The 144,179-nt window shown below is 40.5% G+C and overlaps 2 protein-coding genes across 14 annotated transcripts in view; both read right to left on the bottom strand.

Moving 5' to 3' along the window:
* Ctdspl2 (CTD small phosphatase like 2) overlaps nucleotides 1-42,012 on the bottom strand; it is a 48,688-nt gene extending 6,676 nt beyond the window's left edge. For 2 of the 9 annotated variants that reach the window (XM_076570490.1, XM_042276099.2), the window contains exons 1-10: nucleotides 41,256-41,397; nucleotides 28,055-28,264; nucleotides 23,948-24,086; nucleotides 22,815-22,964; nucleotides 20,662-20,874; nucleotides 18,051-18,129; nucleotides 15,373-15,484; nucleotides 10,904-10,990; nucleotides 219-281; nucleotides 37-116 (exon numbers count right to left, since the gene is read on the bottom strand). In XM_076570490.1, coding sequence (XP_076426605.1) covers nucleotides 37-116; nucleotides 219-281; nucleotides 10,904-10,990; nucleotides 15,373-15,484; nucleotides 18,051-18,129; nucleotides 20,662-20,874; nucleotides 22,815-22,964; nucleotides 23,948-24,086; nucleotides 28,055-28,240 — 1,109 coding nt within the window. In that variant the 5' untranslated portion in view covers nucleotides 28,241-28,264; nucleotides 41,256-41,397. Of the gene's footprint in view, nucleotides 1-36; nucleotides 117-218; nucleotides 282-10,903; nucleotides 10,991-15,372; nucleotides 15,485-18,050; nucleotides 18,130-20,661; nucleotides 20,875-22,814; nucleotides 22,965-23,947; nucleotides 24,087-28,054; nucleotides 28,265-41,255 lie in introns of all 9 variants that reach the window. The other 7 variants (XM_006997370.4, XM_015990488.3, XM_076570489.1 and 4 more) reach the window with 7 other exon arrangements.
* A 20,442-nt stretch (nucleotides 42,013-62,454) lies between these two features.
* Golm2 (golgi membrane protein 2) lies at nucleotides 62,455-143,873 on the bottom strand. Of its 5 annotated transcripts, XM_076570474.1 has the most exons (11): nucleotides 143,557-143,873; nucleotides 142,724-142,921; nucleotides 112,584-112,638; nucleotides 110,111-110,213; nucleotides 107,862-107,952; nucleotides 104,911-105,052; nucleotides 104,204-104,284; nucleotides 88,144-88,242; nucleotides 84,733-84,903; nucleotides 72,548-72,715; nucleotides 62,455-64,759 (listed from the first exon to the last, which is right to left on the bottom strand). In XM_076570474.1, exons 3-11 carry the CDS (start codon nucleotides 112,606-112,608, stop codon nucleotides 64,689-64,691), a joined length of 951 nt encoding a protein of 316 aa, XP_076426589.1. In that variant the 5' UTR covers nucleotides 112,609-112,638; nucleotides 142,724-142,921; nucleotides 143,557-143,873; the 3' UTR covers nucleotides 62,455-64,688. The 5 variants fall into 5 exon arrangements, with proteins under 5 accessions (XP_076426589.1, XP_042132029.1, XP_042132030.1 ...); XM_042276095.2 differs by lacking the exon at nucleotides 143,557-143,873 and having other exon boundaries at nucleotides 104,911-105,055; nucleotides 142,724-143,286; XM_042276096.2 differs by lacking the exon at nucleotides 143,557-143,873 and having other exon boundaries at nucleotides 142,724-143,164.
* Between the last annotated feature and the right edge of the window lie 306 nt (nucleotides 143,874-144,179).

The following is a 144,179-nucleotide window of genomic DNA, read 5'->3' as shown; positions in this document are numbered from 1 at the left end:
TGACAGACATTTCTACAATTTCTTAATTAAATTTACCTGACCAGTTGCTTTTTAGGGTCTAGTATGTTCAGTAACTTGTCTGCATACACCTTCTTAGAAGCAGTAAAAAGAATGATCTACAAATTCAGGGAAAAGAAGTAATCATTATACATGGTCTAATATGGGTACTATATTGAATAAAATAAAAATACATAGGTAATTAGTTTAAACACATTTACCTCATACATCTGAGACATTCGTTCAAGGAATTCCCTGAAGAATGGTCTTAATCTCACATAAACCTGAAGAAAGGCAAAGATAGTTTTCAGCAAATAAACATAATGTAAAAGTTCCTATTTTGAAGTAACAGAAATATTTACTAAATACCAAACCAAAAATATTCCATGTACCAGAAGCACTTAAGATGGTCTTTTAGAGATAGTAATCACTGATGGTTTCATTTTTAAAGCAAATACATAGTAGTTCATTGAAACGTAATTTCAAAATCACTCCAACTAAAAACAAATTTCTCTCATTACAGATTTTGATCCACCAATCAGCTCCATCTTCCAAACAGGTAGCATCCATCCAATTATGCTGCAGGCTGTGAGTCCAGCTTTAAGCTGACCTGTCTCAATGACCTTCCTCAATAATTACTTAGAACTTCTTCTAAACAAATACCTGTTAAAAATACCTCTATTTAATTTTTATATTAATACAAGCAATAGTCAAGAAGGTGGTATCTGAATTGGTGAGTTTAAATACCTCCTCCTCCCTTTTTAAAAGAAACCAAACTTACCCTTCACATTTAATGATTCAGATATAACTGAGTTTGTAAGTGTACAAAGACAATAGTTCTCAAAGCTTACTGTTCAAGGTTTTTATATATATATATATATATATACATACATACATACAGATATATATATATATATACACATACAGAGAGAGAGAGAGAGAGAGAGGAAGAGAGAGAGAAAGAGAGAGTTGGGTTGAGACAGGGTTTCTGTGTAGTCTTGGCTGTCCCAGGAACTCACTTGTAGACCAGGCTGGCCTTGAACTCAGAGAGCCACCTGTCTTTGCCTCTGCAGTGCTAGATTTAAAGGCATGCACCACCCAGGTATATATTCTTATCTCTATGTCCAGCTTCTTTCCTAACATTATTGCTCTTATAATATGTTGCATTATTCAGAAAAAGCACACAAATATAAGCTATAAGCAATCATTGAAATTACTTACACAAGACTGTCCACTCCTCTTCTTATGTTCACTTGGTGACTAAATTTTATAAAAGTTTTTGTTTCCCCCACCTCTCGAGACAGGGTTTCTCTGTGAAACAGTCCTGCCTGTCCTGGAACTCACTCTGTAGCCCAGGCTGGCCTCAAACTCACAGAGATTCCCCTGCCTCTGCCGGGATTAAAGGCGTATGCCAACACTGCCCGGCTTTATAAAAGTTTTATACTCCTCTGAAAGGTGACTACTGATTTCATATATTGTAAATATTTTTTATTAAGCTGAATTAAATAGATTGTGACTTTGTAACAAACCTGTGGTGACTACACACCTAATGCAGGCTTAGTGTTCAATTCTGCCATCTACATAAAAATGTTTCTGTGACAAAAATACCAGTTCTGGGAATGTTTTATGGTAAAACAGTGAAAGTATGTAACAAAAGAAAACAAAGAAAAGGACATTTTCCAATCACTTCCAGATTAGACTGAGACTATAGCTGCATTATGTACCCTACTGCTATTTCTATGTTTAAATACAACACACAACTTGTAGTTTGATATGCTTTCATGATGAAAGGTAGCACTAAGAACAGAAGAGTACATTGCTAGTGTTTTCTTAACCTGAGAATACAAAGGTTAAGAAGAATTGCCTGTCAAAGTTCCTATTTGCAGAACACACAGATACACTATTTTATCAGAAAGGTGTCACAGAAAGATTCGACGACAGATAACATAGTAATTAATGGTGGGAAAAAAAATAGTAGTCAGGTCTGTAATAAGGCTACATAGAGCTGTACCATGTGATACAAAGGCATACAACCATAAATACAAACAGTCGAGATGAGGTACAAGCTCAACAGGGTCTATGTCACTGCGATCTATTAGACATCAACAGACATATATATGAATCTGCAAGCCATAAGTTTTGTTCTAAAAGAAATAATAAAAGTTATGTATAATATAGTCTCTTTTTTGTTCATCTATTCACTGGGGCATGGTATGTTTGCGGTGTGTATATATGGCATCAGTTAGAGGACAACTTTTGAAAATCCATTTTCTTCTCATCATGCGGGACCCAGGGAGCAAACTCAGGTTGTCAGGCTTCGTGGCAAGTCTTTACCTGTGGAGCCATTTCATTGGTTCCAAAATTTTAATTCTTGACATTAACATTATTTAACTATATTAGGTCACAAAGACAGACACAGGCATGCCCCTAATCCTTCAAAAACTATTCCACAAGTAACAATTAGCTCCATTTTCCTTCTCCAAACTTCAGTCTTATACAGGATTCTATTCTAAAGTACCCATCCCTAATTTTCTACCAACTATTCTTCAAACTCACAACTTTTTGCTCTGTTGAGACAGGGTCTTACTCTGCAGTCCAGAGTACTCTGGAACTTACTATGTAGCCAGGATGACTTAGGTACTAAGGTGATCCTTCCTGCCCCAGCCTTCCCAATACTGACATTACAGGTGTGTGCAACCATGCCCAACCAAATTTAACTCTTAACTGTGTAAACTCTCAAAGACCAAAAGACTGATTTCACTCTAGTTTTAACATATGTTCTTCCAAACTTATAGCAATGCCATTTAGGTTAAATTTGTTTTAAATAAACCAAATATATTTTGAAAACTATGTAAGTTTAAAAATAATGCCTAATTATAGCAATAAATGATTATTATCTGCAAGACTAACAATCACTCAAAAGTGGAGATATGTGAATAAGTACATTTTGCCAAATTTTTAAAAATTAAAAATATTATAATCTGTTGGACGGCAGTGGTATATACCTTTAATCCCAGCACTAGGGAGGCAGAGGCAGGCAGATCTCTCTGAGTTCAAGGCTAGCCTGGTCTACAGAGCTAGTTCCAGAAGGACACCCAGGGTACATGAAGAAACCCTGTCTCAGGGGGAGGAGACAACAAACAAAAAGACACCAAGAAACAAAGCAGGCAGAGTGGCACTCCTTTAATCCCAGGGGTCCCTGTGAGCCTAGCCTGGTCTACTTAGTGAGCTCCAAGAGCTACATAGTGATACCCTGTTTCAGAAAAACAAAAAGAAAAAAACAAGAACAAGAACAACAACAACAACAAAATAGATTCTTAGAATCTATTAAGAACTGGTTTTACTAAAATTTAAATTTATATAGAAAAATATATAGTAAGAAACCAGTACACTACATTAACAATACAATACTACTACCTGAAAACGAATAATATCTTATTTTCTGCATCCTCTTTGGTAGCATGTCAATGAAAACTCTTAACTGTATGTTTATGGTACTAACAAAACATAATAGACCACACTTACTAAAAGTCAATTACATAGAAAACTACTTATAAATTGATTATAAACACTGAACAGTTAAGTCTGGTTAAATTCAAATTTAACTTATTTCTATTAGTTTATCAAAACTTCACCTGTTATTTTAATAATCAAACCAAGAAACAAGCAAAATCCTACCTACAGCAATTTCAACTTGTCAGAGAGTAAGAGAAAATTACTAGTCAACATTTTTAGGAGAAATATTTTGCATGATTTACAAGCCCAGATTAACATTAAAAACTTTTTTTCTTTTTTTTCCTTTTTTTTTTTGCTGGACGATGGTGGCACACACCATTAATCCCAGCACTTGGAAGGCAGAAATAGGCGGATCTCTCTGAGTTTGAGGCCAGCCTGGTCTACAGAGTGAGTTTCAGGACAGTCAGGTTTACTCAGAAAAATTCTGTCTTTAAAAAAAAAAAAAAAAAAAAAAAAAACTTCAGCCGGGCGGTGGTGGCTCACGCCTTGAATCCCAGCACTTGGGAGGCAGAGGCAAGTGGATCTCTGTGAGTTCGAGGCCAGCCTGGGTTATAGAGTGAGTTCCAGGACAGGCTCCAAAGCTACACAGAGAAACCCTGTCTCAAAAAACAAAACAAAACAAAACAAAACAAACAAACAAAAAAAAAAATCACTACTTTTTTTTAAAGACATCCTTTGAACTTATTGATATACTATGACTATAATTTTTTTTAAAAAAGTAAGTTTTGGGGTAGAAGTATAGTTCAAGGGCTTAGACAGGGCCCTGGATTCTTTGGCTAGCACCAAAAGAAACACATAGTAGGTAGAACTCATTAGAGATAAATGCCTTTGACCCCACTACCCCAGAGGTTGAAGCAGATTTCATTGAGTTTAACACCAGTCTGAGCCACATAATGGAACTGTATTTAAAAAAAAAACAAAAACAAAAAACCACACCAACACACAAATATACATCAGAAAGAGAAAGCACACTAGGTTTTCTCTAAACAAAAAGATAATCTGTGAGTACTACTTATTTAATACATAGAGGCAAGTGCAGTGATGCACGTCATGTCAATACATGTGATCTTAGCCCTTGGGGAGTTGAAAGCAGAAAATATGATGTGGAGTTTTTGAAGAATTAAATGCTAAATTACTGCTGGGGGAGGGGGGAGTCTTCCAATTAATAGATACACTGGCATATAAAGAGGCAATTTCTAATGTTATAAAGGTTAAATAATACAGGTAAAGCATTTGGTATCATGATCACTGCATTTAATGTGACGAAAACTGTTAACTATTACCTACCTCTTTATTTAAAAGTAACCAGTCACCAGTATTATCTTACAGGGTAGAACTGAGCAACCACTATTCTAAAGAGAAAGCCTTACAGCTACCACCTAGTCTCTTAAAAGAAAAATATTACTGACTCTACTAACATCTTCTTAGCATTAGTACCAAAACACAGAACCACAGTCACATCTTCTCCAAGGATAGAAAGGCTGCTCAAGTAGGAGCCATGGAGGCCTCAACTTCATCACCTATTAGGTTATTTAATCATCATTTGTTTCACCTAGCTGCAATAAGAGGTAGAAATGGTATCTGTAGCAGAGTCAACTTGGGGATGAACAGAGAAGGACTAAAACATCAGAACCAGAATTTTCCCTATTAAAGAGAATTCAATCTGAAAAGGGGTTTAGAGTCCAAATAGGATAAACTGAAATTTAATGTATTTATGTACATTATTTTTAAGTTGTCAATGAAGCATATTTATAATGGGAAAAATGGCCATTTATTTGTACATAAATTTAGGTACATAAGTACATACATAAAACTGTTAATGACATATATTAAAAGAAACTGCAATTACTTTGAAAGCAAAAAAGAAAGTAGCCATTTAAATAACAAAATATTGCCTTTAAAAACCACTCCAGCATACTCCAGAATGGTAGCCCACGCCTTTGATCCCAGCATTCAGGAGGCAGAGGCAGGCAGACCTCTGTGCTATTAAGGCCACTTGGTCAACAGAGCGAGTTCTAGGCCAGTCAGGGCCTCATAGTGAGACTTTGTCTCCATGGTCGTAGTAGTAACAATAATAAAAACAGCAATAATAAATCATTCTAGCAAACAATCAGGAAGGTGAAGGATTGTGAGTTCTAGGCCAGCCTGGGCTACACAGTGAGACCCTATCTCAAAAATAGAGTTAAATAAAATCACTCTCAACAATCATTCTAAAGATAATGAACCCTCCAGTTTAGTGCACATTGTAATCAACTCTCATCTCTTCTATGTTTAAAATACTTTCAGGAACTTTCTGGTGTAGAGTCCATCTATTCTTCCCCAGCATTACATAGCCCAAGCAAGCCTCAAACTCACTCTCTCTCTGCTTCAGCCTTATGAGCTGTGATGACAGGCATGCATCACCTGTCGGGATGTATAATCTGCTTTTTTAAATAAATTATTCCTATTTGAGATACTTTAAGAATTCCCCATAAAATATATTTTCTAATTTTTGATAAGGAGAAAAGTATAAGTTTAACTTATATCATTTTTGAATCTAGAAAGTAATAATTACAATGAAAACATAGTGTCCATGATTACTTACTAAGAAGGATGGGAAAGTTACTTTAAAATTATTCTAAAGTGTTGTTTTTAACACTTTCTACAAGTAAGTTACTATCCAAATACTGTTCTCTCCTAGCTAAAAGTGACATCAGTACTAAATATTCATAACCCCAAATACTATATACAAGGCATAATTATGTACAAACATACATATTTATATACAACAAAAATAAGTTTATAAAACTAAGCAACAAAATGCCTCTTTAATTATAAAGTCAGAATTTGCAAAAGAGAAAACATAATCAGGTATTTTTACAATAGAATTCTTCACTTAAATATTTTTCTTCTTCATGAAGCAAAATAAAGCTGATTTTTCTAGGAAGAGCTAGAAGCCATGACACTTCTAATTCTCTTTTTGTGGTATGAAAAATACCCTGAACTATATGATTTTCAAGAAAACAAAGTAGGAAGAGGCTGAGCTTTGCTATCCAGGCTCTCTACTGGCCTCTTCCCCACAACTTTCTCCATAAAAGCAACCTCTACCAATAAAAGAAAGCATCCTTTACAAGTAGCTCCCTACAGCATCCTAGCTCCTTGAGTGCTTACCATAGTCTGATTTCTGGACAGCTGACCCAAAGTTTGTTGATTTTACTGATCCTCAGAAAGCCACTGACTGGCTAAAGTCTTAATGGTGAATACAGTCAAAAAATCAGATGCCCCTGCCTTACTGTACAGAATGAGGAGATGGACAACACAGTTGCGTTTGGTGCACTGTGGTGAGACATATGAGGTATCTTCTTTGTCTTCAATCAGCCACATTTGGGCTGAGTAGCTCTATTACATCTTCAAAAATCTGAGCTCCAGTTCTTGATGGAGACAGAGGAAGGTCATTGAGGAGGTGTTTCAGCTCAAGAGCTAAGTGAAAAATGTCTTTTGATTCAGTTCTGCTTGTGGATAGCAGTCATCTTCTGGATGGAAGAGGGAGTGAGATGACCTAGAGTCTTGAATTGGTGGATCTGCAGGAACAGAAACTAAATACAGTGGAGACCTCTTAACTGAGTAATCCATGAGATGGATTTCCTGACAATGTGTCAATATTAAACTAACTACAAGTTTAAACGTGCATTGGGAGTGATCATGCACCTCTTTTTCCAAATGAAATGCATTTGTACCATTTTATGAATAAATCCTTTTTTAATCATTATGCGACAATTTCTAGGAAAAATGTGTATTAAAAAGTGCAGCAATTCAAATACTCTGTACTCCTGTGAGTCTAATACCTCACTGTCAAGTCAGCTCTTTTCATATTTCCATATACACAACCCAGTCTGTCCACTTCATCTAGCATCAGGAGGAACATGTCAGCTTTAATTTGAGATGGAGCTTTTGTTTTTCCCTCTAAGAAATGGAATACTAAATTTAGACTTGAATGATTTATCTGCCTCAAAATTCTAAGGCTGGTATTATCTGAACTTATTCCCATTTACCAAAATAAGAAGAGTATATGTCATGAAGTATGGCAATCTAAGTATAATCATAGTTGCTACCTGAAACTTCCCTCAACCTTAAAAAAGCCTATTACCAGGTCACTATGAATCTAAATTCTCTATATAAAAGCACAAATTCTGATGAACATTTACTTACTTCTACTAGGATTTTAAGTGTATAAATTTATAGTATATCCTCCCAAAATTATTATGTTAGCAAATTAAGATCTGTTAGCTAAATACAACCTACCACTTACTTTTTAAAATAATAAGTTTTACTGCAAGACAAGCAAAATTTTTGTCTATTTTTTAAGACAGGGTCTCACATATATATATATCCCACTCTAGCCAGGAATTTGTAATATATATAGCCCAGGCTGGTCTCAAACCAATGATCTTCCTCCTTCCAGAGCCTCCCCTGTCCTGGGATTACAAAGTGCTGAATTACAGGTATATGCCACCACTTCTGCCCAACTCTTTTTCATGGATGGTTTGTTGCAGCAAGAGCTATAAAATCGAAAACTCCTGACTTAAATAATTTTTTTGTTTTTTGTTTTGTTCTTCAAGACAGGGTTTCTTTGTGTAGCCCTGGCTGTCCTGGAACTTGCTTTGTAGACCAGGCTGGCCTCGAACTCACAGAGATCCGCCTGCCTCGGCCTCCCAAGTGCTGGGATTAAAGGAGTGCGCTACCACCTCCCGGCTTTGATATTTTTAATGATATTTAACAGAATTTATACTTGAAACTGTTTTGAAATGAAAAATATAAAAAATAGAATTGAAATTAGATAAAGATGAACTAACAAACTGAACACAAACTAAAAATAAATTCAAAGGATACTTTATCTCGCCTTTATTTAGAGCAAGAAGCTGATTTTTACACACACACACACACACACACATACACACACACACACACACACACACACACACACACGAGGGGGGTGCTATGGAACAGATATATTTAAGAACATATAGGCAAGTGTCATGGATGTGCTATGTAAATTTCACCTCAATAAGTTATTTTAAAAGAGTACATATAGTATTTTATGGGTTTCCACCTTTAAGTGGGCCATGTTACATTACAGTGGTTAGATATGTAAGTTACATCTTACCTAATAATGTGGTTTCTCCAAAATCTCTTAGCTCATCCCAGACCCTTGTGTATATTCTTCTTTGCCAGTAGATGGAGACAACACCACTGAAAGTTTAAAAGACATCATTCCCTGTTTAAAGGGAGCTTGCTGGTCTGAAAAAAACTGGGGGGAGCCCTAAACCAAAGACTTCTTCATTTTTAAAAAGCTACGTTAAAACCAGAAATCCAAGGGAATGTACCCAATATTAACTACGGATATCTCAAAAAATTTAGAGGGGAATTATATATGTCCTTCATAAAGTAAATAAATCATAATACTAAAAATGCAATCATTTCTATAGCTTCTAAAACTCAAACTTCCTGTTCAATGCTATTTAGATGACTGGGTCACTTTTTATTCAGTTTCAGAAAGTGTAACTCAAAATATAGTGAAAAAAGTTTTTAGAATTCTATAAAGGTAGGTATAATATGTTGTATAGCTTTTCTAAGCATCACTTAATTTGTGCTGTTCTAAGCCTTTTATTCAAACACAGTCAATTACCCAGATCTACAGGAAATAATAACTCCTAAAAAGAAAAGCAGAAATGGTGGAAGCAATAAAAAAAATTTCAATATATACCCATACGGAAAGGAGCCAAATGAATCTACTTCCCACATTTATTTATTTCACTACTCAAAAAACAAAAACAAAAAAACTACACACACACAAAACAAACAAACAAACAAACCCAGAAGCCATTCATAACAGATAAATTTCAAATCAGGAAACTTAAGAATTCTCAAGTAAGTTTTACTTTTGAAATCCAAAGGCCTAAAACCAGTTGTCAAAGTCATTCAAAATAAGTAACTAAAAACCAAACCACAAAGAACAAACAAGGCTGCTGAACTGAAACAGCACACTAAGTATTGCCACGTTACTTATGTTGGCCTTTAAGACTCCCGTCCCTTAAGTGGACTAAACATGAGGAAAAAAACAAACAAAACAAAAAACAAAAAAAACCTTAAACCAAGTAATAATTCAAAATAGAAAAATTCTTAAATCCATTATTTTATGCATGTTTCCCTCTTCCTCTAATACTATATTAGGACTAATATCAGATCACTTTAAAAGGAGACCAATATACTATTCAGATATTAAGATACCCATCTATATTAAATAGACTGAAAATCATTAGTAAAATAAATCCTTACGACTCATGACTACATAAAAGTGTTTGGCAAAGTAGCTCAAAACTTCTACTTAACTCTGAAATCTTATGGTTCCTGCCAGACAACTGAAATCGACCAAAAGACCTTAAGCACTCTGCACCTGTCCACCAAGAGCACATACAAACCAAGGACCTGGTCATTACACACAAAGCAAATGCTACAACTTCATAAATCCCTGAGGTGGCTTGGCTTCCTCTTGACAAGAAATTTTGACCTTTTCCAATCATTCAGCAGCTGGTGTATATAAAGGTCACACTAATACAAATGGGAACACACAAAAGGGCTTTGCAGTTTTCAAAGTATATTCATTTACTAATTAAGCTAATCCTGTGATGGGAAATTTTAACAAAAACATGGCCAACAGATAATCCACAGTAAAATCTTAACAATATTTCTACTTTGCGCTGTAACCTGTCCATCAACAAAGATGAGAGAAATGCTTGTACCTAAGTTCTTTATACAAAGCAATAGCTACAGGAGTCCTTGAATTCTGTGATTAATACAAATCAGGTACACTGACCTGTAATTATATAGATAACATTACTGTAGTAAGTAAAAATGACCAACAAGGAATGAACTTTCTTTGTATTAATTAGATTTATGGGGAAAATTCTTGAATTTTGTGATTAATATAAATTAGATATATTAAACTGTAATTTTACAGATAACATTACTGTAGTAAGTAAAAACGACCAACAAGGAATGAACTTTCTTTGTATTAATTGGATTTATGGGGAAATAAAGACAAACTGCCAGGCATTAACCTGGCAAGTTCTCCTTGGAGATCTGTGTCAGTGTCCCTTGCCTCCACCTGCTGGCAAAGAGTGTGAAACTAGTAGAGATCACAAGTCAGCAAAGTTAGTATTTCTTGGTTACAAATGAATGTTGCTTGTGTGACTCTCTAACATGATGCTACTTTGTGTTAATACACCATTCAAATATTGATAAAAACTATTAATAAATCTACAAAAAGACACACTGAACATGACAATGTTTTTTCCTAGGCTCAGAATGTTACCTAATAGTTTAAAAATTAGTTTTCAAATGTCTTAATTACCTGATAAATGACATCTTGGAAAAGGACTGGAAAAGTAAGTGCTGCATCTTCCAGCTCATTCAGACTACAGTGCACTAGTGTTTCATCCTTAAAACAAACACAGAGGAAAACAGAACATTAAAAGAAATGTCAAAAGACAGTCCTATGTGGAATCTACATGTTGTATGGGACCCAGCATGTTAGGACAGGATTTTTTCTAGAGTCAGCGTTCTCAGGTGTAATTTTAGAGCATAAACAGCATCAGCATCCTAGGGAACTATAGCTCTGTTCCTGATGACTCATAAATTCAGTGGCTGTGATAAACTTCTCAGGTACCTCTGCAGCATACTAAAGTTTGAAAACTACTGCTCAGAGTTCTGCAATTCAACTTTTTGTCAAAGAACATTTGTTATTCCTTTTGTAATCTAACATCTATAAAAAATTATCATTTAGTTTTTTAAAGACAGCCTCACTATATAGTCTAGTCTATCTTCAAATTCATGATCCAGTCCTCTTGTGTCGCCTCTTGAGTGCTGACATTACAGATCCATGTGCCACCACCATCTGCTTATACTAACTACATTTCTTTGAAATTAGCTCATCCAAGTTTTGAATCTAATTATTTGTGTTTTCTCATTTAACTCATCTTCAAACTTTTCATAAAAAAAAAAAAAAGAATCTTAATTTAGGATTAGATCTTATGGTACCTAAGTATATTTCATCTACCTTGACTAAACAGCCAACAAAAACTTATCATCTTGAATATCAAATCCTGATTTCTGACTGAAAATAAGAAAAATAAGAGAGCTACAAAAAAAAAAAAAAAAGTCAATCCATTTCTCAAAACCTGAATGTTAAAAAAGACCAGAAATTGCTGGGCTGTGGTGGTGCACGCCTTTAATCCCAGCACTCAGGAGGCAGAGCTAAGCAGATCTCTGTGAGTTTGAGGCCAGCCTGGCCTACAGAGTGAGATCCAGGACAGGCACCAAAACTACACAGAGAAACCATGTCTTGAAAACAAAAACAAAAACAAAAACCAAACAAACAAACAAACAAACAAAAAAAGGACCAGGAACACAGTTGAGTTGGAAGAGTTTTCCTACCATGCACAAATCCTCTATTTGATCCCTAGCACCACATAATCAGATATGGTGACTGACAAATGCCTATTATCCTCAACACTTGGGAGATAGAAGCAGAAAATCAGAAATTCAAGGCCATCCTTGGCTATATAATGAGTCCAAGGATAGCTTAGGCTAGTCCAAGGATAGCTTAGGCTATCTCAAAACTAAAATGGACTGCCAGTAACTACTCTCAAATTTTTCAACGAGCTTAATGAAGATCAACTAAAATTGCCAGGCAGTGTTGGTGCATCTGTGAGTTCGAGCCCAGCTTGGTCTATCAAGTTCCAGGACTGTCAGGGCTACACAAAGAAACCCTGTCTCAAAAAACACACAAAATGAATCAACTAAAATTAAACATGAATATTCATATCTTATAATAGCTGCTTTTTTAAAAGTCTCTAATTAAACAAATGTGTATGTGGATATGTGTGCGATGCATATTTGGAGCACGGGGCAGGGACAGGGGTCAAATCCAGGACCTTGCACATGCTAAGCAATCTCCCTACTACCACTGGGCTATATTCCCCACCTTTTTTTTTTTTTATACTACATGGTTAGCCATAAACTCACAATCTGCTGGAATTAGCCTTCAATTGCTGGGGTAAGTGCCAAGACACTTGGCTCCCTGATAACCTATTTAAACAAAATAAGTCAGGTATGGTGACATGTACTCTCAAGCACTTGGAAGGCTGAGGTAAGAGGACTGCAATAAATTCAAGGTTTGAGACCAACCTTGTCTATAAAGCAAATGTTAGGATAACCTGTGCTACACAGCAAGCTATTGTTTCAAAATATCAAACCCCTAGAGACAGAATGAAAGTCAGGTATGGTAGCAAACTACTTTAATTTCAGTACTTGTAAGACTAAAGGAGGAATAAGGGTTCAAAGCCAGCACAAGTTACAGTTACCGTATAACAATGACAAAATGTGTATAAACATGTGTGCATGTGTATCACATCTCTCCATATATATATATGGAAATACATATGGAGCGAGGAAGGAGGGAGAGAGAGAGAGAGAGGCAAGAGTGAGAGCGCACAAACCAGCATTTCCAAAGTCTCTTGGTATCTTAAATCATTTTCTATGCTAAGTCATAATTATATTAATTCTTCACCTACTTCAATAAATTATTCATACTCAGCCACTTACCTTTCCCTCTATATTTAGCCTTCATGTTGGAATCAAAAAATATGGCCAAACTTTCATTATTACTACACTAAATCCTAAATCCCAAAAGTAGCAAATTTCTTTAATTTCTCCCTCCATCTTGCATATCAACTCCTGAACTCATCATGATCAGTTTTAATTTTTTTTCTTTTTCTTTGTAGTTAGCCTCTAAAAATACTTTAGGATCCTGATTTATTTTATCTCTCCGACTTGTAAAGGCTTATGACTATAAAGTATGAAAACATAAATATTATGTAGTAATTTAAATATGTGCTAGGTGGTGGTGGCACAGGCCTTTAATCCCAGTACTCTGGAGGCAGAGGCAGTGGATCTCTGAATTGCAGACCAGCCTAGTCTACAGAGTTTTCTGAGAATTAAATCACATTTCTAATTATGGGATACTAGTAACCTGCTAAACATAAAATGCTTTCAGCCAGGCGGCGGTGGTGCATGCCTTTAATCCCAGCACTTTGGAGGCAGAGGCAGGCGGATCTCTGTGAGTTCGAGGCCAGCCCGGGCTACCAAGTGAGCTCCAGGAAAGGCGCAAAGCTACGCAGAGAAACCCTGTCTCGAAAAACAAAAAACAAAAAACAAAATGCTTTCCAGCATAATGCATTAGATGTACCTTTTGATAAGAACATAAAACTGTAAGCAAACAGTAAATGTTTTTATATATGTATATACATACATACATACATACATACATATATACACACGCTGAAATGGGTTGGCAAAAGATGAGATATTCAATTCAAAGTTCTTCTGGTATCCAAAAGGTAATAAAAACATTCAGTTTTTTTCATAAGAAAGTGTTGCTATATTGCCCAGACTGGCCCAAACGCTCACAAGCTACTCTTGTGTCTCAGCCTCTTCTGTACTTCAGGCCACAAAGCATATAAAGTTACATATCTCATACCAGGTATGCAAATTAGAAATTTTTAAATCACATTGAGAAAAAGGGGTCGATTGGTAATTAAATAATCTATTTTATTGGTAATTAAGTAATTTTAAAAGGTTGACTGGTAGCTGAATAAATTGAAAAATAAAAATAGGGTAAGGATCCAGCTCAGCTGGTGAGTTTTAGCATGCCAAGTGCCCTGGGTTTACTCCCTGACATCAAACACACCAGGTACAGTGGCACATCACAGACCTTAGATCCCAGGACTTGGGAGGAAGAGGAGGAAGTAGCAGGTTCGGAAGTTCAAGATCATCAGCTATAGGTGGAGTTTGAGGCCAGCCTAGGCTACAAGAGACCTGGTCTTAAGGGGGAAGGAGTAGAAAAGAATACATCCTTATAGTTAACTTACTGAAGATAAATTCTATTTGGTCCTTCAGGAAAACAAAATTATAAAAATAAGAGGAAATCTAAATTCTAGGCATCATTCTAATAGGATCAAATAAGAAATTGGCACTGGAGAGATACTCAGTGACTAAAACCTTACTGGTCCTGCAGAATACCTGGGTTCAGTTACAACCATCAATAGCTCCAGTTCCAGGGGATCCAATACCCTCTTCTGGCCTCCTGGGGCACCAGTTACTTACTGGTGCATAGAGATGCATGCAGACAAAATACTTACACATGTACCTCTGTGCACCAGAGATAGAAAAGAGATAGAATTTAGTTAGGCAAAGGATATAATACAAAGTATAGCACTTGCCTTGCATATGTAAGACCCTGGGTTAATTCCCAACTCCTCAAAAACAAACAAACAAACAAAAAAAAAAACCATCAAACAAATCACAGGATTTCAAGAATGTGGAGGAAAAATCTCATTTAAATGCAAAAGTAAAAATCTAATTGATTTTTGCCGGGCGGTGGTGGCGCACGCCTTTAATCCCAGCACTCGGGGAGGCAGAGCCAGGCGGATCTCTGTGAGTTCGAGGCCAGCCTGGGCTACCAAGTGAGTCCCAGGAAAGGCGCAAAGCTACGCAGAGAAACCCTGCCTCGAAAAACCAAAAAAAAAAAAAAAAAATCTAATTGATTTTCAAAATATACCAGATTCCAACCAAACTAGTGTTAATGCTAGGATCTGGAGAGTCTCTAGCTTTAGACTATACTTAAATAATAAAAACATTTCAAAAATATTTAAATATATTTATAGTAAATATGATGACTGTTTAGTCGCTTATATTCTTTCCGGCACTTTGGACTGTTACTTTAACCCTTATTCTTTGTACCTGTAAAGATAACACACTCACCAGATCTAAGACCAGGGAGAACTCTGGTGTGCTTCTCGTTTTCAAAGGAAGAGCGGGTTTCCTATTTAGTTGTTCTTCTGTCAGAGGCGGAACATGTTTGATGAAATAATAGCTATAAATCAAATTTTAAGAAAATTTCAACATTCTGTTTCATATATATCAAACATTACTAAATTTAAATTTTAATTAGCTTGGGATGTGCTCAGCTATTCAGTGCTTTCGCAGAATGTGCAAAACTTTGGGTTCAATCCCTACAGTACAAAATAAAATAAAAGCGGTCTTGTGATGACTGGTCTTGATTGTCTACCCCACTGGATTATTAGATTGGTGCAAAGGAACTGTTATGCCACTCAATTGTAAACTGTTGTAATTGGATTTAAACACATCTTAATTAATATGTTAATCTTAATTAATCCCAATAAGAACAATCAATACATTTTGCCTATAAGAAATAAGGTTGGTTTCTTTGTTTTTTTCTATCTCTTATCTCCTGAAGTAAATCTGTTTATTCCAATAGTGCAGCAGTTCTCAACTTGTGGGATGCAACCCCTTTGGGGGTCGAATGACTCTTTCACAGGGGTTGCATATCAGATATTCACATTGCAATTCATAACAGCAGCAAAATTAGTTATGAAGTAGAAATGTAATAGTTTTATAGTTGGAGGTCACCACAACACGAGGAACTGTATTGAAAGGCAGCAGTTAGGAAGGTTGAGAACCACTGCTCTATAAAAATCCAGGCTTCGGGACTGCGTTGTATGTTTATTAGCAATTCCTAAGCCAAAAATTTACTATTGATATTGTGAGCTGTGCCATGCTTTACAACACATTTTGAACTCAAATAAGAAAACGGCTTGAGCCAGGTGGTATTGGCGCACGCCTTTAATCCCAGCACTTGGGAAGAAGAGGCAGGCAGATCTACAGAGTGAGGTCCAGGACAGTGGGGGCTACAGGAAAAAAACCTGTCTCAAAGAAATTAAACAGACAAACAACAAAAATAAACAAACAAATAAAATGGCTTGAATTTGCTTGTTTTGTGTCATTTCCATAGTATAAATAAATATCACAGGCCAGGCACAGTGGCTCACAACTTTGATGCCAACACTTGTAAATTTGAGGCCACCCTGGTCTATATGTCAAGTTCCAGGCCAGCCAGAGCTAAATAGTGAGACCCTACCTAAAAATAAACAAAAAAGCATACATTAAACAATAGGTCAAAAACATAAAACAAGAAATGTGCATTAAAATGAAGCGTGGGACAACCTCATTTATTTAAGTATTCCAGCATATAGCACAAAGATTGCAAATTACTTTTGCACTAATCTAATAGGATCACCAAGAAGACAGACACCTCTCTGTGTGTCTCAGGGTGTTTCTTTCCACAGAGGTTTAAGCTTGGGCAGCACTGTCCCATGGGCAGAGGAGAAAGCTAGTGCACAGAACATTGACTCCTCTGCTTTCTGACAGCAGACACAAAGTAATCAGCAACTCATCCACCACAATTACCATGGTCTCACTGCCACATTCCCTGCTATGAAGAACTGTAGCCTTAAAACACAAGCCAAAATAAGACCTTCCTAAATTGCTTCTTGCCAGCTATATTTGGTCACATCAATGAAGCAGTAACTAATTCAACACTTCACATAGTAAACTAAATTTAGAAAACATGTAAGTAAAAGTACACAGAGTAGTGTCTCCAAAACTTACTAGAGTAAGTATTAACACCCACAGGTCAAGCTCATACCACAGGATTATTCCCCATGTTTAGACAAAAATAACCTAAGTTTAAAAAATGCATTTAATATACCTAGACTACCAAACACAGTACTAAGAAAATATAAAGCCTAAACAATGCAGAGCATCAGCTGTCTGCCCTCATGAGTACACAGGAACGATTGGGAGATGGAGTTCTCTGCCCAACATCATGACAGAGTATTCTGCTATGTACTGCCATGTGGTAATATATTGTGTACTCTGATAAACTTGCCTGGGGATTGGAGGACAGAACCAGCCACTGGATTACACAGAGAAGCCAGACAATGGTGGCACACACCCTTAATCTCTGTGAACTCTGTGAGTTCAAGGCCACACTGGAAACAGAGCTAGGCAGTGATGGCACACACCTTTAATCCCAGTACTAGGAAGCACACACACACACACACACACACACACGCCTTTAATCCCAGGAAGTGATGTCTGGGCAGAGAAAAGTATATAAGGTGTGAGTAAACAGGAAGTCCTCTCTCTCAAAAGTATATAAGGTGTGAGTAAACAGGAAGTCCCCTCTCTCTCCTCCCTCCTCTCTCTCTCTCCTCTCTCTCTCTCTCTCTCCTCTCTCTCTCTCTCTCTCTCTCTCTCTCTCTCTCTCTCTCTCTCTCTCTCTCTCTCTCTCTCTCTCTCTCTCTCTCTCTGCTAAGGATATCATAGAGGTAAGAACATGGCCCTTCTTGTTGTGTTTCTCTGATCTTTCAGCTTTCACCCCAGTATCTGGCTCAGGTTTTTTTTTCCCTATTTATAATAAGACCACTTAGCAATTCGTGTTACACTGCCTACTTGGAAAAAAGTTGAAACTCAACATTGAAAGTAAGGTTTCTACTAGACAAAAATCATTTTTTCGGTTTCATCATGAGCTGAAAATTGTTCAAGAAAGAATATTTGATAACCAGAAAACAACTCACGGGTCAAATACTTCCCAGTCTTCCTCATAGGTGGCTTCTGCATGGGCTGATGAGTAACCACTCTCTGGAGTTACTGGTGCTATTTAGGAAGAAAAAGAAAGATTACTTTCACTCATCTGAAACTTCCCACAAAGCACACATTTTTACAAGAGCTTCTTGAGGTCCTGTATATTTTGGATTATAGATATAATTGATAAAGATCACTTAAAAATAAATTCAGTAAAACAGATTTAACTCTATATCCAAAGGAAATTAATTACTGCTATCAATGACATGGCAAACTACAACATGGCTAGTAGGATTAAGATGTCTATCAGCTAAGAGGAAATCTACTATTTATTAGAAAATAATATTCAGCAACAAAAAAAGCATGCTAATTAATTTTTTGTTAATTCAACACAAGCTAGAGTCCTTTTAGAAGGGGAAACCTCAATTAAGAAAATGCCTCCATCAGATTGTCCTTCAGGCAAGTTTGTGGGCATTTTCTTGGTTAACCATTAGTGTAGGAATGTCCAGCCCCACTGTGGGTGGTGCCATCTCTGAGAAGGTTTATATTAAAAACAAGCTGAGTGAGCCACAAGGAGCAAGCCAACAAGCAAAATTCTCTATGACCTCTGCTTCATGTCTTGTCATGAGTTCCCAATAAGCTATGACATGAAATAAACCTGTTTCTTCCTAAGCTGGGTGTTTTTTCCCCCCCAAGACAGGATTTCTCTGTGTAGCTTTGGCTATTCTGGAACTCACTCTGTAGACCAGGCTGGTCTCAAACATAGAGATCTGCCTCCCGAGTGCTGGGATTAAAGGTATGCACCACCACCACCTGGGTCCACTTTTGTTCATGACATTCATCACAGCAATAAAAAGCAAACCAGAACAACCATTTCTAATTGGACAGTTTACATGCGACAGTACTAAGAGAGTGAGCCATGCACATATAGGTTGCCAATGAATACCTAAGACCCATGAACACTCTTTATGTAGTTCACTAATCCAGACATTCAGAGCAGACATGCAACTTGAGCATTGTGTTAAGTAAAATGAGTCAGATGCAAAGAAAAGCATGTGAGCTCACTATGTGGCTGTTAGGAGAGAAATTGACCAACAGGTACTAAGTCTCAGTTTCAAAAAGAAGTTCTCATGTGCTATTGTACCAGGACATAGATATAATAATGTACTATACATTTTAAAAAGCTAGGGGAAAAAAAAAACAAAACCTGAATGCTTTTTATCATTAAGAGATGTCAAAACAGCCAGGCGTTGGTGGCACACGCCTTTAATCCCAGCACTTAGGAGGCAGAGACAGGTGGATCCTTTTGAGTTCGAGGCCAGCCTGGTCTACAGGGCGAGATCCAGAACAGGCACCAAAACTACACAGAGAAACCCTACCTAGGAAAAAAACAAAAAACAAAAAGAAGAAGAAGAAATGTCAAAACAATAGCCAGGCGGTGGTGGCACACACCTTTAATCCCAGCATTTAGGAGGTAGAGACAGGTGGATCTCTGTGAGTTTGAGGCCAGCCTGGTCTACAGAGTAAGTTCCAGGACAGCCAGGGCTGTTACACGGAGAAACCCTGTCTCAACCTCCCTCCTCTACAAAAAGAACTATCAATTCACAATCTTTTTTATTTTTTTTTCAGGACAGGGTTTCTATGTAGCCCTGGCTGTCCTGGAACTGGCTATGTAGAACAAGTTGGTCTCAAATTCACAGGTATCCCCACCTGTTTCTGCTTCCTTACCCTGCTTCTGTTTTAAGATATTAATGATGTGCTTGTTAATCTCAGTATTAAGTTTGGGGTATGTTACTTTTAGTTGATCAGTTTAAATCATATCTTTCCTCTATTTTGCTTTTTTTTTTTAAACTTCATATTAGCGTTACTGGGTTGTACTTTATAGAAATTTCATAATTTTATTTAGTTTACTTGATATTTAGTGATGGAGATGGAACCCACGCCTCATCATATGCTAGGAAAAACACTCTACCAAATGAGTCACATCCTTAGTCCCATATTTCACTTCTTAAAATGGCTAAATATAACAAGACACGGCAGACGCACCGTTTTCCAGCACTCAGGAGGCAGAGGCAAGTGGATCTCTGAGTTTGAGGCCAGCCTGGTCTACACAGCAGGACAGCTGGAGTATATAATGAGACCCCGTCTCAAAAACAAACAAAAAATGGCAGAAAACAATTTCATCTTGTACTTTTTATGAACATGTACCACAGTAGTTAGAAGTAATAAATTCAGATATCATGTGTTCCACATTTTAATGGCAACTAGCACAGAAATGTAACAATTATGTTAGAACTTTGTAAGGACCTAAGATTAAGCTGCAAAGCTTGGAATAGGGGAAGATCTCTTCTGGGCAAGGGGGCCTCCATTTATGAATCAAACAAATGTAAAGGTTTAAGACTGCCTCTCTCTATACAGGGACTTCAGTCTTAAGGGTCTAAGGCTATTGTGTATAATCATAGAATTTGGGGACAAAATTTGTTCAGCCTTTTTAACTTCAAGGAAGAAAAACTTAAGCATTCGATCTGGCCATTTAAGAAAAAATATTAAATATTGTGTTTTTAGAACTATTCATAAGGTGTGCTAAAGGGGTATTTTCTTCACCTGTAAGAGGTGGGATATCCCGAGTAACTGTTTCTTCTGCTTCTTCTAAACCATTATTTATCGATGGCCTCACTTGAACTGCTTGATTTGAGTAAGCTGCTCCATTAGCTGACGTAGTGCTGGTAGTGATTTCATCCACCTGTTCCATGTCAAGTTGCTTCACTATCTCCTCGGCTTCCACAGCCTGTCCTGGGGAATCCGAGCCTGACGTTCCTGAAATTGTCCATCAGTAAACTATGCATCACTTCAAACCACAAATATTAAAAAGGTTAAATACGATCAGCACTACAATTTATTTGGATGACGACCATATAAAACAAAACTGAGGGTACAATCATTTGAAATAAATATCAAAATCCACTAAACAATGGGAATAAGATTATTACAGGCTTCTGTTGTTTTTGTTTTTCAATACTAGGCATTGAATGTAGGGGTTCACACATACTAGGCAAGCCCTCTGCCCCTGGACTACACCCCTAGTCTCCTTTTACTTTCTGAGGTAAGGTATCACTAAGCAGCCCAGTCAGAGCTTGAACATTCAATCCTCCTGCCTCAGCTTCCCAAGCAGCTTGGGATTATAGACATATGCCACCAGGCATGGCTACAATAATATTTATAAACAAAGTTCTCCTTAAGTTCTCAAATAGTTCAGAACACTTCCTAAGTCAATAACAACCATGATTTAGAACTTTCCATTAAAGTACTGTGTGAGTCATTTGATAAACATTCATTATCCCCAAAAAGCTCTCCACCTTTACAGTTCAAATACACTAAACATTCTATTCATGGAGCACAACTAAATTTTCAATCACAGAAAAGTCATCCAAGAAAGGGCTAAATGTTCCCTTAACCATGAGAATCTTTTTACTAAAAGACCCAAGATTAAATAATTTTTAAAAGACATAGATTAATTTTTAAGACATAAGATTAATTTCTTGATAAAATTCCATTTTCAGTAACATAGAATAGTTACCTAATTCTTCTCCCACTATGAAATTATACCAAGTGTTTCTTTCTAGAATCCTTCAAGTATAATTTTAAACAAAAATAATAAAATCAATGTCCAGTTTCTGAATCTCCTTATATGATGCTCTTCCCTTACTTAAAGTTAACCCTCTCCTAAAAGTATGTCTTTGCCTGAAACCCATCCCCAAAGTTTTCATTCTTCCAGCTCCACCATACATTTATCTCCATTGCTGCTAACAGTTAACTGACTTTCCACTAAAAGACAGAAGCACTACTACTTTGAGATTAATGTTTTGTGACTATGTGGCTCTTTGTTTCCATCTCCCATAGACTACTTACTGCCCACATCCTCTCAATTATACATGTCCTAGTTTGCCAGGTAGCAGAGTGTAACCCTTTGCCAACATTTATACTCTCCATCAGAGCCTCTCCCCCTCAGCCTCAGGAAGAACATGTCTCCATTGTGTCTCAGGTCAGTTCCTTACTGTTCTGACCCCAGATCAGTCAGCAGCCTCTAGCAGTTCTCACCCTCTACCTTCAACCCCTTAATAGACAGACCTTCCTTTCCTCAGGCATAAAGATATGCTTGGTCTCAACGATACAGAACATTTCTTCAGACTATGTGACTTCTTTTCCTTTCATAATAAAATTTTCATAGACTGCTGCACTTGTGCCACCTCTAACTACCCATTTTATTCTTCTGACTCAATAGTATAGAGCTACCAAATTCAAGTGTTACTCTCCATTTTTGTTTGTTTGTTCTATCGAAAGAAACCAATGCCCTTCCAGCTATCAAGCTCAGGCTCAGTCAGGTGTGTCTTTTTAATGTTCACCTCCATCTCCTCTATGACAAAATATACCAAGAAAACCAAAAGTTTTTTTTTTTGTTTGTTTGGTGTTTTTTTTCTCTCTCTCTCTCTCCTCTCTCTCTCTCTCTCTCTCTCTCTCTCTCTCTCTCTCTCTCTCTCTCTCTCTCTCTCTCTCTCTCTCTCGCTCTCTCTCGCTCTCTCTCTCTCTCTCTCTCTTTTCTTTCTCTGTGTAGACCTAGCCTGGTCTCAAATTCTGAGATCTGCCACTATTTCCCACCTCAAAAAGATTTTTAAAGATCTAGATTAAACCATAAAACTATAGTTTTAAAATCTAAATTATAGTTAAAGCTTACCTATCTAAAAATGATTTTTACTTACCATTTTTATTTGCTGGTGAAAAAAAGTTGAAGACAGGGGAAAATATGGTCCCCAGCAATGTAGTCCTTGGAGGACTACCTGAGGAAGGATTATCTTCTAATTTCCCATTTTGTTTTATATGTTGATTTGTCATTTCATAACTACCAGCTTCTAAGGAAGAAAGAGAGAGAAAAAAAGTAATCCTAGAAAATACTGCATTTCAGAGTTTGTGCTGTAAATCATTTTTAATGTATTTACATTATATATTAAAATTTAGTGTATTTACATTAAAATGTATTTAATGCAGACTAACATTAATGTTCTTAAGTGCTTATTAAAGAAATCCTGAGGCAAATTCCTTCTTATAAATCAAACGATTTTAATCTATTATATATACTTTATAAATTTTAACATTCAATTAGTATTTTTCAAAGTTGATTTACACCTAAAGTTAAATAGACTGAAAGGTTTCAAAGCAGCACGGAACAACAGAAAATGAAAAAAATCCTGTAAGCATGCCAACAAGCTACAATTCCAATACTCAGACACAAGATTCCTGCTGTTTACATTTTGGGACATTAGCTATTTCATAAAACTTTTCCTGACATCTATTTCTAGTGAATGACAGCTAAATTAATATAGTTTGATCCACAAACCGTTTTTGTACATAATTTCAACTAAATTGTCATAATGTTGATGCGTATACCTTTTCTTGGTGTTGGAAACTGAGGAAGCTATGCAAGCACACTACTACTGAGGTACATTCCTCCTAGCCCCAGTCCACAAATATTGTATAATAAATAATATAAATTTGGTATCCTGCCTGTATTCATTTTAATTCAAAATAAAGAAATTTAGGAAAATAATTTTGAATTTCACTTGATGCTTTAAATTAATACTCAGTACAAAAACAGATTATAAAAACAAGGAAAAATGGCTCTAAATGTTTTGTTGTTACTTTTTGAGATAGTATTTTGATTTGCTGTCTAGCCTGGCCTTGACCTCTCAATCCTCCTGCCCTTTGAGTGCTATGATTACAGGCACAGGCCACCATGCCTAGCCTCAAAGCAGGTTTTCAAAACAAAGGCCATGGCAGGTGAGGAGGGACTTCTGCTTACAGCTAAAGGGAAGAAAGAGTCAAAACTTCAACAAACCTCCATTGACTGGACTTTTCCGTCTTACTCGAGACAACTGTTTGTTAGGCTTTTCTCCAGCTCTTGGTGTTGATGTAATCAAATTATTATCTATATCACGTTCAATTCTACTCCGTTTCGAAGGATTTTCTCTCTCTTCCTTAAGATATAATAGGAAAAAATTCAATGAGCATTATTCTGCCTTTCATTTTAAATGAAATATACAATACATAATATTTTTCTCCTGCTTTTCATATCTTTTGCAATTAACACTGAAGAGAGACTGGCAATGTTGAAGTGTTAATGTAGCTATACTACACGATAACACCAGCGTCCCCAGAAGCCGAGTTTTCTTTTTTGGGGGAGGAGTGGGGGTGGCAAGGAGGAGATTCAAGACAGGGTCTCTCTGTAGCTTTGGAGCCTGTCCTGGAATTCACTCGGTAGCCCAGGCTGGCCTCGAACTCACAGATCCGCCCATCTCTCCTCCTCGGTTATGAAAGGTGTGCCACCACAGACAGCGAACCCAAATTTTCTAAGACATTTAAATTTTATATACTCTTGAAACTCTGAGTTTTAAAATATGCTCTGAATTAATGGCCAACTTTATTATCTATCTTATCCGAGACTTCTCACAGAGCACACACAGTCACAGTAGTCAGACTTGGTGGACAGGCATATAAACACCAGCACTTGAGAGGCTGAGGCAGGACTGCCAATTTGAGGTCAGCCCAAGACCTCAACTTAAGAAAAACACACAGTAAAAAAGAAAGCACAGGTATAAAGAGACATAAATATGTTTTTAATGAATCTGTACTTTGGGTACAATCAAAACAAAACTGATTCAAAGGAAGGTACGGCTGTAAGAGTAAGTCTCTTCACAGATCCTAACTGGGGAACCATGTGTGGATGGGGGTAAAGAAGAACTTTTCCTTCTCTACTTACTAATTTACCTACTACCCTTGGTGTAGTGGCTCATACCTTTAATTCCACACTTCTAGAGACTGAATCAAGACTGCTTGAGAGTTCAAGGCCAGCCTGTGCTACATAGTATATTCTAGGTCAGCCAGTGCTAGAGAAACTGTCTCAAAAAGACAAACAAGGGAGCTGAAGCTCAGTGCTTATTTTGCATGAACAAGACCCTGGCTTTGATCCCCAGCAGCCCAAACAGGTGTGGTGATATATGTTTGCAATCCCAGCAGTTTGGAGGTAGATGCAGGAGGATCAGGAGTTGAGGGCATCCTCTGATACATAAAGAAGTTGAGGTGAGGCTAGACTACATGAAACTGTTATAGGAAGGAAAAGGAGGAGAGAAGATGACCTACTTATTATGGTCCTGGGCCAGTGAGATGCCTTAGCAGGTAAAGATTCCTGCTGCCAACCTGCCAATCTAAGTTGGATCCCTGGGACTCTCATGGCTGAGAGAACCCACAGTTATCCTCTGACCTTCACACCTGTGCTTTGGCACATACAAACCCATACATGTGCATATACGTGTACATAATAAACAAAATGTAATAAAAATATTTACTATAGTATTATGAGTTATTTCATTCTAAGAATTACAATATTACAATTCAAGGTCAGGCATGGTGGCGCATACATTTAATATCAGCACCTGAGAGGTAGAAGTAGCTGGATCTCTGTGAGTTCAAGGCCAGCCCCAATCTACATAGCGTTCTAGGATAGCCAAGGCTATAGAAAAATCCTGTCTTGAGAAACTAAGTGAATAAATACATAAATAAAAATGTATTTGAAAACAAACAAACAATATTACTATCCAAAGCCTAATACAAAACATTTCTTCAAGGAATCTTAGTGTCTTTTGATAGAGAATAATACAATGCTGAATGGCCATGCATAATGCAGCGGACAGAGCAGGAAATACATAAATGCAACATGCTTTTTGTTTGGGAAAGCATGATGATATATGCTTTTAATTCTAGGACTCAGGAGACAGAGGCAGGTGGATCTCTGTGAGTATCAGGGCAGCCTGGTTTATATAGAGTTCCAGGGTGGCCTGGATTTAAACACAAAAATGACCTAATAATGTTTTTTTAGATTAGGGGACACAAATCTATCAGTGAATCATGAAATGAAATTAATTTAAAGCTTTATGATCATCTTTAAAAGAAATGACAGAACAAAAAAGACCAGAGTCCATTATGATATTGAGAGTTAAACATTGGGTATGGTGGCTCTTTACAATCCCATGACTCTGGAAGTTGAGGCAGGAGGACTGCTTTGAGTACCAGGCTAGCTGGAGGAAGGGGAAGCTGAGGGTAGAACTCAGTGGTAATGTGCTTCCCTAGATTGCATGATGCCTTGGGCTCAAACTTCAGTAATGTGTGTCTGCATCTATAAGTTGTTTTGCATATATAATATATAAAAAAATTTCTGTAGATCATAATTAGATCTATAAATATGGATTTACTGTTGAGATATAAATACTTCAGCATTTCACTAAAATTATGCATCAAAACTATGAAGCTTTCACTTCAAATATATATTAGAAATCTAAAGGCAGAAAGGCTATGTGTACATAATTCCTGTGTGTTCTTGCTAGCAGTTTCAAAATTCTGAAGTCAGAGAAGTGGTGAGTCTTTGGGCCAGAATCTGGATTTGAAACACACTGAGGATTCCACTTACTTTGTTAAGGACAAAAATGGGAGAGAAGAGCCATGGGTGCTAGCACATGGCTTTAATCCTAGCACTCAAGAGGCATACGCAGGCAGACCTGTGAATTCAAGGCCAGCCTAATCTACATGGGGGAGTGCAAAGCCAGCAAGGACTACACAGTAAGACCCAGTGCTCGGGAAGCAGAGGCAGGTGAATCTGTTTGAGGCCAGTTTATTATACAGAGTCAGAGTTACATACTGAGACCCTGAATAATAAAAATTCCAAAATGTAAGAAACAAAAATAGAAATGAGGGAGAAGTCAACAGTCATTTGCTGAAGCTGTAAGTATTTGAAAATATGATCATAACTGAAAAAAGGAGCTTACAAAGGTAATTAAGGGGATAGAGAGATGGCTCAGTTTAAGAACAGTGAATATTCTTTCAGGACTCTGGTTCAATTCCCAACACCCATATGGTAGCTAGCAACTGTCTATAGCAACTGTCTCTAACTCCAGTTCCAAGGCCCCCTTGGATACACAGTAGTGTATATATATACACACATACATATATATACATAGGCGAATCACCCATGTACATAAAATAAAAATCTCAGCTGAGCAGTGGTGGCACATGCCTTTAATCCCAGCACTCAGGAGGCAGAGGCAGGTGGATCTCTGTGAGTTTGAGGACAGCCAGGGCTACACAGAGAAACCCTGCCTGGGGGTCGGGTGGGGTTACCTCAAAGAATTTGTTACCTATAACCAAACCTATCACTATGAAGAAGCCAAAAAACTGTTATTTTTCAAATATACTTGTCCCAAAAAACAGAATAAACTCATATACAGTCATAATAAAATCTCCATCATAAATAATAAGTTCCTAAGACCAATTTTCCACTTTGTACCATCTAGTCTGAAAATGATTCTGAGACTAAGCACTTGGCACCAATCCCAATTTCCCTGAGACTTAGAAGAGTAACTGACTTCCTGAAACTGCTTAAGACAAACCCACAATATCAATGTAGAAACTATCCAAGCCATTCTTTCTTTTAATCATTGTTTCAGCTGCAGGTAGTTATTCTGTTCTTGCTATGCCCACTGCTCATATTACGCCAAATAAATCTGTTTTCTTTAATAATTCAAAAGAATGAAGAAAACCCTCTTTTGCTTTCTATAATACTATGCTGAAAAACAAAAGCTAGAGGTAGAGTGGCACACACTTATAATCCCAACACTCAGGAAGTTAAAGCAGAGGACGGCCCTTGGTTCAAAGTTAGACTGGGCTACATAGCAAATACCTCTCAAAAACACAACCATGATAGAAAGCTATCATTAGTTCAGTGGAATGTCTTGAACTTTCATTAAATACTTCCCATGTAATATTATTGAAAATAAAACCAAAATGTGTATAGGCCTTAAGATGGGCTCTATTAATATTAATTTCTCTTCTATATGCTTACAGAAAACAACCTAAACATGATGTTTTTTATGTAGGTGTGAGGTTAAAGTATTACCTTGGGCGTGCTTCCTTTAATGAATTTTTTAATTGAAGACAATAAGCCAGTTTCATTCTTTGATGGTTTTTCTCCTCCTGAAGGCAAGCTATCCTCAACCTCTGAGTATTTCCTTTTTGCTCTGGCAGTGCGCTGTGTTTGGATTGGACTGGATTGCTGAGAAGCCTTCCGTGTTCTCAGCTTCATCTTTTATGGGTGCCACATGTAAACCTGTAGGAGAAAAACAGCACAAGCTATTACCCAATATGCCCAGTTAACTTACACAATAAAAATCTACTTCTTTAAAAGAGCCCAGATCTCTAAGAGGACTGAAATAAAAAACTAACATTTAAGTGAAAGGCACTGTATTTTATATATGTAATCTACCAAGTAACCTCAACAACGTGGAATATTGCATCCTATAAGAGAAAATGGAGTAATACCAAAAAGAGTGCACAATCTTTCTCTAACACTGTGCTACCTCTCTCTACCTATGCCAAAATTATGTCCCTCCTCCCACCCCCAGCCCTCTTTCCCAAGCCACCCCGCACCCCCACATCCCCCAAATCGAGGTCTCCCATGGGGAGTCAGCAGAGCCCAGCTCAGGGAGCCTAGGCAGGTCCAAGTCCCTTCCCACTGCACCAAGGCTGTGCAGGGTGTCCACCACAGGCATCGGATTCCCAGAAGCCTGCCCATGCATCAGGGACAGATGCCGATCCCCCTGCCTGGGTGTCCCCCAAACAGTTCGAGCCAAACACCCGTCTTCCATGTCCAGAGGGCCTAGTCCAGTCCCATGGGGGCTCCATAGCCACCAGTCCACAGCTCATGGGTTTCCACTAGTGTGGTCTATCATCTCTGCACATCCTCCCATCATGATGTCGACATCCCTTGCCTGCAGTATTTCTCCTCTCAAGAGTTAATTTTATCACACATAATAAAACTCCATTTATGGGCTGAGGTGTGAATTAATGCTACATACAACATGAGAGGTCCCAGGTTCTGCCCCCAGCAACATATATACAAATACACATAATTAAAAAGAAATTATGGAGAGGGAGCTGGAGAGATGGCTCAGCAATTAATAGCACTTGTTGCTCTTCCAGAGAACCCAGGTTTAATTTCCAGCACCCACATGGAGGCTCACAACAATCTGACCAGAGGATCTGATGCCCTCTTCAGGGCTCTCCAAGTACTAGCACATACAAAAATTTTTAGAAAGAGAAAAAAGGAAAAGAGTATTGTAAATGAACACACTTGTGAGACAAGTTAACCCATAAAATAACTACACAGAAAAATCTAAAATCCAGAATGTGGTGGAGGGGAGACTTGGGACATGGCTCAGGCGTAAAAACCCTTGTCTTTTCAAAGCCTACTTAAAACATCTTTAATCTCAGTACTCAGGAGGCAGAGGCAGGCAGCTCTGTAAGAGCAGGAGGCCAGTCTGGGCTACATGAGACCCTGTCTCAAAAAAGAATAAATCAGACATCAAAATTAAAAATATCTGCCGGGCAATGGTGGCACACGCCTTTAATCCCAGCACTCGGGAGGCAGAGGCAGGCGGATCTTGTGACTTCGGAGCCAGCCTGGTCTACAGAGTGAGTTCCAAGACAGGCTCCAAAGCTACATAAAGAAACCCTGTCTTGAAAAAAAAAAAAAAAGAAAAGAAAAGAAAAGAAAAAAATTTAAAATATTTGTGTACAAAGGACTCTAACGTACAAAGTCAAAAAGCAACTCAAGAGCCAATGAGATGAATCAATGCGTAAACACAGTTTGAGTTCAATCCTCAGAACCCACATGATGGGAGATTAGAGTCCCATAAACTGCACTCTGACCGCCACATGCATATTGTGGCATGCACATGTGCATACATATAAAGAAAATGTGTACAAATCATTCATCTTAAGGAATTGATATCCAGACTATATAAACCTCATCAGAGACTAGAAATTGACTGGATTCAAAAAGAAACGTCAGCAACAGACAAGGTAGCCAATACCTTTAATCCTAGCACTCTGGAAACAGAGGCAGCTCAGAGCCAGCCTTTTCTACAGAGCCACCCAGCTTTAGGGCTCTTAAGAGGAAAATGCAATCCAAGGCCAAGTAAGGCATTGTTTTCTCTCTTTACTTTCAATCTGGCCAGCCTGACCTTTCCTTGAACTAAATCAGAAGACAACTCAACCCCCCTCCCCCAAAAAAGTCAGAATTCAAACTGCAATCTCAGAAAGGACTATGACCAATTCTGCCTAAAGTTTTGCTGTAACTGAGTTCTTCCTCGTCTACAGAAAGCTGGTGAGTAACCTGCTGCAGCCTAACACCAACAGCAATAGAAAACTTGGGTGAATCATAAAAGACAATTTTCTTGTCGTCAGCAGAGTAGAGGACTAAAGACTTGCAGTAACTAAAAAATCTCAAATCCAAGAAAAAGCCAGGCAGTGGTGGTGTGCACCTTTGATTCCAGCACTCAGGAGGCAGAGGCAGGAGGAGCTTCATAAGTTCAAGGCCAGCCTGGTCAAAAAAAAAAAAAAAAAAAAGGCAAATCCAAGAAAGATAAGCCCTTCTTAGGAGAGACAGGCTACAAACATGGTTTCTTCTGTAATAGAACAAATGAAGAAATTACACCATAAAAACATGTGAAAAAGAATCTAAAATTGGTTTGTTCGTATAGCAGAATTAATTCTTTTATTTATAAGTGGTTTTTTTGATATGAGATTTCTCTGTGTAGCCTTGGCTGTCCTGAAACTCGATTTGAAGACCAAGCTGGCTTCGAACTCAGAGATCTACCTGCCTCTTCCCACTGAATGCTGGGATTAAAGGCATGCATTTGAAATGTTTAAAAAATAAAAATCGGGCTGGAGAGATGGCTCAGCAGTTAAGATCACTTGGCTGCTCTTCCAGAGGACACAGGTTCAATCCCCAGCACCCACATGGCAGTTCACAACTATCTGTAACTCCAGTTCCAGGGGATCTGACACCCTCACACAGGCAAAACACCAGTGCACATTGAATTGAACCCAGGTCCTCTGGAACATTAGTCAGTGCTCTTAACCACTGAGCCATCTCTCTCCTCTCCAGGTTCGTTCTTTCTTTCTTTCTTTCTTTCTTTCTTTCTTTCTTTCTTTCTTTCTTTCTTTTCTTTTCTTTTCTTTTCTTTTCTTTTCTCTCTCTCTCTCTTCCTTTCTTTCCTCCCTCCCTCCCTCCTTCCTTCCTTCCTTTCTTACGATTTATTTATGTATTATGTATAGTGTTCTGTCTGCATGTTTGCCTGCATGCCAGAAGAGGGCGCCAGATCTCATTATAGATGGTTGTATGTGGTTGCTGGGAATTGAACTCAGGACCACTGGAAGAGCAGCCAGATGCTCTTAGCCACTGAGCCATCTCTCCAGCCCCTCCAGGTTCTTTTCAAGAGCAACAAATGCTCTTGACCACTAAGCCATCTCTCCAGTCCTTAAAACTGTTAACAGACTGGATGAACATGGGCTAGTATGAGCAGACAATACAGGTGCTGGAGCAACCTCTAGTGTAGGAAAAAAAGAGGAGTCCAAACCAGATTCTCTCCCTTAAGGTCTAAAACTGTGAAGGTTCTGGAGGGGCAGCAAGTCCAGTTAGACCCCACGGCACAAGAGAAGCTGTCATTAAGGAAAAGAAGAGTGGAAGATGCTTGGAACTGTCACTGGGATAGTATGCACCAGGTACCACGGAGGCACAGAGTAAACAAAAGCCCAGAGCTGGTCAGGAAAACTGAGGAACTTTCCCACATTCCAACTATGACTCTAAGCCAAGTAACAAGGGAACTTAATTAAGCCAATGATACACAAAGATACCCTCTGCAAAGAACTGAAACTCAACTCTTGACTAGGCTAACCCAAATGCCTACACTTACAAGTCCAGAAATCCAATTTTCCAAATATACTCTACCAGCATTTACTTTCTATTCATACTATTTAGTACTCAGTAAAATATTCCCAAAACTGGCCAAGTGGCAAGCTGAGTAAAAGCACTTGCCATGCAAGCCTGGCAACCTAAGTTCAAGCCCAAGAGACCACATAAAGGAGAAAGGAAAGTTGTCCTCTGGCATCTACACGCACTGTGGCATGCTCCCCCAATACACACACCCTCATTTACACACAATAGCAACAAATGCAACCGTCGAGAAATTCCACAAAACAAGGCTGGGGATGGAGTTTCAGCTTGGGGCAGAGCACTAGCTTAGCATACATGGGCCCAGGTTGTCTCTAGAACTATAAAATGGAGGGAGGAGTCAATGCAACCAGAAGCTGACTTTTTTTTTTTTTTTTTTTTTTTTTGAGACAGGGTTTCTCTGTGTAGCTCTCCCTGGCTGTCCTCAAACTCTTATAGACCAGGCTGGCCTTGAAGTCACAGAGATCCACCTGCCTCTGCCTCCTAAGTGCTGGGATTAAAGACGTGCACCACCACTGCCGGGCCAGAAGTTGACTTTTTAAGAACAGATCAGTAAATTGATAAAACTTCTAGCAAGAATAAGAAAAAGGATACAATTTACCAATATTGGGAATGAAAACTTGAAAATAATGACGGAGACTGTAAACGTAGAAAGAATTATGGAGAATTCCAAACATCTTTACGTTCACCAATTCAGGCAAAATGGACAATTCCCTCAAAAAGTCACAAGCAGAAGACAGTGTAACACACAACTGTAATCCCAGTAGTCAGGAGGCCAAGGAAGGACCAGAACTTCCAGGCCAACCTGAGACACAGCAAAACTTGTCTCAACAAAAATTCAAACCTTACCCAATGATAAACAGCCCGAGTAACCTCATATTTAAAATGGAGTATGTAGTAAAAACCTTATGTGAAACACAAGGTCCAGATGGCTTCACTACATAATCCAATCAACACTTCAGATATATTTATTTTACGTGTATAGTGTTTTGCCTGCATGTGTGTATGTACCAGAAGATGTCCGAATCCCTGGAACTTGAGTTACAGGCACTTTGTGAGCTGCCTGATGTATGAGGGTGCTGGGCACTGAACTCGGGCTTCTGGAAGAGCAGTAACACTCTAAATCACTGAGCCATTTATCTCTACAGCCCTCCATATAATTTTTCTAACATTTAAAAAATAGGAGAAGACTGGGAAATGATCAGGATTAGTTAAAAAAAAAAAGTCTAGTACTAATGAATGAAAGTAATAAAATATAAGAATGATACTTTAAGAACTTGAGACAAACAAAAATAACAAACACTCTTTTTTGTTTTGTTTTTGTTTCTGAGACAGGGTTTCTGTGTAGCTTTGGAGCCTATCGGGGAATTCGATTTGCAGACCAGGCTGGCCTCAGACTCACACAGATACGCCTGCCTCTTTAATCCCTCTGCTGGGATTAAGCTGTAAATAAAGGCATGCGCTGCTACTGCAGCCTCCGCACCACCACCTCCACCTCCTCCACCTCCTCCACCACCACCACCTCCTCCACCACCACCACCACCACCACCACCACCACCACCACCACCACCACCACCACCACCACCACCACCACCACCACCACCACCACCAGGCAGCGCTCATTTTTTTAACATTCCAACCTGATCTCATTTAGGATTATAAAGTTGGTTGCCCAGAAATCTAGAAACTGAGCAGTAGTTTGTTCTGTAGTTACTTGATGCCCAGGTAAACAGATTACAGAGGAGGGGTGTTGGTGCCGGAGAAAGTCTTCCAAAAGTTCACTAGAAACAGCAACATAACTCTGCTAGTTTTCTAAACTACCATCTAAAATTTCAGACTCACATCTATCTATCATGTTTGGAACCTCAAATTCAACTTACACAAAACTAAATTCATTTTTTCCCATCCCATCCCATCCCATGCCAAAGCATCTTCTTCCTGTTGTATGTTTTCTCTCCTACAGTCATCCACAACCAAGAAACCTAAACTCCATCAACCACCTAGTTGTGAAATCCTGCCATTACCCTCATAGTCAATTATCAAATTCTGATTTTTAACCTCTAAAATTAAATGTTCAGTCCTTCCCTTTAAATCCATCCTCTGAACTACAGAAGTTTGCCTATTCCTCTTACCTGGTTTCACCAACTGCCAATAAAATCTAAACTCACTGGCAAATAAATTTATCACCCTACAATATGTACTGCAGAGAGAGTGTGTGAGTGAGTGTGGGGTGTGTGTGTGTGGGGGGGGTGCAAATACATCGAGGTGTTCATGTGTGCTGATGTTCCTGTGTGGAGGACAGAGGTAGACATGAGGTACATTCCTCCAACTTAGGGAGACAGGGTCTCACAGCACTTGGAGCACACAATCAGCAATCTACCTGTCTGACTTCCCCAGAGAGGGTTCCAGGCACAGTCTTTCTTTCGTCTTTGTTTTTTGCTGTCATTCTCTGTAAAAGTTGCTGACACTCTTTGCTCTCTACCCACCTTTCTATCCTCTTTACCACAAATATTATTTCAACTAATTATCTAGTTAACTTCACTGTTTAAAACCCAGCCCGAGTATCATATAACCAATAAAAAAACCACCCCCACACCCATAAACTTCTGTAAACCCTGAGGTCATCTCTCCCTTACTCCTACCAAATCACACTAAAATAATCTCCTACAACATATTCAATCGCACTTGACAAAGTCAGTCCCAATGGCAAGGACAGGAGATGTAGCTCATGAGTTGAACCCTTGGTGAGCTTGCAAAGCACTGCAAAGAATTAAAAACTCTTGAAGGCAACGATCTAATCCATAACTCTAAGAACCTGGCCCACACAACTCAGTCTTCACTGAACTCAACCATAATTTTTTTCCCATTTCTCTCAAAAACATCACAAGAGAAAATTGTATCGATGAAACAATCAGAAGAAAGTTAAGAATGTTTGCTTATAAAATGGGGTCCAACTAGCAAAAAAGTTCCCCTTCCTCGTCACAAAATTCCTGCTACCTACCAAAGCTATAATTATTTTTAAATTTTATTAATATCCTGTTTGTGCCTGAGAGTATGTATAGGTACCTCCATGACACTGCACACCTGTGGGGACCAGAAAACAACTTCCAGGATTGTGTTCTCTCCTTCCCCCATGTGGGTTCAGGGGCTCTAACTTGGCAACAAACACCCTTAATCTGAGCCATCTCACTGACCCCAAGCCATTTTTGAGACAGCCAATTACAATGATAAATTCTCTTAGTTTACTAGATTACAATAACGGTACAAGTATAGGACTGGCTTTATCTAGGTGGTTCCTTCAACAATGCAGCAATTCACAATAATGGTAAAGTATCAATTCAGTCGATAGTTTGTCATGGAGGTCTGATGTTCCTCCTGATGTCTGTTTTTAGGAAATACCAAGATCACTCCAAGTTTGAGGTCAATCTGGGCTACAGAGTGAGAGCCTGTCTCAAAACATACATGTATATTAAATGAAAATGAAAGACGAGTCACTGATCTATGCTGTCCACATTCTTGTGTCTTATACAAGTCATCCTACAGCACTTTCACTAAACATTTGTTACACACTTAAGTCTTCATAATTGGGCTAGCAAAAGCTCAGCAGGTAAAGGTGCTTCCCACCAAACCTGATGACATGCGTTTGGACCCCAGAATCCATATGGTGAAAGTCAAGACCTGACTCCTACAAACTGTCCTCTCACTGCCACATGTACACCACAGTGTACTTGCTACACACGCACGCTCGCACACGTGCACAAACACAGAGTAAATGAATGTAAAACTTTTTTAATTAAAAAAACCTCAGTTTTAAAACAATGAACTTAATTTTAGAAGAATTAAGGATTTGTTCTCCGCTAAGTCTAAAATTCTATGATTAACTCTTAATCTATCTTAAAAACCATTATGACTCCTAATCATGACATCCGTGAAAGAAAAAGCTAAAGCTAGGCGGTGGCGGCGGCGGCGGCAGCAGCGGCGGACGCCTTTAATCCCAGGACTCGGGAGGTAGAGGCAGGCGGATGTCTGTGAGTTCGAGGCCAGCCTGGTCTACAGAGTGAGTTCCAGGACAGGCTCCAGAGCTACACAGAGAAACCGTCTCAAAAAACCAAAAAAGCAAACAAAAAAAGCTAAAAGTAGTCTACATTCTAGTGTACCTAAACTGAAATAAATGTTCCACTGTTAGATCTGCCCATTTTCTCTCCCCTGCTTGCCTAAGTCACCAAAGGAATTCAGAAAGAAGAAACTTCTCCACCACCTAATAAAAATAAAAAAAGCCAGGCGGTGGTGGCTCACACCTTTAATCCCAAAACTCAGGAGGCAGAGACAGATGGCTCTCTCTGAGTTTGAGGCAACCTGGTCTACAGAGTGAGTTCCAGGACAACCAGAGCTGTTACACAGAGAAATGGCAATTAAAAAAGTAAAATTTTAAAAATAAAAAATAAAAGAAATAAAAACCAAATAGACAAAAGGTCTACATAGAGTTCTAAGCCAGCCAGAGATAGTGAGACCATGTACAAATGGCTATTATTAAAATTTAAACCCAATTATTTTAAAGTATTCAAGTGCCACCTTCTACTATACTACTTCATATTTCTTTATTTAAAAAAAATGAAGCAGGGTGGTGATAGCAAAGATATTTAATCCCAGCACTCAGTTGGCAGAGGCAAGCGAATATCTGAGTTCGAGGCCAATCTGATCTACAAATGGAGTTCCAGGAAGGTCAGAACTGTTACACAGAGAAACCCTGTCTTGAAAAAACAAACCAAAAGAAAAGAAAACAAAATACTTGTCCTACAAATTATTGCAGCAATTATGAATGCCTGACTGTTAGAAATTCAACTCAAGTACTGTTAGTAATGTTCAATCTCCCTTTCTTTCAATCTATTATAGACAGCTACACCTATCATGAAATAACAATATAGTTAACTTTCCTACTGTGACTTTATGTCAAGATTTTATTTGTGGCTTATGCCTGTAATCTAAACACTTTGCAGTAGAGGCAGGAGGATCAGAAGAGGTTCAAGGTCAGCCCCTGCTACAGAGAAGATTCGAAGTCTGTCTGCCCTGCCCCAAAACAAAATAAAAAGCATTTGTCTATAAAGTCTTACCCCGAGGCCACACTTAAGTCTCACCATTCCTAACTGCTAGGTTCACAAAAGTACCAAAGGATCCCTGGGGGCCTAAAATGTAAATTTTATTCTCATCATGCTTGTCCTACCTAGACAATACTATCTCCACCTATCTCCTGGTCATAACCAGTATATAAAAATTTAACTTTCAGCCGGGCAGTGGTGGCGCATGCCTTTAATCCCAGCACTCGGGAGGCAGAGCCAGGTGGATCATTGTGAGTTCGAGGCCAGCCTGGACTACCAAGTGAGTTCCAGGAAAGGCGCAAAAATACACAGAGAAAGCCTGTCTCGAAAAAAACCAAAAAAAAAAAAATTAACTTTCTTTGCTGGGCAAGGGTGGCACATGCCTTTTATCCCAGCACTCTGAAGGCAGAGGCAGATGAATCTTTGAGTTTGAGGCCAGCCTGGTCTACAGAACCAAAAAAACCAGGACTACACAAATAAACCCTGTCTCAAAAAACCAAAAACCAAAGAAAGAGAAAAAAATTTAACTTTTCTCAATTCCACTGTCTCTGAACCCTCACCTATGTGTAGTTTAACAAGCTAACAGAAAGCCACCTGCCTCTTCCTCCCAAGCATTGGGATTAAAGGTGTGTGCCACTATACCCAAGTGAATTTGTATTTTAAACAATGCATTTCATAAGGAATCCTGTAAGACTAAGCATATATAAATTAAGTCAAGCATGGCAATTCTCAACAAAATCTCAACCACCTAGGTCTTTTTGTAAGACAGGTTCAATAACAATTTAATACAGTTTAAATTAAAAATGCATGTACTCAATGGCTGTGGTGATGATCATTAGTCCCAGGATCTACAAGGCAGAGGCAAGAAGATCTCTGTGGGTTCAAGGCCAGCCTGGCCTACATTCCAAGTTTCAGACCAGTCAGAGCTATACAATAGGACTTTATCTTTTCTTTTCTTTTTTTCTTGGTTTTTCAAGACAGGGTTTCTCTGTGTAGCTCGGAGCCTGTCCGGGAACTCACTCTGTAGCCCAAGTTGGCCTCGAACTCACAAAGATCCGCCTGCCTCTGCCTCCCCGGTGCTGGGATGGATTAAAGGCGTGAGCCACCACAGCCCGGCTGGGACTTCTTAAGAGAAAAAAACAAAACAAAACCATGTACGAATACAAACATTAGTGAATACATATGGCTTAGGTTAGAGCATAAGGATGTCAGGGTAAATAAGAAAAAACTGAAGTCAAAATTGTTCATTCTAGCAAGTTTCATGCCTGTTAAATAGCCTAATTCTGGGACATGGTGGCACTAACCTATAATCTCAGTGCTCCTGGTTTAGGCAGAAGGATCTGGTGTTTGATTAAGCTTGGGCTACATAGCCAGACCCTGTCTCATTAAAAAAACAAACAAGTAAATAAATAAACAAACTCATCCTCAATGTAGCACAAATGACCCCCTGTAGTAAATCCAGTTTAAAATGGCTTGGCAACCTTAACCAATAAAAATTACTTAAGAGCATACCATATATGAAGTCCTCTTCACACATTTGACATTTGTGACTTAAACTATCTCCTTCCCCTTGTATTTCCATAATAACTTGATAAATTACAAATACAACCAGATGCTGCCTTTTTTCAAATTCTGGCAAATTACCATATTCTTTAACTCATCAATCAAAAGTATAGTGTATTGTAACCAAGATAACTTAATTCTACTTTCGATTCAATCTGCAGTTACAAATCTACTCTCCAGTACATCCTTTCCACACAGGTCCAAGTCTTTTAGAAGCAGGACCTCATGTAGCCCAAGCTGGCCTCCAACTTGTAATATAACTGGGGGTAACTTTGAACTTCTGATTCTTCTGCTTCCATCTCCTGGAGAAACCACTATAACCAGTTTATGTGGTGATGGGAATTTAGTTATTAAAACCCAGGGTTTCCTGCATGGCTAGGCAAGCACTCTACCAATTAAACTACATACCCAGCCAGATTTTGTTAAAATCATACAAAAAAGAAGCCATCTGACCAAAAATTACATTTCTTGAATAGGCTAGGTTAATTTGGAAAAGATAAAACTTTCCAGTCACCAATTTCCTAACGGTAGGAAAAAAAACCACCACCAACTCAAATGAAATGTCCAAAAGGCACTAGCACACGCAGAACAGAAGACTAAAACATACCTGTCCTGTTTGCACTCCTACACAGCCCTACTACTGCTGTACAGCTACAGCACACAAAAGGTAAGGACTGCACGCACCACTTGGCAGCGTTCACATCCTTTCCAATCATGCACACAAAAGTATTAAGAATGTAAGGACTAGGGCTGGAGAGACGGCTCAGAGGTTAAGAGCACTGGTTGCTTTTCCAGAGGTCCTGAGTTCAATTCCCAGCAACCACATGGTGGCTCACAACCATCTGTAATGAGATCTGGTGCCCTCTTCTGGCATGCAGGCAGAACACTGCATACATAATAAATAAATAAATCTTTTAAAAAAAATGTAAGGGCTAGCTCGGCAGTGTCAGTGCACACTTTTAATCCCAGGACGAGGGAGGCTGAGGAAGGCAGATCTCTTTGAGTTCGAGGCCAGCCTGGTCTACAAAGTGAGATCCAGGTCAGCCAGGGCTGTTCTACAGAAAACCCTGTCTCAAAAAAGAAAAACCAACAAACAAAAGAATGTAGGGACTAATTGAATGTAGTAGTAACTAACTTGGGAAAATCCTGGAGACAGTCTACAATGCTGATTCTGCTACCTATCAACTAAATTTTATCAAAAAACTACCCCAAGACATCTTAAAATACAAAGCCTGCACTAGACACATAACTTATTCTAATTCTTCTAAGTAACATAATTAACCCCATTTTTAAAAATAAATTGACTCAACAAGTATCCAGTATGTCTACGCTTCCACTGATGAACACCCTAAGTCAAGCGATCCTAAAAAAGCAGTGAGGCTCATTTCATTCGTAAGACTAACTCACATAAGAGCTACAATTTACCTTGACTTTCCTTATGACCTTGGGCTAAGTCTTTCAAATGAGAACTATAATGATGTTTGCATGTATCTGCTTATTACTGAAATTTAATCCTAACATGAACATGAAGTACTCGTGGCTGGATCTATGAAGCAGAAAAATCCTGACTGATAAACATTAACTGATATGTAATATAAGCCATGTTTTAATCTTCATTTTTATTCATTTAAACACCTATAATGCCTCAAATTCTACGCGACCAAAACACTGAAAAAACTGAGGACCTCTTTGCATTTAGAAAAATTGAGTAAAAAACAGTTTCAAATTGCCATTTCGCTGCTTTTATACAGATAGCTGCTGGATCACAAACAAAAATGTGTGACTTGGCATCTGATGAATCGAAATAACAAGCAATCTACAATCTAAAAATTATGCAGATAAGGCTATCATTTCATGTCACTAATTTGTATGCCGACGTAAAGGAGTGATCTTGGTATTGCCTTACTAGCATTACAAAGATAAATTCCTGCCTTAGAGTAACATCTAAGTACATTCATCTCGGGAGTTTAGGGTAGTTTCCCAGCAGTATCTCCGTAGGTTTCCCTGAGGTACTCTTGAAGTGCTTAACATCATTCACACATTCAGCTACCACTAGGGTGAGAAGTAAATAAACACCATTTACTTATGCAATTATTTATAACAGAACCCTGGTCAAGAATGCAAAAGTAAACTCATACGGACATCCCCAAAGTAACCAGCATGTTAAGTGTAACTAAGAGTCACCCTTAACTGACTACTATGGAAACCAGAGGTCTCCCACACGGGCTGGTTTTTAAACTACCACTCCTGATTTTACAAAGTAGTCATGTCAACTCAACATTTTACCAGTACAGACGACACAAGTTCCTGGAACCTCTCTTTCCAGATTCTCAAAGGATGTTTACAAGAGCTGAGCTAGGAGCAACGCCCCCCAAAGCACCGGACAAGCATAAAAGGCCGAAAACATAACGTGGGGGCCACAAGAAGGTTCGAAAAGGCAATCTAACTTAATTAGCCCTCCGGACCACGGGGGTCAGAGACGAGGAACGTGAGATGGGGGTTGGGGGTGGGTGGCAAAGTGAAACCTAAGCCCCGAAATCACAACACAGGCCGCAGCCTAAGAGCCGAAGCTGGCGGGAAGTGAGCTCCCTTTCCGTTCCCAGGGGAAAGTCCAGGCCAGAGCGGCTCCCACACCGCGGACGTACAAGGCGCCAACAGTGCATGCCTACGGACGCGCTGGAACCGCTGAAAGCTCGGCTTGGGAAGGGGAGGAGATCCCGGCAGACGGCCCTGGAAGAGGACTGAGCTTGGGAGCAGCGGCAGCGCCGGGACCAAGGGAATTACCTTCACTGTGACGACAGAAAAGTGTCCCCAGGCTCCGGCGATGGTCCCGACTGCGCAATAGGTGGTGTCTTTCCCGCTTATCCCTCAGCAGCCACAGAATCGGCTCCTTCAGCCAGTCGCCATTTCCCGCCTACCGACCTGCTGCACCGCACGGACAGGGACCCGGATGGAAAGCGGCCTCTGCGCGCAGGCGCCCTGGCTCCCTCCTCCCCCGCCCGCCGCTCTCCGTATAGGCGGGAGGGAAGGAATGCGGGAGGCCTGGGCGGCGGAGGGGGAGGGTGTGTGTGTGTAACTTTTACTTCCGTGAAGAGGCTGAAGTTTCTGCCGCCCGAGGGAACTCACCGGTGCCAATTCCTGCCCAACGACAACGAAAGAGACAAAAAGCGAGCACGGGGCCCGGGGGCCCCGGGAACTTAGCCGGGGCGCAGCTTCTGCGGGGGGCGCGGGGCCTGGGGGACGTTTGTACTTCGGGGGCCTCCGTAGCGGGCTGCAGGGTGGTCGCAGGGGGAGTAGGGAGGAAAGCGTTAGCCGCGGAGGCGGGGACGCCGGGGACGGTTTTCCCTCCCGCCGCTAACGGAACCGCCTAGGGCCGAGCGACGACGGGAGCGCGCCCTCGCCCGGGAGGCGGGGTTTAAGAACGCGCCGAGCACCCGGCGGCCAGGGTTAGAGACTGGGCGGCGGTGGGTGGAGCCGGCCGGGAGGGGCGGTGCCAACGGCTTGGCGCGCTGGAGCGGGAGCCAGTGCCCGCCGCTCCCCGGGCCGGACCCAGCCTGGTCCCCATGCTTCCGGCAGTTCCCGGGGACCCCCGAGGTCCTGGTCCCCATGCTCCCGGCAGTTCCCGGGGACCCCCGAGGTCCTCTTTCTTGCTGCCTTTCCCAGCGGGAGCGACTTGTAGTTCTGGGACCTGTGATAACAAACCCCTGCCCCCTCGCCTCCGCGCGATGTGGACGGTGATCCTGTACGATGAAAACTCGGATCTTTCAAATGGGTTTCCACACGCAACTCTGGGCTCCAAATCTCAATCAGGGGTTCTCAACCTTCCTAGTGCTGCGGCCCTAGGTGATTCCCCCAACCATACAATTATTTTAGTTGCTACTTCATAACTGATTTGGGGGCCGTTATGAATCGTCAATACCTGTTTTCCGATAGTCCTAGGCGCTTGACAACCCCCCCCACCCGGGGTCGAGACCCACAGGTTGAGAACACTTATCTAGATAGCGCGTTTAGCTTTGGATCGAAACTCTAAGCCGTTTTCATTATTCTGTAAGAAATGTTTATTGGGAACGTACTGTGTAAAAGGGATATAACAGTGAATTAAGAAAATAAGCCTCTGCAGTCCCAGACTTAACACTCCTCCACCAGAGAAGACAGTGTGATAAAGTGAGTTATAGAAGTGATGTGATTGCTCCAGCTACGGGTCTGGAGGTTTTTCATAAGACTTAACTAAGTGAGCCGGGTGGTAGCGCACACCTTTAATCCCAGCACTCAGGAGGCTGAGCCAGGTGCATCTCTGTGGGTTCGAGGCCAGCCTGGTCTACAGAGCAAGCTCCAGGACAGGCTCCAAAGCTACACAGAGAAACCCTGTCTCGAGAAACCAAAACAAGAAAAAAAGGGAAAAAAATCCAAACAGCCTGGGCTACATAATGAGAACCTGGCTCCAGAAGAAAACGGGGAGGGGGGGGTGTGTTAAGACATCTTTGAATTCAACATCGATTGAGAACCGATGAACAGCACAGAACAAGTTGGCAGTCCATATAGTCAAAGGTTCCTGAAAGGCTAACCAAAAATCAACAAATAATTAATGGTTATCTAATGCATATGTTGGAAAGTAATAGAATGTAAAGCAAACAAATATCCCCATTGAGTACTAAGATTACTTTGTATACATATTTGTGTGTGTGTGTGGGCACGCATGCCACTGTTGAAGGTGAAGGTCAGGGGACAATTCTGTGGTTCGCTCCTGCCACCTTGTGCGATCCAGAGATGGCACTCATGTCATCAGGCTCTCGATCCTAAAACTTTTTCCCCCCTCTTTTTCTTTTCCTGTGTATGGATGTTTCATCTGCATGTACTCTATGTACTACATGTGTGGCTGATGCCCATTGAGGCCAGAAGAGGGCGCTGGACTTGGGAACTTTGAAAGAATAAATAAAAACGCATACATAAGTAGTCTGAAATGGCATGTTTTATTTAAGTTTTAGAAGCATGCAAGTTTTTGTTTTGTTTTTTGGTTTTCTGGTTTTTTGAGACAGGGTTTCTCTGTGTAGCTTTGTGCCTTTCCTGGAACTCGCTTTGTAGACCAGGCTGGCCTTGAACTCACGAGACCCGCCTGACTCTGCCTCCCAAGTGCTGGGATTAAAGGCCTGCGCCACCACCACCTAGCTAGAAGCATGCAAGTTTGCAAAGGCTACTTTTTGGAACTTTTACATTTTTGTCTTAACAAGTGTAGGGGTGTGGAGAAATGGCTCCCTGGTTAAGAGCCCTGGCTGCTCTTCCAGGCCACCAAGTTGAGGCTAAAGGCGCCATTGTGTCCATTATACCACCTTGGGGGGAGTGTTAAGACTGTTAAATTGGTTACATTTAGAAAAGTTGCAGGTGGTGAACCCAGATGTTTTTGCAATTTATGTATTTTTTCCCCTTTTGGCTTTTTGTTTGTTTGGGTTTTTTTTTTTGTTTTGTTTTGAATCTTTTGTTTTTGAGACAAGGTTTCATGTTGCCCCAACTGGCCTCCAACTCACTCTGGATACAAGGCGGCCTCCTGCCTCACTTCCCAAGTGCTGGGTTACAGGTGTTCTTAACCTCTAAAATCATTCCCACCAAAGAGTAGTGAATTCATTATTTCTGGCTTTCAACTTGGCTATCATTTATCTCTCAGGTCTATTTCTCCCCCCCCCCCAACCCCCCACCCAGACAGGGTTTCTCTGTATAGCTTTGGAGCCTGTCCTGGAATTTACTCTATAGCCCAGGCTGGCCTAGGACTCACAAAGATCCACCTGGCTCTGCCTCCCGAGTGCTGGGATTAAAGGGGTGTGCCACCACCGCCTGGCTCAGTTCTATTTCTACTACCTCCATACCCCCCATTATCAAAGTGAATTAAATCTAAATATGAATTTCACTTAAAATTATAAGTGGTTCCATTTGTACTCTAGAATAAAGGACACAGTGTAAGGCTGTTAGATGAGATTTTATCTACACTCTCATTCAAACGAGATTATTTATAAAGCACTCAGCAAGGTGCTTTTCTTGCCTTTTAATAGGGTAGCTGCTAATGTCATTAAACTTTGGTAATGTCCAAGCCAGGCTTGGTGGCAGATGCCTTTAATCCCAGCATTCAGGAGGCAGAGGAAGATGGGTCTCTTGAGTTTGAGGCCAGCCTGGTCCACATAGTGAGTTGCAGTTAAGTTTTTACATAGGGAGACCTTATCTCAAGAAAAATAACCCAGTCCAAGCCAGGCAGTGGTGATGCATGCCTTTAATCCCAGCACTTGGGAGAGACAGAGGCAGGTGGATCTCTGTGAGTGAGTTTGAGTCCAGCCTGGTCTACAGAGCAAGTTCCAGGACAGGCTCCAAAGCTACATAGAGAAACCCTGCCTCCAAAAAAAAAAAAAAGTCCAAAATTTTAGACTAAAATTCTAAAAATTTGAACTGGGTACAGTTATACACCTGAACTCTTACACACCTGAACCTCAGCTATTTAGGAGGATAAGGAAGGATAGTTTGAGGCCAGTTGAAGCAATGAGAGAGAGAGAGAGAGAGAGAGAGAGAGAGAGAGAGAGAGAGAGAGAGAGAGAGAGAGAATCACCTAATTAACACTCTCCATCACAAACAGATGTGGTGGCACATACCTTTAATCCTAGCACTCAGGAGGCAAGCAGGCAAATCTCTGTGAGTTTGAGGCCAGCCTGGTCTACAAATTGAGTTCCAGGACAGGAAAACAACAACAAAAACCCAAAAACCCAAAGCTCTGCATCACACAAATACAATGCCCAATAGAAGAAAGAGAAACTAGTTAGGAACAGGGAAAGGAATATCGGGTATGGTTAAAACACAGGTTTGAAAATGCCATAGTAAAACTCATTATGTATGATAAATCTACTTAAATCTACTGGAAAAAAAAACTTTTAAAGGGGATTTTTTTTGTTGCTGCTGCTGACTTTGGCTGAGTTTCTTTGTTGTTTTTGAAACAGTTTCATGGGCTGGAGAGATGGTTCAGAGGTTAAGAGCATTGACTGCTCTTCCTGAGGTCTCAAGTTCAATTCCCAGCAACCATATGGTGGCTCACAACCATCTATAATGAGATCTGGTGCCCTCTTCTGGTGTGCAGACATACATACAAACAGAACACTGTATACATAATAAATAAATATATCTTTTTTTTTTAAAGACACGTTTAAAAAAAGAAGAAAGAAACACTTTGGTTATATATCTTTGGTTGCCCTGCAACTCAGTATGTACACTAGGCTGGCCTTGAACTGAGATCTGTCTGCCTCCTCCAAGTGCTGGTATCAAGGGTATGTATCACCACACTCAGCATTGGCTTTGGTTTTTCAAGACAGTGTCTCTGTAGTTCAGTCTGGTCTCAAACTCCATACTTAGCTGAGGATGACCTTGAACTGACCCATCTGCTTCTACCGTGCAAGGGCTGAGATTACAGACACGTGCCATCATGCCTCAATTTTGAAGAAAGGTTTCTGGAAAAAAAATAACATATGATGCTGTGTGATGGTCTTTCTGTATGCTGTGAATATATGTTGCTACCATTGAATAAAGAAGCTGTTCTGGCCTATGTCCAGATAAGTGATAACCAGGTGGGAAATCCAAGAGACACAGGGAGAAGAAAGGCAGAGTCAGGGGCAGACGCCATCCAGCTGCCCAAGGAACAAGACTGTAGAAAATTCCACACGTGACCTTCATGTGACAGTCAAATTCAGGTTGGTCCCACCTCCACAACAACTCACTGATACATGTAGAAATATTCCAGGACACAAAAAATCTGAAATCTAAACCATTTTTAGTGCCAAGCATTTCAGATCACTTAACCTATATAAGAACTATTATTTATTTTTTAGTTGAATCATATGGTATATTAACTTCACAATTTATCATTTAATCAATGGTGTAATCAATCTATTAATGCAATATTAAATATTGGGATATCCAGGCTGTCATTTTGCTCTGTAATGACTGGACAGCAATGACCACCTGAAACTTTATATGGTCCAAATTAGATTTTTCTCTCATCCATTTACCTCAGTGTTTTAGACCTTGGTAAAGATATGTTTTCTTCCACGCAACATGCAATCTAGCTGGACTTCAATAGTATCCAGTGGATTCACCCCACTATTTAAAAAGTCTTTACTGTGTATGCTACCCACTTTTGTTATTGTCCCCTAAACAATACAATGTAGTAATTATTTACACAGCATTTACAATGTATCAAGGACTGTAAACACCCAAGAGATCACTTGAAGATTTGAGATGATTTAAAAGGCCAGGGATGTAGTCAAGGGTTTGGCGCATCCAGTGGAAGTTGGTTTTAATATCAACTCATCACAAATCAGAACTGAAGAACTGTCCTGATAGCATTAACTGATGTGGGAAGACTTACTATAAGGGTGGGCTGTTGGGAGTAACTCAGATTTTTTTTTTAAGGGCATGGCCGTCATTCTTTTTGTGCGCATTGGGCTTCCCCTCTTGCTGCCGAATTGGTTGATCCTGTTGTCGCTGCTGATTCCTTTGCTGATGTCAGAACTAGCCCTTCCAGGCTTCCATTATTGACCAACGGCTCTACAGGAACCTTTCAGGTTTTCCATGCCAGATTGGAACTGCTGAGACACCCAGCCTTGACCAACCAGCTAACAGGTTGTCAGCCTCTCTCGCGTGAGAACCACAATGGGGCAGCTCCAACTTCGGAGGGACCCAGCCTCAGGGACCAAGCGATTCCTGTGTTCTCAGCCTTTCAGGCGTGAGCCAACTGTTGTTACATTTTTAAAATGTCAACTGATTTAATACATTTATTAATGTATTAGATATCTATTAAATTATATGTATACATTTCCCTCATCTGTTTCTCTGGAGAACCCTGACTAATAAACATGACCTAGGACATAGGGTTGAATCTCTAGCACTGTGTAAACTAGCATGGTGGCACACATCTGTAAACCCAGCCCTTAGGAATGTAGGTAGAAGGATCAGGATTCAGCTACATAGGGAAAACAGTGACAGCCTGGGCTATGTGAGTTTGTCTCCAAATTACCTTTTTGCTTATATACAGCAAAATGTCTTGCTATGAGATCAGAATGACACCAAACTTAGATCCTTCTGCTGCCTGCCTCCTAAATTCTGAGATAAAGCACACCATACCTGGTCATACTGGCTGGTTTTGTGTTAACTTGACACAAGCTAGAGTCATCCAAGAGGAAAGAGCCTCTGTAGATGTAATTTTGAATGGTTTTATTAAATAAGAAACACAGAGCCAAATGCAGAGCTAAAAGCCCCAGAGGTCAGAAAGCAGTAGCTAAGAGCTGAGACCAAGACCACCTTACCACCTGCTGCCACTGCTGTCCTTCCCCTGAGAAAGAGACCTACTTCCTGTGTGTCTGTCTTTTTATTTACTTTCTGTTCTGCCTTCTCATTGGTTGTAAACCCAACCACATGACCTCCAGGAGCTCCTGCATCAGCTCCTGCTTCCAGGATCCTGACTAATTTGAGTTCCTGTTTATATAGACCTCCAGGTCTCTATGGTTGGTACTGAGATTAAAGGTGTGTGTCTCCATGCTGGCTGTATCCTTGAACCCATAGAGATCTGCCTGTCACGTGATTGGGATTAAGGGTGTGTGCTATCACTGCCAGACTTCTGCTAAATGGCTTGCTATTAGCTCTGACCCCCAGGCACTTTTATCATTTACATACAAATAAAATCACATTTCAGCACAAATAAAATATCACCATAAGCCTCAGTTGAGGAAATGCCTCCATGAGATCTAGCTGTAAAGCATTTTCTCAATTAGTAATCAATGGGGGTGGGCCCAGCCCATGGTGGGTGGTGCCGTCCCTGGGCTGCTGGCCCTGGGTTCTTTAAGAAAGCAAGGGAAGCTGGGCGATGGTGGTACAAACCTTTAATCCCAGCACTCGGGAGGCAGAGGCAGGTGGATCTCTGTGAGTTCAAGGCCAGCCTGGTCTACAAAGCGAGTTCCAGGACAGGCTCCAAAGCTACACAAAGCTACAGGTTTCCAAGAGAAACCCTATCTTAAAAAAAAAAAAAAAAAAAAAAAAAAGCAGGGAGCAAGCCAGGGGGGATAAGCCAGTAAGCAGCACCACGCCACAGCTAATGCTTCAGCTCCTGCCTCCAGGATCCTGACCAATTTGAGTTCCTGCCCCAACTTCCTTCAATAATGAACAGCAATATGGAAGTGTAAGCCAAATAAATCCTTTTCTCCCAACTTGTTTTTTGGTCATGGTGTTTCCTGGCAGCAATAGAAACTCTGACCAAGGCACTGGCTTACTATGCTTTTTTGAGATAGGGTCTCTTGTAGCCCTGGCAGGCCTTTAATTCACTATGTAGCCAAGGTTGGCCATTTCCTCGTGATTCCCCCTTTCTCCACTTCCCAAATGCTGGGATTAAAGGTATATGTCACTATGCTAAGCTCATCAATTTTTATTTATGTATTTTATGTATATGGGTGTATTTGTCTGCATGCATGTCTGTACACCAGAAGAGGGCATCAGATCCTATCACAGATAGTTGCCAGCCATCAAGTGGGTGCTGGAATCAAACCCCGGGCCTCTGGATGGGCAGCCAGTGCTCTTAACTGCTGAACTATCTTTCCAGCCCCTAATCAACTTTCTTTCAAAAGTATTTTTAAATACTTTTCAATTATGTGCCTATATGGGGTACATATGCATATGTGTATACGTGCCCTCAGAAGAGGGTATCACAAACCCAGAAGGACAAACATGGTATGTACTCACTCATAAGTGAATTCTAGATATAAAGCAAAGAACAATCAGACTGCAACCCACAGAACCAGGGAGGCTACATAGCAGGGGGGACCCTAGGATGACTGTGGCTTATAATAAGTTTTGGTTTTACTCAATCACTGGGCAAGCTTCAGTGAAACATTTCACTATTAGGATAAGAATTTGTACTGTATCAAGCTGATAAGAGAAAAAATAAAATAATAATAAGAAGAGGGCATCAGATTCCCTTGGAGCTGGAGTTACAGGTGGTTCCAAGCTGCCTGATTTAGGAGCTGGGGACTGAGCTTCCTCCAGGTCTATGCAAAAGCAGTAAGCATAAACATCGTCATAACCTCACAGCCCCATACACACACACACACACACACACACACACACACACACACACACACACTTTTTTTTTGGAGACAGGAGAATTCACTATGCAGACCAAGATGGAGTCAAACAAAGATCTACCTCTGCCTCCTGAGTGCTGAAATTAAAGGCATGCACACCACCACTCACAGCCCTCTATTTTTTTAAAGATTATATTTTGTTTAAATAGCTAGTCACTTCTTAAAGATTTCTTCTTATTGCTTTTGAGTTTTGTGTCTATGTGTGTCTGTGTGGGTATGCGTATGTCAGCACAGGTGACTGCAGAGTTCAGAAGAGGGTATCGGATTCCTTGGAGCTGGAGTTACAGGCAGCTTCGAGCTGCTCATTGTGGGTGCTGAGAATTGTACTCAGGTCTTCTGGAAAAGCAACAAGAGCTTTTAACACTGAGCCATCTTTCCCAGACCCCTTAGCTAGTGATTTTTTTTTTTTATTAAACACTGGAAGTGTGAATAATGTAAAGACTCGAGATTCTCATGCATTCTAGACACACACTACCAAATGAGCTGCCCTCTCCCCGTTCTTATCTTCAGAAAGTTCCAAGAGTTTTTCAAGTCCTAACTTGGCAGGATTTAATCTCGCTAGTGTTTTCTCTGACAATATTATCAGCGGCTTGATGTTTGGCTGTATCTGAACAAGGCAGGTCTAGAATAGATCCTCCAAAAAGGACATACTGTTAGTTGCCCAAAGATAGACAGCTTGCTTGCTTGCTTGCTTGCTTGCTTGCTTCCTTCCTTCCTTCCTTCCCTCCCTCCCTCCCTCCCTCCCTCCCTCCTTCCTTCCTTCCCCCTTACTCCCTTTCACCCTCTTTATCTTTTCTGTTTTTCTCCTTTGGTTTTTTGAAACAGGGTCTATTTACATGCTCCTGGTTGTCCTTGAACTCTGTATGTAGACCAGGCCTGTCTCAAACTCACAGAGATCTGCCTGTTTCTGCCCCGCTGCTGAGACGAAAGCATCCACCACCATGTCTGGCCCCTCCCTCTATTTCTTCTTGCACTGCTGTGGATCAAACCCCGAGTCTCACACAAGGCTAGGCAGGCTCTATCACACGCCAGGTGGTCTCAATTTGAGCATAGTACAGCCCAGCTCAATTATATGATATGGGCATGTGGATTTCTAGGGCTGTATCACTCAACAGCTCCCTCTTCTCTGGTGGCCCACCCACCCACCCAACAGATCCCAGCTGTGTGCGCTGTACCTTGCAGTGGTCTCAGCTCAGAGCCGCTGTTTTGCTCTGACAGCACAGGAAGCTGGGTGACTGTGGGGCTCACAGCCCGTTTCCCTTCTCTTAAAAATGGTTGCCTTAGCCGGTCTCCTGTTTGCAATTCCAGCATTGAGAAGCCTGAGGCAGGGGGATTGCCGAGAGTTTGGTGTAATCTTCGGCTACGTGGTAAGTTTCAGGCAAGCCTGGGCTCTAGTATGAGAACTATCTTTTGATCCTCCTGCCTCCTCCATCTCTTCAGCATATCCTCCCATTGTGTGCCACCAGGATAGGTGACACTTTCTCAAAACATAAACCCAAAAAGACTTTTAGCCATGGGCTGCCTGGAAACAGCTGCCCAGCACGTCCACTTTTATAATTCCTAGTTATCCAGGAGACACAGTCAAGTTACTCCATTATGCCAGCTGCAAAAGACTCTCCTCTCCTATTGCTAAGGGAAGAGGTCTAGGACTGGAGAGATGGCTCAATTGTTAAGAGCACTGGCTGCTCTTCCAGAGGACTTGGGTTCAATTCCCGGCAACCACATGGCAGCTCACAACTGTCTATAACTCCATTTCCAGGAGACCTGACACCTTCATACCAGTGCACATAAAATAAAATTAAATTATTTAAGAAAAAAACAACCACACTCTTAGGAAATATATATATATATATATTTTAAAATATATATATATATTTTTTTTTTAAAATAAAAAAATACAATCAGACTCTAAAGAAAGAGGTCTAGTTTCTCCTGAGTAACAAAAATAGCAAAATTTGACTTTCTAGAAACCATACATTCATCACTAAAAGGAAGACTGGTCTGAGAATGAATGTAACATGTAAAGAAGAAATAGGAATTGTTGAAACAAAATTCTGGCTACATTCAAGTCCTTGTTTGAGTTCCTTGTCTTTAAGTCCAGTGGACTCCTGTCCTTTATATAGTTTTCTTACTGTGCTGGCTTGTTTTATGTCAACTTGACACAAGCTATAGTTACCCGAAAGGAGGAAATCTCAATTGAGAAAATGCCGCCTCTGTAAGATTCAGCTGTAGGGCATTCTTCCTTCCTTCCTTCCTTCCTTCCTTCCTTCCTTCCTTCCTTCCTTCCTTCCTTCCTTCCTTCCTTCCTTTCTTTTTTAAGAAACAGGTTTCTCTGTGTAGCCCTGGCTATGCTGGAACTCACTCTGTAGACCAGGCTGGCCTCAAACTCAAGAGTCCACCTGCCTCCGCCTCCCAGAGTGTGCTCCACCACTGCCCAGTATGAACTTGCCTTTTTATGTGGATGCTGTAGGGCATTTTCCTAATTAGTGATTGATTGGGGAGGGCCTAACCCATGTGGATAGATGAGAACATCCCTGGGCTTGTGGTCCAGGGTTCTGTAAGTAAGCAGGCTGAGGAAACCTTTAGGAGCAAGCTTGTAAGCAGCACCCCTCCATGGCCTCTGCAACAACTTCTGCCTCCAGGATCCTGGCCTGTGATTCTTGCCCTGACTTCTTCCAAAGATGAAGTGGATATGTAAACCAAATGAACCCTTTCATGCCCAGGATGCTTTTGGTTGTGGTGTCATACTACAGCAAAAATAACACTAAGACACTTACATAGATCATTAAATTTCCCCCCTTTCCTTAGTTGGCTCAATTTTCACTTGAAACTTTGAGAGAGACATCTAAAGGATCTGGAAAAATAACAATAGAAGACGTTGGACCGGCTAGATGTGGCCTAATTAGAAACAACCGGGGCCAGGACCCTACAGGTCCCCCTTTTACTAAAAATTGAGGTTCTGACTTAGGTTGTGTGGGATGTCAGCAGGTCACCTTACCCATCATGGAGACGCCTGCCCAGGCCACACAGGCGCTCTGTCTTAGTTTGGTGAGTGCCCCCTAGGCATTACCCGTCTCTGAATACTCATTATCATACAGGCTTAGTTGTGTGTGAGCTGCAGAGTTAACTGCTGCCAAAGATCTCAAGGTGGCACTGGGCTTGCAATCTGTGTGTTCGACACAGAAAAGACCAACAGAGGTCCTATCTCACCCATAGCCAGTAGGCTAAAGGCAACTGAGCCATTCCCTTCCTTAACGAGCCTTACTGCAAGGTGGAGTCCTTGTAAGATGGTATCCCAAAAGCAAATGGAACTTTATAAATTTCAAAGCCATTCAAAATGTATATAACTATTGAATTAAATTTATCATGCCCAATAGAATGAAAGATTAACTAACTGTGGGGCCTCCTCTTCCACTGCTGTTCTTCCACCCTTTCACTGCTGTTCAGTGTGGCCTGATCATGTTTCCAAGGCTGACCACTTGGTGCTGGGTGACCAATCAGGGGGAATTATCCCCGGGAACACTAATTCTCCCATTCAGAGCAGCTGTAATTGCTTAAGAGTTCTTTAGGGGTTGTATCCCAGGAGATGGCTCCCATCACACTGGGCTATCAGCTGTTGTTCAGGTCTTGTTTAGGCATCCGTGTGGTTCATGGGTATAGCTTCCCCGTCAGTCAGTCTCACAGCAGACTTCCGGGCCCTCTGGCTCTCACAATCTTTCTGTTCCCTCTTCAGAGATATTTCCTGAGCCTCAAAGCAAGACTTGTGTTGTAGATTCTCAATTATGGTTGGGCACCTCATGATCAGTTGTTCTCTGCATTTTGACTAGCTGTGGCTTTCTGTAATGGCCTCCTGCTGCAAAAAGCTGGGTTTTGTTTTGAGGCGTGAGATTTATACTCATCTGTGGATGTAAAGGTAAAGGTAAGTTTTTGGAGTGTAATTAGGAATTACACTGGTCAGGAAAGTCTTGGCAGTAGGTTCTTCTCGTAGGTCTCTCCAGCCACAGGTAGCTGCCTAGGTTTATAGTCCAGGCATGATTTCCCTCCTGTTCAGCAGGCCTGTAAGTTCAGTTAAATATATGGAGTCAGTAGTCAGGAGCTAGATGCAGAGGAAGCAAGATGAGAATGTTATACTGAGAAAAGGTACCAAGCCACATGGCTAAACATAGATAAGAATTATGGGTTAATTTAAGTGTAAGAGCTAGTTAGTAATAAGCTTGACCTAACAGCCGTGCATTTATAATTAATATTAAGCCTCTGACTGGTTATTCAGGAACTGGTGGGTGGGAGAGAAACATCTGATTACATATGGCACTCCAACATGCTTCCCATATAAGGCCTGAGAAAGCTTAAAAAAAAGGGGGGGGGTTCTTGAACACATAGAGCCAAAAACAGTTTCTTAGTTGTGTCTCATGTGGTCCACAGTACAGAGATGCCATGGCATGTGGGCTTGAGCTATAGCATGGTGGATTCCCACCAACATACACAGAAGCGTCTCTAAGTGGTGTAGCTAGAGTTTTCCTGCTTTGCCCACAGTCAGGACAAATCTTTGTCACCTGCCAGTCTCACAGCCACTCAGACCCAACCAAGTAAACACAGAGACTTATATTACATACAAACTGTATGGCCGTGGCAGGCTTCTTGCTAACTGTTCTTATACCTTAAATTAATCCATTTCCATAAATCTATATCTTGCCACGTGGCTGGTGGCTTACCAGCGTCTTCACATGCTTCTGGCCATGGCGGCGGCTGGCAGTGTCTCTCTGCCTCAACCTTCCGCTTCCCAGAATTCTCCTCTCTCCTTGTCCCACCTACTTCCTGCCTGGCCACTGGCCAATCAGTTATTTATTGACCAATCAGAACAATTTGACATACAGACCATCCCACAGCACTGGATAATAGAAAAAACTACAGAATTAAATCACCCTATATACTTTAAGGATGTACTGACCTCAGAATGGAAACCAGGGTATGTATTACATTGGGGACGAGGTTTTGCTTTTGTTTCTACAGGAGAAGATAAGCTGTGGGTACCATCAAAGTTGATAAAGGTTCGATTTGAACAAGAGAAACCTCTTATTTAGAGGAGGTGATAGTTCATCAACCAGCATGAGCATCCAATTTAAACTAACTTGTATCAGTAATACATGCCTTTTCATTTAATCAGATAATAACTTGCCAAAAAGGAACATCCCCAAAATTAGTCTTGGGGAAAAGTTTTGGTTTTTGTCTTTTAGGAGAATGAAGGTTAAGGAATCTGAAGAACACTGGACAAATGAGACAACTGAAGAAAAGGGACAAATCATCTATCCCAAGAAACAGAGTGAAATGGTGTATGGGTATATATTATCTAAAAAATTGTATGTCTTCCTAAATGTTTGTTTCTGCTTTTCTCTAAAGATTTAACACTATTGGTCTTCTAAGAGTCCCAGTTCAATTAAAATTTAAAGCTGACTTTGGAGTTGGAGAATGGCTCTCTCCTTCTTTAAACTCAAGCATGTTGTTAAAAGGAAAATGCAAACTCCCTGTATCATGCCAGAATAAAAGAGCCATCTTCTGCTATGGGACAGGACAAAAGCCAAATTAATTAAGGGACTATTCTATTACTAATTTCAAATCTTTGATTCTATTCTGATGCTTTAAACTTTTCTTAAAGTATGAATTTTATATCAAAATTTACAAGATTAACATATATAGATATATATACATTTTAAACTTTGTTAAGATATGAATGGTCATAAAGAGTACTAACTAATTCTAAAAAAAAAAAGGCTTCAATTAGCTGCATATATATGTCTTTGTGTTTGAGTCTCTTATCAGTTTTCTGCAGGAAATCACGGCCAGGCCTAACATCAACTGAAGTCTCCAGAAAGAAGATGGGGCCCCACAACAACAACAATTCCACGTGGACAATAATAATATCATTAAGCTGACAAACATCATCCACAGATCAGCTTTGAACTACAATGAGCTCAGAACAATTTTGAGATGACTAGCTGAGATGATCCAGTCTCAAAGACTACTTGAATAAGGACTTGAGATAAATCCTGAACTTTGGCATTATACACAGACTGGATAATGAAGGATATAGTTATCTTTCCTAGAATTTGACAATTAACCTAAAATTTTTCTTTCAGGATAAAGAAAACTTTGCCCATACCCAGCAGGAAGCAATTTTAAGAATACAACGCCCACATTCCCAAAGAGGTGGTGTGGGGTGGGTGGTTTTTTGGTCTTTTTAATGGGTTTTGGGTCTGGGATAATTTTCAATGTTTAGGGGGGTTAGTTACAAGTTGTTGTCAAGGGTTAAGAAAAAGGCTAAGCAAAGGAAATTAGATTTAAGGTTCTTATTTTAAAAAAAAGAAAGGAAGAAAGAAAGAAAAGAAAAAGACAATTACTAGTTTTAAATACTTTACATTAGATTGGATTGTTTTATATTGTATACAAATTTGAAACTGATATTGTTAGAAAATGTTATATGGATATTTCTAATTGTATTCATACCATTCATTTAATAATGTAATGCAATTTTCTGATCCTTGAATGTTATTATTACCAACTATTAGGATATAAAGAAATGAAAGTTAGTAGTTAGACATTACAATAGAACTTGTAGTCATATTAGATATGTTTTAAAAATTGAGCAGAGATGTTTTAGACAGGTCATCTTCAAACCCTTCAGAGATCTACAGAATATGGCATTTACAATGTTTTAATAACTTAGAAAATTTTTCTTTTTTGAGACATGTCGGCTCCTGGCAGTACCAATCTACTTTAGAGAAAATATGGGCATTGAAGAAACTGCATATGGAGTCAACTTTCATTGTGGCAAAAGTTAGCCACTGGACAACAAAGTATCCTCGAATCAACAGGACAAAATGGACAGACAGAACACGAAACAAGGGACTACTGATTCTTGCCAAAACAAGTGTGGTTATGGCTTTATCAAAAGGCATTTTCTGAGGCCAGGACAATATGGCCCATCCCTGAAGTGGCCTTCGCAATCCGGAAAAGGTACAGTGCCCTTTTCTTCGAAGACAGCTTAACAGGCAGAGGGCCGATGGCTTCTGTTGTGCAATGGAACAGCAGCTGAAAGCTCACGCCTCTCGATAGTAGACTGGCATTTAATAGAGGGATGTGGAGAAGAAGGGGATGCTGAGATGAAGCCATATATACACAGCCAAGAATGGACAGCTGAATTCAAAAACTGTCAACAATTTCCAGAATTTAAAATCCTGAATCATGACAGGACACTAGTGGAATTCAGGTGTTTCTGGTATGTGGACTGCTCTCACCCAATGTGAGGTTGAACTGTTGACCTTGTGTACATCCTACTTCACAAATGAGTCTGTCAGATACACTAAGCCTATAGACTGAAGATGATGCCTCAACACTGCGGAGAAACCTCAGGTGACTCTCCAGGCAGCTGACTGTTTCTGTCAACTCACAAATTTTTTGGAAGTTGCTTGCATGCACTTCCTGTTTTTATTTTTGTTAGCTAATATTATTTCCTTCTTGGGTCTCTGAGGGAGTTGACGATTAGTTAGTTATGATTGAAGATTAGTTAGATATAGTTGAAAATTAATTAGGATAGAAAGTGCATCTTGGATTTACCAAAATAGGATAGATAATGGAATTATTTTCTCTGTGTCAAATACCTGTTTAGGTATTTATTACTTGTATATATTGTATATAGTTATTGTACTTTTCTATATAGTTTTTTTATGTTAGTTATAACCTTTTGCTTTTTTTTCTTTTTATTAAAATAGAAAAGGGGGGGGGGGCTGGAGAGATGGCTCAGAGGTTAAGAGCACTTACTGCTCTTCCAGAGGTCCTGAGTTCAATTCCCAGCCACCCACATGGTGGCTCACACACCACCTGTAATGAGATCTGGTGCCCTCTTCTGGCCTGCAGTCACATATGCTGTATACAGAATAAATAAATAAATAAATAAATAAATAAATAAATAAATAAATAAATAAATAAATAAATAAAAATAGAAAAAGGGAAATGTGGTATTCTAATTGTACTGAAATGTGATTTTGATTGTATGTTAATAAATAAAGTTGCCCAGGGGTCAGAGCTATTAGAGCCATAGACAGAGTGTGGCGGTGGTGGCACATGCCTTTAATCCCATAGATCTCTGTGTATTCAGGGATACAGCCAGCATTGGAGACATATGCCTTTAAGACCTGGGGGGCTGTACATACAGACAGTGACGAGGCAGTCACGTGTTTGGGTTTACAACCAATGAGAAGGCAGAACAAAATACTATGAAAAGACGAACAAACAGGAAATAGCTCTCTTTTCGGGAAGCTAGGAGCTTGCAGGAGGAAGGGTGAGATTTTAGCTCTGAGCTCTGACCTCTCGGCTTTCTCTTTTACATTGGTTCTGTGTTTCTTATTTAATAAGACGGTTGGTTACATCTACAAAGTGGCACAGTGCTGCGAAGTAGATTTAGCTTTTGCTCAAAAAAAGGGTTAAGAAACACAGTAAACTCAGCCGAGGCAGGTCCAGTCCCCTCCTCCCTGTGAGCAAAGTATACCAGCATAGGCCCCAGGCTCCAATAAGCCAGCCCATGTACCAAGGATGGGTCCCGGCTCCACTGCCTGGGAGCCTCCCAAACAGTTCAAGCTAATCAACTGTCTCACTTATCTAGAGGGCCTTGGTCCAGTTCCATGGGGGCTCCTCAGCCATTGGTTCATAGTTCATGTGTTTCCACTAGTTAGTTTGGCTATTTGTCCCTGTGCTTTTTCCAGTCATGGTCTCAATATCTCTTGCTCAGACAATCCCTCCTCTCTCTCACCGTTTGGACTCCCAGAGCTCCACTTGGAGCCTCGACGGGGGAATCTGTGGCTGATATGTGAAATTAAGTTAATTATAAAATAAAAATATTAAAAAAAAAAAGAAACAGTAAAAACAGACTCAGACAGAAAGGCCTCTACACAGGTTACAGAGTATTTCAAAGATAGGCTTAGGCTTGAGAGAGAAAAGAGAAAATATACAGCCTTAAATTATAGATTTAAAATAATAAAGTCCTTAAAAAGGGGAGTCAAGAATATAAAGATAGGACTGGAGAGATGGCTCAGTGGTTAAGAGCACTGACTGCTTTTCCAGAGGTCCTGAGTTCAATTCCCAGCAACCACATGGTGGCTCACAACCACCTGTAATGAGACCTGGTGCTCTCTTCTGGCCTGCAGGGACACACGTGGGCAGAACACAGTATACATAATTAACAAATAAATTTAAAAAAAAAAAGAATATAAGGATAATGAGCCACATGAGGATGGAAAGTAGGGGGTTCGGATTATGTATGTTGTTGTGTTTCCTTTGGATTTTTTGACTGTTAATGAGCTAGGGGACTGCTAGGTTAAACCAACTTATGTATTTAAAAAATATCTTGACTTCAAAATTTGAGTCTGGGGATGTGCTGCTTTGGAAAGGAGGTTCTGCTTTTGTTTCCACAGAAGGTGAGCATCTATGGATTAATTCCAGGATTGGCAAGATCAGGTTTGATTAAGGAAGACCCATGAAAATCCTGACTACAGACATGGAAAAATAAACCTAAAGCAACTACAATACACATGATGTATATTTTAGCTGCTTAAACATAAAACAAAAAATTATCTTTGGCTGGCTTGTGTACAATACAGTTTATATTTATATTAATACAGATATATATGTTACTTTTAAAAGTTTATATATTGCTGGGCAGTGGTGGTGCATGCCTTTAATCCCAGCACTCAGGAGGCAGAGCCAGACGGATCTCTGTGAGTTCAAGGCCAGCCTGGTCTATAGAGCAAGTTCCAGGACAGCTAGCACTGTTACACAAAGAAACCCTGTCTTGAAAAACAAAAACAAACAAACAAAAAACAACAACAACAGTTTATTTATTTTCAGAACAAGGGGACCAGACACCAATAAAAATGAATGGCCCAGATGATCCAGCATTTCAGAGCACCTCTATTGCAGTTTTCTGAGTTCTGCATGCAGAACAGCTTCAAGGCTGCTGGCTGAGATGAGCCAGCCTCACAGACTACTCCAGTCAGGGCTTGACCATAATCCTAAGTTTTCTCAGGGCCCCCCAAAGATTATTAGCACCCCCAATCAACAGGAAGTAGCCTAGAGAATTACACCCACATTCCCAAAATATTGGTTATAAATGTTTGTTTTCACTTAAGGGAGGTTGGTTACAAATTGTTATTGGTCCTAGTCACTCTCTTTCTAAAACAAAGGGGGATATGATATAGAAACGATGGGGGTGGGAGGGAAGGGTAGATTATTGAATCTACTTTAACTCAAAAAACAACTATTAATCTTATATATTTTACATTAGTATGGATTTTGGTTTATTGATAAAAATTTAAAGTTAATTTTGTTATACTTATATATTTCTACTCTTGCTTAGGGTATTACGTTTATGCAGCTCATTTAAAAATGAAATATATAATTAAGAAATCCAGATTAATAGTCATTTATAATAGCAAATTTATAGTCATTAGGTATGTTTTCAAGATCATATAGAGATGTATTTCAGATAAGCAATCTTCAAACACTTCAAAGACCTACAGAATATGTCATTTAAAATATTTTATTTATTTTTTTGGTTTTTTGAGACAGGGTTTCTCTGTGTAGCTTTGTGCCTTTCCTGGAACTCACTCTGTAGCCCAGGCTGGCCTCGAACTCATAAGAGATTCGCCTACCTCTGCCTCCCAAGTGTTAGGATTAAAGGCATGCACCCAGTTCTTAAAATATTTTAAAAACAGACTTTTTTCAACAGTGAGACCCTCTGCTCCTGGCAGCACCAATTACTTCAAAGAGAATGATGGGCATTGAAGAAACTCCATGTGGAGTTTGCTTTATGGCAAAAGCTAGTCATGCGGGCAAATAAACTGCCCTTGCCGCAACTGCTGACAATAAGTATGCTGCCCAACCTGGAAAAGCAGGACACAGAGACTGCTGAACTTTGCCAAGACAGCGTAGGACAGCCCCTCAAATTTTCCGGCTTTTGTAAAAAGTCTGTCAGATATTCTAGGCCTATAAGCCAAAGTTGGATGCCCGAAAGTTACAGAGAAACTTTGGGTAACTGTCAAGGCAGTCAGATATTTCTGTCATTTCTAGAGTTTTGGAATGCACTTCCTATTTACTTAGATATTATATCCTTCTTGGGTCTTTGATGGAATTGAAGACTAAATAGTTATAATTATAGTTTTCTTTAGTTATAATAGAAAGTAAATTAGACACAAAACTTTAGACTCACGAAAACAGGAAAGATATTTTAATTTTACCAAATACAAATAGCCCAGATATTGTAACTGTAATTCTTGCTTGATAACTGTTTTATGTAATTTTATTACGTTAAAGTTATAAACTTTCCTTTTTGATTAGACAGAAATGGGGAAATGTTGTTGAACAATCCTCTTCTACATTATGAATGTGTATTACTCTCACTTGCTAATAAAAAGCTGACAGGCCAATAGCTGGACAAGAAGTTAGGCAGGAAAGCCAGACTAGGAGAACTCTGGGAAGAGGAAGGGTGGGGTCAGGAGTCGTGAGCCAGACACAGAGGAAGCAAGATGAGAATGTTCTGAGAAAAGGTACCAAGTCACGTGGCTATAGATAAGAATTATGGGTTAAGTGTAAGAGCTAGTTAGTAATAATGCACTGGCTGAGCATTTATAATTAATGTTAAGCCTCTGACTGGTTATTTGGGAACTGCCAGGCAGGAGAGAAACGTCCAGGTATATGCCATTATTTTACCATTGTAGATATGTTGCCAGTCCAGTAATTGTGGTTCATAGGCTTTACAGCTGGGTAGGACTACCCAGTGCTGCTCTTCCTTGGCAGCCTGCACAGCACTGATACTATGACAGCCATTCCCCAGGGAGGAGGTTTCTAGATCAGTTCCATTACTCCAAGTTCTATCTGAGGTGTATCAAGTCTTCAGGAATGACAGACAACCAGGGCAACAGCAAGAGCCTATATTGTTTTGTCTCTTGGAAGTCCCTTACTCAACAAGTTGAGAGGGGTTTCTCATGCATAGTATTAGGGTTTTTGTTAGATAGTCCAAGGCTCTTTCAGGAATCATCATTGCCCCAAGTGACACAACTTCTTTAAACAATCCTCCCACCCCCACCCCGTGTGTGTGTGTGTGTGTGTGTGTGTGTGTGTGTGTGTGTGTACATTTATGTGGTGGTTTGAAGGAGGATGGCCCCCACAGACTCATAGATTTGAATGCTTGGTCACCAGGGAATGGAACTATTAGAAGGTGTGGACAACATTTGTTGGAAGAGGTATGTCACTGGGGGTGGGCTTTGAGGTTTCAAAAGCCAAACCCAGGCCCAGTGTGTCTATCTGAAATATACTTAGTGTTACTTAACCTTCCTCCCCAGGTAAAGGACCCCCCCATTTTCCAATCTCTCCATTTTATATTTTGTATGATTCATTTGGGTGCTGACTGCTTCCATTTGAATGTAAGCTCTAGAACAGACCTTGTCCATCTTATTTACTTATTCACAAAGAAGACTTTCTACCTTTGCCAAATAAGTTGGCCCTACTGTAAACAACCCTACTCATGTAGTTCAGTTTAACTTAAAATAAATGCTAACAGTTATTCAAATTTCAGTGTCAAGATGCAAATGTTTACATTCATGTAATTTTATATATATCTAGCAAAATCAAAACCGTGAAACAAGTTTAACTTTTAATTTATTAGAACCCAGTAAGATTTTTAAAAGCAGCGTTCCTGTCAAATTAACACTTAATTCAGGGCAAAAATACATTAAAACAAAACAAACAACCCTAATTCTTAAGGCAGAAGTAAAACACTGTAAACAAAACAAAATACCATGTCTAATACAGACTGTAGAATGTCACAATTTAAAGAGATCCACATAGTACTTTACAGCACTACAATGTTAATACAGTCAGAAATATCAGTTGGTCCAACATTCCCCAGTTTATAAAATGTCTAGGCTGCTAAATGAAGTTTTTGCTGTGTATCGATAGTTACCATACAACCAACTGACCATTTTTATGACAATGGAATTGGCAGGAGACCTTATGCTTTTGTCTATCCAGTTCTACAATATCAAGTATGAAGTATCTCTAGGCATTTGTAGATTTGGCTCCTCCTGCTAACTGCTGTGGATGTGCATCACTCCCTTTGACTACATTTTAATATAGTCATCATACTTTTTTACCGGAGGCTTGACTTTACTGACAACCGAAGTATGAACTGTTTGGTTTCTTGGTGTGTGTATTAGAGTCTCTGTGTGCACAAGCAGTTACGTGCGGGCAGGTGTAGGTGCATATATAGGAAGGCCAGAGGTCAACCTGTGTGTGTGGGGTGTTCCTCACAAGCTGTCCCTTACTGGGTCCTGGAACTTGCTAATTAGGCCAGGATGGCTGGCCAGCGAGCTCCACGGACCCATCTGTCTCTGCCTCCTCAACACTGGATAATCTGATATAGTGGAAAAACAAATTTTAATAAATCACTCCATCTTTTCCTGGCCATTAAGTAACTTTGGACTGAATTATAAGAACTTAAGTCTCTCAGTAAGTGAACAATCATTTCTTCTATAGATTAGTATTTTGAACAGAGCCTTAGTGTGGGGGCTTTTCATGTGTGTTTACTTTGTTGTCATTTTCAGTGCTGGGAATCAAACCTAGGCCTCACACCACTGAGCCATATCACTCCCAGTAGTTCATGTTTATGTACAATTAAAGCAGCCCTTCTAAAAAACGGGGTTTACAGCCTTACATTCCCCCCTTATCATCAATACCTTTCATTTTTAGGGAACACTAAAAAAAATTAAAAGTGCTTGAAACCAGAAAAGAAGGATTAGCTAGCTTATACATCCTAATGAAATAACGGCAAAAGACACAATACACTGAAAATAATTCAGTAAGTCTAGCAAATGAGCTTGGTGGGTTCTTAACTAACATGAATTACAAATATTCATTTTTATTACAAAGTTTTCGGCTATTTCAATAAAACAGCTGTAGACTTCACAGTACTTCTATTCATCCATTCCTTAATAAAAACCTGTTAAAGTCCCTTACTTAGTAGTCCTGGAAAAGTCTAATCAAATACAATCATTAAAACTACTAGAAAGGCTTTGCTGTACTGATCGCAGCCTCATTTCAAGGTGGATTTCGTCCCTTTCAGGATCTGTCATGTAAACGGTGAATATACTCACCAGATTCAACTCTGAAAATATAACCAATTTTAGCCAGTGCTGACTACAGTTAAACAGTACTGGCATTACTTGAAAAAATAAAAATTCATTGTCAATCATGCATTCCGCAACTTCAAGAACTAAGTAAGGAATAACATAAATATTGTTATGATGACTTGGACTTTCCTTGAGTAAAATAAAAGGAGCAGGGAGGTCATTCTGTACACACATTGCCCACTGTTTGGCATCTAGGTCCCCACCTTTGTGTGTAACTATTCTAGTGTAACTCTTTAAAGAGTGTGAAATGAGGGGCAGTAGAGGACACCTGGGGGGGCGGGTAACAAAAACGTATTAGTGTTTAGAGTTTTCAGCTGAGTAACTAACTTCTCACTGCCATTACACTATGTGCAGCATATAACCTGTACAAACATTTGTTCCCGTTTGTCTTTTTGTGAAAAAAAATTAGGTTCAATAAAATGTGAAATTTACATTAGTTTGCTTTAAATGCAAAGATTAACTGTTTTTGGCTCAGCTGTGTTGTAACCAAAAAAGTATCTGCTTTGATAATACAATATGAAAAAGTTCACATATGTACATTGGTACATTCCTTCATTAAAATTTCCTTAAATCTATCTCAATGTATCTTTACAACTGATACGACGACTGATCTTTACAACAGAAGTCAAAATTGACAAGTAGAGATGATTCACTGCGCAGCACTTTGGGTTTTGAGCATCCCTTAGACTTAAAGGACATCATTGAAGCGCTGTTTGCCATAGTCTGCAGGATCCATCTGAAGCTCTCGTTCTTCATCATCTGCAAACAAAATAATATATATCAAGAACAGGGTCCAAAGTTGCCGCAGCCAGACAGCTTCACACTGTCTCCAGGTTTTCAGCTTTACCGCAATCTTTCTACTTTCTTCTCTGTTATCTGAACTGTACTGTTTCTTGGCCCATGGCTGAAGAGTGAAAAGTCGATCACTACTCTGCGAGACTTAATTTCAACAAACATTCTGAGTTGGGCATGGTGGCTCACACCTGTAATCCCAGCACTAGGGCAGAATTGGAGGCAGAAGGATCAGGAGTTCAAGACTTGGACTACATAGAGAGCTTGAGGTTAACCTGGGCTACATGAGACCTATCTCAAAGAAACAAAACATAGCAACCATCCTCAACCTAAAAAGAAAACAAGAACCATCTCTGACATGTATGTACAGACAAATGTACAATAGATAGAGCTAACAAAACGTTAGGAATCCCCAGGACTGAAGAGCTAGTGTTGTGCATGAGGTCAGACTTTCAGGTCATTCCTAACTCCAGGGCCAGTTCCAGGATGGCCGAAGGCTATTGGAGACACTCTCAAAAACCCACCACCATCATCTCAAATTATAAAGATAATCTATAGTGGTCATGAAAAAAATCAGAAAATAAGAGCATATAAGTTCTCAGTCCCAACACAGAACACTTCAGTGAAGTTCTCTACAAATAGCTTTCTCTTGACTTTTTAAATGTAGCACACTAACCAAAACTTAACTCTTCCTTAGAAAAAACAAAACAAAACAAAAACATATTTGTTAGCCCCTCAAAGCCTCTTTGAACAGCTGTATTAAATGACTAATGAGTGCCTTGCAGTAATGACTTCTCTGGCTATAGTCTCCTTATATGTCAGCTGCCCTTTTTGTGCTGTTGGTTTATCTCAATAACAAGCCCTTTAAAAAAAATAAAAAAATTAAATATAACTGCTCAAAATAACTAAAATTATGTTACAATAAGAATGAGAGGAAGAGCCAGGTGGTAGTGGCACATGCCTTTAGTCCCAGCACTTGGGAGGTAGAGGCAGGCAGATCTCTGTGAGTTCAAGGCCAGCCTGGGCTACAGACTGAGTCCAGGACAGCCAAGGCTACAAAGAGAAACTCTGTCTCCAAAAACGAAAAACAAGGCCGGGTGGTGGTGGCGCAAGCCTTTAATCCCAGTACTCGGGAGGCAGAGCCAGGTGGATCTCTGTGAGTTCGAGGCCAGCCTGGGCTACCAAGTGAGTTCCAGGAAAGGCGCAAAGCTACACAGAGAAACCCTGAAAAAAAACCAAAGAAAAAAAGAAAACCAAAAACCAAAGAAGAAGAAAAGAATGAAAAGAAGTTTAAGTAGAGCCCTAGGAGGTGGCTCTCTTTGTTCAATGCCTCATTTTATTATTTATTTTTTGGTATCTCCCATGATTTATTGAATACCATACTGAAAATGAAGAGCAGAGTGCCTGCATGCTTTTGTATGTACTATTGTGAAGTGGTATTTGCTCCGCTCATGACCTTAGGCTATATGGCCGGAAGGAGGTGGTGCTGCTTGCCATTGTACAGGACCTCTTGAAAGGAAAGGGAGAGGGGGTCACAAGGTTCCTTCTCTCTGTTTCCTGCTTCCTGGTGTGATCAAACGCCAGGTGGATTTGCTCCCGGACAGATCAGAGGATGACTTCAGCTGTCTACTCAGTTCTGTGTTCATGAGCGTATTTCCTCAATTTATATCCTAATAAATTCCCTAATAGTCCTTAAGCAGACTCCTGTGGAATTGTCCCTTTACTATTGGAAAGCTGAAAAATCATACACTGGACCATTATAAATTAGGGATCATCTTTGAATCTTAATTATACTGAATTAAAGTTTTTTTATTAATTCTTTTTGAAAATTTCATACATGTATTTTGATCATATTGACTCCCACTCCCCACCTCAACTCTTCCCAGATCCAACAGTTTGTTTTTGAGACAATTTTACTATGTAGCTCAGGATGGCCTTGAACTCACAATCTTCCTGTTTCAACCTTCCATGTGCTATCTTGATCTTTTAAGACAAACAAGCCAACTTTGTACCATATTCTTAAAACTGATTACTTTTTTGTTTTTTAGGAGGGAGTGCTAATGGACTGAACTTGTCAAGTGCTCTACCACTGAACTACATCCTCAGCCTGTTTATATATGTTGGCTCATCCGTTTTTCATCTGTTTTGTAGTGCTACACATGTACCCAGGGCTCTGCTCACTGTGCCATCCCCCTAGACTGCTTTTACTTTTTGAGACAGCATCTCACTAAAAGTTGCACAGGCTGGTTTTGAACTTGCAATCCCCTGTCCTCTGTCTACACAAGAGCTGGGATTAGAGGCCTGTGCCACCAGGCCTTGCTTGATGATCACATATCTCTAAAGTAAAATGCACCAGGATCTATTATAACATTTGTAAAGGCTTAAGTTATACTATATTCACATTTGTGTGTTATAATTATGAAAATCACTTTCTTATAAAAAACAAAATCGAAAACCACACTTAGAAAAAAATATACCAAAACTATCTTTGGTTTTAAAAGGGGAAAGAATCATGGACACTTTTCCAGAATGCCCTCTGGAGAACCTAAGTTATGAGGCCTCAATCTATGCCTTTGAACACATCTTCCAAGACATTAGTAATTAAATGAAGACAATCACTATGGAGCAATGGAACATTTTGAGAAAGTCAACACAAAAGTTATTGCAGAAAAAATGTTGTTACTTTTCTGAATTTTTATATGAATAAATACAAAGAGAAAATGAGATAAAAGCAAAGGTTCTAGGAACAGAAAACACTGAAATTTGTTATTGGATCAAAACACAGTCTAGTTCCTATTCTTTGGACCTGCATTGTACCTTCTCAGTACAACAAGAACTGTCCTATTTCAGAATAAAATGACATACCTGCAGTTTCTGTTTGCAAAGTCCTCTATAAATATGAAGTTAGGTAAACTAAATCTATGCTCTTTACTTGTACATGTGTGCACATTGTAACTAAGGACTAATCTCAGGGGCTGGACAAGCACTCTACCACTGAGCTCCAGTCCCACTTTAGCACAATTTTGATATGATGCTTATACACTGACTTCAAGAATTTCACAGGCCTTAACCATGAGGAAACAACCAAGGAAATATAACCAGAGAGATACCCATCATTTGTGATGTCAGTGATGTAAGAAAGGACTAGCAGCTAAAAAGCTCCTCAGACACTGAGGCCCCACAAAGTCACAAGCTCACCCACAGGGCAGAGGACAACTATCTTTCAAAAGGAAGCAATCCAGAGAGAAAATTCTAGCTTTTCTTTTATTTAAAAAAATTATTGAGCAAACACTTAGACAGTGCTTTATAGAATGAAGTACTCTGTTTTAAGTGCTGATTGATATCATATAGTCAATACAACTTCTGCTAGATAAGTACATGTACTTCTGCTTTATAGTTGTGGGAATTATGAGAGAGAATTAGAATCCAGGCTTTTCATCACTGGGATGAAATACTTGGCTAAGCTTCTGTATATAAACAGTGCTTACTGTTTATTGTTTACAAATAAACTGGGAACTTCTTTGCGATTAAAGAGTAAAGGAAATTTACAAATTTTTACCTTCTTTTAAAAAAGATTTTTATTTTTGACCTGGAAAGATAGTTCAGCAGTTAAGAGCACTTGCTGCTCTTCCAGAGGTCCTGAGTTCAGTTCTCAGCACCCCCAACAGGTGGCTTACAATTATCTGTAACTCTAGTACCAGGAGATCTGATGACAAAGACACACACAAACCACACACACTTAAAAATAAGAAATCTTTAAAAATTTTATGTATGTGAGAGTTTTGTCTGTGCCCAACCTACATGGGCTGGAGGCCAGAAGAGGATGTTGGATCCCCTGGAACTGGAATTACAAATGGCTGTGAACTACCATGTGGATGTTGGGCATTGAACCCAGGTCCTCTGAAGAACAGCTGAGCCATCTCTCCAGCCCCAAGTTTCTACCTTTTTCTTTTTCTTTTTTTTTTTTTTTAAGATTTATTTATTATGTATACATTATGCCTGTGTGTCAGAAGAGGGCACCAGATCTCACTATTGATGATTGTGAGCCACCATGTGGTTGCTGGGAATTGAACTCAGGACCTCTGGATGAGCAGCCAGTGCTCTTAACCTCTGAGCCATCTCTCCAGCCCAAGTTTCCACCTTCTTATAAGAATAAAGAATGAAATCCCGCTGGGCAACGGTGGCACACGCCTTTAATTCCAGCACTTGGGAGGCAGAGGCAGGTGGATCTCTTTGAGTTTGAGGCCAGCCTGGTCTATAGAGTGAGTTCCAGGATAGCTGGGGCTACACAGAAAAACCCTGTCTTGAAAAGCAAAGCAAAGCAAAACAAACAAAGAAAAAGAATAAACTAAAAGATTTGTTATCTATCAGAGGCAGTGTTTCCAGAGTTACTCTTTTCAAATTTTTATACTAATGCAAATAAATTATTTCCTTTAGGATACTCTAAGAATTTGAAATAAAAATGTCATTATTATCAACACAGGAAAATGAGGCCTTATTTAATTCTATAAGCCAACACTGGAGGTAGCAGTAATAGTGCTGACTCCAGTGTCAGTATGCACGAACAGAGTAAGGCTGGAATGCTTTAGCTTCCTATTGGCCAAAGCTGCCATTTCCCAATCCTGACTTGTTTGAGATCCCAGTCAGAGTGTATTTAACAGAATCTAGGCTTCAGCTGGAGTCTCTAACCCTTTATACCTCATGCCTCAAGAAACTGATCCCCACTCAGCAGAGCAGACCATGCCTGAAGAACCTTACCGATGCTTCTGAAGGCTCTCCTTCCTCCTCCTTTCTTTGTCTTGGTGCTGGAGAGATTGCTCAGCAGTAAGAGCACTAGCTGCTCTTCTAGGGGACCCAGGTTCAATTCTCTGTACCTACATGGTGGCTCACAACCATCTGTAACTCCAGTTCCAGGGGATACAACACCCACTTCTGTTCTCTTCTGGCACCAGACACACAAGCAGCCAAAACAGACACACACATAAAATATCGAAAAACTTAAAGCAAAAGAAAAGGGGTGGTTCTGTAGCTCAGAATAGCCTGGCGCTCTCTCTGTTATCCTGTCTCAGCTTCCTGAGTGCTGGGATTATGTGTGTGGGCCACCATGCTCAGCCACACTTCAGGGTTTGTTTGTTTTTATTTTTGGTCATAAGATTCCAACAGTGGCAAAAATATTTCTCTTTCTTGAGTTTGGGAGTAGAGTGCCTCAGGCATTTTGAAATCAGAATTGTATGAGGGCCACATTTTAGTTCTAGATGACAAAACTGCACAGAATATCTATGTGATTTAACTCTAAGTCCAACACGTGGTTTTGTCCTCCAGCCCCCACTACTCACTCAATTTTAAGACCTGCTTGGGCTGTAAAAGCATTATAATTATACTGACACAGTGACAAAATGATTTCAACTCTGCCAATTCTGACCTTGCAATAACACCTGGAATCTAACTTGTTAAGTTGTGGCTAAGTCTCCCTACCTCCCCTGCCCTTTGGACAGTTAATAATGAACCTAATCTTACAAATACTTCTGAAATTATTTTAGGTCTTTAAAATACTTCCGTTATAGTCAGTTTATTCAATTTATTTCCCTTTACTGGGGCTGCTGTTCCTGCTTATTTCTGATCTGTGATGAGTCTCTACTATTACTAGTGGATACCAAATAAGATAAACATTAAGTAGCAACTCTCAACTCAAGTAAGATTTACTTGAAAATACTGAAGTAAAAAATTTAGAACTGGGGATGTGGCTTAGTTGGTAGAGTGCTCACCTACTACCTGTGAGGCCCCGGGTTTCTCCCCCAGCACCACAAAAGCTGGATGTGTTGGCATATGCTTGTGATTCAGCACTTGGGAGATGGAGGCAGGAGGATCAAGAGTTCAAGGCTGCCCTCAACTATATACCAAGGGTGAGCCTGGGTTACAAGAGATCCTAAGGGGGGAAAAAACCACCTCCCTACTTCACTGAAAATACCTTAGGCCTCTTACATTCCTTAGAACCAATGAATTTATTTTATTTTATTTTTTACTTATTGTGTGTGTGTGTGAGTGTGTGTGTGTGTGTGTGTGTGTGTGTGTGTGTGTGTGTGTGTGTGTGTAAGGAAAAGCACAGCAGTAATAAGAAATGGATGTGGGGATGATACAAGAAGGAGAGAGAAGTCACTGAAGATAAATCTCTCATGTGCATAAAACCGATACAAATATTAAATGAAATTCTGTGATTAAAAATCATCAGGCTCAAAACAGGCAAAAATGTAAGAATTATTAATAATACTTGAAATTAACCATCTCATAAAAAACCTCAAAATTATTTAGTTAAACGATAGAGATCCTTAAGGGGGACAAAAACTCCTCCAAGTGCAAACAAGCAAGCTGTGACCAGTTGAAGAGCATTCATCCAGTCGGTGACAAGAACAGAGCCCATGAGAAAGCCCAGCATTGGCAGTCAGTCAGTCAGTAGCACGCTGTGGCCCTGAGTACAAACGTTATGGGGGAGCAGGCACAACAAAGAACACAACTAAAGTGAAAGGTAAAACAAGTGAAAATTCCTGTTCCTCACGAGTTTACAATCTGATTGGTGACATGACAGGTGCATGAAAAAAGGCATCACGCGTTACAGATAAAGACAAACAAATATAATCCAATAAAATCACAAAAGCAATGAGAAAAGGAAAACTTTATGAGAGAAGGATGAGATGATGTCCTAATAGAACTTCCAGTACCTATTAATCTCCCCCCCCCTTTTTTTTTTTTTTACAAATAACTATATTTATACCCAAACCAGAGTGGACCACAAAATAATGCCTAGGGAGTCAGATCACTAGCTTTTTCCTTTTATACTAACTATATAGTATTCCAGGGCAATTATATTATTTTCTAAGTTTAAAAAAATAATTCTTGTCTTGAACCTAAGTAAAATTTATAACTATAAAAAGAAGTAAGAAATCAAAACTGGTTACCCCAGAAAACTCATGCATTGTATTACAAAAATCTTATATTTTATACCCTAAGATCATAGGCAACTTTAATAGAAAAGACTTTAAAACTCCATAAATACTACTGAACACAAGCAGGCAGAAAAGAATCCCAAAGCCTCATTACAGCACAGCAGTGTGGTCTGAGCCATGCACGCAGGTAAGATTCTAAACTTTCACCACGTTAAAAGCTCAGAAGCAATAGTTAACAAGAAAAAATGTGTTGAATCTGTGTATTAAACATGAAGCTAAATCTTACAAACCCTGCATTAAATATAAAGGTTAAAGTTCTCAGAACACTTTGCCTTGTCATGTCCGATCAGCAGCAGAGTAAATTTCTGTTCCTTAAGGAGACCATTTCCGTTGTGGCTTTGCTTTAACAAAAAGGCTGTCTGGGCAATACTTGTATATACTTACAATCATAAGTATTCTCCAATGAGATTTAAAAAAAGATACTTTGTGGAAGTATTTGCCTTAGCCTAGAGTCATTTCAAACAATTTAATCGTAAAAATTTTGAGGACTCAGCATTTCAAATTATCACTACATCAATAATATATATATATATATAAGACAATCTAAAAATGAAAATAAAGACCCTTCCAATTACTCATAGCTAAACGTTTACTATCATAAAATAGTTCTCAAAACTGAAAAATTACACAGAATCTCTTGAGTTAAGATTAAGCTACTGCTATGATTGTAAGTGGGGGAAATTCTACACAAATTCAACCAAAAACCTAAAAGGTGAGTTTCACGGTCACAGCATGGAAGCCAGGCCACGCTCACCTTGGACGTCTTCCTCTCCACCATCACCATCTTCTTCCTCATTGTAAGCCAGCTCAGCCTGCTTGTCTGCCTCATACTCACCTACGTTACCATCATCCCCATTATAATCCGCCAGTTTAGAGCCATGCTGCGGATCAACAGGGGATTCATTTTCATCAAAGAATCGGCCTGTGAAGTAGGTAGAGGATTAATTCAAGAGTAAAGAGCAGAAAAGAAGGGACCTATACTGAAGACAGATGAGAAAGTAGGTAAGGGAAACCCAGCAACTTTCAGGTACTGGTCACAAAAGAACACATTTTATGAAGATTATACAAAGGTAATTAAGAATGAAGACTCAAAATACCTTTAAAAAAATAAGTTTAATGATCATACTTCAAGAGAATAGTGGGCTGAGTAGCAGCAACTCTATCCCTGCTTGTACCCCCAAATAAAATTTTTTCAACGATTTCGCTTCTGTGTTTAGTGTTTCCTGTTAAGATATAATGTTGTCTGCAGGTGGTGGTGGCGCACATCTTTAATCTTAGCACTTTAATCTTAGCACTTAGCAGAGGCAGGAGTATCTCTGAGTTCAAGGTCAGCCTGATCTACAGAGCAAATTCCAGGACAGCCAGGACTACAAAAAGATTAATGTGTTTTTGTTTTTGCTTTGTTGAGAGAAAGTCTGTGTAGCTCAGGTTGGTGATTTGAAAGTTTTCTTAAAGAAAAGGATGCCATGTTTAGACTATCCTTTCTAATGACCTACAACCTCTCTCTCTTCCTCTCTCCCCCCTTCCTTTCTTCCTTCCTCTTCTTTCTTTCTTTCTTTCTTTCTTTCTTTCTTTCTTTCTTTCTTTCTTTCTTTCTTTCTTTCTTTCTTTCTTTCTTTCTTTCTTTCTTTCCTTCCTTCCTTCCTTCCTTCCTTCCTTCCTTCCTTCCTTCCTTCTTTCTTTCTTTCTTTCTTTCTTTCTTTCTTCCTTTTTTTTTTTTTTTTTTTTTGAGACAGGGTTTCTCTGTGTAGCCCTGGTTGTCCCTGTCCTATATACCAGGCTGGCCTAAAAAACTCAAGAGTTCTGCCTGCCTCTGCCTCCTGAGTGCTGGGATTAAAGGCATATGATTTCATTACTGTAAGTACTGGTTGAAAGTGACATTTTAGGGAGAGAGTAAATATAATACACACTTGAAATTTGTAGTTATTTACTGCTATATATCATTCATGACTAATTTGAGACTCTTTTTAAAGCTAAGTTCTCTTTGCTGTAAGACAAACACCATCTGAAGGCTACTTCAAACTCTTCTAGTAACACTGACTTGCCACAGCCACGAACATTTAAGGAAGTAGGGCAGACAGTACACATCAGATCCTTCCTAGTTTGCCTTGAAAAAAACCCTAGGTTATCCCTTCCTATCTCCTAGGTCAGGATTTTTAAATGTCAATGGAGCTTAAGGAAGTTGGTCTATGTCAAATCATTATACACTTTCATAACACTGAAAATTCAAGAAGGGTAATAAACACAGTACCTCACGGAAAAAGCTGTTTAATTACTGGACATTAAAAGCACAAATGGGGCCAGTGAGATGGCTCAGCAGGTAACGGGCCGTCTTCTGCCCTGCCTGACTCTCTCTCCCTGATACACAAATACACGCATTCCAAAGTGTAAAAGTAGACACTCCAGGTACAGTAAGATCTAATCCACAAACAGACGAGGGCTGGGAGTCAAGTTTAGTGTTAGACCACTTGTCTAGAATACAAAAGGCAGATCTCTGAGTTCAGGGCCAGCCTGGTCTATAGAGCTAGTTCCAGGACAGCTAGGGCTGTTACACACAGAAACCCTGTTTAGTGCTAATAATCTTACACCAAAAAATATAAAATGAAAACATTAGTTGTATATTAAGTATGATTATGTATTAAATAAATAATTTCATTGCTTATCTAAAGAAATACAAAATTCAAATACTGATAGGACAATTTTTATCAGCATTTAGCAAATGCTTGCTAGGCTGGGAGAACACAAAGTAATACACTCTCACCCTACTGATGTTATCATTTCAGCAGAGAAGGGAGAAAAGTAAACAGCCATTACAGAACAGTGTGACATGCTGTATGTACTAATGAAAGTATGCTCTTGAAGTAGTATGAGAAGAGAAACCGACGTGGACAAGATAGTACAGACATAAACTAGGACTGTACCAAATATGTGACAGTACAACAGAGTTCCAAAACACAAGGAGGAGCTTGCTAAAAGCAGAACAAAGGCATATTAAAGAATATCTCTACTTCCAAGTGACAGTCTTGGGTTTAAAGCTGCTGGTAGGTAGCAGAACACTTGCCTAGCAGGTGCATGACCTGGACTCTGTCCCCCGCAGCTGAGCAGATAACATGTTCCCAAAGCAGCATTCTCAAGCTTTAAGGTACATGTAAAAAGAGGTCTACGTCAGGACCTGCAATCTTCATAGCAATCTGACCAGTGGTTGCTCTTTGTCATCCACCGCCTCTCTGAGAAGTGGTGCTATCTTAGACCATCTCTGGCGGTTCTTTGTACACAGAAAGTATAGTACTAATAATTCTATTATTGAAAATTGTTGACAACGATATAAAAACTTAACAAGACTATCTGGTTATCTGGTTAATCCCAGTACCCAGGAGGCAAAGGCAGACAGATCTCTGTGTTGGAGGCTAGCCTGGTCTACATAGCATGAACCACACAGACAGTTACATGGAAAGACCCTGTCTCAAAAAACAAAAAGCAAAACAAAAAGAGAGAGAGAGACAGAGAGAGAAATTAACAAAGACAAAAACAAATGAGAAAATGATAAGGCTGTGTCATATAAGGTTAATCTTCATTGTCACTTGACTGGATTCAGAGTATGTTCTACACTGATGGAAATAGACCTCTGGATGTGTCTAGGACATTTCTAGAAAAGGTTTACCTGAAGAGGAAGGCCCACCCTGAGTGTGGATAGAACCATCCCAGGGCTAGGGTCTCCGAAAGAAAAAGAGAAAGCTACTAGCACAGCATCCATCCTTTGCCACCTTTTCTGACTGTGATCGGGCCCCTGCCACAGGCCTTTTCCACTATAATGGACTCTGTCTCCTCGAACTATGAGCCAAAATAAACATTTCCCTCCTTAAGTTGTCTTTACAAGATGTTGTGGTCATACCAATGAAAGTAACTAATATAAAATCCAAAAGGAAGAAAATTACAAGGTAAAACTACACTTTAAAATAAACTTTAGTTTAAACTCAATGATGCTCACCCTCTGGAAAACAAAGCTGAATGAAAATAAGAATACTGCTGATGTTATCTGAGTATATAAATGGAAATGGCAGTAAAACTCATAGATCTACAGATCTCAAGACAGCATTTTAAAAAATTAGACTTTTTAAATAAAGGGAAACTTAATCACAAAGGTCAGTTTTACGCTTAAAGAAAAACATTAGATTTAACATTTTAAACACTATCAGAAATGTTGGTGCAAGAAATTTGAGTTAAGAATGATGAAAATAATTCTAGAAAATCATTTCCACAACTGGCAATAAGTATCTTCACAAATCCTTATAAAAAAGAATTGACTGAATGCATGAGCAAATAGTAGCACAAAGCTACAAACTGAGACGTACCAAGCACTCACAATGTAGAGGCAAGTGGGTCTCTGTAAAAGCTAAATTATCTACATACAGTAATAGTTGAAAACACAGCAAAGGCTTGGGGAGATGTCTCAGTGAATAACTGAATAACGTGTTTGCTATGTAAGAGTGGGAACTGGGGTTCAGGGTCCCAGCACCTACCTCATAATTCAGGTGACCACCTGTAATCTCAGCACACAGGTAGCAGAGACAAGATCCCTGAGGCAAGCTGGCCAGCTAAACTAGATGTGATTGATTCAGCCTCAGCAACAGAGAGTGACACAGGAAGATGCCTCATGTTAATTTCAGTTCTCCATATGCATGCACATACATGTGCCAGTACCCTCACGTGCACACATGCAAAAACAAAACACAAGAAAAAAAAAACATTCTAGTTTGAAATAACAAGGAAAAAAGTAAATATACAGTATCTCCTGAACTTAAAGAGCAACAATTTCAGAGAGAATCATAAGACTACCAAAAGCCAAGGAAGTATGGAGTCTTGGATATAAAGATTAAAGATCATGATTAATATTGATATAGTAAACAGGTTTTGTTGAGTAAAATAGTAGTAAACAGTCTCAATTTGCCGGGCGGTGGTGGTGCACACCTTTAATCCCAGCACTTGGGAGGCAGAGGCAGGTGGATCTTTGTGAGTTCGAGGCCAGCCTGGTCTACAGGGCAAGATCCAGGAAAGGCGCAAAGCTACACAGAGAAACCCTTTCTTGAAAAATCAAAAAACAAAACAAAACAAAACAAAAAACCCCAAAACAACAACAACAACAAAAAAAAACCAAAACCAGTCTCAATTCAACATAAATTAAGTTTTCTGAAAACTATTCATTAGAACTTAATAAACTGGGGCTCAGGATATAGAAGCCTACCCTCTATAAGGTCTTGGATTCAAGTCACAACACCTCAAAGAAAAAGAATATAATAACTGTAAGTAAAAATTTTTTGAGGGGAAAAAAAATCCCAACATTTTTAAACTTTAAGGATCAAATCCATTGCAAAACAGTAGTTCTCAAACTCACAGACTCAGATAAACATACTAATTAGAATTGACAGACAGGTGAAATGGCTCAGAGAGTAAAGGAGTTTATTTGTTACATAAGAGGGCAACCTAAATTCAGTCCCCAGAACACAGGAAAAGGTGGAAAGAGAGAACCAACTCCATAAAGTTCTCTCTGGACTCCAGCACATCATGCTCTACAATATATGTCTTCATACATATAAAATAATACTTTAAAGGACAATGTAATACTTTAAACTGACAATGTAAAATTCTGGAGATGTGAAAGCTTCATCCCTACTGGCAAGCTTTCATGGTGCTGGAAGGTGCTATGCAGGTTACTGGAGGAGGAAAGTAATCATCAATCTCATCCAGCCGTGAACCCTGTGAGCTACCATAATGAACGGTCTGGCAAGACAGGCCCACTGCAGCAACAGCGTCATCAACATCATGGGAGTAACCATTTTCTGATTGAGTGCAAGGCCTGCTCCACAAGAAGAAACCACAGCTGGCATTATTATTGGAGCCAAGTACCTGTGGCTACACAGGTCATAGGCCCTACAGGAAAGCCTACAGCTATTATTCTCCTAGACATAGTGCTGAACCCACCCCCAGTGGCTTATCATGATATCCATAGATGAATGCATCTCTCAGCCCTCATCAGTGAAGTTCTGATTTGTAGTAGATGGTGATGAACAAAGATACTCAAACTGGTCAAGGGTCAGAGAATCATACTGCAGAATGCCCAATCCTGAGTGGGATCTGTATAAAGGAACAACACTTCCTTCCAAAGCTCAGGGGTCACTGTAGACGATGGGGAAGAAAGCGTGGAGCCAGAGGTGACCCATGACAACAAGGGAACAGCAGCAGCTTCTGGACAAAACAGGGCAGCTGTTGACAGCACGAACAAGTCCCAACAGGGAGAGGGCAGGTAGGCATCAAGTCCCACCTCTAGTTGAGGAACTCCTGGCAATTGATAACTGCTGGGAAAGGGAGAAATCAATTTTCTTTAAGAGTGTAGTCCCATGGAAAGTCAACCACACTCCAGCAGAAGGCCATATATACAAGAATATTCAGGCGATGTGAAAGACAAAATTGGGTGGGAAGGGAACAAGATGGATCCAAAGAGTATGGGGGTGGTATTGAATATGATCAAAACACGTTGTATGAAATTCTCAAAAACACTGAAATTCATTATTATCTTAAATGAAACAGCGTCTCACTATGATGCTGTGGCTGGCCTAGAACTCACTTTGAAAACTAGGATGACCTCAAAAGTCACAGAGATCTGCCTGTCCCTGCCCCTCAAGTGCTGGGATCAAAGGTGTGTGCCAACATCCCTGTCCACGCCCACCCAAGGTTTAAGAAAGACAATTTAATATGTGAATAATAGACCACAAGGACTACTTCCCCATCCTGGTTGTTCTTTCAACTTGATACAGCTATAGTTATCTAGGAAAAGGGAACTTCAATGAGAAAATGCCTCTACTGGACTACCTGAAAGCACTCTTTTTAATTTAATGACTGGCAATTCAGTCCTTGGAACCCCCAGGGCACAAGAAGAGGACTGACTTTGCCAAGTTGTCCTTGGACCCTCATATGCACACTGTGGCACACACACGCACACACGAAATAAGTAAGTGTAAAGGGTTTCTAAATGGTGGCTCATGCCTGTAATTTTAACATTCAGGAGGCCTGGGGACTGATTTGTGTTTCAGGCCTATCAGAGCTACAAAACAAGACTGTCTCAAAGCATCAACAAGGAGCTGAGATGGCTGAATGGCTAAGAACACTTGAAATTCTTGCAGAGGTAGGGCTACACAGAGAAATCCTGTCTCAAAAAACAAAAACAAACAAACAAAAAACAGAGAAAGAAACTACAGACAGTATAGCTAAGTTACAGCATTCAATACATATAGAAATCTAATAGCTATAGTATCCCCAATATATAAGAAACTCTTAATGAAATTTATGAATAAAAAGAAAAATTCCTACAACTTAACAACAACCAAATTCAATTTTAAAATTGGGCAAAGGACTTGGATGGACATTTCTTCAAAGAGGATAAACAAATGGAACACCACAAGGAGCTCAGTCTTGAGGGAAACAAATCAAAACCAAAAGAACTGAAGCCTAGGATGCCAGTGCAAGGCCTGGGTGCCACCCCAGTCCGCAAACAAATGAGAGAAGGAGACAACTCATCACATCCAGTGGGTGGGACCCCCAGCCTGAAAACAAACAAGAGGAGACAACCCATCACATCCAGACAAAGAGAGGCAGGGAAGGAGAAGGGATTGGGGAAACTGCAACCTTTTTTTTTTTTTTGACAGGGTCTCAATGTAGTTTCAGCTGGCTTTCAACTCACTATGGAAGCTGAGATTACAAGTACATCTGGTTTTATGTGCTGCTGACAAAGAATCAAGAACAGGACTGGGCTTCCTGCATGCTAAGCAAGCATTCTATTCTACCAACTGAGCCATACCCCTGCCCTGGAACTCTTCCATATTACAGGCAGAATGCATTAATAAAATGGTGCAGCTGTTATGGAAAACAGCTAAACATAGAGTTATGATGTGACTCAGCAATTCCACATCTAGGTACACACCCCCAAAGCTGAAAACAGGTGTCTAGCAAGAAACCTGTGCTTCAATTTTCATGGCAGCACTCAAAATAGTCAAAAAGTAAAAATAAATCAAGTGCCCATCAAGAGATGAATAAACAAAATGCATCCATAAACCGATTTTTATCTAGCTTATAAAGGAATAAACAGTGATACATGCTATACCACACTGAGACTCCAAACATGCTAAGAAGCCAGGCACTAAAGGGCACCTTCTCATTTGGTAGAAATTTGAACGTCACATCCTTCTGCCTCTCCGTCTCAGATGCTGGGCTCACAGGAGTGTACTACCACACTTGGTTTAAGGCCACATATTTTATGATTCTGTTTATTGAAAAATCTACAATAGGCAGTTGACTTCCTGTTGCCTGCAAGATGTAGCACTCTCAGCTCCAGCACCACCTCTGCCTCGTACCACCATGCTCCCCACCATGATGGACTGCACCTCTGAACGGTAAGCGAGCCACCACAATTAAATGTTTCCTTTATAAGAAAAAAGAAAAAAAAATATCTACAATAGCAGATTAGTGGTGGCCAGGGACTCTTAGGAGAGACTAGGGAATGACAATTTAATAGGCTCAGGATTCTTCCAGAGGATGAGGGTTCAGTTCTCAGCATGAGAACTACATGGTGGCTTATAACTGTCTGTAACTCCAGTTCCAGAGCACCCAGAATCCTCTTCTGGCCTCTGTGGGCACTGTACATACTTTACTCCCAAAATACACATTAAAAAAAATCAGTCAATCAATCAATTAATTAAAGAAAATACATAAATAAATAAAGCCTTCTACCAGGAAAGGCACCAGAGTAGGATAAACATTAAAAAGTCATTTATTAAAGGGTAATATCTGGGGGCTGGAGAGATGGCTTAGAGGTTAAGAGCACTGCTTGTTCTTCCAAATGTCCTGAGTTCAATTCCCAGCAACCACATGGTGGCTCACAACCATCTGTAGTGAGATCTGGTGCCCTCTTCTGGCCTGCAGGGGTGTGTGCAGACAGAACACTGTATGCATAATAAATAAAGAGGAATTTTTTTTAATAAATAAATAAATAAATAAATAAATAAAGGGTAATATCTGAATTATTCTAAAAGATACATATAAATATATAGAAACAATCTATAAAACTTTCAGGGTAAGTGGTTTAAAAAAAATCAACATATAGAGTATATAGCAGGAAATCATTAAAATAAAATTCCTCACATAAAATAACATAGGCAGCCAGGCTGCTCAGCAGGCTAAGGGGATCATGTGAGTCCAGTGAAGAACTACTGTTCAGGTCAGCCTAGGCAATACAGTGAGATCCTGTCTCAAAAATTATAAAATAATCTTAAAAAAACAGTCCATCAGAATGAAGGGCTGGAGACTGAACCAAGGATCTTGTATATGCTAGAGCAGTGTGCTACTACTGAGCTACACCTCCACCCCACCCACCAAACACCCTGAAGGAATCGTTCGTCTACCCTCTAAGAGATACAAATCAGTGTAGACAGGTCACAGGTAACATTCACTAGCTGCTGCATGACTGCCAAACTGCTCTAAGGAAGAATGTGATGACCTAACAGCCACAAAGCTGAGCAAGTACTTGACTCAGTAATCTCATTCTTTGAAGAAATACTCAAAAGTAGGAGGAATAAATAATCTGGGAAAAAACAAAGTCATAATCATGACAACTAAAATAAGAAAATATGAAATAATTATTTAATAAGAGTAAAAGGCACAATGGAATATAGATGTTAAAATGTGTATGTGGACAAGGCAGATGACTCAGTGAGTAAATGTATGCTCAAGACCCAGGGTCCCTGTAAAAGCCAGACACATAACCAAGCATTGTTAGTTAGTCCTATGGGTAGATGGGAGACAGGCAGACAGGCAAGTTCCCAGAAGGTCAAGAGCTGGCGAGCCTGACGTGTAAAGTGGAAAACAATAAAGCAGCACCTATCCCAAACACGGTGGGGGGAAGAGCCAGAGTGGGAGGTGAGCAGCAAACCTGAAGTTGTCCTCTGGCCACTTAAGCACTGTGGCACATGAGCCCACATTCACACACACAGATGCACACATACAAAGAATATGTATGTATCTGTGTGTGTGTATGTGTGTAAAGTTTAATGACAAATACAAAATTGTTGGTTAAGGGGTTGGAGAGATACCTCAGCAGCTAAAATGGCTTCTCTTCTAGAGGCTTTGGGTTGAATTCCCAGCACCCAGGTAGTGGCTCACAATGCCTGTAACACTTGTTCCATGGGTGTGATACCCTCTTCTGCCTCCACAGGCACCAGGTACATAAGGGTACCCAGACATACATGCAGGCAAAACACCCATACACATAAAAAATAAATAAGTAAAATGATCAAAAGGTATGTAAGAGAGCTGGTGTAGTGGTACACACCTGTACCACTCAGGATGTTGAGACGGGAGAGAACTACAAGTTCTAGGTCATCCTGAACTATACAGCAAGACCCTGCTCCCATCATCCCACAAAGGGCATATAACAAATAAAGTCCAGTGAATTAAAAACAGTGTTTTCAGGGCTGGAGAGACATTGAGTGGTTTAGAGCACTTGGTACTCTTGCAAAGGACCCAGGTTCTGCTCCCAGAACTAAAACAGTGGCTTATAATTGCCTGTAACTCCAGTTCTAAAAGGCGAACACTATCTTCGGGGCACTGCGTGTACATGGTGCATATACATGCATGTAGGCAAAACATATACATTTTTTCTTAAAAAATTGAGTACATTGATTTCAGTTCTTCATATACATTAATGATACATAGAAAATAACCTATGGGTCAGTAGGGGTCCTTCTAAGATAAGTTATAGAGAGTAATTTGCCAGCATTATTTACAGACATTCCCTAACCACAGATTGAGATACACACACACACACACACACACACACACACACACACACACCAATACTAGCAAAAAATTCTATAGAATCAATGTTATATGAATCTAGGTGGCAAATTAAGATACTTTATTTTGTTGTTATTATTATTATTTGGTTTTTGAGATAGGGTTTCTTTGTATAACAGCCCTGGCTGTCCTGGAACTAGCTATGGACCAGGTTGGTCTTGAACTCACAGAAATCTGCCTGCCTCTGCCTCCCAAGCTCTGGGATTAAAGGCATGCACAACCATGCCTGGCCCTATTTTGTTGTTATTATTATAAACTTCTTTTTGTTAACATTTATTATGTCTGTGCATGTGTGCACATATGTGTATGAGTACATGTGTGATGTGGTCGAGGTCAGAGGACAGTCTGCAAAAGTGGTATCTCTTTTATACACTGTGTGGGTCCCAGGGATCACACTTGATCATCATGCTGTGAGCAAGCATTCTTACTCTCTGCCATTTTACCAGTCCTGTTTTTTTTTTTTTTTCTTTTTCCTTCTTTTTATTTTCCCTTGAGAGAATTGCATGTATCCCAAATACAACATGTACCAAGGATAACCTTGAACTCATACCCCTTGTACCTCCTAAAGGCTGAGATTACGGGTGTGCACTATCACCCCTGGTTTGTGTGGTGCTGGGATTCAAATCCAGGGCTTCATCACGATAGGCAAGCACTCTATCAACCTAGATGTACCCTCAGATTCCTGCTGTCCTTTTTTAGACAAGGTTTCACTATGCAGTCCAGGCTGGACTTGAACTCACTAACCTTGGTTAGCTGTAAATTTGTGATCCTCCTGTCTCAGCCTTCAAAGTGCCTAGGAGTATAGGTGTTGGCCACCAGGACCAGTTCTTTAAGCCTCTTGTTTAATGTTGTCCTCTGTCCTTGTCATGGTCAACATTGTCAACTTGCTGGGATCTATATTCACTGAAGAGACTAGCCTCTGGCATGCTTATGCAGCATTATCCAGATCAGATTAATTTAAGTTGCAAGATCCACTCTGAATGTAGGTGGTGTCATACCTGGGTTGGGATCCCAGACTGAATAAAAAGGAGAAAGTGAGCTGAGCAAGAGCACTCAGCATTCTCTGCTTCTGGCCTGAGGATATGCGGAGCTCAGCTGCCTCAAGCTGCTGCTGACACACCTTCCCAGACGTGATGGGCCATACTTCAACTGTGAGCCAAATAAACCCTTCCTCAAAGGGCTTTCTTCAGGGATTTTATCACAGCAATGAAACAAGGAACTAATGCAAATTCCACAGTAGGACTTTAAGAAAATGTTTTTTCCCAACATATTCAAGATTTGAGCTAAATTCTTACAAATAAAACATTATTTATGTATCATTTTAATCAAGATGCACAAATATGCTTTAAAATATCATGGAAAGCCAAGTATTATCTAAACTATATATTCATATATACATACATATAGGTAACTGTTAGAAAACAACAGAAGTATGGAATAAATTATATATACTGTCCACTTCTCAACCCACACACAACCTTGTGCACACAATACTATGGTTCTGGGACAGTTGCTACCATGACTGGAGCTTTTAAACCTTCCGTCTACTCAGAACTGGAGGCGAGAAGAAGCCATTAGAAGAAAATGGAACGGAAAGCACAGTTTAAGGAGATGACCTAAGGGACAGCTCCTACAGTACATTCTCTCTGCTTCCATGGATCCTCCTAACAGGTCCCAAGAATCTACTAACTAGAGTTCCACAGATTCACAGAAACGTTAACTTGCCAAAATCAATGTCTCTGAAGTAACTAAGCAGCATACTTCAATGCACAAGTATGCAAAAATGTACAAGAACTAAGCATTTTTAAGAAATCAACTCACCTGAAATTTATTAACAGTGGTGACCATGATATAATTTCTTTAGACTAGTTTCTATCCATTTATAACCTATTTTTCTTTGAAATTTTAACAGAACCATACTTTCTCATTTTACATATTTGTTAGATCATAACAATGAGATCATAATTCAGTCTTGCAAACAAATACATTGTATTTAAAGAACTCCTGTTAGCATAGTATTCATCAATTGATTCTTACTTTGCTTCAACTTGTGGAAATCACTGACTCTGTCCCTGGTGGCCTGCTTTAGTGAGTCTGTTTGAATTCTGGGTTCTCGCTCTAGGTTTGAGCCTGGAATTAAGCGCTGAAGAGGATTCAAAGGGTTCTGTTTTGAAGTACCAGGATTTTCATTCTGGTTTAGTTGTGAACCTGTGGAATAAAAACATCAAATTAAAAGAATGTAATTTGCTGGGTGGTGGTGGCACACGCCTTTAATCCCAGCACTCAGGAGGCAGAGGCAGGCAGATCTCTGTGAGTTCGAGGCCAGCCTGATCTACAAAGTAAGTTCCAGGAGAGGTTCCAAAGCTACACAGAGAAACCCTGTCTCGAAAAACAAAAACAAAAACAAAAACAAAAGTACCTCTTTAACAGAACAATTTCATGTGACCTGCTTTAGAAAAGCAAAAACTCATGACCATCTGATCTTGGGAGGTCATAGAGCTGGTTTGCTATTAAGCTTTACTAATTTATCTGATCAAAAGCCACCTTATCTGTGGCTAAGTATCTCCACCACTGACTGACTACAAGCCTATTCAACTTTTTTGTCTGTGGGTTTCTACACAGATGCTCATTTTTTTCTTCTTGCTGTAAACGCTAAACAGCTGCTAGAAATTTCTAAGATCTACCAGGGTTTGAACACTTTTAAAATCTATGTCATCTTCATCTATACAGTGAATCATAACTGTTACTTTCTTTTTTTTTTTTTTTTTTTTTTTTGGTTTTTCGAGACAGGGTTTCTCTGTGTAGCTTTGCGCCTTTCCTGGGACTCACTTGGTAGCCCAGGCTGGCCTCGAACTCACAGAGATCCGCCTGGCTCTGCCTCCCGAGTGCTGGGATTAAAGGCGTGCGCCACCACCGCCCGGCATAACTGTTACTTTCTAATACTCTCTCATCAGCATGTCTTTTAGCTCATCAATGTCTCGGCTTTTGTTTTTTTTTTTTTCCAGCATTGAAAATAAAAACCCATGGTTTCTCACCAGCTAGGCAACTGCTGTATTACTGAGCTGCATCTCCAGCCCACTGGACTTTTTTTTTTTTTGAGACAAGGTTTCTCTGTGTAGCCCTGGCTGTCCTGGAACTCACTTGGTAGACCAGGCTGTCCTTGAACTCACAGAGATTCACCTGCTTCTCCTCTCATGTGCTGGAATTAAAGACATGCCCTGCCACTACCACCTGGCTTCTACTTTGTTTTTTGACACAATGTCTCTCACTGGGACCTGCGGTTCTCTGATTAGACCAAGTAGGCTAGCCTGTAAGCTCCAGGGGCAGGACTGTCTCCACCTCCTGGTCCTGCACGGGACTGCAAGTGGCGGTTGTCATGCTCAGCTTTACCTGGGTTCGGAGGGGCACACTTAACCTGCATGGCTGTGCAGCAAGCACGTCAGTGACTATCTCCCTAGTCCTAGTTTCTGTATTGTCCTTTTCCATTCTCTCCTCACAGCAACTTCTTCAATCACAACTGCTTTTATGTTAGGAGAGTATTATTGTAAAATCAAATTAGTACTGAGTAGAAAACAAACACATTCCTAAATAAAGGATTTAATAGATATACTAGTTTTAGGAAGCTTCTATGAGAACTATACATTTTGAGTAAGGCAAATCTATTTTACCCTGACAGAGTTAAAGGGAACACAGTTTAAAGTGGGACAACAAATAATTCGTGTGATCTTAAGTAAAAGACTAAAAATGTATTAAATAAATAGTTTATTTGGATTTCTTCATTTTGTTAATTTGAAACAGGCTTTCATGTTAGCCCAGGTTGGCCTTAAACTAGCTTTCTAGTGGATGATTGTGGTGGCTGGATAAAAATGGCTCCCACAGGCTCATGTATTTGAATGTTTAGTAATTAGGGAGTAGAACTGTTTGAATGCTTAGGAGGAAGTGTCACTGGGAGTAGGCTTTGAGCTTTCAAAAGTTCACACCAGTCCCAGGCTCTCTACCTGCTGCCTGTGTATCAGAATGTGAGCTCCCAGTCCCATGCCTACAGCATGCTGCCATGCTTCCTACCATGATGTTTTAGACGAAGCCTCTAAGACTGTAAGCAAGCCCCCCCCCCCCTTTTTTTTTTGGTAAAATAAAGAGTTGCCTTGGCCATGGTGTCTCTTCACAGCAATAGAACACTGACTAACACAACCATATTACTCAACATTTTTTGTTTAATTGTTGAGATAGGGTCTCACTACAAGAAGCTCAGGCCAGTCTTGAGTTTGAGATGATCCCCTGCCTCAGCCTCTTGAGTGCTGGAACAAGCCATTTACACATTAAGCCATCACACTCATTTTAAGATCCAATTTTAAACATGTTTGTTTGTTTACTTGTGTGTGCGCACACACACAAATGCTAGCGTGCATGTGTAGAGATCAGAGACCAACTTACACTTTTAGTTAATTCTTTCCTTCTACCATATGGGTCCAGAGACCAAACTCAGGTTGCCAGGCTTGGTACCAAGGCCTTCACCTGCTGAGCCTTCTAGCCAGTTTTTGCTTAATTTTTTTGAGATGGTCTTACATGGCCCAGGCTGGTCTTAAGCTACTAGAGGATAATTTTTTCTTTTCTTTTCTTTTAATCCTTCAAGACAAGGTTTCTTGTGTAGCCTTGGCTGCCTTGGACCTAGCTCTGTATGCCAGGCTGGCCTCGAATTCACAGAGATCCACCTGCCTCTGTCTCCCAAGTGCTGGGATTAAAAGGTGTGCACCACCACTGCCCAGCCAGAGGATGACTTTTACTTCTGATCATCCTCTGGTATACTGGTGTGGTAGTTTGAATGTAACTGGCCCCCATAAACTCACAGGGAGTGGAACTACTAAGAAGTATGGCTTTGTTAGAGCAGGTGTGCCCTTGTTGGAGGAAGTATGTCACTGTGGGGGCAGGCTTTAAGGATTCCTATGCTCAAGATACTGCTCAGTGTCACAGTCCTTCCTGTTGCCTTCTGATCAAGATGTAGCCAGTCCCATGGCTGCCTGTACACTGCCATGCTTCCCATCATGATGATAATGGACGGAACCTCTGAAACTGTAAGCCACCTCAATTAAATGTTTTCCTCATAAGAGTTGCCGTGGCTATGGTGCCTCTCCACAGCAATAGAAACCCCAAGACAACTGGTATTACAAGCATACACCACCACGGCCAGTTTTATGTGATGCTGAAGACAGAACCCAGAGCTTTGTACATTCAAAGTAAGCACTCTACCAACTGGGCAACATTCTCAGACCTAAAAGTGCAGTTTTAGATTATTATTTCTCCTGGAACTTTTGCCAATCATTTAAAAATATTAATTTCAAGAACAAATGCTACTTTACCATGCTGCTAAATGGCATGTTCTACTTATTCTATAATAACACTTGAACAGTAAATAGATTCTCAAATGAAATGCTAAGTGAGACTATATACCTGGAGCCATGTTAGGTGAGAGAGGCTGTCCAGTTGGAAGATGGGAGATTGTTTGATGACTTTCATGTGGAGAAGCTAACACAGGGGGCTTCTTTAAAGCTACAAGAAAAAAACAGATCCACATTATTCCCATTAATATTGTGATTTCTAAAAGCCAAACATCATGAATCAATTTATACTGTAGTAATCCTGTGGTGCTTATCCTAATTTTTAAAAATAATTTATTATTTGATTTTATTTTTTATTTTTTTGGTTTTTCAAGACAGGGTTTCTCTGTGTAGCATGCGCCTTTCCTGGAACTCACTTGGTAGCCCAGGCTGGCCTCGAACTCAGAGAGATCCGCCTGGCTCTGCCTCCCGAGTGCTGGGATTAAAGGCGTGCGCCACCACCGCCCGGCTATTATTTGATTTTATATGCATTGGTGTAAGGGTGTCAGATCCTCTGAACTGGAGTTACAGACAGTTGTGAATGGCCATGTGGGTTCTGGGAACTGAACCCAGGTCCTCTGGAAGAGCAGTCAATGTTCTTAACCACTGACCCATCTCTCCAGCCCCAGCTTATCCTAATTTTGTGATCTTTATCCTTGGCATATTAAATAACTCTTGTATGATGATTTTTTAATATAATATTTTTATTGATTATTTGGGAATTTTACATCATGTACCCCACCCACATCCCAGTCTTTTCAGGTCTGCCCCAACTTCTTGTTGTATCTCCCCGCAAAAAAAAAAAAAGAGAGAGAGAGAGAGAGAGAGAGAGAGAGAGAGAGGAAAATAACAACAACAAATCCAATTTATATTGCCCATATACTCGATGGAGCTTTGTCAAACTCCCAGTGGCCAGCCTCTTAAAGAAAACTGAGTCCTTTCCCACCCCGACCCCTAGAAGTCATCAGTTGTGGAGAGCTATACTTCAGCATCCTTATCACAATTTTTACGAGTTCTCTTTGACAGCTTTCTGTCTAGGCTATTACTTTTTTGAGGACTGGGGGAGGGGCTGTCATAGAACCTTCTATGTTCCTCTTTCTCAATTGTGTACCTGCAGTTATCAATACCACTGCAAAAGTTGCTTCCCTGCTTTTTACAGTCAGTGGGAGCATGGATCCTGGACTTCCTCGTGGTTTCTGGTGACTGTACAGATCACAGACTATAGACATCCACATGGTCTCTGGCATCAGCACATGCCAAAGACCTCAGCATGGTCTCCCATGGCAGTATAGACATTAACATGGCCCTCTGCAGCAGCCTGGGCCACGGACACCATCATTGCCCTTGATAGTAGCACAGACCAAGGACATCAACATGGCCTCTGGGGCAACACGGGCCATGGACACCAATATGATCTCCATACATCAACATGGACTGAGGTGGCAGCACAGACCACAGACACCCACACGGTCTTTGGTGGCAACATGGCTCCATGGGCATCAACATGGCCCCAAGCAGCAGAACAGACCATGGGCACCTGTCTGATCCTAGGTGGTAACACAGGTCACTGACATTAACACAACCCCTGGCAGGACTACAGATCCCACCATGGCCTTCTACAACAGCAAACACAGCCCATGGGCAGCCTTTGGTGGCAACACAGCCCCACGGACATCAACATGGCACCTGGCTGCAGTAGGACCATGGACCCAGACATGGCCCTCAGAGACAGCACAGACCACTGACATCAACATGGCCTCAGGTGGCTGCACAGGCCACTCACATCAACATGACTCTTGGTTTCAGCACGGCCCACTAACATCAACATGGCTTCAGGTGGCAGCAAAGACCATGAACATCCACATGGATTCTGGTAGTAACAGGGGCCAGGGACATTAGCACAGCCCCCCTCTCCCCTGCTGCTACAGGACCACAGACAACCACATGAACCTCAGTGGATACCAACGTGGCCTCCAGGGGCAGCATGGACTATAGAGGTTTGTCAAGGAGGTCCAATCCAGTGAATGAACCATGCTTCATCTTGGACATCCCGTCACTGCTCAGAATCAGGGTGATCATGCAGCTGGGGGGCATGTCCAGGGTCTGAGTCTGCTCAAGCTCCAGGATATTGCACATCACCTTGTCAGCCCTACTCAGCCAGGACATGCACCCCACCCACCACCCACCGCAGCCTTTGCAGCCTTCTCTCACACATTACCTCCACTGCATCTCTAGTTCATCTCTCTCCAACATGCACCCACATCTCCATTCCTCCATATTTCCCACCTCTCCATCACATACAGCCCTACGCTCTCCATCTCCCAGCAGGGCAAACAGCGCAGGTAGCGGCCTCTGTGGCTCCATGTTAGAGGCTGGCCAGCCCAGCCCTATTCAGTAATGACCTGTTTCTATGGAGCTCCAGGCCACTGTGCATTTCCCTGTCATGGGTGCTGGCAGCCCCGTGGCTGAGATGTGGCGGTAAAGCACCACGCACAGTTCTGTTCCATCATCTTTCTTTCCTTCCATAAAGACTTGCCTTTTTTTTTTTTCTTTTTCTTTTGTTGTTCCAAAGCTACTTCAGGCTCTGAAGACTCCTTTTCTGCTGCTGTGGAACCTCCTCAAAGCTCCACAGTGGGTGCTGGCAGCCCTGCCATTCTGTTTTCCTTCTTCTTGTATGATTATTAATTGACACATTGTACTATCTATTCTGTCTTGCTGACTACCATATTCTAACTGTTCCTGGCACATAATAGGCATTCAGCAAAGATTTTATGAATAAACAAGTTAATCTCTTTACAACCATGAGATCTTTCTATATAAATAAGTATAAGCAAAAATTTGCACTTTGCAGATTAGGTAAAACATTAAGAATATGGTACCCTCTTGCTCAAAATTTTTATTACATTTGTATTTACTTATTTTGTGTAGATGAGTGTCTTGGGGGAAGGTGGAAGCAGGACACCACAAGGTGGGTCATGGGGATTGAACTCAGATAATCAGGTGTGGTGGGAGGTGCCTTTACCCCCTGGGCAATCATGCTGAACCCTCAATGTAAACAAAACAAAACAATACATGAGTTTTTATTTATTTATATATGACAAGGGCTCACATGTAGCTCGACAGGGTCTCATACTGTAGCTCAGGTGGGCTAGGAATTCATTCTTTAGCCCAGGCTGGACTCAAATATGTGGCTATAACTCCAGACCTTATGCCAAGATAACAGCCATGAGCCACCATGTTTAGCTATGGAATTTTTGTTTTGTGTTTCTTAAACATTCATTTCAATTTTATGTGTATGTGTGTGTGCCTGAGTGTATGTATGTCCACCATGTGCATGCTGGAGAAGCCTGTGGAGGTCAGAAGAGGGGTCAGTTCCCTGGAACTGGAGCTGAAGATGACTGTGAGCTGCCATGCAGGTTGCTGGGATCTGAAGCCAGGTCCTTTACAATAGTAGTAAGTACTCTTAACCACTGAACCATCTTTCCAGTCCCTGGAATTTTATTCTTTTTTTTCTTTTCTTTTCTCTTTTTTTTTTTGTTTTTCGAGACAGGGTTTCTCTGTGTAGCTTTGGGCCTTGCCTGGATCTCACTCTGTAGACCAGGCTGGCCTTGAACTCACAGAGAACCTCCTGGCTCTGCCTCCCAAGTACTGGAACTAAAGGCATGCACCACCACCGCCAGGCTTGGAATTTTATTCTTAAGATGGAAAATGTTATTTGTGCATAGAGCTTTACCAACAAGAAGGAACTTAAGAGTTAGGGATTTTTTCTCTTTTAAGAAATGAAGGCCGCCGCCGGGGATGGGGGAGGTGGGGGGGGTGGGGGGTGGGGGGTGGTGGTGGTGGTGGTGGTGGTGGTGGTGGTGGTGGTGGTGGTGGTGGTGGTGGTGCACGCCTTTAATCCCAGCTCTCGGGAGGCAGAGGCAGGTGGATCTTTGTGAGGCCAGTCTGGTCTACAAAGCGAGATCCAGCAAAGGTGCAAAGCTACACAGAGAAACCCTGTATGGAAAAACAAAACAAAACAAAACAAAAAAAAAAAGAAATGGTGGCGGCGCAGGTCTTTTATCCCAGCACTTAGGAGGCAGAGCCAGCCTGGTCTACAGAGTGAGATCCAGGACAGGCACCAAAACTACACAGAGAAACCCTGTCTCGAAAAACAAAACACCGGAAGAAAAAAAAAGAAAGAAAGAATGAAAGAAATTAAGGCCAGTAGGGAGGTTTATTGGCTCATTGGCTCATGCCCTTAATACCAGCACTCTGGAGGCAGAGGAGGTGGATCACTGAGTTCAAAGCCAGTCTAGTCTACAGAGCAAGTGCCAAGACAGGCAGGGCAGTTATATGGGAAACCCTGTCTCAAAAAAACAAAAAAGAAATGAAAGCCAACAAGGAAAGATTATTATTATTGGTTTTTCGAGACAGGTTTCTGTGGTAGCATTGTGTTCCCCAAAATATTGTGCACCCTAATAAATTTATCTGGGGTCAGAGAACAGACAGCCATTAGATACAAAGGCCAGAAAATGGTGGCACTCACACCTTTAACCCTAGCAGTCCAGAGGCAGAAATCCATCTGTTCAAGGATACAGCCAAGTATGGTGACTCACGCCTTTAATCTCAGAAAGCGAGCCTTTAATCCCAGGGAGTGGTGGTGGTAGAAGCAGAATATACAAGGCGTGAGGACCAAAAACTAGAAGCATTTGGCTGGTTAAGCATTTGGCTGGTTAAGCTTTCAGGCTTTTGAGTGGCACAGTTCAGCTGAGATCCATTTGAATGAGGATTCAGAAGCTTCCAGTCTGAGGAAACAGGATCAGCTGAGAAGTTGGCCAGGTGAAGTTAGCTGTGGCTGTTCTCTCTCTCTGATCTTCCAGTGTTCACCCCAATACCTGGCTCAGTTTTGATTTTATTTTTTTATTTTTTATTTTGTTTTTTGTTTTTCGAGACGGGGTTTCTCTGTGTAGCTTTGCGCCTTTCCTGGAACTCACTTGGTAGCCCAGGCTGGCCTCGAACTCACAGAGATCCGCCTGGCTCTGCCTCCCGAGTGCTGGGATTAAAGGCGTGTGCCACCACCGCCCGGCCAGTTTTGATTTTATTAATAAGTTTTAAGATTTCTGCTACAGGTTTCTGTGTACCTCTGGCTGTCCTGGAACTCACTCTGTAGACCAGGCTGGCCTTGAACACAGAGATCCACCTGCCTCTGCCTGAGTGCTGAGATTAAGGGTGTGTCACCACAGCCCGGCTAAGATTATTTTTTTATACATCACTGCTCACTGCAATATATCCCTTGGCAGAAGAACATGACAGAGAAGTAGACAGCTGACAAGAAAACAAAGGGGAAAGGAAACAAGAGGGGAAGAAAAGCAGGAACTCCCACTTTTAAATACCGGCATAGTTTATTTCTCACAGACTGTGTGGCAAATTTGATGGTGTATCATCCTATTTTGTGTTTTTACTAGATACAGAACTAGCTTTCTCTTGTGGTTAGGGGACAATGGCCCTTAATTTTGACATTGAAGATACAGATGAAACTGAATACTTCACTCTTTTTGTTTTTTGAGACAAGGTTTCTCTATGTAACAGATTTGGCTGTCCTGGAACTTACTCTGTAGACCAGGCTGGCCTTGAATTCATGGTGATTTGGCTGTCTCTGCCTCCCAAGTACTGGGATTAAAGGCATGTGCCACCATACCCAGCTTAAATACATCATTTCTTCTTTGGGCCATCCAATACAGGCAAATCACCTACAATCTTTCCTTTCTACAACACAGAAGGCTAACATTAACATTGTGGTATCACGACAGAAGCCACTGTTCACCTGAGTATTCAAAAAGAGCCACCCAAGCCTACATCAAGCTTTAAGATGGATAATAAAGCCTTTATTATTTTAAGCTGCTGCAATTTGAGGGTGTCTATTAAAAGATCATATCCAGCTGGGCACTGGTGGTATATGCCTTTAATCCTAGTACTCAGGAGACAGAGGCAAGTGGATTTCTGTGAGTTCCAGGGCTACACAGAGAAACCCTGTCTTGAAAAACCAAAGAGAGAGAGAGAGAGAGAGAGAGAGAGAGAGAGAGAGAGAGAGAGAGAGAGAGAGAGCGAGAGAGTGAGCTCTCATATCCCAGTCTATCCTAACTAGCGCTTGGGCCATTTTTACAGTCTGTTGAAATGATTTTATGTCACTTACTATCATACAGTTTCTAAACATAAGTCTACAAGAAGTCTGCATTTACTCTGAGTCCCCCACTCAAATACACAGCGCTGGTTCTCATCAGTCAGTCACCTTGTTCCCACTGCCATCTGTGATGTACAACACACATTTTTGCACACAAAGCTGCTGGTAACCAACAACTTATGCCTTTAGAGAAGAGCACTTGGCTAGGATCAACAGCGTAACTGTGACTGGCTAATGGACCCAGGGGCGGCTTGGTCTTGTCTATAAATATGCTGGATACTGTGGTGGTAATCTAATTGTACTGAATTATTATTTTGATTGTATGTTAATAAAGTTGTCTGGGAGTCAGAGCTATTAGAGCCATAGCAAGAGTGTGGCGGTGGTGGCACACGCCTTTAATCCCATAAGATCTCTGTGTGTTCAGGGATATAGTCAGCATTGGAGACATATGCCTTTAAGACCTAGGGGGCTGTACATTCAGACAGTGATGAGGCAGTCATGTGTTTGGGTTTACAACCAATGAGAAGGCAGAACAACATACTATAAAAAAACGAACCGACAGGAAGTAGGTCTCTTTTCGCGAAGCTGGGACAGCAGGAGGAAGGGTGAGATTTTAGCTCTGAGCTCTGACTTCTCGGCTCTCTCTTTTACATTGTTTCTGTGTTTCTTATTTAATAAGACGGTTGGTTACATCAACATCTGGCGCCCAACGTGACAAGAATCCATTAAAAACTGCTTGGCTTGGCGGCAGGTCCGCTTTCCCGCAAGGGCGGCAGGCGGCCTGCGGCGGCGACGGCGGCGATCGGCTTCTTAGTCCGAGCAGCGGCTTCTTAGCCTGGGTCTAGTTCTGCTTGACCTCAGGCTGGACTATCGGTGAGCTGCTTGCTTAAATCCTGCTTGCTTAAAGCCGGTGCTACAAACAACTCAGACCTGCCCTGCCGAACAGGGCCCTGCCTGTAAAGCCAACGCACGTGGTCGGAGCTAAAGGAAGTCAGACCCAAGCCTTGACTCGGCACAAGAGGGAACACGTGGCTGCATTTAAACTTTAGCCAGCTACGCTTTCTTGTTCTCTCTCTCTCTCTCTCTCTCTCTCTCTCTCTCTCTCTCTCTCTCTCTCTCTCTCTCTCTCTTCTCTTTGGATTTACACCTGGGACACTAGGTGGCTGCTTTGAAAATCCCCTCGAATTTCTACTGTTCTACGCAGATTTGGTAAGTCATAATATATCAGATATTTTAAAGGAAACTATCTAAAAGAGAATTTCTTTCCACATTAATAAACAAATGGGTTTTATGTGTACATTGGAAGAAAATTGGTTTTTGTTCGAAATTTTAGGCAGTCTGGCAATGGAACAACTATATAATATTAGTATTGGTGGAATTATGCACCTTATCACTATAATAATCCACATTTTAATATTTAAAAAGATAGTCAATTTAAGTGCCAGGATAACAGCTTTAGAAGAACTTGTTAAACCTGTAAAAATTCAGACAGAAGAAATTAACAGTGAAGTTGTTTCAAGTCGGGATCATAAGGTTGCAGAAAGAAAGCCTGTTTTCACACAATCACCCTTAATTTATCCTGTAACCGTGCAGCAGATGCCTGATCAAATGGCTACACAAAATACTTGGGCTCCAATTGAAATGTTGGATTTAAAAAGGTTTAAGGAGGCAATAGTATCTTATGGCATGCATTCCCCATATGTAAAGCAAATGTTAAACACTTGGTCAACATATAATAGGATAGTACGACAGGACTGGCGGGACCTTGCACAAGGTGTTCTGGAACCCAGCCAGAGACTTCAATTTCTGACTTGGTTTAAGGAGGAGGCTAAAAACATAGAAAAACAATGGAGGGATAAAGGAATACAAGTTTGCCAGGATCAGCTTATGGGCGAAGGCCAATATGCTTCAGCACAAACACAATGTTTATATGATGTCCAAACTCTAATTTTATGTCGAACGGCAGCCTTGAATGCATGGGACAGAGTTGAGGAACCAGGAAAAAAATCTGAGTCATTTACAAAGGTGATGCAAGGCCCAAAAGAGTCTTTTACAGATTTTTTACAAAGACTGGCTTCAGCAGTAAAGAGAATGGTCTCGGATTCAGAAGCTAGTAAGGCAATAATTGAATCTTTGGCCTTTGAGAATGCGAATGCAGCATGCAAAAGAATAATCAGGCCATTAAGGGCAAGATCTGCACCTATGGAAGATTGGATTAGAGAAACAATTAATGTTGAAGCTGATGAGCATGATGATACATGGGTAGGAGAAGTAATTTCAAAAGGTTTGAGGAGTGTTAGATGTTTTGGATGTGGAAAGCAAGGACATTTGAAAAGGGACTGTAGACAGGTCATTCCCAGAAACAATGTTTCTTCAAGGAACAATGGCAACAGAATGCCCCTTCCTTCTGGAGTATGCAGAAGGTGTGGTAAGGGAAAACACTGGACCAACGAATGTAGATCAACAAAGGACAGACAGGGTAATCCTTTGCCTCAGTCTTCGGGAAACTCCCAGAGGGGCCTCAGGCAGGCCCCCAGTGCAAATCCAGTTCAAACCTTTCCTGCAGCCATAGAGGAAATGCCTGCTCTGGAGAGCGATTAAATAACCAAATGCCTATTGGAATAAATCATGCTGGTCAGGATGATGAAACAGAGAGAATAGAAAATTCAGGAGAAAACATAAAGAAAATTTTTTGGCAAACTTCTATTAATGAACAAAGACCAAAATTAACGATAAAAATAAATGGTGTTTTGTTGTCTGGTCTGGTAGACACAGGTGCGGACGTTACCATAATTGCACCAGAATTTTGGCATCCAACTTGGCCTCTTCAGGAGGTAAACGTTCAACTGTTAGGAATTGGGACATTATCTCAGGTGAAACAGAGTGCAAGATGGCTCGAATGTATAGGTCCAGAAGGACAGAGAGGAAAATTAAAACCATATGTGGCTAACATAACTATGAACCTGTGGGGTCGAGACTTGTTGCAACAATGGAATACTCAGATTAACATCCCTCCAATCTCAGAAACAAATCATAAACTAGCACATGTTACTGAGAGAAATATTAGAAGATATTGTTCTAATGAGTGGTCACCAGCCATCCATATTATACAAGAACAGGGCACAATAACTGATGATCTTCCAAAGACACCAACAGCTCTACCTTTAAAATGGTTAACAGACAAGCCTGTATGGGTCCAGCAATGGCCTTTAACAACAGAGAAACTCCAGGCTTTAGAAGAGCTGGTAGAAGAACAGTTAAATGCTCAGCATATTGAAGAATCAACCAGCCCTTGGAATTCTCCTGTATTTGTTATTAAAAAGAAATCTGGTAAATGGAGAATGGTAACAGACCTTAGGGCAATTAACAAAGTAATTCAGCCAATGGGTTCTCTACAATCTGGGATGCCTTTGCCTACTCTGTTACCAAAAGGATGGCCTCTCATAGTTATTGATTTAAAAGACTGTTTCTTTTCAATACCCTTACAAGAAAAAGACAAAGAAAGATTTGCTTTTACAGTACCTACTTATAATAATTCTCAACCAGTTAAAAGATTTCAATGGAGGGTCCTCCCACAGGGAATGTTGAATAGCCCAACTCTGTGCCAATATTTTGTACAACAGCCATTGGAAGTGATACGTAAAAAATTTCCTAAATCTATAATTTATCATTATATGGACGATATTTTACTAGATGACTCAAATGCAGATACTTTAGAAATAATGTTTGAAGAAGTAAAGAAAATTTTGCCTTGCTGGGGATTACAAATTGCTCCTGAAAAGATACAAAGAGGAGATTCTATTAATTATTTAGGATATAAAATAGAGCTACAAAAAATTAGACCCCAAAAGGTGCAAATTCGGAGAGATAGACTACAGACTCTTAATGACTTTCAAAGATTATTTGGAGATATTTCTCATCTACGAACTATTGTTGGGGTAAAAAATGATGAACTGACTAATTTGTTCAAAACCTTAGAAGGTGACAAGGACTTAAATAGTCCAAGAGAATTATCACCTGAAGCTGAGAAAGAATTAGACTTGGTAGAAAAGAAAGTGCATGAAGGACACGTGAATCGTATTGATCCAAAGCTGGATTGCATTTTGGTTATTTTACCTTCTAGGCGTTCTCCTACTGGAATATTAATGCAGAGGGAAGATATTATATTGGAATGGATATTTTTACCAAATAAACCAAATAAAAAATTAAAAACTTATGTGGAAAAAATCTCTGACTTGATTTACAAAGGAAAACTGAGACTTCGTCAATTAGCAGGCATAGACCCAGCAGAAATTGTCGTACCATTAACTAAGGAGGACATTGAAAAATTATGGACAGAAAGTGAACCTTGGCAAAGAGCTTGCAGTAATTTTTTGGGAGAAATTAACAGCAAATATCCCAAAAGCAATAGAATTGATCTTATAAAGAGAGCTGATTGGATCTTGCCTCGAATTGTACGGCAAAAACCCATATCTGGAGTTCGTACATTTTATAGAGATGCCAACAAACAAGGAAAGGCAGGTTACAAATCAGAAAATTTAAGTAAAGTGGTTCAAAGTCCGTATAATTCAGTTCAAAAATCAGAATTGTATGCTATTCTGTTGGTATTAATGGATTTTTCAGAACCTCTCAACATAGTAACTGACTCTCAGTATGCTGAAAGAGTGGTGTTACATATTGAGACTGCAGATTTTATCACTGATGCTTCAGAATTAACTTCACTATTTATTCAATTACAAGATACAATCAGGAAAAGGAATCATCCTTTATATATAACTCACATTCGATCCCATACTGGTCTGCCAGGCCCTCTAGCACAAGGCAATGATGAGATTGATAAATTATTGATAGGAAATGTGCTGGAGGCCTCAGAATTTCATAAAAAACATCACATCAATAGTAAAGGTTTAAAAAAGGATTTTTCCATAACCTGGCAACAAGCCAAAGAAATAGTAAAGAAATGTCCTACTTGTTCCTTCTACAATCAAACGCCATTACCAGCAGGATGTAACCCAAAGGGTACTCAGAGAAATGAAATCTGGCAGATGGACGTGTTTCACTTTGCAGAATTTGGAAAATTGAAATATGTACACCACACTATCGATACTTATTCAGGATTTCAATGGGCGACTGCTTTGAGTTCTGAAAAAGCTGATTCTGTAATCACTCATTTGCTAGAAGTTATGGCCATCATGGGTATACCTGCACAAATCAAAACTGACAATGCTCCATCATATGTCTCTGTTAAAATGAAACAGTTTTTTGCTTATTACAATATAAAGCATATTACAGGCATACCACATAATCCTACAGGTCAAGCAGTTATAGAAAGATCAAACAGAACTCTAAAGGATATGCTAAACAAACAGAAATGGGTAACAAAAACCCCCAGAAATAGACTGCATAATGCTCTTCTAACTTTGAATTTTCTGAATGCCAATGAGAAAGGAACAACAGCTGCAGAGAGACATTGGATAATAGAAAAAACTACAGAATTAAATCAGCCTATATACTTTAAGGATGTGCTGACCTCAGAATGGAAACCAGGGTATGTATTACATTGGGGATGAGGTTTTGCTTTTGTTTCTACAGGAGAAGATAAGCTGTGGGTACCATCAAAATTGATAAAGGTTCGATTTGAACAAGAGAGACCTCTTAATTGAGGAGGTGATAGTTCATCAACCAGCATGAACATCCAATTTAAACTAACTTGTATCAATAACACATGCCTTTTCATTTAATCAGATAATAACTTGTCAAAAGGAAACATCCCCAAAATTAGTCTTGGGGAAAGGTTTTTGTTTTTGTCTTTTAGGAGAATGAAGGTTAAGGAATCTGAAGAACACTGGACAAATGAGACAACTGAAGAAAAGGGACAAATCATCTATCCCAAGAAACAGAGTGAAATGGTGTATGGGTATATATTATCTAAAAAATTTTATGTCTTCCTAAATGTTTGTTTCTGCTTTTCTCTAAAGATTTAACACTACTGGTTTTCTAATAGTCCCAGTTCAATTAAAATTTAAAGCTGACTTTGGAGTTGGAGAATGGCTCTCTCCTTCTTTAAACTCAAGCATGTTGTTAAAAGGAAAATGCAAACTCCCTGTATCATGCCAGAATAAGAGCCATCTTCTGCTATGGTACAGGACAAAAGCAAAATTAATTAAGGGACTATTCTATTACTAATCTCAACTCTTTGATTCTATTCTGATTCTTTAAACTTTTCTCAAAGTATAAATTTTATATCAAAATTTACAAGATTAATATATATATACATTTTTAACTTTGTTAAGATATGAATGGTCACATAGAGTACTAACTAATTCTAGAAAAAAGGCTAGCTGCATATATATGTTTTTGTGTTCGAGTCTCTTATCAGTTTTCTGCAGGAAATCATGGCCAGGCCTAACATCAACTGAAGTCTCCAGAAAGAAGATGGGGCCCCACAACAACAACAATTCCACGTGGACAATAATAATATCATTAAGCTGACAAACATCATCCATAGATCAGCTTTGAACTACAAGGTGCTCAGAGCAAATTTGAGATGACTAGCTGAGATGATCCAGTCTCAAAGACTACTTGAATAAGGACTTGAGATAAACCCTGAACTTTGGCATTATACACAGACTGGATAATGAAGGATATAGTTACCTCTCCTAGAATTTGACAATTAACCTAAAATTTTTCTTTCAGGATAAAGAAAACTTTGCCCATACCCAGCAGGAAGCAATTTTAAGAATACGACGCCCACATTCCCAAAGAGGTGGTGTGGGGTGGGTGGTTTTTTGGTCTTTTTAATGGGTTTTGGGTCTGGGATAATTTTCAGTGTTTAGGGGGGTTGGTTACAAGTTATTGTCAAGGGTTAGGAAAAAGGCTAAGCAAAGGAGATTAGATTTAAGGTTCTTATTTAAAAAAAAAAAGACAGAAAGAAAGAAAAGAAAAGGACAATTACTAGTTTTAAATACTTTACATTGGATTGAATTGTTTTATATTGTATACAAATTTGAAACTGATATTGTTAGAAAATGCTATATGTATATTTCTAATTGCATTTATACCATTCATTTAACAATGTAATGCAAATTTCTGATCCTTGAATGTTATTATTATCAACTATTAGGATATAAAGAAATGAAAGTTAGTAGTTAGACATTACAATAGAACTTGTAGTCATATTAGGTATGTTTTAAAAATTGAGCAGAGATGTTTTAGACAGGTCATCTTCAAACCCTTCAGAGATCTACAGAATATGGCATTTACAATGTTTTAATAACTTAGAAAATTTTTCTTTTTTGAGACATGTCGGCTCCTGGCAGTACCAATCTACTTTAGAGAAAATATGGGCATTGAAGAAACTGCATATGGAGTCAACTTTCATTGTGGCAAAAGTTAGCCACTGGACAACAAAGTATCCTCGAATCAACAGGACAAAATGGACAGACAGATCACGAAACAAGGGACTACTGATTCTTGCCAAAACAAGTGTGGTTATGGCTTTATCAAAAGGCATCTTCTGAGGCCAGGACAATATGGCCCCATCCCTGAAGTGGCCTTCGTATCCGGAAAAGGTACGGAAAAGGTACGGTGCCCTTTTCTTCGAAGGCATCTTAACAGGCAGAGGGCCGATGGATTCTGTTGTACAATGGAACAGCAGCTGAAAGCTCATGCCTCTCAAAAGTAGACTGGCATTTAATAGAGGGATGTGGAGAAGAAGGGGATGCTGAGATGAAGCCATATATACACAGCCAAGAAGAATGGACAGCTGAATTAAAAAACTGTCAACAATTTCCAGAATTTAAAATCCTGAATCATGACAGGACACTAGTGGAATTCAGGTGTTTCTGGTACGTGGACTGCTCTCACCCAATGTGAGGTTGAACTGTTGACCTTGTGTACATCCTACTTCACAAATGAGTCTGTCAGATACACTAAGCCTATAGGCTGAAGATGATGCCCCAACACTGCAGAGAAACCTCAGGTGACTGCCCAGGCAGCTGGCTGTTTCTGTCAACTCACAAAAATTTTTTGGAAGTTGCTTGCATGCACTTCCTGTTTTTATTTTTGTTAGCTAATATTATTTCCTTCTTGGGTCTCTGAGGGAGTTGAAGATTAGTTAGTTATGGTTGAAGATTAGTTAGTTATAGTTGAAAATTAATTAGGATAGAAAGTGCATTAGATACATCTTGGATTTACCAAAATAGGATAGATAATGGAATTATTTTCTCTGATTTGTCAAATACCTGTTTAGGTATTTATTACTTGTATATATTGTATATAGTTATTGTACTTTTCTATATAGTTTTTCTTTTGTTAGTTATAACCTTTTGCTTTTTTTCTTTTTATTAAAATAGAAAAGGGGAAATGTGGTGGTAATCTAATTGTACTGAATTATTATTTTGATTGTATGTTAATAAATAAAGTTGTCTGGGAGTCAGAGCTATTAGAGCCATAGCAAGAGTGTGGCGGTGGTGGCACATGCCTTTAATCCCATAGATATCTGTGTGTTCAGGGTCAGAGCTATTAGAGCCATAGCAAGAGTGTGGCGGTGGTGGCACACGCCTTTAATCCCATAAGATCTCTGTGTGTTCAGGGATATAGTCAGCATTGGAGACATATGCCTTTAAGACCTAGGGGGCTGTACATTCAGACAGTGATGAGGCAGTCATGTGTTTGGGTTTACAACCAATGAGAAGGCAGAACAACATACTATAAAAAAACGAACCGACAGGAAGTAGGTCTCTTTTCGCGAAGCTGGGACAGCAGGAGGAAGGGTGAGATTTTAGCTCTGAGCTCTGACTTCTCGGCTCTCTCTTTTACATTGTTTCTGTGTTTCTTATTTAATAAGACGGTTGGTTACATCTACAGGATTCTCCTGTCTTAGCACAAGTCCTAAGACAGACAGATGGAGGGCTTCTTGGCCTTCTGGCTAAGATCGAGTGCAGAAGAAAGAGAGGCATCTCCATTACTAAATAATAATCACTCATGCTAAGATGTATAGTATAACGCCTCCTGCTCAAGAACAAGGTGACTTTAAAAATAAAATATGATTTAGATCAGTGGTTCTCAACCTGTGGGTTGAGAAACCTTTGGAGGTTGAACAACCTTTTCACAGGGGTGCCTAAGACTATCAGAAAACATAGGTATCTACGATTCCTAATAGTAGCAAAATTACAGTTATGAAGTAGCAACAAAAATAATTCTATGGTTGGGGGGATCACTCTAACATGAGGGACTGCATTAAGGAGTCACAGCATTAGGAAGGTTGAGAACCACTGGTCTAGACAGACAGGTAGAACAAGGCCGGATTAAACAGACAAACCTTTGAGACTCCCACAGATGCTGAGAAGTGATATAACAACAGAGCAGCAAGGTACTTTCACCTCTTTCTGTCTCTCTGTCTCTCTCTGTCGTCTCTCTCTCTGTCTCTCTCTCTGTCTCTCTCTCTCTCTCTCCTTAGCAAAAACTTCATAAAAATTACATTAAAAAAAAAATCCTGGAATTGGCCAGAGAGACGGTTCAGAGGGTAAGGCAACTGCCACCAAGCCTAAGGATCTGAGTTTGACTCATCTCCCACAAGTTGTCCTCTGACCTTCACACATATGTCACGGCATACACTTAACCCCCTAACCACACACACAAATAAATGCAATAAAAAGTTTGTTTTAAATTCTGGTAATTAATGAGCAGCATCAACCACACATGTATCTATAGGTTTTCTAGGTTCTAACAAAAACAAAACAAAACAAAACCCCCCAAGAACAGAGCATGGTGGTACATGCCTGTAACTCCATCATTTAGGAAGCTGAGTCAGGAAAATCTGGGTTCAAGACTAGCCCTACTACAAAGAAATTTCAAGTCCAGTGTGGGCTACACAGTTGCAGTCTGTATCAAAACAACAACATAAAAGATAATGGGGCACATAAAAACAAAATCACTTCAGTTCAATTGTCAGGTAATGTTCACTTACCAGCGGGAAGTTCATCTGCTTTTGCTAGATCATTCTCTTCTACTCCAGGCATCCCTGCATCACCAATTCGTTTGACTTGTTCTGCCCAAGTAACAAAATATGATACAATTAATTATATTTATACTAATATAAATAAAATAAGTTTTGAAGGAAAGTAAAATCAGTTTCTAAAGGCACAGGTTACAAATGAACACTTTAGAACTTAGTTTTGTTTCATTTTTGTCCTTTTAATTTTTTCAAGAACATACTTTCATCAGAGTGTGTATGCACATGCGCATGTGCACCTGTCCCAGTCAGGGAGTCAGCTCTTTTCCTTCCACTGCTGGTAGGGTCTCTTTTGTGTTCTGCTGTGCTGCATATACCAGGCTAGTTGGCCTGAGTGCTTCCAGAAAAATCTGTTTCCACCTCCTACCTCCTCACAGATCTGAGATCGCAGAGGTATGCCACTACAGGCACCTTTGGAATGTGGATTTAGGAAGTGAACTCTGGCTCTCCTACTTGCACAGCTAGTGTGTTTGCCATCTGAGCCGACTCCCTGGCCCTGATAGGTTTAACTAAAACATCTTACTATCTATCAAAGGATCAAAATTTTAAACAATACAGACAATCATCTCAAAACTAAAATCAAACATTTTTAATGTCTGAACATGTTTCAAAACAGGAAGAAATGGTCAATATCCTATCAACACAAAACAATAAACTATTACCTTTCCCATGTGGAATATGATTGCTTGAGGGTTCCTCATTCTTATTTGCATCATTTTCAGCCACATTTGGATTATTTTTAGGGGCTACATGATCATTTATGCCCAATTCTTTTCCATCATTTGATTGACTCTTGTGGACCTCCTGCTAAAGATAAAGATGTGACAACAGGATTTCCAGTTTTGAATTATTAAGTCACTGATAAAATTATTAATTTGTGTTGAGTGGGCACGCACGTGGTGCCATGCAGGCGTGTGGAGGTCAGAGGACAACTTTCGAGAGTCATTTCTCTCCTTCCACCATGTGAGGAGTGGGGACCAAACTCAGGTCATCAGGCTATGGACAAGCGCCCTTACCCACTAAACCATCTAAGGGCTACAAAAACATTTACAAAACCAAAACCAAAACCAAGTTAACAAAGGGATTTTCCTTCTGATGTCATCACCTTTGTGTGAACGAATAACTTTTAAACAGTCTGTTTCCACCTCCCCACTTTCTTCTGAGACACAAGGTTATAGTCTATGCTGCCTAAAATTTCCTAGGTAAGAAAGACCAGGGTAGCCTCAAAAGTTTGGTGATTTTCCTGCCTGTATCTACCAAATGCTGGCATTATAGGTCTAAGACACCACGTAGAGTCTTAAATATTATAAGACAACTTTCTTAAAACAATGTTTTGTGATTTAGTGAGGGGACTCCTCATTGTTTTTTAGGAAACTTTTTATTATGTAATTTATTTATTTACTTATTTTGGTTTTTCAAGATAGGGTTTCTCTGTCCTAGAACTTGCTCTGTAGACCAGGTTAGCCTCGAACTCAAGAGATTTGCCTGCTTCTGCCTCCCATGTACTGAGGGGGAAGACATGTGCCACCACCAACACCCAGCATGAAATAATTTTAGATTTACAGAAAATTAACTGCTGCTCCCCTCCCCCAGTTTCTCCTAATGTTAAAATAGATATTACCATGATACACCTGTAAAACAAAGACAACAGCACTACTGGGCTGGAGGTGTGATGTGGGGCTCCATTGGCAGATTGCTTTCCTGCCATCCATGAAACGCTGGGTTGGATACCCAGAATTGCATAAGGTAGACAGGGAGCATGTATCTATAATACCAGCACAGAGGCATAAAGGCAGGAAAATCCTAAGTTCAAGGCCACTGTTGGCTACATAGGGAATTCAAGACCAGTCTGAGCTACATAAGACCTTGCTGCAAAAGAAAAAGATAAGATTATTATTATTATCATTAACTAAACTTTCAGATTTCATGTAGATTTTTTTTTAACCAGTTTTTCCACCAGGTCTTTTTTCTATTACAAGATCTAACTCAGTATATATATTATAAGGTGTTTCAGTCTTCAAGTCTCCTTATTCTCCTCTGGTCCATCTAGTTTTTCTGTCCTTGTATCACAAAAACAATACGGAATTTTATTTATGAACACAGTGAATTTTCAATAACACCTCCATGTCATGAAAGAGTATGCTTTTGAGGTTTCAATCCTATTTTTGTCAAAGCAACCTGAACAATAACTAATCAAAGCTTGCGATGAATGACAAGACACCACAGCAAACCTTCCTCCTTCCTTCCACATTCCATTGTACTCCTCTAAACTTCCAGGATCTCAATACCATCTCTAACTGCACACAGTGCCTGCCTCACAGTGGCCGATCACTCAAGCCTGTCTTCCTCCACCAGCCCATCCTTACACTCTGCAAAGCAGAGACAGATAAACAGCAACTGTTTCAATCTGTAGACTGGAAAACTGAGAGAGATATACAACACCCTCAATATCCTCACTGAAACACTGAGGAAAAACTAACAAAAACCTGATACCCTTGACTTCTAGTCCTTATATGCTAACAAAGAACAAAAGAAGTATTTTTCATTACTGAGACACTCTTTACTTTTAATAACAAGATTTTAAACAAACCACATTTAATCAACTGAGATTAAAGAGTCTAAAAAATAATTCACATACATAATGATTAGTGATCTTTGGAAAAATGTCTTCTATTTCTTTTCTTTCTTTCCTCTCCCCATGACAGGGTTACCCTGTGTAATGGTAACAGTCCTGCCTGTCTTGGAACTCACTTTGTAGACCAAGTTGGCCTTGAACTCACAGAGATCTGCCTGTCTTTGTCTCCCTGAGTGCTGGAATTAAAGTCATATGCTACCACTCCCAGCTAATTCCCTCTATTTCTACAGTGACCTTTATGATAGCTCAACTCAAAATGAATAAATAAATAATCTGCTGAGTCAAAATGTATCAGTCAGGGTTGGGCATGTAGCTCAACAGAACACACACCTAGTCTATAGGAAGCCACAAAGCTCTTCCACAGCATTTGAGGAAATACAAGCTAAAATTAGTTATATAGTATCTACTTGTGTTCTTTCTGCTTTAAAATAGGGTGCCAGACTACTAGAGACTATTTAAAAAAAAAAAAAAAAAAAAAAAAGCTTGGCAATTCTGTTCTGTTTTCTCAAATTCATAAAACAAAAAAACTGAAGCTAGGTGTGGGTGTCATCCCTCTGTAACACCAGCTCTTGAAATGCTGAGGCAGAGGGATTGGGAGTTCAAGGCCAATTTGGGCTACACAGTAAGATAATGATGTCTCAGTTACAAGAAAGTGTATGAAGAAAAGGAGGGCGAGAAAGGAAGGCTTTTCAGTAAAAAGCCATCCACCTTAAAATCTGATACTAACAACAATAATAACAACCATAATAATAATATTTGCCTAGCATATGCAAGGCCCTAAGTTCAATTCCTAGCCATAAGAAAAAACAAGTAATCTGATAAATGTTTACAGACATTTACTCTACTCAGCTAATTCACATCCTTTTTTAAAATTAGGCTGGCTAGAATACTTATGTGTTACGATAAAAGCAAATCTATTTCTAAATTACATGTATTACAACTAAAGCAATATTGTTTAGATATTTATTTTTAATTTACCTTTTGTTCCTGCAAAAACTGATCTGCTAATTTTTTAATATTTTCTTCATGTTGTGCTCTTAATTCCTTGATCTGCTGTCCACACTGAAAACTAAATTAGAAAGTCATTCTTTTAAACTCCATTGGACTGAGTTCTCCAAGTTTGTCCAGAAGCTGGCACATACGTTTAGAAAGACAAACATCAGTCAGTAGAGAACAGCAGAAGAGAGATACAGTGAAATGCAGTCAGAATCATAGAACAGTTGAATCTTTAACAGGGGAAAAGAAATATTGCTAAAGTTAACTGAAGAAAACAAACAAACAAACCAGAAATCAGACAGATGCAAACAATTCTTCCTCAAGTGTTTTACAAATTATACCTACAAAGAAACAGGTGTCAAGGCCAACTTCAATCAAAAGAGAAAAATACTGTGTAAAAGAAAACTGTTCTTACCAAATAGATGAAAAATGCTAAAATTAGGCCAATAAGGAATGGCAGCTATTTGTTCAATAGTACTCTGTAATGAGTCTTTTTCTGTCCCATCAGCCAGCTCCCAAATAATGACACAGAGACTTCTTACTAATTATGAAAGCTCAGCCTATAGTTTAGGCATGTTCCTAGCTCTTAAATTAACCCACTTATATTAATTTACATTCTATCATGTGGCATTATCTCTCTTCTATCTTAGACCTCCTGTTTCCTCTCCATGAATCCTAGCATCTCCCATGTGCCTTGATTATCTCCTCCTACTTCTCTCTGCCCAGAACTCCCCCTATACCTCCTGCTTAACTATTGGCCATTCAATCGTTTATTACACCAACCACAGCAATTTATCTTCACACAGTGTAAAGATATCCCACAACAGAACTCTGAATACCACAATACAAGTTTATACTGTGGAATAAAGAGAAAGGAAGAAACACTTCAGTATCAGAAAAAAGGTGAAAACAGATAAAAATGGTAACTTTCTGCTGGACAAGTAGTCAAAGGATACAAATAGACATTGTCGCAAACAGAAATAAGCACTTAATGAATACAGAGACACATGTTAATGTTCACATTATTATCGCAAATTAAACTTCCTATTTTGATATACTTGTACTATCTTATTCTTACATCTCCCAAATTAAATTCAAATTATAAACAATGTTGGTATGACTATGAGAAAATATCTACATTATAAATTAGTACATTTACCTAGAAAGCAATCTTTCATTTATGGTATACAGCAGCTAATTGATAAAATATTTTTAGTAAATGTGTGTTTGTGAATATATACTAGTGAAATACTAAGAGGGGAAAAATCTCTTAATAATAATAATAAAAATGCAACAATCTAAAATTATTTTTTACTTTACCATTATTATTACTGTTACATGTCTGTGTGTACAATATGCGTGTCCATGTAACTACTTGTAGACATGTGAGTGCCACAGTGCACCATGGCATACATGTAGATGTTAGAGGACAACTTTCAGGAGTTGGTCCTCTTGTTTCCCTGTAAGATCCAGGGATCACACTCAGGAAGTCAGACTTGCACAGCAAATGCCTTTTACCCAACTGAGCCATCTTGCTGGCCCAAGAAATACTGAGAAAAAGAAAATTTCTACAATGGTCCCACAGATTGTAGGAACTAAATTTTGATAAGTTGATATGCTAGAAAATATATCACATCTCACTGTTTTAGTCTTCAATCCTGTAGACGTATGAAAAAAACACTGAAAACTGGTAGTTAAAATACATACATACATTATACACAGATAATTATAGTAGTAAGAAGTCAGAAACAGATAAACCGTTGAGCCTAACTTCTGGTGTACAGACCTACAGAAAAACAACCCTTTACCATCAAGTGACTAACAGAGTCCAGTCTAAGAACGTCCTCTTCTCTTCATTATGTAAAGATGTGAGGGAGGCACACAAGCTCCCTTAGCTATTTTGAGGACACGTCCCAGTGCTGTTTTCATCTTCTGGAAGTCCCTCAAAAAGAAACACTCTTCTTCCAGTCCTTACCATATCCAATTCAACAAAAGCTACCCTTAGTAAGGTTTCTGTTTTACAATCTAGAAAAACCCAACATACTATAATAGAGATGTTTTCATAGTGTTTAACATATTTAGATAAAAGATTATGAATTTCCAAGAGCCTTTGGAAGACAAGATAAAGAAAATGACAACACGAGCAGGAGACAGGAAGGAAGGACGGAATTACGTACACAAACTGGACAGACACTGGAGACTCACAGAGGCTGCAGCATGCAGCATCTTACCTCTCATATTCTAACCTCTTCACAAGGTATGTGTTATTTTTCCTGTAGTCTTGAAGCTGATCTTCTTGTCGAAGAAACTCCTGACGAAGCTCAGCCAGTTGTTCTAGCCATACAAGGGGAAGAGCCAAGGAGTAATCAAATTTACTTACTGCAATACTTCTTACCGAGAATCTATGGAGTGGTCTTTTAATTATGTACATTTTCAATTTCTCATATCCTTAGAAGTTAGACAGTATGTGTGATGGTGAGAGGTCAACCTTGGGTGTAGCTCCTCAGGAGCCTGCCACCTTGGTTGTTTTTGTTATTTATTTTGTGTGCCTGAGTGTCTGTCTGTGTACCACATGTGTGTAGGAACCCTTGGAAGTCAGAAGAGGTGTGAGATCTCCTTCACCTGGAGTTTACAGATGGCTATGAGCTGCATGTGTGTGCTATGAATCAAATTCTGAGTCCTCTACAAGAGCATTAAGTACTCTTAACTGCCAAGCCATCTCTCCAGCCCTTCCCCCTGGGTTTTTTGAGACAAGGTCTTTCACCTCACTGGGGCTCACTGAGTAGTCCAGGCTAGCTGGTCTACAAGCTCCAGGGCTTACTGAGGCATTCTTCATTGTTCAGACTGTGGCTCATGTAAGACTCGTTGAGATGACTCCAGTACTCAAAATTAAACTTATTCTGCCAAATTTAAAACCCAGTATTCATCCAAATTGTAGAAACATATTTTTACCACTCATATAACAAATACCTCCCATTCTGCTATACAACAGCTTTAGGTGCTGACTCAACTTTCTCAAATTCTAAAAATATCCATACCCCATCATTGGCGTACCAGAAATTTCAAATATCACACATTTCCCAACTTTGCCATATTTTTCACATTTTTCTTTGGCTTCAACTTTGAAGTCTCCTGTACCAACCATATTCCTTAGCAGGCCCATGTTAACAGAACACACACATCAGTAGGATTTGAACACAAGTTCTAAGATGCATCCTGCATTGCATTACCTGCAATGGTCTTGCAGTCCCACTTTTTCTTGAGACAAGGTCTCTCTATGTTGTAACTCTGCTGTCCTGGAACTCACAGCAATTCACCTGTTTTTGCCCTGAGTGCTGGGCTTTAAGGGTTGCACCAGTATGCCTAAGTTAACTGTTCTTTTTTTGTTCTTTTTTTCTGGTTTTTTGAGACAGGGTTTCTCTGTGTAGCCCTGGCTGTCCTGGAACTCATTCAGTAGACTAAGCTGGCCTTGAACTCAAGAGACCCGTTTGTCTCTGCCTCCCGAGTGCTGGGATTAAAGTAAGCTTAGAGAACCTCACAAAAGCATCCTTACATCTGAATGGGTAATGTTCGCAGGTTAGACACAATGCAGAAGAAGCACCCCATCTTCTTTTCCTCAAAATTTGATGGTCACACAAGCTACAGTTCCATTTTCTTTGAGAATTTTTTATATGTGCTTATGTGCTGGTACAAATGCATACATGTACATGTGGAGTCCAGAGAGCAAAAAGAGTGCCTTCCTCTATTCTTCTCCACTTTATTTTTAGAAATAGAATCTCACATTGAACCTGAACTCAAGGATTTTGTGAGACTAGCTGGCCAGCAAGCTCCAAGGATCACCTGTCTATCTCCTCAGCATTAGGATTATAGGTGTGGACCACCACATCCAGCATTTTAGGTGGGACCCTGAGTCCTCATGACCACGACAACCATTTTGCTAACTAACCAACCCTTTCAGTCCTGCTTTGAGGACTTTGTGTGTATGTGCACACGTTTGTCCATGCCATATGTGTGGAGGTCAAAGGACAAGCTTAAGTATAGGTCCTTGACTTCCACCTTGTTTAAGACAGGGTCTCTTCGCTCACAGCTGTAGATATCAAGCAGCCCATTAGGCTTTATGTTTCCTCCTGCCTCTGTCTCCTAGCCTGCCTTAGGAGTGCTGGAGTTACAGATGGTAACATGTTATTTTGCCCAGATTTATGTAAGATTCAAATATTGGTTCCTAATCCTATAGGACTAGCAGTTGCCAACTGAGCCACATCACCAGCCCTTTTTGAGGATTCTTTGAAGACTATTTTATTGTACAAACTCTGTCTATGCACAAGTTTAAAATACTGGCCTAAAACTTACACTTACTGCACACAGTGTTTTGTTTTTTAATATTTTAAGTTAAAGAGATATTTTGTCATCAAAGTAACTATGTCCAGAAAATTTTATTTTTCATCCATCTATTTTTTTTTCTTTTTTAAAAGATTTATTATGAATACAGTGTTCTGCCTGCAGGCCAGAAGAGGGCGCCAGATCTCATTACAGATGGTTGTAAACTGCCATGTGGTTGCTGGGAATTGAACTCAGGACCTCTGGAAGAACAGTCTGTGCTCTTCACCTCTGAGTCATCTCTCCAGCCCTCCATCTATTTCTTAATGCTTGAAGATTTTAGACATGAAGTAGTCTTTACCTTTACTCTATAATTAAGTTTCTTACCCTTTAAATGATGTATGTCTGCCATCTGATACGATATGTTGTTCTGTAGCTTAACCTAAAAAAGAAATTGTTTTCATTTTAATAAAATATGTAGTTTCTTTCTTTTTTATCACAACATCCTATGTAGCTCAAACTATTCTTGAACTCCCTATGTTATTTTTGTTGTTGCTGTTTGCTTGATTTAGGCTTTTCTTTTTGAGACAGGGTCTCATGTATGTAGCTCTGGCTAGTCTGGAACTGCTATGTAGACCAGGCTGGCCTTGAACTCATACAAATCTACCTGTCTCTGCCTCCAGTGCTGAGATGAAAGGTGTGTGCCACCACGCCTGCCTCAACTCTCTGTAAAGTCAAGGTTAACCTGACTGAGTTTCATGCCACCACGTCCCTAGTGCTTACATGGATGCACTGCTTCACCTACTAAGAATATGTAGTTTCATTCATATTCACTCACAGTCACTTTGAACTCGATCATAAATGCAAATAACACTCTATTTATACTCCACCTCTATTTCAAAAGAATTAAGATATAAATTCTAATTCTGTAATGCTTTTAAAAATTGCATGGGAATGTTTACCTGATACACAGTATAACAATTTTCAAAAGTTCTTTTTAAAAATTTATTTAACTTTATGTGCATTGGTATAAAGGTGTCAGATACCCTGGAATTGGAGTTACAGACAGTTGTGAGATGCCATGTGGGTGCTGGGAATTGAACCCAGGTCTTCTGGAAGAGCAGTCGGTGCTCTTAACTGATGAGCAATCTCTCCAGCCCCAAATTTTCAAGTTTGTTTTTTTTTTCCTTTTTCGAGACAGGGTTGCTCCGTGTAGTTTTGGTGCCTGTCCTGGATCTTGCTCTGTAGAGCAGGCTGGCCTCAAACTCACAGAGATCCGCCTGGCTCTGCCTTCCGAGTGCTGGGATTAAAGGCGTACACCACCACCGCCCGGCTAAGTTTTAAAGTTTGAGTTGAACATCATTAAATGAGTGACTCTCTACCCCCAATCTTATAGAAGACCTCTCACTAACTCAATATTAAGCTAACATTAGGCGTTTGAAACATTCACTATCAAACCAAAAGTAATTTACACTTATCAGGCTTCTCCAGGGCAACACAGTGTTGGAGGTATGTGCTCAGGATTCCCAGTGGTGGTTACTGTCCTTTAGGAATCAGTATACAATGAATGCCAATGACATAGGCGTGTGTGTGTGTGTGTGTGTGTGTGTATACACACGTGTACACAGAGATCAGAGGACAATTGCAGGAATTGGTTCTTTTCTTCCATCATGTGGACCCAGGAGATCAAACTCGGGCCATCAGGTTACAGCCATCCCACCAGCTCTCACACGATCTTTTATAGCCACACACATTCCTTTCCCTACCATCTAGTGTCAACACACTGGCAAGAATATAAAACAACAGAGAAAGCATAAGAGCATTTTCAAGGAATCAGTAGGCAAGATAGTACATAAAGAGTATAATTCCTATGGTAATTCAGAGATTTTATGGAAAAGATTCTGTCTGAAATAGGAATTAAAGGCTGGGTAAAACTTGACGTAGAAAGCACTTCAGAAAAGAGAAAATAACCAAGAAATGTATAGAGTCAAGAAGGTCTGATGTATATAAGAACACTCCAGGCTGGGCGGTGGTGGCGCATGCTTTTAATCCCAGCACTCAGGAGGCAGAGGCAGGTGGATTTCTGTGAGTTCCAGGCCAGCCTGGACTACCAAGTGAGTTCCAGGAAAGGCGCAAAGCTACACAGAGAGACCCTGTCTCGAAAAACCAAAAAAAAAAAAAACAAAACCAAAAAAACAACGAACACTCCAAAGTACTATCTGGTGATACAGTAGAAAAAATAGTAGGAAAAGGAGCTAGGGGGTGGTTTAGGCAAGGAAGGGCCTTTAGAATCAAGCAGGGTCTTCAGCCTAAGTTCCAATGACTTAATACTTAAGGTGAAAGTTTATCCATAAACAAAGAGCAGATGAAACCAGAACTGTCCCAAGAGCAGGAGTCTAGCAGTCTCACTGAAGTCTTGGGGGCTTTGAAGAAGGAAGTTAAATAATAAGGCTAATACACAGTTATAAAAAAGGGATGAAGCACTAACATATGGCACAACACAGGTACACTCTGAAAACACTACACAGGCAAGTGAAAGAAGAAACCACAAAACGGCAAAAAGTTTCTGATCCCATCCATATGAAACGCACCGAAAAGGCCACTCCACAAGGACAGGAAGACAATAGCTGCCATTTGGGGAAGAAAGGTAACAGGAGTCTCTAAGGATAAACAAGGGCCTTTCACAAACATATGCGCTACACCTGAGCAGTATCCCCAGCATGCAAAGTGACTTTTTTTTTTTTTTTTTTGGAGACAGGGTTTCTCTGTGTAGTTTTGCGCCTTTCCTGGAACTCACTCTGTAGCCCAAGCTGGCCTCGAACTCACAGAGATCCGCCTGCCTCTGTCTCCTGAGTGCTGGGATTAAAAGTGTGCGCCACCACCGCCCAGCTGCAAAGTGACTTCTTATGTGCACAGGATTTCATTTTGGGAGATGAACACATTTTAGAATTAGACAGTGGTGACCAGCTGTGTTAACACTGTAAGTTTGCTTCTAAAAAACCCCCCTGAACTATATACTTTAAAAGGGTCAATTTATATCAATTGCATCTACATTTTTTTAAACATACATTTTATAATGCAAAAAAGAAAGAACCGTAAGAATACTGAGTGTGCTCTGAACAGCACACAGGAAAATGGACCCAGGACAAACACTGTGCGCTCAAGGACCTCATTATTCAGGAAAGACACTAAAGAAAACAGGCAATTACAGCATGGTAAGATAAATGATATCATGAGGTTCTACAGACATGTAGGAGAACACAGTAGAAGCAGCATGTAAATCCAGGCTCAAGAGAAAACAGAAGGCTTCTGGAGATGACAAGAATGCCTGACATGACTCCTACAGAAAGAGTAATGCTCACCCCAGGTGGAAGTAGGGGAGGTAAAGAGGAAAAACATTTAAAGATGCATCAAAACTTAGAAGCGAAAATCACTGAACCTTCTAGGAGCTGCAATCACACCCAAGGAGCTGGAATAATGAATTAAGGTAAAATAGTTAAGATGTTTCTCTTAAAAATTAATCAAGGTCTATAGCACAAGGGTCTTACAAAGAAGGTAAGCACTTCTCATGGAATCTTAAAAGGACTTTTAGGCAAGAGCACGATTCCAATTTGTAATTTTGAAGTAAATTTGGCTGCAGTATAATGAGTAGATCAGAGGGGACAAGACCAAACAGAGGACACCAGGTCATTTTATAGGTGAGTCTCTCTCTCTCTCTCTCTCTTTTTTTTTTTTTTTTGGTTTTTCGAGACAGGGTTTCTCTGTGTAGCTTTGCGCCTTTCCTGGGACTCAATTGGTAGTCCAGGCTGGCCTCGAACTCACAGAGATCCGCCTGGCTCTGCCTCCCCGAGTGCTGGGATTAAAGGCGTGTGCCACCACCGCCTGGCCCCTATACAAACTAGGCCTGTTTGTATAGGGATGACAAGCTAAGGATCATTGGTTACAATTTATTGGTTGGAGGAAAATTCCCCCAAAATATTTTATGATATTGAGTTACATAAAATTCAATTTCCAATGTCTATAAATAATTTTGTGGGAAATGAGCCACACTGCTTGTGTCTATGCCTGCCCAATAGCTGTGGTGATAGTGACAGAGACAGTATATGGCCACCAAAGCCTCAAGTACTTACTGTCCAGCTTTTTATAGGAAAGGTTCAATTACTCCTAAACTAAGAGAATAAGAATAGAAAGGCAGCACCTTGAAATGGCTGAGTGGTTAAAGGTGCTTGCCACCAAGTCTGATGACCTGGGTTTGACCCCTAGAACTCACATGGTAGAAGGAGAGAACTGACTCCTGAAGCTGTCTTCTAACGTAAGTACAGTGGCATGGGCACGTTCCCCACCCTCAATAAATAAATGTAAATGAGATACACATGGGGGGACAAGTCAGTCAAGGAACAGTCTGCAGTACAGTAAGATATGAGACGCTAACTGAGAATCGCTGGAGCTGGAGTCACAGACAGCTGGCAGCAGCTCAACATGGGTGCTGGGAACCGAACTCAGGTCCTATGGAAGAGAACAAGGTGCTCTTAATTACTGAGCCATCTGCCTAGCCCCTAATTTGGGTTCTTATCACTACTGATTAATTTTAAATTAATTAGTAATTAATTTGGGTTCACCACATAGCCACACACAGTGCTAAATTGCCGATGTTCTAGAAAGCTCTAGAAATACTTTAGCTTTTCTTCTAAATATCTTTTAGATAAGAAGCAGCACAAAAACTCAATGCATTATTTACTCCTTATCTCACAAAGGGTTCTCACAATGTGGGTTCTACGTGCCTCCTTCTTTCCTTACTAGCTTTCACAGTGATCGCTCTGTTTCTGGAACTGGGAATTAAATCCAGGGCCACAAACCAGGGAAGTGCTCTACGACTAAGATACACCCCAGCCTACTTTCAGGCTTTTTACTTAAAATATGTAAGATATTCTTACTCAAAGTACACAGGACTAAGTTTCTTTGCAGGTAAATGGTGTAGATGGGTGGATAGACAGACAACAATCACAAACATAGCTCATCTCTTGCCCAAATTACATCTAAAATCAGACACTGTGTTGGTTTGAGAAAGAATAGTCCATAAAGGCTCATATATTTGACTGCTTAGTCACTAGGGAGTGGCACTATTAGAAAGGATTAAGATGATTGGAGATGTGTCCTTGTTGGAAGAAATGTGTCACTGGGAATGGGCTTTGAGGTTTCAAAAGTCCACACCAAGCCCCAAGTTTCTCTCTACCTGCTGCCATACTCCCTGCTATGATGATAATGAACTAAATCCCTAAAACTGTAAGCAAGTTCCAATTAAATATTTTCTTCTATAAGAGCTACTTTGGTCATGGTGTCTCGTCACAGCAACAGAACAGTGACTAAGGCGGACACCAAACCAGACTTCAAAAATCTAAAATGGTGGCTAGGGATACTGGCCTTCAGTTATATAGTCTTAGAAACTGGACAGGCTGAGGCAGAAAGACTGCTTGAGCCCAAGAATTCAAGGCCAATGTGGAAAATATAGCAATATACCAAGTATAAAGAAAGAGAAAAAACTTGCTGTAATGTTGAAAACACCTTGCCTGGTTTCAGATTCTACTAAGTAATCTCCTCATAAGCAATCCATTAAAATCAACTGTTAATACTCTGATCCGCCCCTTGAAATCCCACCCCTTGGCGCCGCCCTGAGTCTTGACATAAAAACCTCATTCTAAGGAAAAACTCCTCCCCTTCCTCTCTCTTTCACTTTTCCTCTCACAAGATGTGCGCCCTCAACCTCTCTCTCTTCCTCTCTCTCTTTCCTATCTTTCTCTTCATCTCTCTATTATAATAAACTCTGCATGTGGATGCAGAGTCTGGATTATGAATTACTGGCCGCCACCACTGCTGCTGCCATGCCCGTATGGTGTGCATCTGCCCAGCATGCCAGCATGTTTCCCTGAATGCGTAGGATACCCTCAGGGGTCCCCCCATGCAATAATTCATAACATTGATGCCCAATGCTTTCTCCTGTCCGCCTGCAGTCTGAGGAGCTCTGGGATCCTGTACCACCCATCATTTTTCAGGCTGGAGCACCACCAGGTCCTCTTCACCCTACTGAATTGGTAAGATTCCTCTCTTCCCTTCTGGCCATTTTCCCACAAGTGAGAATTCATCTTGTTTCGCTCACTGGTACCATGTGTCTTTCAAGCTCTAAGCCCCTCAGCCTACCCCTGCCCCTATGTGACGGCAGGTGGAGATAGCTTGTGCCCACTCAATTTCATGGCGCACAGCCTTTATTACAATGGTCCATTGGCTATCTTTTTTTTTTTTAATTTTTTATTCATTTTACATAACCACAGATCCCCCTCTCATCCCTTCTCCCACTCCCCCCACCTCTCCTGCTTTTACTCCTTTTTTTTAAACCAGTTCTTCATTATTTTTTTTGTTCTCTTATCAGCTTGATACAGTATAAATTCTTATCCTAATAGTGAAATGTTTCACTGAAGCTTACCCAGTAATTGAGTAAAACCAAAACTTATTATAAGCCACAGTCATCCTAGGGTCCCCCCTGCTATGTATGTAGCCTCCCTGGTTCTGTGGGTTGCAGTCTGATTGTTCTTTGCTTTATATCTAGAATCCACTTATGAGTAAGTACATACCATGTTTGTCCTTCTGGTTTTGGGTTACCTCATTCAGGATGATATTTTCTAGTTCCATCCATTTGCCTGCAAATTTCATGCTGTCATTGTTTTTCTCTGCTGAGTAGTACTCCATTGTGTATATGTACCACATACCACATTTTCTTCTTCTCCTTCTTCTTCTTTTTTTTTCTAGAGCTGAGGACCGAACCCAGGGCCTTGTGCTTGCTAGGCAAGCGCTCTACCACTCAACTAAATCCCCAACCCCAATACCATATTTTCTTAATCCATTCTTCAGTTGACGGGCATCTAGGTTGTTTCCAGGTTCTGGATATTACAAATAATGCTGCTATGTTCTGCTATGAAAATAGTTGAGCATGTATCTTTGTGGTATGATTGAGCATTCCTTGGGTATATGCCCAAGAATGGTATGGCTGGGTCTTGAGGTAGATTGATTCCCAATTTTCTGAGAAACCGCCATACTGATTTCCACAGTGGTTGTACAAGCTTGCATTCCCACCAACAGTGGAGGAGTGTTCCCTTTGCTCCACATCCTCTCCAACATTGACTGTTATTAGTATTTTCGATCTTAGCCATTCTGACAGGTGTAAGGTGGTATCTCAGAGTTGTTTTGATTTGCATTTCTCTGATGATTAAGGATGCTGAGCATTTCTTTAAATGTCTTTCAGCCATTTGTGATTCTTCTGAGAATTCTCTGTTTAGCTCTTTAGCCCATTTTTAATTGGATTGTTCAGTATTTTGATGTCTAGTTTCTTGAGTTCTTTATATACTTTGGAAATCAGTCCTCTGTCAGATGTGGGGTTGGTGAAGGTCTTTTTCCATTCTGTAGGCTGTTTTTTGTCTTATTGACCATGTCTTTTGCCCTACAAAAGCTTCTCAGTTTCAAGAGGTCCCATTTATTAATTGTTGTGCTCAGTGTCTGTGCTGCTGGTGTTTTATTTAGGAAGTGATCTCCTGTGCCTCCACTGGCTATCTTGTGCCTGTCATTAGTCCTCGCTGACTCTCTGTGACCCTGGAGGTCAGATTCATCTCATTTGTTGGTACCACATCTTTCAGGTTCATAGCCCTTCGTCCCCCATCCTTATGTGACAGCATATGGAGACAACCCGTGCCCCCTCAATTCCATGGCCCATAGCCTTTGTGATGATGGTCCATTAGCTATCTTGAACCATTATCATTGGCCCTCACTAACCCTCTGGGACCAGAGGTCAGTCCACTGGGCCTTCTACCTCATTGTAGGAAAATGCGCCTATGGTCCCCAGCCCCCACCACTGCCGCCAACTCATGGCTCCTTCCCCTGCAGCTGCTTGCACTATGCTGCAGCCCTGGGGAGTCCTTCTCTCCCTTGCCCGGCTGCACTGTTATTTCTCTTTCTTTCACAAAGTCTATTTCCTATGTGTGTATGGAAATGTACGGTTGATATGGCCATCTATATTTCTTTCTGACTGACTTTTTTTTTTTTCCGAGACAGGATTTCTTTGTGTAGTTTTGGTGCCTGTCCTGGATCTCACTCTGTAGACCAGGCTGGCCTCGAACTCACAAAGATCCTCCCGGCTCTGCCTCCCCAGTGCTGGGATTAAAGGCATGCACCACCGCAGCCCGGCCTGACTGACTTTTAAAAGCTTCAATTTATCTGTTCCTTATCCGCTCAGTTTATTTTGGAAAAAAAACAAAAAACAAAAAAACAAAGCCCACATGAACACATGGTCAGGCCCCATATTTGATAGGGGTAATCATGTGATCAAGGCACTATCTTAAATAAGGGCAATCACATGGTCTAGCTGTCATCTTGGCTAGGTCAAAACAGGCAGATCATATGACCTTACCACCATCTTTACTAAGAGCAGCATGGGTGGGGCACCTGGTGCTTAGGCCATCATTATATTAAGATTTTAAATTTCAGATTTTAACATTAATACAATTCTGATACACTTTGGGTCACAAGCTCAGGATTTTATGGGTATGAGTCTACTGCTTTTCAGATATCCCATCCCTGCTCCAGTTCAGTCTTTCTCACCTGTCTATTTCTGAGGATGGCGTTTTCTCTCTCCTGGTCTCCAATTACCAAAACTACAGGCCTGAAGATTTCAAATAAATTCAATAAATTATTTTTAATAAATTTTAACTCTTTCTCTAATCTGTATCTATTTCAGTGGGCTTCCATCTGGCTGAATGACTTCAACCTGTGACACATAGACTTGGTGAAAGCTGATATGGTCCAGCCAAACATAATTATTTTCTATCTTTACAGCTAGCCAGAGTCCTGACCACCTGCACCCTGTTTCAGCTTGAAGCAGCTATAGAGACTATGTCATCCTGTGCTCCCTGTTCCCAGGACAGAAGGGCTAGGTTAGGGATGGAAACCCTGGCATAGAGTCCACCAAGAGGATCCTTTTCCTTTTCTCAGAGTTGGGCTGCACCCTGACTCACAAGTCCCTTTTCCCCCCGTTCTCATTCGGCCTTGGGATCTTTCCCCTGTCACTCTTCTTTGTCTTCCCAGGAGACAGCTTAAGAAATAATTATTTCTATATAAGTCATTCAGAATTATAATCTGGCTGTACTCAAAGAACAGAACTACAGCTATAGGGCCTTAAAAATGGTAATAGATTCAGATATCACTGCCAACAGCTTAAAGAATGTCTCTCCTTACTTAAGGTTTAACCAGGCTTAAGAAAGTGAACCTCTCTGTCCTTGCTAACTTCATTAAGCTGCAACTAACTGGGAAACCTGTATATTTAGATTTAAGTCATATATATGCTCTCAAAGTTATAAATGCATCTAACATATTTTGTTCCCCCAGTCCTTAAACACCTGTCGAGATCTGAGAATATGGCACTTAATATAAAAGCTTTTTATGATAGAGAGACATGTCATTTCCTGGCAGCATCCTGTATCTCCTCAAAGAAGATGGATGGCCACAGAAGAACTTCCACCCAGAAGCTTATGGCAAGGCTGGCCATGCAGTGAGAAGCTGACATCCTGCCCAGACTGTGAATAAGAGGAACAACAGGGGTCGGATGTCCTCTCTGCCAAGACAGGTAGGTAGGATGACCCCCCCCCCCGCCCCCAATTTCTATTACACACACACACACACACACACACACACACACACACACACACACACACACACACACACACACAAAAATCTGTCAGATCTTCTGGGCTTATCAGCTGAACAAATGCTGCCTTTAGGGCCTCTGTCCCTCAGTGACCATGGAGAGACTTGGGATTGCTGCCTAGGTAGCTGGAAAGCTGTCTCACTTCTTAAATTTATCCTTCTCAGCTCTGACGATGTTTGATGACTAGGGTATCAGTTTAATAGACCCAATCCCAAGATTATATATATATATATATGCTCTCCAATTATAGACAAGTATGCCTCACTCACAGACTTCATGGTACAGGATAGACTGATTTCAGATATAACTCCAGAGGTTCAAAGTTTTAATACTGATACATGCATCTTTGATAAATTGATAGAACACTGACTACAGAGAGTTCTTAAGAATCCTTAAATGGATTTTTAACCCTTCTGCCATGATGTAAATTCATTCCAGCTCTCTTACAGATACCTACAGGCTCCTGGGAAAAGTTTTGCTACTGCATCAAGAAATCTGACGAAAACTAATCTCCAGAGCCCACTTCTGACCCCACTTATTTTTCGAGCATATTTTGCAGATTCATTGTTTCCACCTGACCTCCAGAGAAACAGCAGATGCCATGGCTTCTATACTCCTGATTTGTCATGCAATCTCCCCCCAAGCTCCTGGAACACCACTGCTGCAACCTGCCTCCTCAGCTCCCTCAAGGAACGTTCCTGAGATCTGCTGCTGTGCGTGACTCCTGGTTTCCCCTCCCCACTTCACCCTTTGTCAGCTTGAAACAGCCTCAAAAATTCAGTGCCCTTGCTTGTTCCCCCACTTGCTCCCATAACTCACCTCTTTTTATAATAATCAAAAACAGAGGAATGTTAATGTTCTGATCCACCCTTTGAAATCCCACCCCTTGGCACCACCCTGCATCCTGACATAAAAGCCTCATTCTAAGGAAAAACTCCTCCCCTCCCTCTCTCTTCCGCTTTTCCTTTCACGAGGTGCACACTCTCGACCTCTCTCTGTTTTTCTTTCTCTCTCTTTCCTATCTTTCTCTTCATCTCTCTATTACAATAAACTTTCCATATGGATGCAGTGTCTGGGTTGTGGGTTGCTGGCTGCTGCCCAGCATGCCAGCATGTTTCCCTGCCCATGTGGAATACCCCTCAGGGGTCCCCAATGCAGTAATTCATAACAACTTTTTTTCCGCCAGGCGGTGGTGGCACATGCCTGTAATCCCAGCACTCAAAAGGCAGAGGCAGGTGGATCTCTGTGAGTTCGAGGCCAGTCTGGTCTCCAGAGCAAGTCCAGGACAGGCTCCAAAGTTACAGAGAAACCCTGTCTCAAAAAAACCAAAAAACAACTTTTTTCAAAAGTTATATAAGGTCTTACTTCCAGTGTAAATGCCACTTAAGATTTTTTTCAACCTTCAATGTTTATCAGAAGTGAGAATTCTGAGAATAAGAATTATGTCTCAGCTGAGTGGTAGAGGTACACACCTTTAATCCCAGCAAAGGCAGGTGATCTCTGAGTTTGAGGCCAGCCTGAATGTATGCTTGCTGAGTGACTCCCTAGACTTGTATGCTCCATGCTTTGTACTTTATACTCTTCCCTATAAATTATGTTCATTCATGCTTCATTCAAAATTAATTTTCATTAGTTATCAAGACTGGGGGGCAGGGGAGGCAGGGTCTGGTATCCTAGGCTGGCTTCAAACTAGGTATATAGGTGAGAATGACTTTGAAACTTTCTTCTTTTTCAAGACAGGGTTTTTCTGTGTAGCTCTGGCTGTCCTGGAACTTTCTGTGTAGACCAGGCTGGCCTTAAACTCAGAGATCAGCCTGCCTCTGCCTCCCTAATGCTGGGATTAAAGGCATGCACCATCATCACTGGGCTAACCTCGAAACTTGTAATGATCCTGCCTCCACCTCCCAAGTGCTGGGATTACAGGTTGTGCATCCATACCCAGTTTATGTAGAGCTGGGACTGAACCCTGAGTCTAGCACATGCTAGGCAAGCATTATGCCTACTAAGCTACATTCCCAATCCCTCACAGATTTTTGAACTTCCTCACTTAATTCCATCAACACTTTCATTGTCTTAAGAGTTTATTTCTCCTCTACTTTTCTGTAATACTGATCTCTAGGATTAGAGTCAATTCACTATACTCTCTCTAGCCTCTGCCATGTCAATGTCGTGTCGTGTGTGTCCCGCCCCCCCCCCCAGCTACATTTCTCACTGCTATGACAAAATAATCAACAGAGACAACCTAAGGGAATCTATAGTTATACAGTCCTGAGTCCACAATATCTCATCTGATCTTGGAAGCTAAACCAAGTGGGGCTTAGTTAGTACTTACATTAGAGAAGCAAACTAAAGGGACCAAGGTTTACTGTTGGTTTACAGTTTCAAGTGAGTGTAGTCTTGTCACCTGCCTTCATATATTTGGGCAGACTACGACGGTGGTTAAGACTGTGGAAGGAGGGAGTAGTTCTGAGGTATTTTGTTCCTGACCCCTTCCTGTCTTCCTCTATGGCCCCACCCCCAGGCACCTATTTCCTTCAGTCAAGCTCTATCTCAAGTTTCCAGCCTCTCAAATTAACACCACCCCCTGGGGACTAAGCCCCAAACACATAAGCGTTTTTTTTTTTTTTTTTTTTTGGTTTTTCGAGACAGGGTTTCTCTGTGTAGCTTTGCGCCTTTCCTGGGACTCACGTGGTAGTCCAGGCTGGCCTCGAACTCACAGAGATCCACCTGGCTCTGCCTCCCGAGTGCTGGGATTAAAGGCGTGCGCCACCACCGCCCGGCAAGCGTTTTTGAGGCCACCTCATGTCCAAATAGTAGCACTGTCTTTCCTAAGACCTCTTTTCTGAGGCACAGGTTCTTGTCTCTTCTCAGGAAGAATTACCTTCTTATAGTTCCTAGCATACTTCTTATTCATTCTTATTCATTCCCAGCTTTTTCATACATGTCCTCTAACCTTTCATCCTCTACTACCTAAAACTTTTTCTTTATTCACCTACCAGCCCTTTCTGAAATTCTTTTAATGCTTTCCCCAGCCCTTGTGGTTTGTCTAGATTAACGTTGGCAGCTGTTACCAGCTCAGCTGCTGTTTTCCTTTTCATCTGGGGACCCTGAAAATGGCTCAGCTGTGTCTGCTTCACTTTCATTATGGCTTGTTCTTGGGCAATTAGCACAGCTATGACCAATTACGACAAAGGTTACATATACTTAGCTTTTAATAAGCTACCATCATTTCTCTCTCCTTTGTCTCCAACACCAAAAAGTGTCTGCCTCCCACCCCCATTTTAAAACTCTTATCTCAGGTCACACTCAAATGATTTCTACAAACAATTCTATCTTCTTTAATATATTTGGTAGTTATATAAGCGCGCGCACGTACATATTATGTTTTTGGTTGTTTGTTTTTGTTTTTTAAACTGGGCTGGTGAGATGGCTCAGTGGGTTAAAGAACTTGCCACCAAGCCAGACAACCCAAGTTTGATTCCCCAGAACCCTCATGCTAGATAGGAGAGAACTGACTTTCACAAGTTATCCTCTGACCCCTAATATGTGCTATGACCATATATACACACAAAATAAATAAATAAATGTAATAAAAATTAAGACATTTTCTAAACTGAGAAGCAAAGGCAGGAGAATCACAAATTCAAGCCAGCTTACACTACTGTAGTTTTTGTTTTTTTCTCTTTTGGGGGGCCCGCCACCCAGCTCCCAAATAAATACATACATGGAGGCTTATACTTAATTATAAACGCCTGGCCTTAGCTTGGCTTGTTTCTAGCCAACTTTCCTTAACTTATCTCATCTATCTTTTGCCTTTGGGCTTTTATCTTTCTCTATTTCTGTGTACCTTTCATTATTTCTTACTCTGTGGCTTGCTGCATAGCTGGGTGGCTGGCCCCTGGAGTCCTCCTTCTTCTATGGCTACTTCTCTTTCCCTCCCAGATTTCTCCTTCTATATATTCTCTCCGCCTGCCAGCCCTGCCTATCCTTTCTCCTGCCTTTCTATTGGCCATTCAGTTCTTTATTAGACCATCAAGTGTTTTAGACAGACACAGTAACACAACTTACATTGTTAAACAAATGCAGGATAAACAAAAGTAACACACCTTAGAATAATATTCACCAATACAATACAAATAAAGCCAGTTATAGACTTCAAAATTCACAAAGAAACAAGCAACAAAAAAACCCATTGTCTTTCCCCTCCACCACCTAGCAAGATTCAGAAGCCTAGGGAAGATGGTACAGGAACTCAAGAAGATTCTGATAAACAGCCAGGTATATCAATTACTCATCTATACTCTTTTTGGCTAGAAAATATGCCAGCTGTCTGAAAATGGAGCACCATTAACTATGCTACCATTGATGATCGACTTATAAGGGAAAAAGATTTATTTAGGCTTTTCTTTCAAAGATTTCAGTTCACAGCCACTTGGTCCCTTTGTCCCTTGGGCCTGTAACAAGATAGCACAACATGACAGGGAATACACGGAAAAGGCCTGCTCATCTCTGCTGGGAGCAAAGAGAGGAAGCAGATGGGCTGGGATATCAATTTCTCCCTAAGGGCCTGGCCTCAAAGACTCCACTTGTTTCCACTAGGCCGTACACTAGTCCTACCAGCTCCCAATAGTACTGTGCACTGGGAACAAAGCCTTCAACACATGGACTTTCAGCAATGTTCAAGCTCTAAATTAGGGGCTGAAGAGGTAGCTCGGCAGTTAAGAGCACTTGCTGCTTTTCCAGAGGACTTGGTTTCTGTTCCTAGCATCCATATAGTAGTTCACAACTGTCTATAACTCCAAGTTTCAGAGAATCTATGCCTTCCTCTGGCCTTCGAGGAAAGAGGCACTCACATGGTACACATATATACATTTAGGCAAAACTCATACACATGAAATAAAAAAGAGCCAAGCTATAACATAGTGAATGTATATTAAATATTTATTTTATACCAGCTCCTGTGATAAATTCTCTTTCTATATATAACCTCATTTAATGCTTACAAACACCCTACAAATTAGGCATAGTAATATTCTCCATTTCACAGACGTGGACCCTGTGCCCTAAGGCATAGGCACAAATCCTGGATACTCTTTCAAGCAGTACCAATCCAAAGACTGTGCCTGTGACCACTGTGCATGTATTAGATGTAATAGGAGAGTAATCTTTTCCATTTCACATGTAAGATGCCAACAACATTTCAAATACATTTGTTTCTTTTACTTGATCCATTAAGATCTGCCTCTCTTGAAATAGTAAAGGAAACCACACTTTGCTGCCTGGGGAGTAGGATATGTAAGTCAAAGTCTTGTTATATAGCCCTGGGTGCCCTTGAACTTGTACCAATCTTCCTGCCTCTTTTTGAGTGCTGGTTTAAAAGCACTTGTCTGTGGTGATATATTGTGTCCCCAAATATATCGTGCATCCTAATAAACTTACCTGGGGTCAGAGGACAGAACAGCCGCTAGATAGACATAGAGGCCAGAAAATGGTGGCACACACACCTTTAATCCTAGCATTCTGGAGGCAGAGATCCGTCTGATCTCTGTGAGTTCAAAGCCACACTAGAAACAGCCAGGCATGATGAATCACGCCTTTAATCCCAGGAAGTGATGGCAGAAAGCAGAAAGGTATATAAGGTGTGAAAACCAGGAACTAGAGCTGGTTAAGCTTTTAGGCTTCGAGCAGCAGTTCAGCTGAGAGATTCATTCTGGATGAGGACTCAGAGGCTTCCAGTCTGAGGAAACAGGATCAGCTGAGAAGTTGGCGAGGTGAGGTTAGCTGTGGCCTGTTCTGTCTCTCTGATCTTTCAGCATTCACCCCAATACCTGGCTCTGGGTTTGTTTATTAATAAGACCTTTTAAGATGTGCTACACTTGTCTTATTATATACTTTTAAAAATAATTTTATTATATTAACTTACTTATTGCATGTTTGCATGTTTGTGTACATGGGTGGTGATCAGAAGAAAACTTGCAGGAGTTGGTTCTTTCCTTCACCATGTGGGTTCCAGAGATTGAACTGATTGAACTCAGGTCATCAGGCTTGGCCACAAGTGCATTTACCTGCTGGACCATTAGTTACCTCACTGGCCCTATTAGTTATATACTTTAAATCAGCACTCAAAGTCTTTGGTCATGATTGACTATAAAGAACCACAATTTTTTTCATTTATTCATTAATTTTTGTAGACCAGGCTGGCTTCGAACTCACAGAGATCCACCTGCCTCTGCCTCTCGAGTGTTGGGATTAAAGGTCTGCGCCACTGCCCAGCTTTCATTAATTGTATTATTTTATTGTGGTACACATTCATTATTCATTCAATTAATAATTTATAAAGTATTTACTGAGTGCACTATGTGCTAAGACTGGGCATACAAAGTATTTTGCTGGTCTGTTAAACCACTGAAATCATTCATTTCATTAGACAGTCACAAGGAAATACTGAGCACCCAGTAGGTGAAGGACACTGCAGAGATTCAAGATATAGAAACATATAGGAAGCCAGATGGTAGTGTTACAGGCCTTTAATCCCAGAACTTGGGAGGCAAAGGCAGGTGGATCTCTGTGAGTTTGAGGCCAGCCTAATCTACTGGAGGCCAGCCAAGATACACAAAGAAACCCTATCTCAAAAAACAAAAACAAAGAAAGAAACAAGAAACCGAAGGGAGTTCTGACTGGATGATACAAATTCTGGAGTCAGGGCCTGCAGAGAGTAACTGAAGTTTTGTGAGCAAATATGGTTACTTAGGAAAGAATAAAATGAAGAGGCTTCAAACTAAAATGAATGAATGATGCTAAACAATGGTAAGCAGAGATGAATCCAGCAAAGGAGAGTAAGAAACGCAAAACCATGGGCTGGAGAGATGGCTCAGAGGTTTAGAGCACTGGCTGCTCTTCCAGAGTTCCTGAGTTCAATTCCCAGCAACCACATGGTGGCTCACAACCATCTGTAATGTGATCTGGTGCCCTCTTCTGTATACATAATAAATAAATAAATCTTAAAAAAAAAAAAAGAAAGAAAAGTAAGAAACGCAAAACCAGGGAAAACTGGTATCATGGGAACCAAGAGCATAGTGAACTGAACAAAAGATGCTGAGACATGAGGAGTAGGAAAAGAAAATGCAGGCATGAGAAAAACAATTCTCTTCAAGAATATCTGACTGCAAACGGGGAAGATTCAAGTATTTGTAAATGCTACAGAGCATTTGTTTGTTTGCTTGTTTTTTGAGACAGGGATTCTCTATGTAGCCCTGGCTATTCTTGAACTCACAGAGATCCGCTGCTTGCCTCTGGTTTCAATGGTATGCTTCACAATTGTCTAGCAAGGGAGCCAATTTATAGAGAGATTTATTAAAGGTCTCCAAAGAGCAAGTAGGAAGATTGACAGAAGGACCTTCCTTTAACTAAAGACTAAACAGTGCAGATGTGAGTATGCCTGCAGATTTGGTAAAATAAGTTTTACCATACAATTCTTAAACAGGCAGGGGACAGCCTTGAGAAAGGAGAAAAGGAATTTAAATGGGGGGAAGGGTGAGAAAAAAGGAGGAGTTGGTCTGAACAGGAGAGAGATCTGAAAAGTATTCTAAAGGGCATACTGCCTAGAGAAATTTACTTACGGTGTGGCTACTTAGTTTGCGAACCAAAAATTTCTACAAGTATGGTTATATGACTTTCTCCAACAATGCTTGAAATAAGCACATGAGACAGAGCACAGCCAAGTGTAGTAGCACACGTGAACAATGCCAGTATTGCAGGGGTAGGGGGAGCCGAAGTTCAAGACTTGCTAAGTTGCATAGTAAGTCCCAGAGCAGCCTAGGGTATTTAGCAACCTACCAGAGGACAGGAAAGAGGGGAACTATGCAAACATCCTGCCAACTGAGGTACAATCTTAGCCTTCAATGCAATTTTAATATGCAAAGACTAAGAGTGCTGAGCATTTTTCATACATTTATTGACCTTTTTAATTTCTTCTTTTTTTTTTCTTTTTTTTTCTTTTTTCTTTTTCTTTTTTTCTTTTTTTTTTTTTTTTGGTTTTTCGAGACAGGGTCTCTCTGTGTAGCTTTGCGCCTTTCCTGGAACTCACTCTGTAGCCCAGGCTAGCCTCGAATTCACAGAGATCCGCTTGGCTCTGCCTCCCGAGTGCTAGGATTAGGTGAGCCACCACCACCCAGCTTCTTCTTTCTTTTTAAAAAAATAACTAATATTTACATATGTAGGTGTTTTGTCTGCATGTATGTCTGTGTACCACATGTGTACCTATTGCTCACGGAGGTCAGACAAGGGTGTCAGATCCCCTGGGACTGAGCTGCCATGTGGATTCTGGGAATTGAACCCGTGTCCTCTTTCTCTTAACCACTGAGCCATCTCTTGAGCTCCTTTTATTTCTTCTTTTGAGAATTGTTTCTTCAATTCTATTCCACCGACTTACAAGTCAGTTTGTTTCAGTGCCATGCTGGAACATGAATCTTGTTCTAATGAATGGCTCTGTAGTATAATTTGAAATCAGGTATTGGGATGTCTCCAGCAAAACTCTTTCTACCTAGGACTGCTTTGACTGTTCTGTCTTTTGTGTTTGCACACAAATTTTAGGGTTTTTTCTCTTCTAATTTTGTGAAGCATGCCACTGGAATTCTGATGGGGACTGTGTTGCATATGTATTGGTTTAAATATTAAGGCAACTTCACGTAGTTAAAAGGGAGTTTTATTTTGTGGGGTAACTTACAAGTGAAGGGATAGGTTACAGGGTCTGGGAAAGGTCTCCAGCGTTGTTCCCTGGAGAACTCTGCTCAATCTACCTCCAGCATCCAGGATCCAGGAACCAAGAGAGCTTGCCCATCCGGATCTTGGGTCTTTAGGGTCCTCTCTCGGCTCCGCCTTGTAGGCGTGACAGTTACGGAAGCCTCAAAGGGGTGGCACTTCCAGGTCAAAGCTGGAACGGCTACCCACTACACGTATGTAGATCACTTTTGGTAATATAGCCATTTTTACAATATAAATTTTGCCAAACTGAGCATGGGAGATCTTTTTTATAATGTCTTCAATATCTCTCTTCCATTTTAAAGTTTTCATTGTGGAAGTCGTTCACATCCTTGGTTAGGCTTATCTTTAGTTTTAGTTCTTTTTTGTTGTTATTTGTTTGTTTTTAAGCTACTGTGACTGTTTTCCCTTCCCCTTATTTCTTTCTCAGCAAGTTCACTACTAAAAGACAGAAAAGCAACTAATCTTCATGTGTTGGTTTAGTATCCTCTTGTACTGCTAAAAGCATTTATGAGACCTTAAGAGTTTTCTGGGACATAGCAGTAGTTCTCAACCTGTGGACAGCGACCACTTGGGGATCAAATGACCTTTTCACAGGGGTTGCATATCATATATCCTGCATATCAGACATTTACATTACAATTCATAACAGTACCAAAATTACAGTTATGAAGTTGCAACCAAAATAAGTTTATGGTTGGGGATCACCATACCATGAGGAACTGTATTGAAGGGTCACAGCATTAGGAAGGTTGAGAACTGATAGTCTCTAGGGTGTTTAAGTATAGGATCATACAAATAGGAGATAATTTGTCTTCTTCCTTCTCATTTCATTGCTTTAGCTAAGTCCTCAAACATCATACTAAGTGGAGTAGATATTATGTCTCATTTCTGATTTTAAAAGAAACGCTGTCAGTTTTTCCTGATCCAGTAGTATATTGGCTATTGGTCTATCATATTATCTTCATTATGCTGAAGTACGTTCCTTCTATTTGTTTCTTTGGGGCTTTTATCATGAAATGATGTTGAATTTTGCCAAAGGCCTTTTCATGTCTATTGGGATGATCATGTGATATATGTGTGTGTGGTGTATGAGTACACCTGTGTGTGCTTGATGTTCATGTGTGTGAAGGTCAGAGGTTGTTATCAGGCATCACCTTCTTTTCTTTTCTTTTTTCTTTTTTGGTTTTTTGGGACAGGGTTTCTCTGTGTAGCTTTGAGCCTTTCCTGGAACTCACTCTGTATCCCAGGCTGGCCTCAAACTCAAGAGATCCGCCTGGCTCTGCCTCTCAAGTGCTGGGATTAAAGGCGTGCGCCACGACTGCCCGGCCAGGCATCACCTTCTAATGAGTTTCTGTTGTATTTTTTGAGGGTCATTCACAGTTTCACCATCTTTCACTAAACCTAGACTTCACCTTTTCAGTTTCAGTGGCTGACCAAGGAGCCACTGGGATCTCTCAGTTTTCCCCCATTTCCCTCCCAGCCCCTAGTACTCAGGTCACAGGCAGGGTGCCATATCTTTCACATGGGCAATGGGAATCTCAACTCAGGTCCTCATGCTTAAGCAGCAAGAACTCTAGCCACTGAGTCATCTCCCCAGCCTGGTTTCTGTCTTTAAGCATATGTATGTGCTATATTATATTTAATGATTTGAACCATCCCTGAATGAAACTCTGGAATGAAACCAACTTGATTATAGTGTGTGGTCTTTGCAATGTGTTACTGAATTTGGTTTGCAAATACTTCACTGATAATTTTTGTTTCTATGTTCATGATGGAAATTGGTCTAAAGTTTTCTTTCTGTGTCCTTACCTAATTTTGGTATCAGGGCAATACTAGACTCATAGAATGAATGTTTGTATTCCTATGCTTTTTATTTTATATGACAGGAACATTGGTGTGAGCTCTTCTTTAAAAGTCTAACAGAATTCAGCAGTGAATCTGTCCATCCTGGGCTTTTCTTTGTTGGAACTTTTCATTGCTGCTTCAATCTCACTGCCTGTGACAGGTCTATTTACATGGCTTACATCTTCTGGATTTAAGTAGGTCACATGTGACTAAGAATTTATATCCTTATTTTCATTTTCCAGTTTTCTTTAAATGTAAAATTTCAAGGTGTTCCTTAACAACCTTGTGTCTTAGGGTTGTTATTGCTGTAAAGAGACACCATGACCATGGAAACATCTAATTGGGGAGGCTCGCTTACAGTTTCAGAATTTCGGTCCATTATTATCACGACAGGAGCATGGTGGCATGCAGGCAGTTGTGGTGATGGAGTAGTAACTGAGAGTCCTACATCTTACATGCAACAGGAAGTCTACCGAGACACTGGGCTGTATCCTAAGCATAGGCAAGCTCGAAGCCCGCCCCACAGTGACACACTTCCTCTAACAAGGCCATACCCACTCAAACAAAGCCACACCTCCTAATAGTGCCACTCCTTATGAGCTTATGGAGGCCGATTACATTCAAACTAGCACTTCTTGTAAAGTTTACAATGTTGTATGTAATGCTCTTCCTTTTAGTTCTTCACTTTCTTTTGACTACTTTTGCTAAGACTTTCTTATCTTGTTTGGTTTTCCAAAGAACTTTTTGTTTTGTTAGTTTTTTGTATTCTTTTACTTATTTATTTATTTTTTTTTTGAGACAGGGTTTTGCTATGTAGCTTTGGTGCCTGTCCTGGATCTCACTCTGTAGACCAGGTTGGCCTTGAACTCACAGAGATCCACCTGCCTCTGCCTCCTGAGTGCTGGGATTAAAGGCGTGCGCCACCACCGCCCGGCTGTATTATTCTTTTAATCTCCATTTCATTAGTTCCTGCTCTGATCTTTATTATTTCATCTACTGTTTTGGGATTTGATTTGCTCTTTTTCTTTCTTTTCTTTTGTGACTGTGAAGTGTATTATTAGGTTATTTATTTGCGATTTCTCTAATATTTCAATGTTGGCACTTACAGATAAAGACTTAGCTCTCAGACTTGCCTTAGTTGTAATCCCAAAGGGTCTGGTAAGTTGTTTTCACTTTCATTTGATTCTAGAAACTTAATTTGTTCCTGATTTTTCAATACTATCTTCAATAATACAGCAGAGTACTATTTACTCTCTGATGTTTTATATTTTCTGTGGTATCTCTTCCTATTGAGTTCTAGTTTTATTCTAGTGTGATCTGATACAAGAAATTATTTTTATTTATTTTTTTATTTGTTAAGACTTGATTTATGGCCTAAAATATGATCTATTTTAGAGAAAGTTCCATGTGCTATTAAGAGGAATATGTATCTCAGTCTTACTAGATGGGATATTCTATAAATGTCTATTAAATCCATTTAATCAATAGTACAGCTCAGCCCTTAAATTTCTTGATTTTTAGTCTGGATGACCTATGTACTGATGACAGTGAGGAACTAAAGTCATCTACTATTATTTTGTCAGGACTTATGTATACTTTGCTGTCTATTAGTTTTGTTTTATAAAGTTGAGAGCCCCAATGTTGGGTGCATAAATATTTATAATTATTATATCTTCTTTTAACAATTGTTTAATCTTAGTTTGTGGAGACATGCAAGCCACCCCACATCTGTGGAAGTCAGAGAACAACTTGTAGAAGCTGGTTCTCTCTTTTCACAATGTGAGTCCCAGGGATCAAACTCAGATCATCAGGCTTGCAATGAGTACCTTTAGCTGCTAAGCCATCTTGCCTTCATAACTGTTCTATCTTCTTGATGAACTGTTCCCTTAGTATATATGGCCTTCTTCATCTTTCCTGGCCAATTTTGGCTTGAAGTCTATTTTATAAGATAGCAGAATAGCTACACCATTTGTTTTCCATTTGCATTTGCTTGGGATATTAACTTAAATCCTTTCACTTTCACTCCACGGTTGTCTTTGGTATGGATATTTTAACAGTATTCTTTCTTCTAATCAATGATCAGGAGATAGGAGATATCTTTCCATATTCTTTTTTGGTATTCTTCAATTTCCTTCATTAGTGTTTTGTAATTTTCAATGTAGGAGCTTCTCATCCCTTTTTAAAATCCCAAGTGTTTTATTTGTTTTGTTATCAATGTGAACAGAATTGTTAATGATATGCTCCAACAGCTCACTGACTGTAAAAAGCAGCAGAACTGATTTTTTTTTTCTGTCTTGGTTCTGTAATCTGAAGTTTTACCAGATTTGTTGGCTCTACCCATTGTTTTGTTTTGTTTCGGCGGGTGTATTCCCATTTTTTTTTAATTTGTTTTAAGACAGGGTCTTACTGTGTAGGTCTGGCTGGCCTGGAACTCATTAAACCCACCAGGCTAGTTTCAAGCTTATAAACATCCACTTGCCTCTGCCTCCTAAGTGCTGAGATTAAAAGCATGTGCTGCCACATTCAGCCAATTTTCAATTCATTTTTAGTAGCTCTAAGCTAATTATATTACAAGGAAGTACATTTTGGATTATCTTCTCCTAATTACTTCAATCCTCCACTCTGAATATATAGTTAATGATTTTCCTGTGGCTATCTCCTTCAAGAGCATCAACTATGAGTCAGAAATGTTAGTGCTTGCCTTTAATCCCAGCACTCAAGAGGCAAAGGTAGGCAGATCTCTGAATTTGAGACCAGCCTGGTCTACAAAGTAAGTTCCAGGACAGCCAGAGTTGTACAAAGAGATTTGGTCTCAAAACAAAACAAAACAAAGAATATTTACTATGGGCTAGTGTGAGGAAGGGCACTTGCCCTCCAGCCTGACAATCTGAGCTTGATCCCAGAAAACCACAAACTGGAGGAAGAGAATAATCTCCACAAGTAGTCCTCTGACTTCTATGTATACACAACATAAACAATGTTAGTCAAATTCCCCCCCCCCCCCAGGAGGAGATATAAGCAATGTCTACCCTTCTCCAAAGGTCCCAACAATAGGCAGAGGCATGATTCCACCAAATTTCACTCAGAGAGCCAATGTGTTTTGTTTATTGGGCTTCCTTGCAGAGTACTGACAAGGTTTCACCTAAGGGAGGGGGTGTTGGTGCTCCTCCCTCATCAGATCACATCCAACAGAGATGAGGGCTTTCCCATAGCTGTACAGATAGAATCCTTCTCCCGAGTCTTGAGTAGCCTGTATACTCTAGTCCCCCATTTTTATGTGGCTCTGGGATCAAACTTAGGTCCTCATGATTATAAGGCAAGTACTTTACTGAAAATTATCTTAACATGAACATTATTATTATTTTATTATCATCATCATAATTATTACTTTGGTTTTTGAGACAGGGTTTCTCTGTATAGCCTTGGCTGCCCTCAAACTCACAGAGATCTGTCTGCCTCTGCCTCCCAAGTGCTGGGACTAAAGGCATGCACCCCCTCCGCCACCTGAACATTATTTGTAAAAGCTTCCATTTCCTGGGTTTACAGGTATGTGCTGCAATGCCCAGCTCTTATCTTTTCAAAATAAATTTTATTATATTATTCTTCTTACCCTTGAGGATTAAAACCCCTTAGTATGGCATTTAAAATTGTCAAGTGTCTGGCTCTAAGAGGGCCAAAACAAGTCAACACGTATACAATCAACTGATTTTCTACATAGATGCCAAGACAGTTAATGGAAAAAGAAGAGACCTGTGTCAGTTTTTCCACAATGACAGGGTACCTGCTGTAAACTTAAGAAGGAGGATTTATTTGGGTCAGTTTCAGAAGTACAGGACAGCTGGCTTCAATACTCCTGGGCCTAGCTTCGAGCAGAATAGCCTAACAAAAGAAGCGTGTGATACAGGAGCTTGTTCACCTTATGGCAGGAAGCAGAGAACAGTACAAAAATGGACCAGGGCCAAGATTTACCTTCTAAAGGAACCCTCCAGGGGCCCTCTTTCTTTCCCTCAACAGTCTAGTCAAATACTGAATCTATTAGAAGATGAAACCACTGTTTAGGTCAGAGCCCTCATAAACTCTCTGGAAACATCCTCACAGACACTTGAGACATGCTTTACTAACCCCCTAGATGTCTGTCAATCCAATCAAATTGGCAAGATTAACCATGACAAGTCTCTTCAACATGCTAGGATAACTAAATAAACCATATGCAAAGCAAGGTTGTATCATGTCATGTAGGAAAATTAACTCAAATGGAACAAAGGCCTCAATAGAAGTAGAACTGTGTAACTTTTAGAACAGGAAAAACTGTTCATGACCATGGACTTTATAATTATTTCTTAAATTTAATAACAAAAAGCAGAAAAAGACTAAAGAAAAAAATAAAACTGAACCTCATCAACATTCAAAACTTCAAACAACACTAGTGACAAACTAAAAACACAGCCTACAAAATTGAGGGAAAAAGTTACAGATCATGTCTGATTGAGTTTGACACCTAGAATACATAAAGAATGACAGCTCAGTCACAACAACGTCAGATATAAAAATGAACAAAGTGGGGTGGTGGAGAGATGGCTCAGTGGTTAAGAGCACTGGCTGCTCTTCCAGTGGTCCTGAGTTCAAATCCAAAAACCACATGGTGGCTCATAACATCTACAGTGGGGAACTGATGCCCTCTTCTGCCATAAAATTGATAGAGCACTCATACATAAATAAATCTTTTAAAAAAATGAACAAAGGGAGCCTCAATAGCGACCATGCCCTGACTGCCATGATAGCCTGATATCCCCTGAACCATGAGCTGAAGTCAAGTCTTTCTGAAGGAGGAGGAGGCCAAGGACAATGATGACATGGGGGTGGGTGCTGAAGAGATGGTCCAGTGGTTAAGAGCATTGGCTATTCTTCCAAAGAACCTGGGCTCAATTACCAGTATCTACATGGCGACTCATAACCTTCTATAACTCCAGTTCCAAGAAACCCCGCAGCCTCTTCTGATCTCTGCAGGCACTTGCACATATGTGGTACACATACATACCAGAAAACAAAACAGTCATAAATACTCCCCCCACCCCCGCCCCAAACAGGGCTTCTCTGTGTAGTGTACCAGAGCTCCAGACTTAGTAGGCTCTGAGACTTTAGCACAACTAAAGTTGTGGTAGAAGTACCATTCTGGCTGTAAAACTCAACATGTAGACAGCACTTGCCAAATGTGAAACACAGGCCTAATCCATCAAAGTCCATAGTTTGAGGACTATGAGGACAGTCTCTAAATGTACTAATCTTTCTTTTTGGCTTCTGTAGTTCTGCTTGAACTCAGGATTATAAGACCAGAGTGGGCAACATAGCAAGACTCCATCTCAAAATTAACTAACCGGAAGGGTGTATAGGAGAAAAAATATGAAGGAAACAAAAACAATATTCTTCTCATGCTAAAAAGACAATGAGTTGATGATGGATGGTTTTACATCAGAATATTTTGATCATATCTTCCAAAGGTAGTGCATTCAGAGAAGTGGGTAATCTGTGTAGGGCAGCCCAGCACATATTTACACATGCTTTGGTTCCAAAACCAGGGCAAACCGCCAAATCAATCATCAAATATTTACTGAGTCCAAACATAATTTGTAGTGCCAAATCTGTGCTTACAACACTCAGTTTTTAGTTTTCTACTTTATTTTGATATATAATATTCATACATAGGGCATATGTGATGTTTTGATACACCTATTCAATGTATATTGATCAAAGCAGAGTAATTAATGTATCCATCACCTCAAAGCTTTTCATTTCTTGCTGGTGAAACACTGAAAACCCTTACCGTTATCTTGTAACACACACACACACAGTGCATTACTGTTACCTGTAGTCAGCTGATTGTGCAAGAGAACATCCCGTCAATTAACACTGTACCTGTTGCCCAACCTCTCCCAACTGCCTACTCCCTACCAGACTGCAGTTTGTTTTGTTTTGCTGTACTAGGGATCAAACTGAGGGCTTCAGATAGAGATACAGCTTAGCAGTAGTGTGCTTATCTATATGTGCAAAGACCTGGGTTAGATTCTTTGCAACTCAAGCGCACACACACACACACACACACACACACCCTACTGCATGCTAGGCAAGCACTCTGCTACTGAGAGTACACATCCTCTACACATCCTCCCTGTGCAGACTAGATTTTCAAACTCCAGACAGAATATATTTGGGGGGGGGGGGAGAAGAGCAGGTCTAAAACAGGAACGGAGCACACCTGCAATATAAATTAAAAAACAAAACAACAAAAAACAGAACCAACTGAATACAACACAGAATTCATCTAGACCTCAAAAGAAGAATATCAACACTCCTCAAATTATTCCAAAAGAAAGTTATACTTCTAAATTCCTTTAACAAAGCCAGTATTACTCTGATACCAAAACCAGAAAAAAATCCAACAGAAAAAGAAAATTATAGATCAATCTCTCTAATGAACATATATGCAAAAATTCTCAACAACCTATGTTTTTTTAAAGATTTATTTACTGTGTATACAGTGTTCTGTCTGCGTGCACACCTGCATACCGGAATAGGGCATCAGATCTCATTATAGATGGTTATAAGCTGCCATGTGGTTGCTGGGAATGGAACTCAGGACCTCTGAAAGTGCAGCCAGTGCTCTTAACCTCTGAGTCATCTCTCCAGCCCTCAACAATGTATTTTCAAGAGCACTGACTGCTTTCCCAAAGGAGCCAGGTTCAAGTCCCAGCACCCACATGGCAGCTCACAACCATCTATAACTCCAGTTCCAGGGGATGCAACACCTTCTTGTGGCCTCACTGGGTACCAGACACACATGTGGTACACAGACATATTTGCAGCAAAACACTCAAACATATAAAATAAAAAATAAGAATAAATTAATAAATATAAAGCTGGGTTGTTTTTTTTTTTAAGTATTTTTTAAGCCAAAGTAAAAAATACATCAATAAGATCATTTAGTTCATTTTATTTTTATATGAGAAAAGCTGGAATGCTTTTTTCTACGCAGGCACAGGTAAACTCCTGAAGACGAAGTTTGTTTTACTTCAATAACAGTCATGTACAGCCAGAATCTAAGATGATGAGGCACTGGGGATGCATACACATAGGGAATGCCATGGCAGGATAAGGGAGCAAGCAGGCCATCATCTGCAGCCAAGGTGAGTGGTCTTAGAGAAAACCAGTCCTTGCCAATTCCTTGACCTGGGGCTCCCTGCCTCCGGGGCTGTGTAGAATTTAAAGTTCTATGTCTAGTCTGTGGTACTGTTGTGGCAGCCCTGGCAAACTAATAACTTCTCCAAGTTAAAATCCTTTACAGAACAGAATAAAATACAGTAAATTGGAGAGAATCTAGAGAAATGGGTCTGATTTCCCACTTTCCTGGACAGTGATTAGAACACTTTCAAGCCATCTTATTCTCCTGACAGAAATGGCACAATAAATTGAAGGAAGCAAATAATATCACCTTCCTGGTTCCAGAGCTGGGATTCCTGTATCTATGAGGTAGCTTGAATAAGAATGGTTCTTATAGGCTCACATGTTTGAATACTTGATCCCCAATTGGTAGAACTGTTTGGGAAGGATTAGGAGGTATGGCCTTGTTGAAGGAGGTGTGTCACTGGGAGCAAGTGTTGTAGAATATTAGCTTAAAGATATGTTACATTCATTTATGCTGTGGAATATTTGTTTAATGATGCAAAGATGTGCTGCATTCTTTTATGTTGCATTTGTTTAACTCTGTAAAACTGTGTTACTTTGCCTGTCTAAAACATCTGATTGGTCTAATAAAGAGCTGAACAGCCAACAGCTAGACAGGAGAAACGGGTGGGGCTGCCAAGCAGAGAGAATAAATAGGAGAGATATCTAGGCTCAAGGGAGAAGAATAGGAAGAGTTAGAAAAGGAGGAGAGGATGACACCAGGGGCCAGGCATCCAGCCAGCCATAGAGAAAGAAGGAAAGAAAGATAAATAGAATAAAGAAAGGTAAAAGCCCAGAGGCAAACTGTAAAGAGAAACAGGATAATTTAAGTAAGAAAAGCTGGCTAGAAACAAGCCAAATTAAGGCCAGGCATTCATAAATAGAAATAAGTCTCCATGTATTTATTTGGGAGGTGGGTGGCGGGCCCCCTAAAGAGTAAAAAAAATTCAACTACAGGCAGGCGTTGAGGTTTCAAAGGACTCGTGTCATTCCCAGTTTCTCTGTGCCTTTTGCAGGGGACTTGGCTTCAATTCCCAGCACTCATAAGGTGGCTCAAAACCACCTGTAACTCCAGTTCCAGGAGACCCAAAGCCTTCTTCTAGCCTCCTTGGGAACCAGATACTCATGTGGTGCATAGATAAACTCACAGACAAAACATCCGTACACATAAAATAATAAAAATTAAGCCACAAATAAAATGCATTTTTCTATACGTTGCCTTGGTCAGGGTGTGCTATCACGGCAAAAGGAGTAAAGTCCGTCAGACAGCAGAGCAAAGAACCAACGGGGAGCTCACAGTTTGATCCACAACCAGAAGGCAGAGAGAGAGAACTCAAAAGGGTGTCCTTGTCCATCTTGAAGACCTTAGTTTAACACTCCAAACTCTCACAGGTTTCTACCTACTGTATTCAAGAGTTTTTCATGCCTTAGAGTTCAGTGTGTCGAAGGTGCTAAGGCTGCTGAGCCCTAGCCCTCTCAGAGGAGGTCCATACTGTGTAAGGAAGAAAGGGTTACAACAAACATGGAGAGCCTCAGTGTTCATGAAATAAGAAGCAAGGTAGAAGTCAGAGGGGAAGAAGTTGGGAGCTCATGAAACCTCATGGAACTTGAGTTCCATCCCCAGGACCAGCATGGTAGAAGGAGAAAAATGACTCGTACAAGTTGTCCTCTGAAATCCACATGGGCGCTCTGGTGAACACACACACACACACACACACACACACACACACACACACACACACACACACAAAGACTTAATTTAAGGGCCAGCAACATAGCTCAGCAGGTAAAAACACTTGCTGCCAAGACAAGTGTTCAGCAAGACCTGAGTTCAATCCCTGGAACCTCCACAGGATGGAAGGAGAGAACTGATTCCAGAAAGCTGTCCTCTGATCTCCACACATGTACTCTGGTATGTGTGTGCAGGCATGCACACACACACACACACACACACACACACACACACACACACACACATCATAAATAAATAAATGTCAATTTAAATTGTTTTTTAAAAGCCCAGAGAAGTCATCTACTATAGTGCCCATCTAGAAATTTTCAAAATTCTGCTATACCAACTGAAGTTGCCCAAGTTATAAACTATCAATAAAATGGTGAAAACAAATATAAATAAATAGAATATAATCACAGTCGTCTTAAGCTTTTTAAATTTAAAATTTTGTAATTTCTATCTGCATTTAACACCAGCCCTAATAGCTACTTAAGTATACACAATTTTTTTTTTTTTACAAGAATAATGACCAGACCTAAGATTCTGTTCCTAAGAACTCATTTTTTTTACCATTTTGATTTTACCATTTTGGCTAATTTCATTAACAATTCAAACTGAGAAGATAAATGGATTAACGGTGCCCAAGTCACAAGTGTGGCTCATAAATGATTCCTGACTCATCTATCACACCGCTTTCAACACAAAAATAATGTTTTTTACTTAACAAAATGCATCGACTTGTAGCAATTTTAAAAAGTCATACTGTTTAAAAATATGTGTTGAGCACCAAAAGGGAAGGGAAGCCACATTCTGGAATAAAGAAATTAATAGTGATCAGTCTGCACAGAATGAGGATGAGACAATGCCCATACCATACCTGGCAGTCTGCAGATTTGTGTGCCCGCGAACGTAAGGCAGCCACACAGGCCAGATGATTACCACTGCCAGCTCAGCAGCTGAGCTCTTGGAGAAAAGGCGGCATCTACACCATAGGCCACTAGAGAACTAGAACTTACAGCCAGCCAGTCTCTCTGGAAGCGAATGGAGAATGTGGCGCCGAGACCGGGAAAGTCTTGACAGCAAACGGGCTTGCTGGGGGCTGGGGAGCTTCCAGGGCTACCTGGCTGAAGGCATACAGCAACCGCCCGTGGGCTAAGATCAACACCTCACCCCAGAGGTGAAAAGAAAAACTCCAGGGGGGCCGAGCAGAGGGCTCGACCTTACCTTGTCATCCTCGCATCTCTTCCCCAGGCCCTCCCTGGCCTGCAGCCGGCTGCTCAGGCGGCCGTAGTCGGCCTCCTTCTGGTCGATCTGCTTCTTATGCGTGTCCACCAAGAGCAGGAGGTCCGAATTGCGCTTCTCCAGGCGCCCCCGGGCCACCTCGGTGCGCTGGACTTGGCCCTGCAGCTCGGCCACCTCCTCCTGAAGCAGAACGTGGCGGGAGGAGATGCTCCAGTAGTTGAAGGCAAGGACGACGATGACCACCAGCAGCACCACCAGCACGAAGGAGGGCAGGCGGCCGGCCCGCCGGTTGGCCCCGAAACCCACCATGGGGCCGGTGGCTCCGCCGCCGCCGCCGCCGCCGCCACCTGCGGGCAGCGCCGGCCTGCGCTCCGAGCCGCCTCGGGACCGGGTCCCCCCGGAGGCGGGCCTATCGGCCGGAGCGCGGAAGGGGGCGGGGCGTCGCGGGTCCTCCCCGCCCCCTCTGCGCCCCGAGCCGCAAGCCCTCCGAGAGCCGAAGCCCGGCAAGCGCCCGCCGCAGGGGACCGGGAGACGAAGGCGCCGGTACCCGCGGCCCGACGCCTCAGGGCTGGGGGCGGGGACGCGGGCCGGAAGGGGGCGGGTTTCCTCCGTCCCCGCCCACCAGCTGGGGCCGGGGCGCCCAGGGGGCCATTTGCTCGTTTCCGCCGACGCCCCCTCTTCTCGCGAGATAGTGGGCTTGCTCTCGTCTCCCCCCCCTTCCCTCTGCGGTCCTGTCTCGCGAGGGTTCTCCGGAGGCCAGGGTGCGGTGTCGGGGTCGCGCTGCGTACCTGGGTGGGTGTGCCCGCTGCTGTTACCTGGTTGGTTCCTTGGAAGCCGGGTCTAGGGCGAGCCTGCTTTCAGCTGCCCTCTGGCAGAGTTTTGCCTGTCAGGAATTGTGGGATTGCGACGTTGCCACCAAGTAGGGAAGGCTCTAGGTGAGGTGCGACCAGAGAGGGGTGTCTCGAAAGGTTTTTCTGCTTGTTCTTGTTTGTTGCCAACGACGTGGAAAAACAAAACAGTTAACATCAGCCCACAAAACAGCGGTGCCCAGACAACACGGAAAGAAAGCAAGAGAAGCTAAGCTCTGGGATTGAGATGTGTTAGCAGCCCGGTTTCCAAGGTTACTGCTGTCACAGACAGAAAGAATTCCAGAATGCGGTGCTCCTATTTTAAAACGCTCTGCTGCTTTTTCCTCGACTGTGCTGAAGACAAAGTCCAGAAGCTGCCCTCAGTGAATGGCAGCTAATGCGCCGTTACCGACGGCTGACACATTCCGAATTAGCCATAGCAGCGCTTACAAGTTGTTCTGCATGCCTAGTTTTGTATCCCTCCTCCCCCATAACAGTTTTACAGATGAGAACGCCAGGACACAACGATATTCGGAAACTTCAAAGTCCTGTGTCTTTGCTTTGTTGCAGGTGTTGATCTATCGTTAATT

The sequence above is a fragment of the Peromyscus maniculatus genome, chromosome 4 (genome assembly GCF_049852395.1).
Source record: "Peromyscus maniculatus bairdii isolate BWxNUB_F1_BW_parent chromosome 4, HU_Pman_BW_mat_3.1, whole genome shotgun sequence".
NCBI classification, from domain to species: Eukaryota; Metazoa; Chordata; class Mammalia; order Rodentia; family Cricetidae; genus Peromyscus; species Peromyscus maniculatus.
Note: the sequence above shows the minus strand (reverse complement) of the source record. Positions and strands in the feature narration are given on the sequence as shown.

Bases quoted from the DNA above. Each gene is read 5' to 3' on its own strand.
- Golm2 (XM_042276095.2), bottom strand. From the start codon at position 143,050: ATGGTGGGTTTCGGGGCCAACCGGCGGGCCGGCCGCCTGCCCTCCTTC. The intron at 110,214-112,583 runs GTAAGAAACTTA...TTGTATGGCTAG, and splicing joins AGACATACATCATTTAAAGG to AACAACTGGCTGAGCTTCGT. The intron at 72,716-84,732 runs GTAAGAATCAAT...CCTACTTCACAG, and splicing joins TTTCCACAAGTTGAAGCAAA to GCCGATTCTTTGATGAAAAT.